At 63.5% G+C, this 124,380-nt stretch overlaps 6 protein-coding genes across 19 annotated transcripts; 3 read left to right on the top strand and 3 right to left on the bottom strand.

Annotated features, from left to right (window-relative positions):
* Positions 1 to 4,133: 4,133 nt before the first annotated feature.
* Positions 4,134 to 18,717, bottom strand: LOC142826894 (putative flap endonuclease 1 homolog). 4 transcript variants are annotated; one of them, XM_089776116.1, is made up of 12 exons: positions 17,505 to 18,717; positions 17,114 to 17,204; positions 16,344 to 16,446; positions 15,331 to 15,376; positions 15,107 to 15,192; positions 14,620 to 14,756; positions 10,494 to 10,554; positions 9,272 to 9,403; positions 8,644 to 8,795; positions 7,953 to 8,001; positions 5,904 to 6,008; positions 4,134 to 5,747 (listed from the first exon to the last, which is right to left on the bottom strand). In XM_089776116.1, exons 1-12 carry the CDS (start codon positions 17,584 to 17,586, stop codon positions 5,679 to 5,681), a joined length of 1,113 nt encoding a protein of 370 aa, XP_089632242.1. In that variant the 5' UTR covers positions 17,587 to 18,717; the 3' UTR covers positions 4,134 to 5,678. The 4 variants fall into 4 exon arrangements, with proteins under 4 accessions (XP_089632242.1, XP_089632239.1, XP_089632241.1 ...); XM_089776113.1 differs by lacking the exons at positions 5,904 to 6,008; positions 7,953 to 8,001 and having other exon boundaries at positions 15,107 to 15,376; XM_089776115.1 differs by lacking the exons at positions 5,904 to 6,008; positions 7,953 to 8,001 and having other exon boundaries at positions 5,611 to 5,747; positions 8,644 to 8,875; positions 15,107 to 15,376.
* Positions 18,718 to 23,191: 4,474 nt separating this feature from the next.
* Positions 23,192 to 25,850, top strand: TMEM276 (transmembrane protein 276). The gene is made up of 2 exons (XM_075919925.2): positions 23,192 to 23,333; positions 23,964 to 25,850. The coding sequence occupies exons 1-2, from the start codon at positions 23,244 to 23,246 to the stop codon at positions 24,465 to 24,467; spliced, it is 594 nt and encodes a 197-aa protein (XP_075776040.2). The 5' UTR covers positions 23,192 to 23,243; the 3' UTR covers positions 24,468 to 25,850.
* A 9,436-nt stretch (positions 25,851 to 35,286) lies between these two features.
* Positions 35,287 to 76,858, top strand: ZFTRAF1 (zinc finger TRAF-type and ring finger containing 1). 6 transcript variants are annotated; one of them, XR_012901154.2, is made up of 4 exons: positions 35,287 to 35,693; positions 64,243 to 64,481; positions 66,324 to 68,066; positions 68,427 to 68,916. XR_012901154.2 is itself a non-coding variant. In XM_075919918.2 (4 exons), the coding sequence occupies exons 1-4, from the start codon at positions 35,385 to 35,387 to the stop codon at positions 70,277 to 70,279; spliced, it is 1,152 nt and encodes a 383-aa protein (XP_075776033.1). In that variant the 5' UTR covers positions 35,289 to 35,384; the 3' UTR covers positions 70,280 to 76,858. The 6 variants fall into 6 exon arrangements, 5 of the variants coding, with proteins under 5 accessions (XP_075776033.1, XP_089632236.1, XP_089632238.1 ...); XM_075919918.2 differs by lacking the exon at positions 68,427 to 68,916 and adding an exon at positions 69,888 to 76,858 and having other exon boundaries at positions 35,289 to 35,693; positions 66,324 to 66,535; XM_089776110.1 differs by lacking the exons at positions 35,287 to 35,693; positions 68,427 to 68,916 and adding exons at positions 38,276 to 38,321; positions 69,888 to 76,858 and having other exon boundaries at positions 66,324 to 66,535.
* A 10,634-nt stretch (positions 76,859 to 87,492) lies between these two features.
* LOC102461747 (uncharacterized) lies at positions 87,493 to 93,373 on the bottom strand. 5 transcript variants are annotated; one of them, XM_089776109.1, is made up of 2 exons: positions 93,183 to 93,373; positions 87,493 to 90,611 (listed from the first exon to the last, which is right to left on the bottom strand). In XM_089776109.1, exon 2 carries the CDS (start codon positions 89,509 to 89,511, stop codon positions 87,592 to 87,594), a length of 1,920 nt encoding a protein of 639 aa, XP_089632235.1. In that variant the 5' UTR covers positions 89,512 to 90,611; positions 93,183 to 93,373; the 3' UTR covers positions 87,493 to 87,591. The 5 variants fall into 5 exon arrangements, with proteins under 5 accessions (XP_089632235.1, XP_075776031.2, XP_075776032.2 ...); XM_075919916.2 differs by having other exon boundaries at positions 87,493 to 89,594; XM_075919917.2 differs by having other exon boundaries at positions 87,493 to 89,591.
* Positions 93,374 to 93,491: 118 nt separating this feature from the next.
* Positions 93,492 to 113,313, top strand: TONSL (tonsoku like, DNA repair protein). Its single transcript, XM_075919915.2, has 26 exons — positions 93,492 to 93,617; positions 95,689 to 95,784; positions 97,669 to 97,811; positions 98,021 to 98,204; positions 98,685 to 98,814; positions 98,992 to 99,163; positions 100,210 to 100,324; positions 101,915 to 102,060; positions 102,771 to 102,923; positions 103,133 to 103,258; positions 104,330 to 104,522; positions 104,735 to 104,799; positions 104,949 to 105,038; positions 105,330 to 105,402; positions 105,485 to 105,648; positions 105,737 to 105,860; positions 106,007 to 106,728; positions 108,063 to 108,157; positions 108,547 to 108,703; positions 108,831 to 108,909; positions 109,278 to 109,579; positions 109,667 to 109,838; positions 111,101 to 111,270; positions 111,477 to 111,550; positions 112,235 to 112,368; positions 112,666 to 113,313. Exons 1-26 carry the CDS (start codon positions 93,587 to 93,589, stop codon positions 112,857 to 112,859), a joined length of 4,104 nt encoding a protein of 1,367 aa, XP_075776030.2. The 5' UTR covers positions 93,492 to 93,586; the 3' UTR covers positions 112,860 to 113,313.
* A 295-nt stretch (positions 113,314 to 113,608) lies between these two features.
* VPS28 (VPS28 subunit of ESCRT-I) lies at positions 113,609 to 122,579 on the bottom strand. 2 transcript variants are annotated; one of them, XM_075919923.2, is made up of 10 exons: positions 122,544 to 122,579; positions 121,904 to 121,973; positions 120,810 to 120,838; positions 120,474 to 120,511; positions 120,005 to 120,094; positions 119,573 to 119,678; positions 116,691 to 116,792; positions 115,245 to 115,298; positions 114,997 to 115,088; positions 113,609 to 113,863 (listed from the first exon to the last, which is right to left on the bottom strand). In XM_075919923.2, exons 2-10 carry the CDS (start codon positions 121,938 to 121,940, stop codon positions 113,746 to 113,748), a joined length of 666 nt encoding a protein of 221 aa, XP_075776038.2. In that variant the 5' UTR covers positions 121,941 to 121,973; positions 122,544 to 122,579; the 3' UTR covers positions 113,609 to 113,745. The 2 variants fall into 2 exon arrangements, with proteins under 2 accessions (XP_075776038.2, XP_075776039.2); XM_075919924.2 differs by having other exon boundaries at positions 122,529 to 122,547.
* Between the last annotated feature and the right edge of the window lie 1,801 nt (positions 122,580 to 124,380).

Below are 124,380 nucleotides of genomic sequence, written 5' to 3'. Positions count from 1 at the left end.
CACTGGAATAAATTGCCCAGGGAGGTTGTGGACTCTGCATCTCTGGAGATATTTAAGAGCAGGTTAGATAAATGTCTATCAGGGATGGTCTAGACAGTGCTGGGTCCTGCCGTGAGGGCAGGGGACTGGACTCGATGACTCTCGAGATCCCTTCCGGTCCTAGTATTCTATGCTTCTAACACAGATATATTGGATTTGGAAACAGAGCAGCGCAGCAGATATTATTAGGAGTCCTGAACACAATCCATGTCAGGAGTGAGTAAAATGACCAGGACTTTGCAGTTTGAAAAGAGGTGATTAAGGGGAAGCTCTATAAAATCATGACTGATGTGGGAAAATTGAATAAGGAGGTGTTATTTACTCCAACACAAGAACTAGGAGTCACTCAGTAAAATTAATAGATAGCAGATTTAAAAAAAAAAAAAGTATTTATTCACTGTCAACCTATGGAACTCCTTGCTAGAAGATGCTGTAAAGGCCAAGACTATAACAGGGTTAAAAAAAGAACTAGATCCATTCACGGGGAATAGGCCCCTCAGTGGCTATTAGCCCATGTGGCCAGAGATCCAGAACCATGTTCTGCATGTCCCTCACCTGTTTGCAAGAAGCTGGAAATCGGTGACAGGGGAGGGATCACTGGATGATTCCCTGTTCTGTTCACTCCCTCTGGGGCATCTGGCATTGGTCACTGTTGGCTGACAGGACACTGGGCTGGACGGACCTTTGGCCTGACCCCGTCTGGCTGTTCTGAGGGTCTGACATTGCCCCTGCAGCAACCCACTAGACCCTACTGCCTTCCCTGAGCTGAGATAGAGCCCAGGAGTTCTAATGGGGTCCCTCCCCTCCGCAGAGTCAGTAGCAGAGTAAGAATATATATGGCAATTTTAAACCTAGGGGCACGTCTACACTAGGGAACTATTTCGTAATTAGTACATTCAACTTAACTCCTGATTTAACAAAATGGAACTAGCGTGTCCACGCTATGGGGAGCCTCCTGTGACATAGCGGGGGTGCCGTCTACTGTGTCACCTTGTGTTTCTGCCTGTCTGTATTGTGGTGTGTGGTTCCCAGTGACTCACTCCAAGTGTGTATTGGCCCTAGACACCTAAGGGCCAGCCTCAGAGGATAACTGTTCCCGGAGAATGAGACAAAGGGGTGTAGGCAGGGCTGCCTGGGGGGGCCAAGTGACCAGTTGCGGGGAGTGTGGGTTAGTCTCGGCTGGGTAGGATGAGGAGGGGACACTGGGAACCAGGAACGGGGGGGGGTTCAGGGCCCATGAGCCCTTCCCCCCGAGAGGAATGTGGCTGCCTGCTCCCGGGGCCTGTGCTACCGTCGCTCCTACGCTGCGCCGTGTCCCTGAGAACCAATAAACCTTCTACTCTACTGGCCGCCCGAGAGTCCCCTCTGGCTGCAGACGGGGGTGCAGGGTCGGGGCTCGCCGATGCGCCATTACACCTCAAAATGAGTCTGCGGCAGGCTCCATTACCGTGGACACGCTACCTCAGACTCGGAGCCCCAGGAAGCACTGGGGAGTAATTCGTTTGAATGACTCTGGGGAGGAGCGATTTTGAAACAGCAGCACCGGACCACGCCCGCAACCGCTATTTCGGAATAACGCTTCCAGACTTAGCGCCACTCCTGAGGAAAAGCGGGAGTCCGGAGTTTGAATTAAGCGGCCCGTTATTTTGAAATAACAGGCTTGATAGTGTGGATGCTCCACTTGTAAGTTCGACTGGGGGGGGTCAGTGCTAAATACAGTCTTAGTGGAGACCAGGGCTGTCAGTGTGCAACCACACTGCACCCGCAGCGCGACACAGGCGTTGCAATTTGAGCTACACAAATGCTGTTGCTTATTTCCAGTCAGTTTCAAAATAGATCGCTCTTCCGAAGCGCCCCGTACTCCCGGGGGTGGGGTTTGCAGGGCCGTCGGACTAGCGAGCCTGTTCCATTTTGAAATAACGGGGGCGCCCAAAGACGGGGAACAGCAACTCCGGGCTACCCGAGCGTAGACGTCCCCTCAGTGACTTCCCACAAGGCGTCAAAACATGTCAGCAGGAGCGATGAGTGGATGGAATAGTTATAGGAATTCCCCAAGGGCTCCTCTCAGCTCACTGCTCAATATCTGCCAGGAAACTCGAGGAGGTGAGAGACACCTCTTCACAGCCGGAGCCAAATGCCACTGGAGCGACTGCAAAGAGGCTGGGAACGGGCAACAGGAAGATTCCTGGTTCTGTTCCCTCCCTCGGGGGCACCTGGCATTGGCCACCGCGGGCAGACAGGACCCTGCGCTGGATGGACCTTTGGCCTGACCCCAGCTGGCCGTTCTTGCGACATTTTAGGCAGGACCAAGCAGCAGCAGAGGCCCGCTCTGCAGGTGAAGATGATAGCTGGCTGGTCCTGCAGCGGGGGTACCCCCAGTAGCCTTCACTGAAGGGCCAGGGGCTGGAGGCTGGGAGAAGGTGGCGGGAGAGGGGAATGATCCGAGCGGATACGTTGCCGCGCTCTCTGCTTCCTGCTTCTCGCAGGGCTGGCCTTCGGGCAGTCGGCTTTCGCTTGCTCTCGCATCAGCCGGCCAGGCAGCGTGCACGAGGGAGCTGGGACACCGGCCTCGGGGGGTGGCGGCGCAGACTCCCTGGCAAAGCCGGTGCCATGCGCTCCAGGGGACGCTGGGGGGTGGAGCGTGCCTGTCCCTGCAGAAGGCTGGCCGGGCTGGGGAGCGCTGCCTGTGATTGGAGGGCTGCCCCTGGCGGGCCCACACAAGGCTCCTTCCCGCGAGGTGCCTATCCAGCCCTTGCTCCCCGGCAGGCCACGCAGGTCCCCGGGCAGGGGCAGGTACGACCAGGGCGCCCCGTAGCCTCGCCTAGTTCAGCTAAACAGCCGGAGCCCCTGGAGTCTCACTGCCAGGCAGGGTTCCCGTCTCACCAGCCCCCTTGAACTGGGGCACCAGAGCCAGAGGCAGGATCCCAACAGCCCCTTCCACCTACCCGGCTGCCAGCTTCCTAGTAAGGCAACCCGCAGGGAGCCCCCGGAGCCCGCCGGCTTCTCTGGATCAGGCCCCTGTGGCCGTGGGCCCGCAGCGCAGCGCATCCTGCATGGCCCCCGCTGCGCCCGGCCCAGGACTCCTGCCTTTCCGGCAACACGGGCCCGATTGCCGCTGCTACCTGGCAGGTTTGTCCAGCCCAGTCTGAGGAACTGCCAGGGACGGTGACACCACAACCGCCCTGGGACCGTCCCCGAGCGCAGGCCCCGCAGCGTTGGGGGAGCTCCCAGGGACTCCAGCCCTGGCCTCACCCAGCAGGGGGCGCTGTGGGGAGAGGGGCAGACGCGCTGGCTCGGGGTGCTCCCTGCTATCCTGCCCCAGTCTGTCCCAGCAGGGGGCGCTGTGGGGAGAGGGGCAGGCGCGCCGGCTCGGGGTGCTCCCTGCTGCTCTGCCCCGGTCTGTCCCAGCAGGGGGCGCTGTGGGGAGAGGGGCAGGCGCGCCGGCTCGGGGTGCTCCCTGCTGCTCTGCCCCGGTCTGTCCCAGCAGGGGGCGCTGTGGGGAGAGGGGCAGGCGCGCCGGCTCGGGGTGCTCCCTGCTGCTCTGCCCCGGTCTGTCCCAGCAGGGGGCGCTGTGGGGAGAGGGGCAGGCGCGCCGGCTCGGGGTGCTCCCTGCTGCTCTGCCCCGGTCTGTCCCAGCAGGGGGCGCTGTGGGGAGAGGGGCAGGCGCGCCGGCTCGGGGTGCTCCCTGCTGCTCTGCCCCGGTCTGTCCCAGCAGGGGGCGCTGTGGGGAGAGGGGCAGGCGCGCCGGCTCGGGGTGCTCCCTGCTGCTCTGCCCCGGTCTGTCCCAGCAGGGGGCGCTGTGGGGAGAGGGGCAGGCGCGCCGGCTCGGGGTGCTCCCTGCTGCTCTGCCCCGGTCTGTCCCAGCAGGGGGCGCTGTGGGGAGAGGGGCAGGCGCGCTGGCTCGGGGTGCTCCCTGCTGCTCTGCCCCGGTCTGTCCCAGCAGGGGGCGCTGTGGGGAGAGGGGCAGGCGCACCGGCTCGGGGTGCTCCTGGCTCACTTCTGCAGCAGGCAGACGCTGCCGCTCTCCTTGGCCGCGCAGGGTCTCACGGCGCGAGCCGGACGCTCTTTACCAATGAAATCCAGACCAGACTGTGTCCCCAGCAGCTCAGGTCACTCCCGACTTTATTGCCAAGCTCACAGAACAGGACCCGGAGCTGGTGCCCTGGTGGCCGGGATATCGGGAGAGCCGCCCGGGGTGGGCATGACGATGCAGCAGCTGGGTGTGAGCTCCCTGCCCCCTCTGACTCCTGCTCCTGGGGCTCAGGTCACACACCCCCAGCTTGTGAGCCAGCGGCCAGCCCAAGCCGGAACGGCCACCCTCCTCTTTGTGGCACGAGTCGGGCACCTGGGGCTCATACTCAGCTGAGCGCGGCCATGCCCAGCGTCCTGGCACCAGGGCAGGGCTAGCTCCCGGCACCAACGCAGGTCTGAGTGCAGCATGGAGCTCAGAAAAGCAGGTGGGGGGGGAGGTCTGGGCCTGCACCAGGACAGGCCGCGGCAGCACCGTCAAGTCAGACCCATTCTCGGCTACCGGCATGTATTTAAATAAACCCTCCATCATCTGTCTTCACTTTGCTAGGACCCTGGGCCTCTCCCATCGCTGCTGCCCCCTTCTGGGGCCCAGGGGTCGTGGCCCCACCTCACCGCTGCTGCGGGCCCCACATCTGGGCTTCATCGCAGGCTGGCCTGGCCCATCACCCCGCACGACCCCCCTCTGGAGCTGAGGCAGCCCGGGAACCAGGCCCGTTCGCTGAGCCGAGCCAGCGGCTGCTCCAGGGCAGACCACGCGGCTGACACGGCCTCCCTCTCTGGCTAGCCGGCCTGCCTGGTCCACATGCTGTGGGGAGGGGATGTCCCCCACCTCCCATGCTCCTCAGTCCGGCCTGGTTTGAAATGTCCCTGGCGGGGAGTCACTCCCGCTAGTCACCCGAATTCCCCCCTCCCTTAATCCCTCTCCCATGCTGCTCCCCTGTATCCGAAACAAGCTGCCTCTCCAGACAGCTGAGGGACAGGTGGCCTGTCGGACTCCCTCCAGCCCCAGGCACTGGTGCGCCACTCAGGAGCCACTCCTGACTCTGCCACCGCCTCCTGTGTGGCCTTGGGCAGCTCACTTAGTGACTCTGCACCCCTCATGCCCTGACACCACAGTGATGGGCATCGGAAAGGTGCTGAGCTTTGGCCTCAGTTTCTGCTACCGGGCACAGAGTGGGCAGGAACTGGGTTCCCGCCCCAACCTAGCTCTGCCAGTGCCCCGCCGTCCTGACCTTCCAACCTGCTGCTGTTCTAGCCCTGGGCTCCCCACCCAGCTCTGCGGGCGCCCGAATCCCGACCCGCAGCCTCTGTTGGGGCTCTCAGGATGGGGCTACTGAGCCAACATGTCCAGCCGGCTGGTCCTGCCCCTTAGCCCACCCCCCTCTGCTTCACGCCCGTGGGCACAAGCCCTGCAGCTGCTTCCGGTGGGCGCAGCTGGCAGAGACTACAGCTCCCAGCATGCCGTGCATCATCGGGGCCACAGGGCATGCTGGGGCCTGGGCTGCACCTGCGCAGGGTGGTTCCATCCATGTCCAGTAGGGGGCAGCCGCTGGGCTCCTGGCATGTGGCCACTGCTAGCCGCTGGCCGCTGTGGGCGCTGGGCAGTCTCACTCCCCCGGTTCTGGGCTGCCCACCGGCCGCTTCTGTCTCTTCCTGCTGGGCCGGGGGCCGGGCGCCTGGGGGAGGAAAGCGGAGATCAGACCCCCGCGGCTCACTGCCTGGGCCCCTCGGTCGGGGGCAGGGCCCTGCTGGGCCAGGAGCGGGGCCTCGCTGGCTGGGCCCTACAGGGATAACCCGCTGCCCCAGCCCTCGGGCCCAGCATCCCCCCTTACCTCCAGCGCCCGGGCCTGTTTGCTGGCTGGGAAGAAGTCGCTCAGCCTCCACTGCCTCCCGCCCGCCCCAGGCGCCTGCGGTGTGGGCTGGGCCCCTCCGGGCGCCTGCGGTGTGGGCTGGGCCCCTCCGGGCGCCTGCGGTGTGGGCTGGGCTCCTCCGGGCGCCTGCGGTGTGGGCTGGGCCCCTCCGGGCGCCTGCGGTGTGGGCTGGGCCCCTCCGGGCGCCTGCGGTGTGAGCTGGGTCCCTCCGGGCGCCTGCGGTGTGAGCTGGGTCCCTCCGGGCGCCTGTGGTGTGGGCTGGGCCCCTCCGGGCGCCTGCGGTGTGGGCTGGGCTCCTCTGGGCGCCTGCGGTGTGGGCTGGGCCCCTCCGGGCGCCTGCGGTGTGAGCTGGGTCCCTCCGGGCGCCTGCGGTGTGAGCTGGGTCCCTCCGGGCGCCTGCGGTGTGGGCTGGGCCCCTCCGGGCGCCTGCGGTGTGGGCTGGGCCCCTCCGGGCGCCTGCGGTGTGGGCTGGGTCCCTCCGGGCGCCTGCGGTGTGGGCTGGGCCCCTCCGGGCGCCTGCGGTGTGGGCTGGGTCCCTCCGGGCGCCTGCGGTGTGGGCTGGGCCTCCCCGGGCGCCTGCGGTGTGGGCTGGGCCTCTCCGGGCGCCTGCGGTGTGGGCTGGGCCTCTCCGGGCGCCTGCGGTGTGGGCTGGGCCTCTCCGGGCGCCTGCGGTGTGGGCTGGGCCTCTCCGGGCGCCTGCGGTGTGGGCTGGGCCTCTCCGGGCGCCTGCGGTGTGGGCTGGGCCTCTCCGGGCGCCTGTGGTGTGGGCTGGGCCCCTCCGGGCGCCTGCGGTGTGGGCTGGGCCTCTCCGGGCGCCTGCGGTGTGGGCTGGGCCTCTCCGGGCGCCTGCGGTGTGGGCTGGGCCCCTCCGGGCGCCTGCGGTGTGGGCTGGGCCTCTCCGGGCGCCTGCGGTGTGGGCTGGGCCTCTCCGGGCGCCTGCGGTGTGGGCTGGGCCTCTCCGGGCGCCTGCGGTGTGGGCTGGGCCCCTCCGGGCGCCTGCGGTGTGGGCTGGGCCCCTCCGGGCGCCTGCGGTGTGGGCTGGGCCCCTCCGGGCGCCTGCGGTGTGGGCTGGGTCCCTCCGGGCGCCTGCGGTGTGGGCTGGGCCTCCCCGGGCGCCTGCGGTGTGGGCTGGGCCCCTCCGGGCGCCTGCGGTGTGGGCTGGGCCTCTCCGGGCGCCTGCGGTGTGGGCTGGGCCCCTCCGGGTGTGGGCTGGGCCTCCCCGGGCGCCTGCGGTGTGGGCTGGGCCCCTCCGGGTGTGGGCTGGGCCTCTCCGGGCGCCTGCGGTGTGGGCTGGGCCTCTCCGGGCGCCTGTGGTGTGGGCTGGGCCCCTCCGGGCGCCTGCGGTGTGGGCTGGGCCTCTCCGGGCGCCTGCGGTGTGGGCTGGGCCTCTCCGGGCGCCTGCGGTGTGGGCTGGGCCCCTCCGGGCGCCTGCGGTGTGGGCTGGGCCTCTCCGGGCGCCTGCGGTGTGGGCTGGGCCTCTCCGGGCGCCTGCGGTGTGGGCTGGGCCCCTCCGGGCGCCTGCGGTGTGGGCTGGGCCCCTCCGGGCGCCTGCGGTGTGGGCTGGGCCCCTCCGGGTGCCTGCGGTGTGGGCTGGGTCCCTCCGGGCGCCTGCGGTGTGGGCTGGGTCCCTCCGGGCGCCTGCGGTGTGGGCTGGGCCTCCCCGGGCGCCTGCGGTGTGGGCTGGGCCCCTCCGGGCGCCTGCGGTGTGGGCTGGGCCCCTCCGGGCGCCTGCGGTGTGGGCTGGGCCCCTCCGGGCGCCTGCGGTGTGGGCTGGGCCCCTCCGGGCGCCTGCGGTGTGGGCTGGGCCCCTCCGGGCGCCTGCGGTGTGGGCTGGGCCCCTCCGGGCGCCTGCGGTGTGGGCTGGGCCTCTCCGGGCGCCTGCGGTGTGGGCTGGGCCCCTCCGGGTGTGGGCTGGGCCTCCCCGGGCGCCTGCGGTGTGGGCTGGGCCCCTCCGGGTGTGGGCTGGGCCCCTCCGGGCGCCTGCGGTGTGGGCTGGGCCCCTCCGGGCGCGGGCTGGGCCTCCCGCCACTTCTGCAGCCGCCGGCGGACCCGCACCTCGCTGCAAACAGAGCTGGGGTCAGGGCAGGGGGCAGGGCCTGGGGGCATCTGGCCCAGGGGCCCTATGGGGCAGGGGGACATCCAGGGGCGGCCGCTGGCCCAGGCGCCCGATGGTGACGGCCGTGCGGGCGGGGGCACCGATTGCACCGTCCCGCCTAGGGCGTCAGCGGCTGCAGTGGCCTCGGGCCGCGCCTGGGGACATCACAGCGAGAGGAACGGAAACCAGTGGGGGCGGGGGAGAATCCCCTAAGTGCCCCCCCACCGTGCCAGGCTCTCGGCGCTGCCAGGCCTGCGCTCAGCTGCCCCAGGCCAGGGGTGGCCGACTCGCCTGGGCACACGAGCCCCTGGCGCTGCGAGTGCCGACACCCAAGAGGGGCAGAGGAGGGGAGTCGGCCGGCACCCCAGAGCGAGCTCCATGGGGGGTGAAAGGTGCCGAGGGGGGAGCCCTGGAGACCCGGCCCCGTCTACACCCCACCTGCCTCCCGCCATCCCGCCCTGGCCCTCCAAGGCTGCTGGTGTCAGTCCAGTGGTTGCCGGGAAGGGGGAGCAGGAGCAGCTGCACAATGAACAGGGACCCCCGGCTCCTCCCACACAGGACCCCACATGCCCTAGCCCCCCCCCCCCCCAGCAGCAGGACACTCACTTCATGTGCTTCTCATGGGCAAGGAACCGCACCAGCCCCTCCACGTCCGGGTCCCGCCACTCCAGCCTGACCAGGCCCGGGTCGGCCACCTCCGGCTGCAGGAAGAGCCGGCGCGCTCCCTCCAGGTCCCAGTGGGCGGGCAGCGGGTGCTTCTGCAGGAGCAACAGCTCACACGCCCGCCATGCCCCGTGCCCGACACGCTTTGGAGCCCAGCGCTGCCATGCGCCCACCTCTGGGGAGGGACCGGCAGTGGGTGACCCAGGGCAGGGTGGGGCTGGAGGCAGAGTGGAGTTACGGGCACCGGGACACCAGGGTGATGGCCAGAGGCCAAACGGCGGGGACCTCGGTGTTGTCTCTCGAGTAGCGGAGCTGCACCAGGCCGGCAGGGGGACGTGGCTGTTTCCTTTCCCCGGGGGGGGGGCGAGGTTCCCCCTTCCTTGCCCATGTTTCAGGCCTGCCCCCTAGCTAGCCCCTGCGGTAGTCACGCCCCCTTCCCACATAAACCCCGCCCCCTCAGCTCAGCCCCGCCCCCATGGCAAACCCCACCCCCACGGCTCAGCCCCGCCCCCATGGCAAACCCCGCCCCCACGGCTCAGCCCCGCCCCCATGGCATGGCTGGGTGGCTCACCTGCAGGTCGATGTTCTGGAGAACCCCCTCAATGGTGCCGTGTTGCTGCAGCAGCTTGAGGGCCTTCTTGGGGCCCAGCCGCCAGATCTTCCCACAGTAATCGCAGCCCAGCAGGATGCACAGGTCCACGAACTGCCCGGGACAGGCCCGGCCCGAGGAGAGGCAGCCGTCAGGCAGGGGACTGGGTCCCTGGCCCCCTTCCCAGAGCAGGGCCAGCCCGTGCCCCAGGGCCCAGCGCTCAGCCAAGCCCCGAGCAATGCAGGCCTGGCCCAGCCGCGCGTCACCAGGGTCCCTGCGGGCGTGAGAAGGGGGCCGGGCTGTGCGCGGTGGCGGGCGCTACTCCGACCGAGCTGTGCCCCCGTGCGAGGGAAGGCTGGAGCAGCTGGACTGTGACTCCCCGGGCAGGGGAGAGACCGGAACCAGGGACGTGCTGGTCTCCCGCGGACGGGTCGGCCCTGCCCCATGGGTGCACACCTGCTGTGGCCCACCAGCCCGGCCCGGGGGCTCCTCCCCCAGCTGGGATGCAGCTCAGAGACACGGCAGGCGGGGGCTGAAATCCCAGGGCAGGAGGGGACGGCGAGCTCCGTGCTGCCTGGCCCCTGCGGGGCAGGTTTCTTGGCATAAGCCAGGGCTCCCCAGCCCCGCCCGGGCCAGCCCTACCGCACGTGCGCAGCTCGCTTGGGACAAGCTTCCCTCCCCTTTGGGAACCTGAGACCGAGATCCTGGGTGCACCCGCGGTGCCCTGCCGGGGACGCTCCTGCCCTTTCCGCAGGCACGGCTGGGAACCATCTGTCCCGGGCCGGCCGCAAGCCTGGACACTGGGTGAGATCGGCCGGTGGGTCCTTTGGGGCTGGGAGGATCCTGGGTGGCCCGGGGGGTGAGGGCCCAGCTTGCCCACAGGCAGGTCCCTGGGGGTCCGACACGGGGGGTGCCCCAGGGGCCTGGCCGCGACACCCTGGTCCAGCTGCTGTAGGGCCCGTGGAGCCCACACCCAGGGCTGGCTGGTGAAACCCAAGTGCAGAACCCACGGCCAGTGCGGGGCGGTGCCCGGGTGCCCTGCGACTGGCGCTCGTGCTCTGGACTCACAGCAGCAGCGTTACCCTGCTCGCAGCACGGACACCTCCCCGGCCCACCACAGCCTCTGGGCGACACGCGACCGGCCCCCGCAAAGGGACAGCCCCCCGGAACCCCCGCTCGCCACGAACCCACCAGCCAGCCCCACCTGCTCCTGCGTCAGCCCCAGCTTCCGCAGCACGGCCGGAAGGGAAATCTCTTCTACTTCGCTGCAAGAGAAGGGGGGCCGCGTGAGAGCCTGGGCAGCCGGCCCCTCCGAGCCCCCGCTACCCCCCCTTCTCCTGTGCCCCCCCGAGAGGTACAGCCGGCCCCACCGAGCCCCCCTTACCCCCCTTCTCCTGTGCCCCCCCGAGAGGTACAGCCGGCCCCTCCGAGCCCCGCTGCCCCCCTTCTCCTGTGCCCCCCCGAGAGGTACAGCCGGCCCCTCCGAGCCCCGCTGCCCCCCTTCTCCTGTGCCCCCCCCGAGAGGTACAGCCGGCCCCTCCGAGCCCCGCTGCCCCCCTTCTCCTGTGCCCCCCCGAGAGGTACAGCCGGCCCCTCCGAGCCCCCGCTGCCCCCCTTCTCCTGTGCCCCCCCGAGAGGTACAGCCGGCCCCTCCGAGCCCCCGCTACCCCCCTTCTCCTGTGCCCCCCCGAGAGGTACAGCCGGCCCCTCCGAGCCCCCGCTACCCCCCCTTCTCCTGTGCCCCCCCGAGAGGTACAGCCGGCCCCTCCGAGCCCCCGCTACCCCCCCTTCTCCTGTGCCCCCCCGAGAGGTACAGCCGGCCCCTCCGAGCCCCCCCTCCCCCCCTTCTCCTGTGCCCCCCCCGAGAGGTACAGCCGGCCCCTCCGAGCCCCGCTGCCCCCCTTCTCCTGTGCCCCCCCCGAGAGGTACAGCCGGCCCCTCCGAGCCCCCGCTGCCCCCCTTCTCCTGTGCCCCCCCCGAGAGGTACAGCCGGCCCCTCCGAGCCCCCGCTGCCCCCCTTCTCCTGTGCCCCCCCCGAGAGGTACAGCCGGCCCCTCCGAGCCCCCGCTGCCCCCCTTCTCCTGTGCCCCCCCCGAGAGGTACAGCCGGCCCCTCCGAGCCCCCGCTGCCCCCCTTCTCCTGTGCCCCCCCCGAGAGGTACGGCCGGCCCCTCCGAGCCCCCGCTGCCCCCCTTCTCCTGTGCCCCCCCCGAGAGGTACAGCCGGCCCCTCCGAGCCCCCGCTGCCCCCCTTCTCCTGTGCCCCCCCGAGAGGTACAGCCGGCCCCTCCGAGCCCCTGCTGTCCCCCTTCTCCTGTGCCCCCCCGAGAGGTACAGCCGGCCCCTCCGAGCCCCCGCTGCCCCCCTTCTCCTGTGCCCCCCCGAGAGGTACAGCCAGCCCCTCCGAGCCCCCGCTGCCCCCCTTCTCCTGTGCCCCCCCGAGAGGTACAGCCAGCCCTTCCGAGCCCCCGCTGTCTCCCCTTCTCCTGTGCCCCCCCCAAGAGGTACAGCCAGCCCCTCTGAGCCCCGCTGCCCCCCTTCTCCTGTGCCCCCCCGAGAGGTACAGCCGGCCCCTCCGAGCCCCCGCTGCCCCCCTTCTCCTGTGCCCCCCCGAGAGGTACAGCCGGCCCCTCCGAGCCCCCGCTGTCTCCCCTTCTCCTGTGCCCCCCCCGAGAGGTACAGCCGGCCCCTCCGAGCCCCCGCTGCCCCCCTTCTCCTGTGCCCCCCCGAGAGGTACAGCCGGCCCCTCCGAGCCCCTGCTGTCCCCCTTCTCCTGTGCCCCCCCGAGAGGTACAGCCGGCCCCTCCGAGCCCCCGCTGCCCCCCTTCTCCTGTGCCCCCCCGAGAGGTACAGCCAGCCCCTCCGAGCCCCCGCTGCCCCCCTTCTCCTGTGCCCCCCCGAGAGGTACAGCCAGCCCTTCCGAGCCCCCGCTGTCTCCCCTTCTCCTGTGCCCCCCCCAAGAGGTACAGCCAGCCCCTCTGAGCCCCGCTGCCCCCCTTCTCCTGTGCCCCCCCGAGAGGTACAGCCGGCCCCTCCGAGCCCCCGCTGCCCCCCCTTCTCCTGTGCCCCCCCCGAGAGGTACAGCCGGCCCCTCCGAGCCCCCGCTGCCCCCCCTTCTCCTGTGCCCCCCCCCCCCCGAGAGGTACAGCCGGCCCCTCCGAGCCCCCGCTGCCCCCCTTCTCCTGTGCCCCCCCGAGAGGTACAGCCGGCCCCTCCGAGCCCCCGCTGCCCCCCTTCTCCTGTGCCCCCCCCGAGAGGTTCAGCCGGCCCCTCCGAGCCCCCGCTGCCCCCCTTCTCCTGTGCCCCCCCGAGAGGTACAGCCGGCCCCTCCGAGCCCCCGCTGCCCCCTCTTCTCCTGTGCCCCCCCGAGAGGTACAGCCGGCCCCTCCGAGCCCCCGCTGCGCCCCCTTCTCCTGTGCCCCCCCGAGAGGTACAGCCGGCCCCTCCGAGCCCCCGCTGCCCTCCCTTCTCCTGTGCCCCCCCCGAGAGGTACAGCCGGCCCCTCCGAGCCCCCGCTGCCCCCCTTCTCCTGTGCCCCCCTGAGAGGTACAGCCGGCCCCTCCGAGCCCCCGCTTCCCGCCCTTCTCCTGTCCCCCCCCCCCCGAGAGGTACAGCCGGCCCCTCCGAGCCCCCGCTGCCCCCCTTCTCCTGTGCCCCCCGAGAGTACAGCCGGCCCCTCCGAGCCCCCGCTGCCCCCCTTCTCCTGTGCCCCCCCGAGAGTACAGCCGGCCCCTCCGAGCCCCCGCTGCCCCCCTTCTCCTGTGCCCCCCCCAAGAGGTACAGCCGGCCCCTCCGAGCCCCCGCTGCTCCCCCTTCTCCTGTGCCCCCCCCGAGAGGTACAGCCGGCCCCTCTGAGCCCCGCTTCCCCCCATTCCTCTGTGGCCCCCCCGAGAGGTACAGCCAGCCCCTCCGAGCCCCCGCTGCCCCCCTTCTCCTGTGCCCCCCCGAGAGGTACAGCCAGCCCCTCCGAGCCCCCGCTGCCCCCCTTCTCCTGTGCCCCCCCCCCCGAGAGGTACAGCCGGCCCCTCCGAGCCCCCGCTTCCCCCCCTTCTCCTGTGCCCCCCCCGAGAGGTACAGCCGGCCCCTCCGAGCCCCCGCTTCCCCCCCTACTCCTGTGCCCCCCCGAGAGGTACAGCCGGCCCCTCCGAGCCCCGCTTCCCCCCCTTCTCCTGTGCCCCCCGAGAGGTACAGCCGGCCCCTCCGAGCCCCGCTTCCCCCCATTCCTCTGTGGCCCCCCCGAGAGGCTTAGCCGGCCCCGGCCAAGTGCCCACCCCCACCCCTTCCCCTGTGGTGCCAACAAGCGCGTCGTGCCCAGCGTGGCACAAACCCGGCCGAAGGCACCAATGTGCCCCTGGCCAGCAGGGGGATCCCAGGCCTACCCCAGGGAAGGCACCGACCCCCCACCTACGACCTGCCAGCTCCCTGCACCTCCCTCCGCTGGGACCGCCAAACCCTCAAACAGCTGCGCCCCACGGGCACCGACAGGCGGCTCCGTCGCCCGCTCTGGAAGCCCTGCAGGGCGAGTTCCTGGGCGCTCCGGAGCCCCAGCGCTTTCATCTGCCCCACCCCACGTTACCACCAGCCTGTCTGAGCAGCGCCCGCCCCAGGGCCAGATACAGGGCACAGCCGCCTCCCCGCTCCGGCTCGAGGTCCTGGCTGCTGCTCCCCAGGGCGGCGTGGGCCCCGATGGCCCGTCTCGGGGGGGCGGCCAGGGTGAGCGGAGTGTCCACCCCCCAGTCTCTCCGAGAGCCCCCGGGGCATGCGGGGTCCCCGATGCAGGGCTTCCCCCCGGCTTTACTCGAACCTGTTTGCTTGGCCCAGCTTCCCCATGGATCCTGCCCGCTCTGTACCCGCGGCGCCATTCCCCTCCCCGGATCGGCGTGCCGCCTGCGAGCCTTGCCCGCCAGGCTTCTCGGCCGCCTTCCCGCTGGCTGATCCAAATATTGGTGCAGGGCCACGAACGGGGCCCCACGGCCTCCCCCTCCGCACGTCTGCTCCCGGCTGGATTGCGCTGGCTTGGCACCGCGACGCGCGGGGCGAAGCCAAACGCTGCCCAGGATCCCCAGCACGTTACGCCCACGACACTGGGGCCCCCGGCTCGTCCGCAAGGACCCCACGCTGGCAGGCCGGCAGCTACTTGCCACCGAGCCCCGGGGGGCTGGCGCTAAAACCCCCTCCAGTGACTGACCATCTCTCGGCTCCATCCCCGGCCAGCACAGCGTCAGCCCGGCCCCGTTCGGAGCTGCCAACTCCCCCTCGCGTCTCCGGCCCGTCCCCCAGCAGGGCTCAGTGCGGCCACGGCCACGGCCCCTTCCCTGCCCCCACCACTCACCCTCTGGCCTTGCAGTTCACGTGGCGGATCAGGCGGAGGCTCCCGAACGGCAGCGCGTCCATGTCCTCCGTGGCCGTGCCCCAAACCCTGCCAGACTTCACCAGAGCGGCGCAGGTGGCTTCTGCCTCTGCCGGAGCCTGCGCACGGGGACAGAGAGCGGCTCGGCTGGCATCCGCCTGGGCACCGTGCCCCCCCCCCGAACGGCCCACGGCCCCTCTCCCCCTGCCTGCTCAGACCAGCTGCCACTGCTTCCTTGAAACCATAGGACAAGGGTTCGCGTCCCTCCCGCCAGCACTTTGAGTAGGCCCTAGATAAACACCTCCCTCTCCCCCAGCCGTACCCTGCAGCTGTCGCATCCAGCAAGCGTGGGCCTTCTCCCTTTCTCCTGGGGAGCCCAGGCAGCTCCCTGCCACCGGCCCCGCCCCTCTGCCACCGGCCCCGCCCCTCTGCCACCGGCCCCGTCCCCACGCTCCCCGCCCCACGTTACCTGCACACACGGCACTCCCAGGTAGTGCAGCAGGGTCTCGCAGTCCTGCCTCAGGGGCTGCTGCTGGCTTGCAGGCAGGCAGGACCCTGGAACCAGCAAGGAATGGAGGTCAGGGGGTGCGGCCGCGGTGGGGACCCCACCCCCGTGCCCAGATACAGTGGCTCCTGCTGCTGCAAACAGGCACTGCATGACCCAGGGGCTCAGGCCCATAGCCGCACGTTCACCTGCAGCGTCTCCCCTCGCCCTGGCAGCTTCCGCCCGCCTGGCCAGCTGCAAGGAAAGGAGGATTAGTTCCAGGGATCTGTCCCCCCCCCCCCCCCAGGCATCCTACACATGTCTCAAGCCAGGCCTGCAGCGCCCCCCGCTGGCTGGGACAGAGATCTGCTGTGTATCCTCACCCCCCCCCCCACTGCTGCAGCACCCCCTGCTGGCTGGGACAGAGATCTGCTGTGTATCCTCACCCCCCCCCCCATTGCTGCAACGCCCCCTGCTGGCTGGGACAGAGATCTGCTGTGTATCCTCACCCCCCCCCCCACTGCTGCAGCGCCCCCTGCTGGCTGGGACAGAGATCTGCTGTGTATCCTCACCCCCACTCCACTCCACCCCACTGCTGACTAGCACAGAGAAAGATCTGCTGTGTATCCCCCCCACTCTGCAGCGCCCCCTCCTGGCTGGGACAGAGATCTGCTGTGTATCCTCACCCCCCCCCCCCCACTGCTGCAGCACCCCCTGCTGGCTGGGACAGAGATCTGCTGTGTATCCTCACCCCCCCCCCCACTGCTGCAGCGCCCCCTGCTGGCTGGGACAGAGATCTGCTGTGTATCCTCACCCCCCCCCCCCACTGCTGCAGCACCCCCTGCTGGCTGGGACAGAGATCTGCTGTGTATCCTCACCCCCACTCCACTCCACCCCACTGCTGACTAGCACAGAGAAAGATCAGCTGTGTATCCCCCCCACTCTGCAGCGCCCCCTCCTGGCTGGGACAGAGATCTGCTGTGTAGCCCTGCCCCCCCCCCCCACTGCTGCAGCACCCCCACGGTTGTTCTGCCCCCTCTGCCCTGTTGAAGGATCTCACAGGGGTAGCAAGAGCTCGGTTTGACAATGCTCCGCCTGGGGCCGCCTGCCTGTAAATGGCCTAACAACAAGAGCTCTCTGCCTAGAATCTAGGGCAGCCCTAGGCCCAGCCCCCCTCCCCCTGCGCTGCTACCAAACATCCCAGCAGGCCGCTGGTACCCACCAGGGGCTGTTTGAGGTCAGGGGGCCGCCCGTCAAACACGAACACCGGGAGGACGCCGTTTTCCAGGAGATGCAGCGTTCGGTAAAAGAGCCCCTGCAAGTGACTGAGACAAGGAGCCGGGCAGCCAGGCACCTCCCGCTGCCACTCGTGCGTGGGCCACGTGGGACAGAGCGAGGCAGGGGGGCAGGAGGCACCGCTGGGGCAGAGCGTGGGGGGGCAGACCAAGGGGGGGCGGGGGAGGCACCGCTGGGGCAGAGCGTGGGGGGGCAGACCAAGGGGGGGCGGGGGAGGCATCGCTGGGGCAGAGCGTGGGGGGGCAGACCAAGGGGGGGCGGGGGAGGCACCGCTGGGGCAGAGCGTGGGGGGGCAGACCAAGGGGGGGCGGGGGAGGCACCGCTGGGGCAGAGCGTGGGGGGGGGGAGGCACCGCTGGGGCAGAGCGTGGGGGGGGGCAGGGGAGGGGCGGGGGAGGCACCGCTGGGGCAGAGCGTGGGGGGGCAGACCAAGGGGGGGCGGGGGAGGCACCGCTGGGGCAGAGCGTGGGGGGCAGGGGAGGCACCGCTGGGGCAGAGCGTGGGGGGGGGGGGGCAGAGCGTGGGGGGCGGGGGAGGCACCGCTGGGGCAGAGCGTGGGGGGCGGGGGAGGCACCGCTGGGGCAGAGCGTGGGGGGCGGGGGAGGCACCGCTGGGGCAGAGCGTGGGGGGCGAGGGAGGCAGCGCTGGGGCAGAGCGTGGGGGGCGGGGGAGGCACCTCTGGGGTAGCAGCACTCACCTGATGTTCTCCCCGTTGCGGTTGAAGATCTTCGGCATGGCCGTGCGGAACTGGTAAATGGCGATGGATGCGTCCAGGGCTATGACGCGGCCTGGGCAGCCAAGTGGAACAGCCGGGTCATTCCCGCAGGGATGGGCCTAGCCCCCTGCCCCAGCCAGTCCCAAGCGGTTGGCTCCTCTGGCACTGCCCCAGGGACTCTCACTCAACTCTTCCATGCCACCTCCCGAGGAACCTTCCCCATTCACCCCCTGCCCAATTTCCTGGGGTGTCCCCAACCGCCCCCCCGCACCCTTCTCTGCTCTGAATCTCCAGCTGCCCCCAGGTCCCTGCGCGAGGGTCAGCAGGAGGGGCTGTTCCTCCAGATGGGGAAAGAGCGGGGGAGGGGGCTCACCCCGATACTGCTGCAGCGGGAATGAGCTCATGGCCTCCGCAGCCTCCTCCTTAATCACATCCGCCAGCCTGCTGATGCCCATGGGGAGCTCCAGGGGCTGGGCACAGAACGGGGGCGCTGGGGACACGGATGGGGGAGCCCCGGGGGCCGGGCACAGAACGGGGGCGCTGGGGACACGGATGGGGGAGCCCCGGGGGCCGGGCGCAGAACCGGGGCGCTGGGGGCACGGATGGGGAGCCCCGGGAGCCGGGCACAGAACGGGGGCGCTGGGGGCACGGATGGGGAGCCCTGGGGGCCGGGCACAGAACGGGGGCGCTGGGGGCACGGATGGGGGAGCCCCGGGGGCCGGGCGCAGAACGGGGGTGCTGGGGGCACGGATGGGGGAGCCCCGGGGGCCGGGCACAGAACGGGGGCACTGGGGGCACAGATGGGGGAGCCCCGGGAGCCGGGCACAGAACGGGGGCGCTGGGGGCACGGATGGGGAGCCCCGGGAGCCGGGCACAGAACGGGGGCGCTGGGGGCAGGGATGGGGAGCCCCGGGGGCCGGGCACAGAACGGGGGCGCTGGGGGCACGGATGGGGAGCCCCTGGGGCCGGGCACAGAACGGGGGCGCTGGTGGCACAGATGGGGGAGCCCCGGGGGCCGGGCACAGAACAGGGGCGCTGGGGGCACGGATGGGGAGCCCCGGGGGCCGGGCACAGAACGGGGGCGCTGGGGGCAGGGATGGGGAGCCCCGGGGGCCGGGCACAGAACGGGGGCGCTGGGGCACGGATGGGGAGCCCCGGGGGCCGGGCACAGAACGGGGGCGCTGGGGGCACAGATGGGGGAGCCCCGGGGGCCGGGCACAGAACAGGGGCACTGGGGGCACGAATGGGGGAGCCCCGGGGGCCGGGCACAGAACGGGGGCGCTGGGGGCACGGATGGGGGAGCCCCGGGGGCCGGGCACGGAACGGGGGCGCTGGGGGCACGGATGGGGGAGCCCCGGGGGCCGGGCACAGAACGGGGGCGCTGGGGGCAGGGATGGGGAGCCCCGGGGGCCGGGCACAGAACGGGGGCGCTGGGGCACGGATGGGAAGCTCCGGGGGCCGGGCACGGAGAAGCGGGCGGCAGACGCTCCCCAGAACAGGGGACACAGACGGGGCAGCCCCAGGCACGCAGCGGAGCTCAGAGCAGGGTCCAGAGGCCGTAGCGCGGCCCCTGGTTCCGGGCTCACTCAGAGCCGATCACGGCCAGCGGCAGTCACAGCAGTCGGAACAGGCGCAGCTCGTGGCTGGAGTGGGCGCAGCGCACGGGGAGCCAGACCCGGATCGTTGGGGGCGCGGGGTCGGGGAGCCAGGCCCGGATCGCGAGGGAAGCCGGGCCGGAGGCGGAGCGCAAGGGGAACGGGGGCGGGCTGGTTGGGGAGGAGCCGGGCAGGGCCGAGCAAGCCTTGGAGCCGGTGGGGGGAGGGCGCAAGCCGGAGCGCACGGAGAGCTGAGCTGGAGCGGCCAGGAGCGCACAGGGGTCGGGTGGCTAGCGGGGCGGGGCGGGGTTTGGAGCCGGAGCGCACGGAGAGCTGAGCTGGAGCGGCCCGGAGCGCACAGGGGGCGGGGCGGGGCGGGGCGGGGCGGGGTTTGGAGCCGGAGCGCTCGGGGAGCTGAGCTGGAGCGGCCCGGAGCGCACAGGGGGCGGGTGGCTAGCGGGGCGGAGCGGGGTTTGGAGCCGGAGCGCACGGAGAGCTGAGCTGGAGCGGCCCGGAGCGCACAGGGGTCGGGGCGGGTGGCTAGCGGGGCGGAGCGGGGTTTGGAGCCGGAGCGCTCGGGGAGCGGGGCTGCGCCGTGCCGGTACCTCCCGGAGGCTGGGCGAAGAGCCGGCCGGGGCCGAGCGCCTCCGCGCAGGGGGCTGCAGCAGCCCAAGGCCTGGCCTGCGCGGACAGATCCCAGCAGCCCAACGCCCGGGGCGCCTCGGCTGCGGGGTGCTTGGTGGCCCCGGGGGGCCCGTCGGACGCTGCTCCCCCTGAGCCGCTGCTGCAAGGAGCTGCTCCCGGAAGTGGCCCAGGCCCAGAGGCAGCGGCGCTGTGCGCGGGGTGCTCCCGGCGCTGTGCTCAGACCTGGCAGGTCCAGTCTGACGGCTCAGAGCCGCCCCTGCAGCGCCCGCCGCCCGGCCTCGCGGATTTCCACAGGCCCAGAGGGTTGCTATGGGCAGGGGCGGCCCTAGACGAGCTGCCAGCAACTGGTGCCCTAGGCGAACCGTGCAATCGGCCCCCCTCCAGCCCCTCAATGATATTGCACCACCATGTGGTGCCCCATTTCACTTGGCGACCCCCTAGTCCGCCTCTATGGACGGGCCGCCCCTGGCCATGGGTCAGGCTTCTCTCCCAGGGCTCCAGCTGCGGGTCAGTCGCCAGGGAGCCCAGCTCACAATTGCTGCCCGCACTGCCCTGGGCTTTCTTCGGGGAGTTTTGCACTGTTGGGTGGGGTTCAATTTGTGGTGCAAAGCGCCCCCCCCATGCGTCATCCCTCGCAGCCCTGCCAAGTGCTCTCTCCAAGCAGAGGAGAGGGGGGCCTGGTCCCTCAGTCGCTCTGTGGTAATGGGTTTCCTGCTGCCCCGATGCCTGTCCCAGGGTTGAGACACCCTCACCCTCCGGCAACTCACAGACCAAGCGGTGCCCGGCGCACCCTCTGGCCCAGTGGGTAGCAAATGCAGAGGGAGGGCGTCAGACGAGGCAGGCTGCATGTAGTCCAGTCAACTAATTGACTAGTCCACGGTTAGTGAAGAAGCAGGGGAGCTGCCGCAGGGTTCGCTTCCAGCCCGGGGAGCTAACCCCGCTGCAGCTCTGCCTTTTAAATGTATTAAGAGCCAGCAGGCCCGTAACAGGTGTAAAAGGCTGAAATGTAGGAGTGGGGACCTGGGCCAGCTGATTCCCAGCTCACGCTGGGTGCCCCCCCCACACTGTGCTTTAGCCGTTTAAATGTATTAAGAGCCTCACTTACGCCCAGTCCCCACTACCCCGTGTCCCCTGCGGATATGGCGCTGGGGGAACCGGCTTTTAACCTGCTCTCCCCCTACCCCCGGTGCTGTCTCTGGTAGATCCTGCCTCCCTTCCGTCTGCACTGCGGCTGGATTGCCATCCAGGTTGGGCACCTGAGCCAATGTCACTGCCCCCCAGCCAACCCCTGAGTAGGCCGTGCAGCCACCAGCAGCGGCACAGAAGAGAGGGAGGCGGTGCCATGCCTGGCCACCCTGCCTTCTAAACAGCTGCTGGAGTTGGCGCTGCCTTTGCAGCTGCCCTCATTGGCAGACTGAGCTTCCACCGGCAGGGGCGCAGCAGGCGGGACAGCAACGCCATCGAATGCCACCCTACGTTCTCCGCTGCCGTGGGCGGCCGTGCTGCCTTCTGAGCCAGGCGCCTGGCCCCGGGCTGCTGCTCTGCAGCCTCCCAGCGGGGAATCCAGTGCTGCCAGCAGCAGTGGCACAGAGGGAAGGGAGGCAACGCCCCACCCGGCCACCTGCCTTCTGTGCTGCTACTGGCGACAGCACTGACCGTCCGGCTGCCAGCTTGAAAGGCAGCGCCGCCGCCGGCAATGGCAGAGAAGGAAGAGGGGCAGCCCCCTCCACTGCCCCCTCCCTTCTGGGCTAGAGGCGCTAGACAGTGATTCATTGCGTAGTCCTGTGACCACAGCAAAATGTAGCAATTGCATGATTATTGGATAGTCCCCAGGGCGGGGCTGGCAGGCCATGTGCTCCCAGCCCCACTCCCGGCAGCCCCCTGCCACCCACGCTGCTGCCTCTGATACAGAGACCAGTGCAGGGCAGCAGTCACCACTGTCCACAGGGGGTCTGAGCTCCATGGCAGCCTCCACTGCAGAGCGGGCATGGGGGCAGGCGGCTCTGCAGATTCAGTGCTCATGGGGAATCAGCTTTTAAACTGGCTCCCCCCAAGCACCAGCTCCACCCCTCCCCCCACCTCCGCCTCCGTGGGAAGCAGGAAGGGGGGGAAAGAGGGGTTCCTTGGAGCTGGCACGCGTGGAGAGCTGACTTAAAAGCTGGCTCCCTGTGCATATCGGCTCCTGCCTCCTCCCCCCACCTGCTGCTGCCTCTGATAGAGCGGCAGCAGTGCAGGGGCGGAGCAAGCAGCTCCATGGGAGCCGAGGTGCTTGAAAGCCACTCCCCGTGTATACCAGCTCCTGCCTCCCCCCTCATCCTCCATATTGCTGCATCTCCATCAGAGGCAGCAGCATGGGAGTGGGGGCCCAGGCAGCTCTGCAGGATCCGGTGCTCGTGGGGAGCCCACAGTCACCAGCTCCCACCTCCCCCCATTCTCCTTGATGCTTCTGATACAGAGGCAGCAAGGGGGAGGGGTGCATGTAGACGACAGGATTAACCAATAAGCCCAGGCCCATCGGTTAATCGTGCTGTTTACATCCCTAGTTTGTGCCGGTGCCGGTGCTGTCTTCTGAAGTTGGCCCTTGGCCAGTGGCACCTGCTCTCTGGCCTCCCGGTTTGGAAGGGAGCAGATGGAAGTGTTGCAATCCCACTTCCTGCGGCACTGCTCTTGGGAGCGGCTCTGACTGCCCAGTGGGGCGGCCAAACAGTCGTGGCTGCGCCTGGGATGCCCAGCTCAGGCACCAGGGCCACGGCCAGCGGCGGTCCAGAGGGAAGAGTGACAATAGCATCCTGTGCCACCTGTCCTGTGCTGCGGCCGGCAGTGAGGCTGTGTCTGAGCTGGGCACCTGGCCAGCAGCCACCCAGCAGCAGTGCAGAAGGAAGGGAGGCGAGACCCAGGCTGAGCTGGTGGGGCCCCTGGGGACCCCAAGGCTGCGTAGCCCGGGGGGGGTGGCGGGGCCCCTGGGGCCCCCAAGGCTGCGTAGGCCGGGGGGGGGCGGGGTCCCTGGGGCCCCCAAGGCTGCGTAGCCCGGGGGGTGGCGGGGTCCCTGGGGACCCCAAGGCTGCGTAGCCCGGGGGGGGTGGCGGGGTCCCTGGGGCCCCCAAGGCTGCGTAGCCCGGGGGGGGCGGGGTCCCTGGGGCAGCGGGCGTGCACAGCCCAGATGCCCACAGGGGTGAAGGGCTGGGCGGGGGCACCCCGAGCTCTGGCGGCTCCTGCAGCAGGCCCCGCCCGCCCCTGCACCACGTGGGCAGCCGTGACTCCTCCGCGCCTGCAGGGGGCGCGCGGCTCTGCGCTGCTGTGTCGGGGCAGAGCGTCCGGGCCCCTCTCCTGAGCGCGCTCGGCTCCGCGACGCTCCACCCCCCCCCCCCCCCCGTGCGCCGCTCTAGCCCGGCTAGACTCTATGGCCCGGCTACCCGGAAGTTCGGCGGCGCGCGGAGCGGGGGCGGGAGAAGGGAGTTTCCCAGCTGACAGCTCGGCCCCCCCCCCCCCCGGCCGTTGGGCTCGGTGCTCAGCCCGCCCCGGGGCCCCCCCTCGCCCCCCCCGCTCTGAGGCCTTGACCCCCCCCCGGCTGAGGCCCCCCCCCCCCCTGAGGCCCCGCCCCGGGTCGCCCCCCCCCCCGGCTGAGGCCCCGCCCCGGGTCGCCCCCCCGGCTGAGGCCCCGCCCCAGGTCGCCCCCCCCCGCTGAGGCCTTGACCCCCCCAGGCTGAGGCCCCGCCCCGGGTCGCCCCCCCCCCCCCCCCCCCTTGACCCCCCCCGGCTGAGGCCCCGCCCCGGGTCGCCCCCCCCCTGAGGCCTTGACCCCCCCCGGCTGAGGCCCCCCCACTGAGGCCTTGACCCCCCCCGGCTGAGGCCCCCCCGCTGAGGCCCTGCCCATGGCCGGCCGGCCGGCGGGGTGGGGCGCGGCTCTGCCTGGCGCGGGGCTGGGCGCGGTGTGTCTGAGCGCAGCGGCCCGCACGGCCCAGGTGAGCCCGGCGGGGGGAGGGGCCGGCGTCCCGGGGAGCAGCCGCTGGGCGGGGCCGGCGCAGAGCCCAGTGTCCCCTGGCCCTCGCGGGCTGCCGCCGCCTGTCGCGGAGCGAAGCGTGTTCGTGCCCAGCGCGGGAAGAGCCTCGCCCGGTGTCTCCCTGCGGCGCTGCAGGGGGTTAGCTCGCTGCTTGTAGGTATCCGGGGTCCGACGAGGAGGCCTGGAGAGCCGTGTGCTCTGGGCTGCTGGGTGACTCCCTGCTTCTCTGAGGGTGCACCCGACTCCCCAGCACCCGGTGATGCCTTTGCAGAACTTGGGGGATGGATGGATCTGTTGGGGGCAGCGTGGGTGTCTGTGGGGCTGAGTCTGCTGTGGGGTGGGCCGTTGTCAGTGGAGCAGAAGGGTTTCACGGCCACACGAGAAGTAGGAAGTGGCACTGGCAAAGATGTCCTCTTTAGTGGGCCTTTGTGAGGAGCCATGTGTGGCGGGAAACAGCAGAGCTAGCGAAGGGTGGCCGCTCTCTGCCTCTGGTGTGACTCCGGGCGCGAAGCCTCAAGCCCTTACCCTGCACGTCCAAGCTATTGCGTTGTGTGCCTGGCCTGTCGCTCACGGCTTGCCTGTGTGTTTGTAGATACATCGTGGGGCCGCAGCAGGGTTTCTCCTCCAAGCCCTTGCTGCACTTGCAGGAGTAGCTGGCTTCTTCGGGACACTCTTGGGGCTTCCCTTGGCAGCAGATTCCCAGGCTGGTACCTGGGTCTCCACCGTCATTGGCTTCCCGCTGCTGGCTTTTGGCTTCCACTGGCTGAACGGCGACCACTCCACGGCCAATGTGCTCCTGGGAGGAGCCCTGCTGCTCGCTGCAGGCTTCGAACACTTCACTGAGGAGGGCAGGGCCCTGGTTGCCCAGTCTGCCACCGTGGTGACCTGCATCAGCATCCTCACCCTTTCCATTTTCACCATGAATTTCTACGGGCTACTGGGCGGCCTGGTGCTGAGCTTGGCGGGCCTCCTGTCCGGCATGCAGGTGGAGACTCTGCTGACGCTCAGGAAGGAAGCTGTCCTCAGCTGTCTTCTGGCAGCAGGGAATTTAGCTTGTCACTGGGCCTTAAGGACACAGCACCTGGACCTGGACTGATTTTGTGTGGGACTCGCCAAAGGGCCACTCGTGGAGTTCTCAGGGTGGCCTCTGGCTGCCGGCTGCTTTGGTGCAGCCCCCCGCATGCCCTGTGGCCTGGGCCCTGGCACTGAAACGTGGCGTGGAGCGTGAACCTGCGTGCTGATGGCTGTAGTCTGAGCTGCTTACCATGGTGCATGCGAGGGAGGTGAATGACTAGTCGCTCCCTCACCCCTGCTGCTTCTGTCAGAAAGAGGGGATACGTCCAAGCAGCAGTGGAGCCTGGGGCCAGCGGGCGACTCCCCCGCTGACCTGGGTTCCATGCAGCACTGCCACTTTGAAACGCCACGTGGAGCCTGGCACCGGGCCCCCCTCGGCGTTTCAGAGCGCAGCGCTGCACAGAGCCCGGGGTCAGCTGGGGTCTCCGAGCTCGCTCCATGTGGCGCTGCCATGTTGAAATGCCGCGGGGCCAGTGGGGGCTGCTGGGGCTCTTGCTACACTTCAGAGGCAGAGACGCCCTATCGACTAATCGACTAGTCAGTGCAAATTGCAGCGGCTATTCGAGGGGCCCATTAATCTACATGGAACATCCCTAGTGCATGCAGCCCTCAGGCTTGTGACTTGGGTGACTGATTCCTGCTGGCTGAGAGGGGGATCCCAAAGGTCGGTGCTGTCCCGTTGGATGCGGTTCCCTGGGGTGCGCCCCAGTGCGGCAGAAACCCCCCGACTGCTGCTCCAGGCTACTTTGAACCTCCTTGGCTCTGGGCTGGGGGGAAGGGACAAGGTGACAGCCCCTCCAGCCTTTCAGGAGAGGTGACAGCCCTCCAGGACTCTTGCTGGGTTTCTGCTGGTAGTGCACCGCCTGCTGTCACTGCCCAGGGAAGATCCTGGCTCGTCAGTCGTAGGCTCAAGGGGACTGGCAACAGCAAGGGCCTGCCGGTCCGGCTCCTGGCAGGCCATGGCACTGTACTGCTGCAGATCGCGAGGGTGCCTACTCCCTCCTTCCCAGTGTCTCCAGCACATCCCTGGGCAGCCTGTTTAACTGCCTGCTGACCTGTCTGCATTTACCTGGGCTTAATTCCACGCCTTTTGCATTCCAGGAACTGAGACTTCACAAGGGTTATGCTGAGGGAACTTGTGTTTACTCAGCCCCCTGAAAGCGAACATTGTTAGCGCTTGGCACTTTCATCGGCCCAGTGCTCTGTGTAGCCCTCTGTGGCCTGCAGTGGCCTGGATGGCCATATCCCCTGGGAACTCGCTGTCGTGTAGAGCCGATGGCCTTGGGACCAGCACCTTGGAGCGGCCTGACTCTTGTGCCTGTAAAGCCTCGGGCACTAGCTGGTTTTACCTTGAATTTCCTCACTCGTGAAGGGAAAATAAAGAAATGGAACCAGCTGGAAGAAAGCAGTTTCCCATTTGTGCATCTGTCCCTGTAGAATTGCACAAGCCCTCTGGCTGCCCTGCCTGAGGGAGTGCTGGGCGGCACGGCCTGGCTGCAGCATGCTGGGGAGACGCACAGCACAAGCGGGACCCGCAAGTGCACCTGCCTAAGAAAGCAGGCCTGGCCACCATGCTGACTTGCTTCTCCACCACCGCTTGGCAAAGCTAAGTCTGCTGGGACAGCCCACGAGAAGCTTGCAAGCCAGGCACCAGGGAAGGCTCTCCCCCTGCCGCCCCCCCCCGCCCCACGCTTCAGGCAGCATTCAGCTCTCCAGCTTGGCCTCAGCGTGTGTGAACCAGCGTCAGAACATCAGGAAGGTCTCAGGGACTTAGACTGAGAAATCTGCCTCAGCCAAAGCTGGCACCTTGTGGCTGCCCTGGGTGTCTCCCCTCCCACTTAGCCCACCTGTACTCGCAGGGCTCTGCCCCCGGGCATTACGCCAGGAGTGAGTTTGGCCCATGAGCTTTCTCTCTGGGCATGCCCTGGAAGACGGGCCCGGGTCTGGGTCTGGAGTTGGGAGAGGTGTCAGGCTCCCGCAGGCCCAGGGCCAGCCCATCCCTGCTGCAGCTGTCTTATGGGGCAGGACTTGCCAACCGCCAGCAGCCAGTCAGGAAGCATGAACCAGAACCGTGTCCAGCAGGGGGCAGCAGATGGGTTGATGGGTGAGTGCCAGAGCGCACATGGGGGCTGCTGGTTCAGCTCTCCCTGGCGCCTCCCACTGGCCGTTCCTTGGGCCCCGGGGCAGCTTGTTCCCCCCGCCTTGCCTCCCCCCTCCGGGGCGTTCTCGCACTTGGGAAAGGCCTGGCCCGTGGCTGCCCCCTCACTCTGTCAGCCTGAAACCCCCCTGTGCAACCAGCCATCGCTGCTGCCGGCTTTGTGTTTCTTATGGGTTCCTTGGCCCCACAGCTCTGCAGCCAGTTAGTCTGGTGTCATTCTAAATCCCACCAGCAAGGCTGGGTCACGCCAGGGCCGGGGGGGTGTCCTGGCAGCTGTGTTCCGAGAGAGTCCATTCAGGAGGTGGGAGAGCAGTGGGTGGATCCCCCCCCAAGCATATCTGAGTCTTACCCAGATTCGTGCTGAGGGGGCACAACCCATCTGTGTGTCTGTTGTGGGTAGGAGGCATCTCGCCCGTACTCTGACCTAGCTTCTCTTGGCCACTGGGGCGTTCGCTGTACAGCTAGGCCCTTTCCTCACAGAGGAGCTGGCAACATCAACAGCAGCGCTTGAGTTGTTCTCTCAGGAAAATTGTCAGGCACATTCTACACCCCTCCTGCCCCCCGGAACTCTGTCAGCGGAACTGCCCTGCAGCACTCTGCTGACGTGTGTCGGCATCAGTCGGAACGGAACGGCTGTCACCAGGGGACCCGTGCATGAGCCCCCATGGAGTTTGGCCCCCCTGTAAGCGGCAGATGCCCTAGTAGTGACAGGAGCCCTGTCCTGGGACTTTGTGCTTCTTCGAGAGCTTCCAGGCGTACTGCACGCAGGGGTGAGGGGGCCCAGTGCGCGCACACGCTGGAGAGACTTGGCTGGTGGTGCCTGTAGGAGAGGTGTTCACGCCCACCGCCTGGCAGCCCGTCCTTGGCTAGATCACCCCGACCCCTTCAGCTCCTCACCGCCTGGAGCTAGTCAGCGCCCCCGGCCACGGCCCTATTCTCTCAGTTGTTGGGAACTTCGGGTGGGCCGCTCTCTTAACTGTCGTCAGCAGCATTTAAGCGCTGCCCGTCACCAGGGGCTGTGCCAAACGGATCCCCAGGCTGGGTGCTGTGCCTGAGAGGGGTCAGGTGCTCCTGGAACAAGATGCAGTTAGCCAGGGACTTGAGACTAAGCAGCACCTGATGGCGCAAGCCACGAGGCCGCCGTCAGCCTGGGCCACGGCACCGTCCTGACCCGTCCGTCTGCAAAGCCTCGGTGCGCCTGGTTCCGCAGCAGAACGTGGAGGCGCCTCCGGGCTAGCTCCAGCAGGGAAAGTCTCCCTAACTCCGAACACAGTCGCTCTGGTTCTCTGCGGGGATTAGGGCTGATTAGCATGATGGCTCCTCAGGTGCCCATGGGGGGGTTGGCCCTGCAACCCATTCCCTGGTACCAAAGCAACATCAAAGGCTCCAACCCTGTGCATCCGTCCAGAGCTGACTTCTTTAGTCGCCCTTGCAGGGGCGGGGCGGAGCAGGGGGGCGGGTTGAAGCAAGCTCCCCCCACACATGGCAGGGCTGGCTGGCTGGAACAGCCCCTGCCGGTGGTACCCCAACCCTCCACAGTTAAGCAGTTAAATGTCTAACGGGTTAACTTTTGTAATGGGCATTTACATCCCCAATGCTAGACATGCCAATGAGGGCCGTTTGCCCTGTAAGCCCATATTGTGGTTGGTTCTGGAAAGATGTGTGACCATGTCACCTGGTCCTGGAAGCCATCTTGAATCTGCAAGAACAACGAGAAGTCGTGTGGCACCTTATACACTAGGGCTATGTCTACACTGGTGTGATCTTGTGCCAGAAATATGCAAATGAGGCTAAGCGTGGAATATTGCCAAGCTGCATTTGCATATCTAATGAGCCGCCATTTTGCGGAAGAGGTTCTTGCACAAGAAGGAGTGTCTACACTGCCCCTTCTTGCTCAAGGAAAAACCCTCTTGCGCAATGCCGTTATGCCGATTATTTTCAGGAATAACGGCATTGCGCAAGAGGGTTTTTGTTGTGCAAGAAGGGGCAGTGTAGACAGCTCCTTCTGGCGCAAGAGCCTCTTCTGCAAAAATGGCGGCTCATTAGCTAGGCAGATGAGGCTCGGCGTTATTCCACGCTTAGCCTCATTTGCATATTTCTGGCGCAAGATCACGCCAGTGTAGCCATAACCTAACAGATTTACTGGAGCACAAGATTTCGTCGGATGCATGCCCACAAAAGCTCGTGCTCCAATAAATCTGTTAGTCTATAAGGTGCCACAGGACTTCTTGTTCTTGCAGATTCAGACTAACACGGCTACCCCTCTGATATCTTGAACGTGGTATTGATGGGGGGTGCTAGCTGAAGTGTTCCCGCCCTGTGGGGGAGTCCATTTAAAGCATGGAAACCAGTCAGGTTTTGTCTCCAGCAGACCTCTGAAACGGCCTTGCCCGCCTTAAGAGGATACACATGGAGAAACCAGACACCAAAGAGCTCTGGAAAAAGCTGTGGACCCAGGCCAGAGTAAAGATTGACTCTGACTTGAAGCATATGACCCGAGATAAGATCTACTGTTTAGTGCAAGACTTTGCATGGAACAAGTTTCTTAGTATATTAGAATGAGCTGGCGAGGTTTGTTTCTGTTCACTTAGCAACGTACTTTCATAGAATACTAGGACTGGAAGGGACCTCGAGAGTCATCGAGTCCAGTCCCCTGCCCTCACGGCAGGACCAAATACTGTCTAGACCATCCCTGATAGACATTTATCTAACCTGCTCTTAAATATCTCCAGAGATGGAGATTCCACAACCTCCCTGGGCAATTTATTCCAGTGTTTGACTATCCTGACCGTTAGGAACTTTTTCCTAATGTCCAACCTAAACCTTCCTTGCTGCAGTTTAAGCCCATTGCTTCTTGTTCCATCCTCAGAGGCCAAGATGAACAAGTTTTCTCCCTCCTCCTCATGACACCCTTTTAGATACCCCTAGTCCACATGAGAGATCCACTTCCTGGTCACTCCAGTACAATTACATGACCATGGCTTGACAAATAATGCAATCTACTTGCCCGTGGCGAGTAGATTGCAACCTGGAAGAGCCGGGTTCCAGCGATCTGTGCATGCGCAGAATGGTCTGTGCATGCGCAGATCACCGGACAGCGCGGCTGGCAAGCAGGGCTCACCGCGGTTTGGCAAGGCCTGTACATGACGGACAAATTTCCGCCGCCCTATACCGGAAACCTACTGACCGCTACACTTACCTTCATGTCTCTAGCTTCCATCCCAGACACATTTCTCAGTCTACTGTATACAGCCAAGCCCTAAGATACAACCAACAGTGCTCCAATCCCACAGACAAACGTCTACAGGATCTACACATCGCATTCATAAAACCTGTCCTGGAAAATAACCCGTCACGCTCAGAGGCCTTGGGGAAAGGCCAGTCCTCACCTACAGACAATCCCCTAACCTCAGACGCATTCTTTCCAGTAACCACGCAACACGCCTCCATCATAATCATCCAGGAACCCACCCCTGCAATCAGCCCCGGTGCCAACTCTGCCCACACAGCTACACCAGCCAGTTAATCACTGGACCCAACTACATCAGCCACCACAACAGAGGCTCATTTAACTGCACATCCGCTAATAAGAACGGCCGTACTGGGTCAGACCAAAGGTCCATCTAGCCCAGTAGCCTGTCTGCCGACAGTGGCCAGCACCAGGTGCCCCAGAGAGGGTGGACAGAAGACAATGATCAAGCGATTTGTCTCCTGCCATCCCTCTCCAGCCTCTGACAAACAGAGGCCAAGGACACCATTTTATCCCCTGGCTAATAGCCTTTTATGGACCTAACCTCCAGGAAATTATCTAGCTTCTCTTTAAACTTTGTTATAGTCCTAGCCTTCACAGCCTCCTCTGGCAAGGAGTTCCACAGGTTGACTACACGCTGTGTGATTTATGCCAGCGATGCCCCTCAGCCATGGATATTGGCCAAACTGGACTGTCTCTATGGGAAAGAATTAATGGACACAAATCAGATCTCTGAAAAGGCAACACACAGAAATCTGTTGGAGAACACTTTAGCCTGCCTGGGCACTCATTAATGGATCTCCAAGTTACCGTGTTGTTTCAGGCCAATTCCACAGGCCAAATACACAGGGGAAGGGTTGGAACTTAACTTCTTTTACAAGTTTGAGTCCTATCATAGAGGTATGAATAGACATTGGCTGGCGAGCACACTGCCTTCCACAGCCTAAGGACTTAACCAACCAACCAGTGGGTACTTAGAGGTGCAATTGTTCTTATCTACTTCTTGTAACTTGAACAATCTAATTCACCCCCCCTTTCCTTCCCTCCCCTTCCTTTACTTATTCTTGGATCTGGACTATTCATGCTCTAGTCATCTGAGGAAGTGGGTTGTGCCTACGAAAGCTCATGATGGTTTGTTAGTCTTTAAGGTGCTGCGGGACTGTTCATTGTGTTTGACGTTTTTTCTGGAATAACAGACAGCCTCTGGGAGGACAGTGACAGGCAGCCTCTGGGAGGACAGTGACAGGCAGCCCCATGGAATGACAGACAGCCTCTGGGAGGACAGTGACAGGCAGCCCCATGGAATGACAGGCAGCCTCTGGGAGGACAGTGACAGGCAGCCCCATGGAATGACAGACAGCCTCTGGCCCACAGTGATAGGCAGCCCCTGCGATGACAGTGACAGACAAGCATCCTGCATGATGCTCCTGCAGTCCCTCCTCTTCCCGCCCCACCTCCAAAGCCCCTGACCCCTCCTCTCAGGAGGGGGCAGCCCCTGCACCGCCCAGGCCCCGAATCCCCTGAAGCACAGGGTCCCCCATAGTGCGGGGCCTAGATCGACCCCCCCGAACCATCCAGTGGACGGGACATTTTCATCCCGGCTTTGTCTAGCTTCAGGGTCCAGCCCTGGACAACCAAGACTAGAGAGTGGGCTGCAGGAGTGGTCCTTCGTCGCAGTGGGCTGCATGACCAGTGGTGGGCAGCCTGCGGTCCTCGCACCCCTTCTGCCCCCTTGTCCCCTGCCCCTCACGCACCGGGGCCTGGAGCCCCACTCCTCCTGCTCCTCCCCCTCCTGCCTGTGGGGGAGGGGGCGGACGGGGGTCTGTGGGACACCGGTGGGGCCCCAGTGGGCTGCATGTGGCCCAAGGGAGCCCCCCACTGAACTAGACTTGCTAGAGCGAAGAGCCCAGGATGAAAGGTGTCCAGGCACCCCTGAACCCAGCTACAGAGACTGAGCGTCTTGACTTTATCATTACATGCCAGGTCTTCCGGTCTTTTGTGGGAGGAGCCTTAGGCCCAGGCACCGGATGTGGCCCCCAGCTTGCCTGGTTCCAGCCTCTGAGGCTCGGCGCTCCCCCCAGTTTTGGGGAGCCTTTGCTAGTGCTTCAGGCCCCCCATCCCTCCTTGGGGCTGGAGCCCACAAAATCCACTAGCCTCCCCCCCTCCCAGCACTGCCGTGCAAGGGGAACATGGGGGGTGTTTTCCTCCTCAGGCGGGGGCCTCGTCAGTGCGGGTTGGGGGTTTTCTGCTTCTCACTTGTGTGCGGCCCCTGACCCGAAAAAGGTCCCCCCACTCCTCGTCGACCCCCCTCCAACGTACCAGCGTCCTTCTGGAACAGTGGGCACCAGAACTGGGCACAGGATCCCGTAGCGGTCGCACTGGGGCCAAGCACAGAGGGAGAATCACCCTGCACTGCTACCGCAGATCTCCCGCTTCATGCGTCCCAGGACCACTTAGCCCTTGGCCCCAGCGTCCCCCTGGGCGCTCCTGCTTGGCTGATTATTGACAGTGACGCCCAAAGCCCTGCTTCCCAGGGCGGATCCCCTCCCCTGTGCACGGCCGGCGGGCTCAAGGCACATTGTCTGCTTGTGCCCCAGTTACCAAGGCCTCGCGGTGTCGGGGGACGAGGGCTCACAACAGAACACTGATTCCCAGTTCTGCCTTCCTGGTTTTCCCTTTGATATTTCCGTAGCCTCTGCTTCTTGTTTCTCCCCCCCCCCCACCTTTTTCCCCTATTTATTTTGGGTCTGCACATCCTAAACTCAAAACTCCAGTCATCTGAAGGAGTGGGCTGTGCCCACGAAAGCCCATGATACCCTCGCCATGTTTTGTTAGTCTATAAAGTGCTACCAGACCATTTGTTGTTTTTGAAGTTTATCCTGTACAGACTAACTCGGCTACCCCAGAAGCAATAGAACAACTGCCAGACACCCCATTTCCCCACCGCTGCTTCCCCTTGCACCCTTCAGTGAAACCAGGGAAGAGCTGATATTGCTAAAGGTAAAAAAATATCAAACAAAACCCATCTGACCATTTTGTCCATCAGAAAGATGCACCAAAGGCACAAGCAGAAGTTTTTGAAATAGTCTTCGGCTGGTCACTTTTGACCCAAAATCACATTCCAGATCTTGGGGCCTGGCCCTGCAGAGTCTGCAGGAACCCAGGGGTCCTTGGCACTTTCAGAGCTGGGCCCATTGCTTTCTGCTGTAGGAGGAGAACCAGGCTCTGGCGGTTGGCCAGACGGATGATTACAGGCTGGGAAGAGCTGGAAAGTTAAAAGTAGCAACTCTCCCTTCTCCTGGGCAGCAGCATTCACACAGTCATTTCCTGCTTGGTTACCTCAGGATGCAGGGCCCAGACCAGCCAGGGGGACTCTGATGTGACCGGCCAGGTCCACAAGCGTGGAAGGAGATGGCTGGCTAGATAGGTGCTACTAATATGCAAATTGCTCCCTCCCTTTTTTCCCCTCCAGATTTCAACATCAAGGGCGTATCATCTCCAAGCACAAGGGCATCCCTATGAGCTAGGAACAATAGGTTATTGTTTATACAGTTCCGGAAAGGCTAAAAACGTGTCTGGGTTGCGACTGGCTGGGGCGTTTGGGTTCTGTGTGTCCCTGCCCAAAGAAACGTCACCCAGAAAGCACTGGTCAGGCAGAAAAGGCAACTGTTCCTCCTGGGGTCCAGCACAACTTCTAATCCGCCATTTGCACCTTTCTGCCCACAGCGTGGCATGCCACGTACCCGGCATGGGCAGTGCGAAACAAAGGCCAGGCACGCAGCAACCCACACCAGCCTGATGTGCTACAGCCGGCAGTGCCTAGCCGCTGCGGTAGCCATGTGGCTGCCCCAGCACAGTTCCGAGGCAGGCAGCTTTGCACTGGTGCAGCAACAGGGAGAGGGGAAGGGGGCACCTCTCACCACTGCAGGGGAAGCCCCAGAAACCCAACTGCCCTAGGAAGGGAGATGCCCTAGGACCATGGCGCTCACACTGCGGTCTGCAGGAGTGGTCCACGACTGCTTTCCAGGTGGCCCGAGCTCACCCTCCCCCCACAGCGGGCAGTGGCCGATGGGTTCCAGACCCATCTCCCCCCCCCCCCCCCCCAAGGCTGGAGCATCAGCTTCCCACTGGCAGGGAGATGGTGCAGGGCCAGGCTCCCCCATTGCAGCAGCTCCTCCCTCTGCTCAGTTTTCCGGCCAGGAGGGATCAGCAGGCCCATCTAATGTCAGCCTGACTGGTGAGCATCCCCGGCACCGTTGCGGGGCAAGCCAGGAGCAGGGGAAGGAGACTAAATGCCATGCAAAAAGGGAGGGGTGGTGGGGGAATGTTAGGTGGGGCTTTGCCCTCCCCACCCACTCGTCCTGTGCCACCCCCTTTCCCAAGCCTGCCTTCCCCCAGCTCCTCTTATCCCTTAGACCTGCCCACTCCGGCACCTCCCGCCCCAAGGCGCTGCCCCCTCATCTGCAGCACCTTCTCCCATCTCTAGCCGCCTCCCCTCCTCCCGTCCCCCTTTACCCCGCAGCTCTCTAGCCCCGCCCCCATCACCCAGTCCCTCCCCTTGCAGCCCTTCTCCCCCATCCCGCATCTATTCCCTTTCCTTTAGGCTCCCTGGCCCTCTAGCTCCTCCCCCACGCTAGCCCCGCCTACTCCATGGAGCCCCGCCCCATCACCCAGTCCCTCCCTTCTAGCCCCGCCCCTCCGATCCTGTCCGGTCCCCCTGCAGCCCTTTCCCCCTTCGCCCCTTTAGCCCTTCCGGATCTCTAGCCCCGCCCCGACGATAGCTCCGCCCACTACATGTAGCCCCGCCCCTCCAGCCAGTCCCTCCCTTCTAGCCCCTCCCCTCTGGTTTCGCGGCAGCATTTTTCTTTCCTCTCCTCTCTCCCCCCCACCGTCCCCTCCGGCATTTAGCCCCCTCCCTTCCCCCAATAGCCCCTCCAGCTCGGTAGCCCCGCCCCCACGCCAGCTCCTCCCACCATCTGTAGCCCCGCCCCATCGCCCATCCCCTCCCCTTGGAGCCCTTCCCCTTCCGTCTCCCCCCCCCCCCGCTCCTCCCCCTCCCCCTTTAGCCTCGGCGGCTCTGTAGCTCCACCCCCACGCTAGCCCCGCCCACTCTATGGAGCCCCGCCCCAACACCCATTCCCTCCCTCCTAGCCCCTCCCCTCCGATTCGATCCGGTCCCCTTGCAGCCCTTCCCTTCGCCAGCCCTATGACCCCGCCCACTAGCGCTAGCCCCGCCCCCTGAGTCCTTCCCTCCCTCTAGCCCCTCCCCCGCTGTTTTGTTCCTTCTCCGGGTTCGGGAAACAGCCCCTCAGAAGAGGCCAGCGGCGGGGGCGGGGCCAGGCCGGGGGGCGGGGCGGCGGCCTTTGTGCTGGTAGGCGGGCGGCGCGTCGGGCCCGCCCCCGCGGCGCGCTGATTGGCGGGGCCGCGGCGCCGCGGCAGCGGGAGGAGGCGGCGGCCAAACAAAGATGGCGGCGCTGGCGGGGTGAAGCGGCGGCGGAGTCGGGCCGGCAGCAGCGCGGGGCGGCGGCGCCATGTCCGGGGCGGAGGAGCGGGAGCCCGGCGGGGGCGGCGCGGCCTCCGCCTCCTCCTCGGCCGCGGCCTCCTCCGCGGCGGCGCTGGGCGAGGCGGCGGGGCCGGCGGGGCCCGAGGAGCCGGGGCTGCTGCTCGGCGGGGCCCGGCCGCACGCGGAGCCCGCCGCCGACCCCGACGCGCCGCCCAAGAAGCGCCTCAAGGCGGCGGGGCCGGGCGGGGCCGAGGGCAGCGTCAAGCTGGAGGAGCGACTGTACTCGGTGCTGTGCTGCACGGTGTGCCTGGACCTGCCCAAGGCCTCGGTCTACCAGGTACCCCCCCCCTGCGGAACCCCCCCTGCGGAACCCCCCCTGCGGGACCCCCCGGGACCCCCCCTGCGGGACCCCTCGGGACCCCCCCTGCGGGACCCCCCCGCGCGGTGTGCCTGGACCTGCCCAAGGCCTCGGTCTACCAGGTACCCCCTGCGGGACCCCCCGGGACCCCCCCTGCGGGACCCCCACCCCGCCCCGCGCGGTGTGCCTGGACCTGCCCAAGGCCTCGGTCTACCAGGTACCCCCCCCGGGACCCCCCCTGCGGGACCCCCCGGGACCCCCCCTGCGGGACCCCCCCGCGCGGTGTGCCTGGACCTGCCCAAGGCCTCGGTCTACCAGGTACCCCCCCCGGGACCCCCCCTGCGGGACCCCCCGGGACCCCCCCTGCGGGACCCCCCCGCGCGGTGTGCCTGGACCTGCCCAAGGCCTCGGTCTACCAGGTACCCCCCCGGGACCCCCCCTGCGGGACCCCCCCGCGCGGTGTGCCTGGACCTGCCCAAGGCCTCGGTGTACCAGGTACCCCCCCGGGACCCCCCCTGCGGGACCCCCCGGGACCCCCCCGCGCGGTGTGCCTGGACCTGCCCAAGGCCTCGGTCTACCAGGTACCCCCCCGGGACCCCCCCTGCGGGACCCCCCGGGACCCCCCCGCGCGGTGTGCCTGGACCTGCCCAAGGCCTCGGTGTACCAGGTACCGCGGGACCCCCCCTGCGGGACCCCCCGGGACCCCCCCTGCGGGACCCCCCCGCGCGGTGTGCCTGGACCTGCCCAAGGCCTCGGTCTACCAGGTACCGCGGGACCCCCCCTGCGGGACCCCCCCTGCGGGACCCCCCCGCGCGGTGTGCCTGGACCTGCCCAAGGCCTCGGTGTACCAGGTACCCCCCCGGGACCCCCCCTGCGGGACCCCCCGGGACCCCCCCGCGCGGTGTGCCTGGACCTGCCCAAGGCCTCGGTGTACCAGGTACCGCGGGACCCCCCCTGCGGGACCCCCCGGGACCCCCCCTGCGGGACCCCCCCGCGCGGTGTGCCTGGACCTGCCCAAGGCCTCGGTCTACCAGGTACCCCCCCGGGACCCCCCCTGCGGGACCCCCCGGGACCCCCCCGCGCGGTGTGCCTGGACCTGCCCAAGGCCTCGGTGTACCAGGTACCGCGGGACCCCCCCTGCGGGACCCCCCGGGACCCCCCCTGCGGGACCCCCCCGCGCGGTGTGCCTGGACCTGCCCAAGGCCTCGGTGTACCAGGTACCCCCCCGGGACCCCCCCTGCGGGACCCCCCGGGACCCCCCCGCGCGGTGTGCCTGGACCTGCCCAAGGCCTCGGTCTACCAGGTACCCCCCCGGGACCCCCCCTGCGGGACCCCCCGGGACCCCCCCGCGCGGTGTGCCTGGACCTGCCCAAGGCCTCGGTGTACCAGGTACCGCGGGACCCCCCCTGCGGGACCCCCCGGGACCCCCCCTGCGGGACCCCCCCGCGCGGTGTGCCTGGACCTGCCCAAGGCCTCGGTGTACCAGGTACCGCGGGACCCCCCCTGCGGGACCCCCCGGGACCCCCCCTGCGGGACCCCCCCGCGCGGTGTGCCTGGACCTGCCCAAGGCCTCGGTGTACCAGGTACCCCCCCCGGGACCCCCCCTGCGGGACCCCCCCCGCGCGGTGTGCCTGGACCTGCCCAAGGCCTCGGTCTACCAGGTACCCCCCCCGGGACCCCCCCTGCGGGACCCCCCGGGACCCCCCCTGCGGGACCCCCCCGCGCGGTGTGCCTGGACCTGCCCAAGGCCTCGATCTACCAGGTACCCCCCCGGGACCCCCCCTGCGGGACCCCCCCCGCGCGGTGTGCCTGGACCTGCCCAAGGCCTCGGTCTACCAGGTACCCCGGGACCCCCCCTGCGGGACCCCCCCGGGACCCCCCCTGCGGGACCCCCCCGCGCGGTGTGCCTGGACCTGCCCAAGGCCTCGGTCTACCAGGTACCCCCCCCGGGACCCCCCCTGCGGGACCCCCCCGCGCGGTGTGCCTGGACCTGCCCAAGGCCTCGGTCTACCAGGTACCGCGGGACCCCCCCCGCGAGACCCCCCGGGACCCCCCCTGCGGGACCCCCACCCCGCCCCGCGCGGTGTGCCTGGACCTGCCCAAGGCCTCGGTCTACCAGGTACCGCGGGACCCCCCCTGCGGGACCCCCCGGGACCCCCCCTGCGGGACCCCCCTGCGGGACCCCCACCCCGCCCCGCGCGGTGTGCCTGGACCTGCCCAAGGCCTCGGTCTACCAGGTACCCCCCCGGGACCCCCCCTGCGGGACCCCCCGGGACCCCCCCTGCGGGACCCCCCCCCCCCCGCGTGGTGTGCCTGGACCTGCCCAAGGCCTCGGTCTACCAGGTACCCCCCCTGCGGGACCCCCCGGGACCCCCCCTGCGGGACCCCCCCGCGCGGTGTGCCTGGACCTGCCCAAGGCCTCGGTCTACCAGGTACCCCGGGACCCCCCCTGCGGGACCCCCCGGGACCCCCCCTGCGGGACCCCCCCGCGCGGTGTGCCTGGACCTGCCCAAGGCCTCGGTCTACCAGGTACCCCCCTGCGGGACCCCCCCTGCGGGACCCCCCCGCGCGGTGTGCCTGGACCTGCCCAAGGCCTCGGTGTACCAGGTACCCCCCCTGCGGGACCCCCCGGGACCCCCCCTGCGGGACCCCCCCGCGCGGTGTGCCTGGACCTGCCCAAGGCCTCGGTCTACCAGGTACCGCGGGACCCCCCCTGCGGGACCCCCCCGCGCGGTGTGCCTGGACCTGCCCAAGGCCTCGGTCTACCAGGTACTGCGGGACCCCCCCTGCGGGACCCCCCGGGACCCCCCCTGCGGGACCCCCGCCTCGCCCCGCGGGACCCCCCCTGCGGGACCCCCCAGGACCCCCCCCGCGCGGTGTGCCTGGACCTGCCCAAGGCCTCGGTCTACCAGGTACCCCGGGACCCCCCCTGCGCGACCCCCCGGGACCCCCCCGCGCGGTGTGCCTGGACCTGCCCAAGGCCTCGGTCTACCAGGTACCCCCCCGGGACCCCCCCTGCGGGACCCCCCCGCGCGGTGTGCCTGGACCTGCCCAAGGCCTCGGTCTACCAGGTACCCCCCCGGGACCCCCCCTGCGGGACCCCCCCCGCGCGGTGTGCCTGGACCTGCCCAAGGCCTCGGTCTACCAGGTACCCCCCCGGGACCCCCCCCGCGGGACCCCCCAGCGCGGTGTGCCTGGACCTGCCCAAGGCCTCGGTCTACCAGGTACCCCCCCGGGACCCCCCCTGCGGGACCCCCCTGCGGGACCCCCCCCGCGTGGTGTGCCTGGACCTGCCCAAGGCCTCGGTCTACCAGGTACCGCGGGACCCCCCCGCGCGGTGTGCCTGGACCTGCCCAAGGCCTCGGTCTACCGGGTACCCCGGGACCCCCCCTGCGGGACCCCCCCGCGCGGTGTGCCTGGACCTGCCCAAGGCCTCGGTCTACCAGGTACCCCGGGACCCCCCCTGCGGGACCCCCCCCGCGTGGTGTGCCTGGACCTGCCCAAGGCCTCGGTCTACCAGGTACCCCCTGCGGGACCCCCCGGGACCCCCCCGCGCGGTGTGCCTGGACCTGCCCAAGGCCTCGGTCTACCAGGTACCGCGGGACCCCCCCTGCGGGACCCCCCCCGCGCGGTGTGCCTGGACCTGCCCAAGGCCTCGGTCTACCAGGTACCCCGGGACCCCCCCTGCGGGACCCCCCCCGCGCGGTGTGCCTGGACCTGCCCAAGGCCTCGGTCTACCAGGTACCCCGGGACCCCCCCTGCGGGACCCCCCGGGACCCCCCCGCGCGGTGTGCCTGGACCTGCCCAAGGCCTCGGTCTACCCGGGACCCCCCGGGACCCCCCTGTGGGACCCCCCCGCGCGGTGTGCCTGGACCTGCCCAAGGCCTCGGTCTACCAGGTACCCCGGGACCCCCCCCGCGGGACCCCCCGGGACCCCCCCTGCGGGACCCCCCCCGCGCGGTGTGCCTGGACCTGCCCAAGGCCTCGGTCTACCGGGAACCCCCGGGACCCCCCCTGCGGGACCCCCCCCCGTGCGGTGTGCCTGGACCTGCCCAAGGCCTCGGTCTACCGGGAACCCCCGGGACCCCCCCCCCTGCGGGACCCCCCCGCACGGTGTGCCTGGACCTGCCCAAGGCCTCGGTCTACCAGGTACCCCCCTGCGGGACCCCCCCGCGCGGTGTACCTGGACCTGCCCAAGGCCTCGGTCTACCAGGTACCCCGGGACCCCCCCTGCGGGACCCCCGCCGTGCGGTGTGCCTGGACCTGCCCAAGGCCTCGGTCTACCAGGTACCCCCCTGCGGGACCCCCCGGGACCCCCCCTGCGGGACCCCCCCCGCGCGGTGTGCCTGGACCTGCCCAAGGCCTCGGTCTACCAGGTACCCTCCTGCGGGATCCCCCGGGACCCCCCCTGCGGGACCCCTCCGCGCGGTGTGCCTGGACCTGCCCAAGGCCTCGGTCTACCAGGTACCCCGGGACCCCCCCTGCGGGACCCCCTGCGGGACCCCCCCCCCGCACGGTGTGCCTGGACCTGCCCAAGGCCTCGGTCTACCAGGTACCCCGGGACCCCCCCTGCGGGACCACCCCGCGCGGTGTGCCTGGACCTGCCCAAGGCCTCGGTCTACCAGGTACCCCGGGACCCCCCCTGCGGGACCACCCCGCGCGGTGTGCCTGGACCTGCCCAAGGCCTCGGTCTACCAGGTACCCCCCCCGGGACACCCCCTGCGGGACCCCCCGGGACCCTCCCTGCGGGACCCCCCCGCGCGGTGTGCCTGGACCTGCCCAAGGCCTCGGTCTACCAGGTACCCTCTGGTACCTAACCTCCTCCCGGCCCCCCCTTTCTCCTGCTCAGTGAGCGTGGAGCTGCTCAAGGCCCCGGTACCCTGCAGGACTTTCCCATGATTGGACTTTCCCATGTCTTCAGTCTGCCACCTACTCCCTGGTACCCTAACCCATTCCTGGGCCCCCTGACTGTCCCCAGCCCTGCACAGTGTGCCTGGACCTGCTTAAGGGCTCTGTCTGGCAGGTACCCCACCCCGGTACCCTAACTCCCTCTGCCCCCCGCCCCTCCACAGTGTGCCTGGATCTGCCCAAGCCTTTGGTCTACCAGGTACCCACCAGTACCCCACAACATTTGCCGGTACCCCCGTTATGCCAACCGCCTCCTGGCCTCCCACACCCCGCATGGTGTGCCTGGACCTTCCCAGTGCCTCGGTCTACCAGGTACCCCCTCATATCCCCCAAGTCCTCCTGGGCTCCCCAACTCTCCTCCACCCCACACGGTGTTCCCGGCCCTGCCCAAAGCCTCGGTCTACCAGGTCCCCTCCTCCCCAAGCTCCTTCCTCCTTGTGTGGTGTGCCTGTCCGTTCCTTGATCTTTGTCTACCAGATACCTTCCCCCCAGGCTCCCCTTTCCACCCTGGGTTCCTGTGCCCAGTGTGCTTTGACCTCCCTTCCCCTACTCCACCCTGTGGACTTCCCTGGTATCCTCCACCCTGCGCTGTGTCCCTGGGCCTCTCCAAGCCCTTGGCCTGCTGGATCTGGAATCCCCGGGACACTACCCCCCACACCCAGCATGATTGGACTTTCCCATGTCTTCAGTCTGCCACCTACTCCCATCCTCCTGGGACCCTCTCACGATTCCCTGCTGGACCCCTGCACGCTGTGCCTGGGCCTGCCCAAGGGCTGGGTCTGACAGGTGCCCTGGGACCCTCCACCCCTCGGACCCTCCACCCCTCAGACCCTCCCAAACGCCCACCCTGCACGGTGTGCCTGGACCTCCTGGGAGCTCCAGCAAACGGGGCCATCACACCACAGTCCTGCTTTGGTGGGGAGGTCCCCTCATCAAACCCAGGGTCTGTGCTCTTCAGTGCTGTTCTGGATTCTCCTCTCTAAGGCTTGAGCGAGAGTCTCTGCTCCTGAGCATGATGGTTGCCAAGGAGAAGATGCAGGGGGTTATTTCTTCCTTGGTTTGCTGCTCACCAAGGGGGCAGGTGTTTTCCCATGGTTGCTCCGAAGGGCCTTGCCCCAGACAGTGTCTGAGGTGGGGCCTTGTTCTTTCTATGGCCCCTGATCTCATGGTTGAGGCATCACCTTGCTCCTGGTGTATTCTAGGGATGTTAAATATCGGTTAATTGAATAGCTGAGTAACCTCCTGAGTTCTTACCGGTTAGTCGAGTATTCTATAGTACCCAGGCGGGGCCGGCATCCAGTGTGCTCCGGCCCACTCCCCTGCCATCCTTGTTGCTGCCGCTGAATCAGCAGCTGCAGTGTGGAGTGCCATGCGGGAGATGGTCTGCAAGGGGAGTTTAAAAACCAGCTCCTCTTGTGGACTGGCTGCCTATCGCCCCATGCTGCTGCCTCTGATACAGAGGCAGCAGCCTCTCTCTGGTTCGGGGGGAGGTCTGTACTCCCGGACCTGGCATAAGGCAGAACTGAACCAGGCTGCTTGCCAGCCTAGCTCCTAATACACTTGAAATGCAGAGCCGCAGCGGGGGTAGGTCCCAGACCCATTGCTGGCCAGCTTGCTAAAAAATTGACTTGGGCAAGGGGGGTGGAATGTGTGTAGTCTGTAGCGTTAACCTGTAAGCTTTTGCTTATCTGTTAATCGACTGCACTATTACATCCCTTGTGTATTCCTCCCACACGGTGACTCCCAAACTGTGTGTCGTTCTGGAGAGGAATAGGCTTTGCAGAAGAAAACAGGGATCCGGTTGTATTCCCACAGGAAGGAGCAGGCTACAGTATGTCTCTTGGGGGACTGTCAGCTGGCAAGGGGGTGTTTGCTTCACCTGGGAAACAGACCTTCCCTAGAGGAAGAGGTACCAGGAAAATCCTGTTCTGTTTTGAATCTTTTACTAAATTAGCTTGATCCCGTAGGCCAGCTTGATCCCGAAGGTTGGGTTAAGGTACACAACTCCAGCTACACAAAATATGTAGCTGGAGTTGGCTTCCCTTAAGCGGAGCTTGGCACAGGCGTCACAGAGGGAGGCCGACAGGCACAAATGCTTCTGTCAGCTTCCCTTACCCCTCATGACTGCCAGGGATACCAGTGCGCCTGGAGCTGCCTTCAGATGATTTAGCAGGCCTTAACTAGACCCGTTCAATCGAGCGCTAGAAGATTGATCTCCAGAGCAGCAAGTGACTCCAGCAACCCATCCCTTAGCCAGGCTGGATAGGCGACAGACGTCTCTGGAATACAAACAGCGATGATGCTTCGAGGCCCTAGAAGTGCCAGGGTATTGAGGGCCTGCTGTGTAAATATGTGCAGGTGTTGGGGGGGGCCACCCAGGTCCCTTTCCTATCTTGCCGCCTCTCTCGCAGGCAGGCAGTTCTCAGCCTGAGGTGCTTGCGTGTCTCCTTGCAATAGGAGCTTGGGCTAATCTGCAGCCATTTGTAGGTGGCCCTGGTAGATACAGCCGGTGTCCATTTTGTGGGACGCTGGCCCCTGGCGCTGCTGAGGCGCTGTGTGAGGCCAGCTGCCCCTCCCTTACGAGCCCTGAGACTTGGAATGCGGGGGAGCATTTCAGGGTGCACGGACCGTTCTGGCATCTTCAGGCCAGCAAGGGGAAACCAGAATGGACTTTGGCCTAGCTTCCATGCACCGCAGGCTGATGGGAACTGCGCGTTCCCTCTGTCTCGCCGGCTCTGGAAAAGTCCCTGGTGGATGAAATCCCCAAAGATAATCCGGTTGCTGGAGACACCAGGGCAAGCCTGGAGCATTGCCGCCTTGCGGGAAGGAGAGTTGAAGCAATCCAGCGGCGGGAAGCTTAGTATGACTTGCATTTCATTGCTGTGAGCGGAGCCCTTTGAAATGCTAGCACGCTGCCTTGAATTAGCCAAAAGCCGACCTGCAAAGGTCATTGCCTTGGTGATGTTCCACGTGGCTGGGCAGACCCTGCCCTCACTAATGTGACCGGGGCTGGGCTGGGCTGTCTCAAGCCAGCGCGCTCTCCTGCTCGGTTTATTTCACGTGCAGCTGTATCACTCGTGTTAAGGGTTACAGGCTCAAGGGATTCTGTAAAATGGCTGCTTGCTCTAAGGCAGACTGGTGTGAGGAGCAGGTCTGGTCGCAGAGACACAGGGTTATGCAGCTGAACAGAACCCGGCTGACTGGGGATACACTGGCTCTCGCCCTGGGGTGTGCTTTCCCACAAACGAGCACCCCACCGCGTGTTCTCCCTGAGCCTCGGTCGGTACTGGGCTTTGCTGGGAGGGAAGCGTTGTGTGGCAATTTGTCAGCTGCTGCTTCTAAAACAGCCTGTTTCCGCCTCTGGGCCCTCTCCCAGTTGTCTGCCTAGTGCCCTAGAATTATTTTCCCCGAAAGACAAAACAATTCAGTGTTCACTTCCTTCCCTGCAGCGAATAGGTAAACTAGGGCAGGCTGCTGCTGGCTGCCTTGCTGTGGGAGTTCCGGCAGCGTTGCACAATGGGCCCTTTGTGGAAGAGGGCACTCAAGGTTTTGGATTGCCACAAAACAACAGGCCGCCCTTACAGGCTAGCAAAGCAAACGATTGTGAATTTCCTTTGGGAAAGGCTGGTGTGTATCACCCTGTGGAGCTTCAGGGATTCCCTGGGCAGACTGACCGAGGAGCATTTAAAATGTTCCTGGAGAAATGCAAGCAGCTGTGACCAGCAAGTGGTTTTCCTGCCCCCACCAGCTGACGGCAGGGCTGGCTTGGGCGTGTCCTCGAGTGGCTGTTGCTTGACTTGCTTGTGCTAGCTTTGTGTCCAGATGTGTCTTGTGTTTCTTATGCCGTCTTTGAGGGCTCGCGTATGTCTCGAGGCACCTGACTGAATTTGCGTGGAAGGGTGGCTTTGTGGTGACAAGGCGTCAGGCCTCCGAACATGGGAGTTGAACCCGTATCTCTAGGTCTACAGTGACACCTGGAGCTGGCCCCTCCCGCTCCGGGCCTTGGTTCTGCATCCCTGAGCTACGGGTCTGTGCGTGACAGGGGTGCACACTCGAGTACCGGGGAGGAGCCGAGATGCTGCAGGGGATTGGATGTAGGGGAAGTGAGCACTTTCTGACTTGGGACACCCAGCTCTTGTCTAAGTGGGGGCAGCACTTCCAGCTGCCCCTGTTCTGAGACCTGCAGGTGGTGGCGTGGCTCAGGAAGGTGCCTTGTGTGTGGTTACGGCTGTCCGTTGGAGACGATTGCTCTCCCGATTGAGGAAGGAAGGTTACATGCTTAAAGCACAGGACGGGCTTCTGGGCCTGGCAGCGCTACCCCTTCTCGCTCTGGCTGGGCAGTGCAGGGGGCAGACGAATGTGCCCCTGCCGGGGGATGTGCCACCCCTCCTCCGGCTGTGCCTGCTGGAGCTGCAGCAGCCATGGAGAGGCGCGTCTCACCAAGCAGCTGCTGTGAGAGGGGCCTGGGGCAGTCTCTGTCCTGAACCCCTCCTCCCCAGCCCCACCCCAGAGCGATGATTTAAATGAAGAAAAACAAAACTGGAGCTAAGGACCCCAGCAATGCCGGGTAGATCATCTACTTTGTCGCTGCGTGGTGAGCTAGGCACTCGTGCTCCCTGCCGGGGGCGGGGGGGAGGAGGACCAATCCACTGTGCTGAAGCTGGTTAACTTTTGGCTTTCTGCAAGGCTGCGGTGAGAATTGCGTGGGGACCGAATACTAGTCCCGAGCATAGTTCCCTCGAAGGTGCGCACCAAGACTTCCGATCCCGCCCACCTCCTCAGCAGAGCTGTGCAGTGGCTGCTGAGCTGCTCCTGGGCAGGGCCGTGTGGTAGGTGGCTGCCCCTCCCCTGGGGCAGCTGAGCAGCCACCCATGTGGCCCTGGCTCTCGCTTCCACCCTTCGCCAGGGCTGGAGCTGTGGCCAGGGCAGGCCATGTGGCAGCTGCCAGCGCTAATCTGCAGCCATCTCCATGTGCTGAGCACTGCCCATCCCTTCCATGCATGGTGGGGAAGGCTGGGATTCCTGCCCACGAGTGGTCCAGCAGGGAGGTTCAAGTGTTTCCTTCAGGAAGAGTGTCCCAGGCTGGCGGGTTGAAAGCAGGGACCGGGTTCTCCTGAGTTTTCGCTGTGGGCGATTTGATCGTTCCCAAGGGTGTATCCGCGTCAGGGTGATCAGGAAGGTCCAGATGAATGAACTAGAGCTTTGACTCCATGCCTTCCATTAACTCATCTGAACTTCTGGCTGGCCTGGTGCAAAGCAGCCCCACGCTCACGATAGGTAGGAAGAAGAAACAGCCCCTGCCCCTCAGGTCTTGCAGCCTAATCCTAGCCACTCAGCCCCACGCTGTGTACCTGGGTAGGGAGGGCTGGGCGAGGAGAAGAGCAGCATCAGTCAAGTCATGGGTAGGGGAGTCCATTTGGTAGGTCTGTGAACTGGCCTTCTGTGGGCTCCCTTTGAGTACGTCTAGACTGCAAGCTTCTTTCGAAAGAGCATCCGCACCTCAAAACCAGATCGAAGAAGTGAGCTGCTTTTTTTGGAAGACCGTCCAGACTGCACGGATGCGCTCTCGATAGAAAGCCCTGATTCCTATTCACACAATGGCCACCAGGGCACCTGTGGCTTTTTATTGCCTCTTCTTTCGAAAAAGTCCCTGTTCTGTGTCCACATGCCTTTCTTTGAAAGAACTTTCGAGAGAGCCGCCCTTCCTTGTAATTTGAGGTTTACCGGTGCTGAAAACCCCCCTGTGTTCTTTTGATTTAATTTCGAAAACGCAATTGCAGTGTGGATGCAGGTGAAGTTTTTTCAAAAAAACGGCAGTTTTTTCGAAAAAACAATGTAGTCTAGACATACCCTTTGAGCGGCACTGGGAGGGAGCCGGACAGCTGCCTCTCAGCCTACTAGTCGCATGCAGTAGCAGTGTTCAGCATTCATGTGGCACCTCCCCCGTGTTCTGCATCTGTTCTTAAAACCGTCCCTTACACTCATTAAGGAAGCCTGGGATTGCTGCTGCTCTAATCCATACGTGCATGACGAGCAGGGGTTTTCCATTGCACGCTGCCTCTGTTACACCAGTGGGTGCATTTCTCCTGTCGTGGTAACACGTTCCGCTTCTGTCTCTTTCCCTCAGTAGATCCCCTGCTATCAGTTGCACTTGAGGCCCACAATGAAAATCCCCAATGAGGTGCTGAAAGGCACCCACAACAGCTGTCACTATCTTTGTACATCTAAGGACTGAAACTTCCAGGGTCTGTAGGCAAGTGTGGCTCTTCTGCCCACGCTGTCGGTTCATTGGCCAGCTAGCTCTGGCTACTCGCTATCCGGATGTCTTTGGTGTCACCAAGCAAACTGCGAGCCATTTGGGGCCGTGCTCTTTCTCAGCAGTTGCATTGGGGGTGTAAGAGCATTACCCACCTGTGCGTTCTCCTAATACACATTAGAGGTGCCGTCTGAACGCTGCAGACTTGAGGCTTTTAATTATCCCGCTGATCTGGGATTGTGGTGGTAAAACTGAGCCTAATGCACAACATCTCACTGCCTACATGGCTCTAGGAGCTGTGGGTTGGATGAACACACATTTGTACACCCAGAGGATATGTTGACGTTGTTCAGGGGGTATGAATACGGGTAGCATTTACTGCAATACCTTTAACCCTCCCCCAAACCTAAGCATTAAACTCTGGAAACAGCCACTTACCAGGTGCATTGACATGAAACATTTTATCCATAAATAACACTTGGTCAACATGAGCCGTTTCAGGCGAATGTTAATATTTACTCAAGACCTCACATGCTGAAGCTTTGGAGATCTTGCTCATGGACTTCATATAGCTGGCTGCTGTCCCAGCTGTGGGGAGTTTATAACTAGGGATTACAGGGCAGTTAGGTGTCTGTAAAGTGACAGTATTGGTAACTGAATGTGCTGTTCAGAGTTGTCATTGTCTCTCTCGTACATCTCAGACACTTGAACAACTGAACTAACGTAGCCTAGGGTGTCAGCGTTGGCTTGGCGGGCAAAGTGGCTGATAGCGGAGCTCGTGGCCTGCGTAGACAATAGGCTCTGTAAATGTTATGGTTAAGCTGGCTTGGTTCTGGTTTTACAAACTCTTACTAGCTCAGTAAGGAGTAGAGCCAGCCTTGGATGAGTGCACCCCATGGGACGGCTAAACCCCCCAAATTCCTCCATCCTCTTGCAATATTCAGCTCTCAGCACCCCAGAGCTCCTATGTCCATGGGATTTCACACCTTCCTCAACTTCCCAGGACCATGAGAACTGAAGGGTAGGGAGCCTGACAGCTGTTCTCTTCAGCTCATTAGGCAAAAGCAATCTACGAACTGAAGCCCAGTGAGGAAAATCAGTCCCAGGGTCGGACAGCCACTGACGAGGCCTTGTGGCACTTACGAGGTACCCTAGAGGCCTGGTCCTGCCAGCAGGTACTATTGCAGCTCTTGTGCTTACCGTGTAATCTGAGTGTCCAGAGCCGGAAGGGGCCACTGTGATCCTTCAGCGCGTCCTGCCTGCGTGAGACAGACCGGAGGCCTTCCCCCAAATCCTTCTGAGAGCAGCGCTCCGAGGGTCTGTCTACACTGCATTCCTCTTTCCAGAGGAATGCAAATACAGCTGAGCAAAATTGCAAATGAAGCACGGATTTGAATTGCCTGCACTTCATTTGCATAATCGCGTCCGGGCACTGTTTCGGAATACCCTATTTCGAAGAAAGAAAACACTGTGTAGACGCAGCTATTTCGAAAGAAAACCCTTCTTTGGAAATAACCCTTAAACAAGGGTTTTCTTTCGAAATAACCACGTCTATGCAGCGTTTTCTTCCTTCGAAATAGGGTAGCTCGAAGCAGTGCCCGGACTTGATTATGCAAAAGAAGGGCGGGAAATTCGAATCCGCGCTTCATTTGCAATTTCGTTCATCTGCATTTGCGTTCCCCTCTTGAAACAGGAACGCAGTGTCGACATCCCATTAGTGAAATATCCCATCGGTGTTCAAACGTGATAGTGAGGGAGAATCCACCACCCCCTTGGCAAACTGTGCCTGGGCATAATTACTCTTTAAACTGTCTTATTTCACTCGATTTGGTTGCTTTCAACCTGCAGCCATTGACTCGTTAGCCCTTTCTCCCTCAGTGCTGTAATGTCGGCATGTACTAGATACACGTGGGGGTCAGATAAGCTACTGTGGAGAGCTTTTAACTCTCTTGTGCCTTGTGCCTTTGGCATCTTAGCTCCCTCCTACTGCATTTCTTGGCACTGTAGACCAACGTCGAAAGTCTTGGAGGCTGTTGGGTATGATCCGTTTCAGCCAAACATCTGTAGAAAATACTGACTGGTGAGCAGCCCTCCAGATACAAGCAAGGGCCTTGTCTCCTGGGACTAAGGGCTTGGCTTTCAAAGGGGTTGAGGTGCCTAAGAATGCAGGTACGCAGCTATAGCTTCATGTTAGGCCCGTGGCCACGGCTGGATTTCAGGCATTCATTTGCCACCAGGGTTTTTCTGATGCTGAACATGACCCTGGGCCGGCATTTAGGAGTTTGCAACCTAGAAGACGACCTTGCTCCAGTAGGGATCTTGGCTGGCCAGGGCTTTGGGGCTCAGGCCATACATTAGGCCTAGAAATGAGGCTGAGAGTCGAAGACTGGTGGAAAGGAGAGCAGTGCCCTTTGTCTGGGGGACTGCACATGTTCCGTGTCCTCTGAAGCCCAGGCTAGAGCAGGTGTGGATTTATAGTGAGGGTATGTTGAAAATGTGGTGCCCGTCTGTCACTTATTGATCTTCTATAAACAGGTTTAGCTCTTGGTGTGCTGGAGTGATCTCAGATTCTACCAGTCTGTAGTTATTGAAACATCAATTTTACAGCTGAAGGCTTGCTAACGTAGGCTTCATACGACTTGAGTGCTCCTTTCCTGGGGAGATGAGTGGTGGAGGGATGTTTGGAAGAGGGGAGAGAACCGTGCTGGCTGCTGAAGACAACTGGCTATTGGTGACTTCTGGGCACTGTGGAGGTGTCTGCTGCATGGTGTCTTTCCAGGTGTTGTCTTTGGGCAAGAGCCTCTGTCTTTTATAAGACTCCCTCTGCTCGGCTGATCTACAGAAAAAATATTCCCAACCTCTCCGGGTTGGGACCATTCTCTGAGCAGATGAATCACTAATCTTCGCCATGGCGGGGTCAGGCCTGGCCTGGCTCCCTTCCTGCCGTAGTGGTGGAGATTAAACTGCTCCCTGGCTCTGCTCGGATCGCCGTAGGCAAGCGCTCTAATTCCTCCCGGCTGATCCCCTGCCGTCTGCGTCTTGTTGCTGGCTCCCTGGGTGAAACTTTAGAGCCGCGTTCTTCTTTCCCTGCTTTCATCTTCAGAGCTCACTCAGAGCTGCTCTCAGCAGGTGAGTTCAGCGAGGCTGCCCAAACTCTGCGGATGGCTCTTGGGAGGCTGTTTGCCCGCTGGGCTGTCTGCTCGTGGTGTGCTGGGCTGGAAAGCGCTCGTGGTGAAACGGGAGTGTCTCCCCGCCCGCGGGCCCTCTCCATAGTGAGTCTTCCCCTTCAGTAAGCGAGTCGGCCTGTGCAGCCTGCAGTCATTCGCTGCTGTCTCCCTGGGCCAAGAGCGAGTGGCACCCCGACTTGAAAGCGCTGCCAAAGGATCGACTCTAACAGCGGTTACCCAGCTACGAGAACGCAGCTCTCCCTGGAGCCCCTTGTAACCCTTGGCCACACCCCCACTGCTCAGCCGCAGTGTGTTCTCTTAAGGGCCACTGGGAAGGATGCTGGTTACTAATTCGTAGACTGGGGTTTCAGAGCCACTCGTGATCTCAATTGCCTTTGGGGTGGAGGGAACACGGTGCACACACTTGAATGCAGATGCTCAGGGCCTTCGACGGGGGGTGCGTGTTACATAAGTGGTCGGTGTCGGCGTGGCAACCATAAATGAGGCATTCTCCTTTTGTCGGGGACCATTGCCAGCATGGAAGGTAAAACAGAACTGCAGAGCTGTCTGCTCTGGTCATACCCAATGGCCTCAGTGTGGATCAGGTGGTCTCACTTCTGTTAACGAGCACGTCCAGATGAGCTGGTCCATGGCAGATGGTCCCGAAAGTTGGGTCGTGACAGCTGTTTGAGGAATTCCGAGATTCCAAGGCTAGACAGGACCATTGTGCCCCCAAGTATCAGTGACTGGAGCTAGTGGAGATGGGCAGCACTGGAGCGGCAGGCAGCCCTGTTGGAAAGTAAATGGCGTTATGCTCCAGCTGAGATTGCACTAGAGAACTTGCCCATTGTGGGATGAGTGGCACCAGGCCGTTGGGACTGATTCTTCCGCTACCGGCAATCAGACCCTTTCCAGCCTCGCATCTAAGACTCTGCCACTACCCCCCAGGCCAGAACCTCCCTCCAGCAATCCCTAGTGGAGGGGGAGCAAAGTGTTCCCAAAACCACCGGTGGTGACGGAGAGCCCGCCTTGACCTGCACTAATTCTAATCCTGTTGACAATGGGCCCCTTATTTCTAACCTGACTGTCTAGCATCCTCTTCCAGCCATGGGCTCTCGCATTCCCTTTGCTGCTGCTGTTGGATGGTTCTTCACCCTCCCCCAAGGGGCCTTGTTTCATTTAGTGGGAGTCTATCACGGACCTGTCCATCTCGTGGCTCTTCTCAGCCCCTTCTCCACTTCAGCATAGGCCTTGAATTGTGGGCCCCAGGACTGGATGCAGCAGTGGTCACATCAGTGCCAAATTCCGTGGCACTAATCACTTCACTCCTGCGTGTGCATCCAAGCCTCCTCGTAACCCTTTTGGCCATAATGTTGCACTAAGATCCCATGTTCCCTGGTTCACCAGCATGGCTCCCTGGAGGCTCAGCGCTTCTCTGCCCAGTCTGAGTCTGGCAAGCATGGCCCATGGTCTCTGTTCCTGGCTGCTATGGGACGTGTGGCCGCATCGAAATACACCTTTACCAAGGGAGCCAACTGGGTCTGTTACAATTCACCCTCTGTCAGCTGTGAACCATCCGCATGGGCTCAGTTCCTGCTCCCTAAAACGTTAAACAGTGTGGGCCAAGCCCTGATCCCTCCTGGGACCATATACACCTGTGCCTGCCTCCGGGGAGTCCTGCTGCAGTACTGTGACCTGTCAGCCAACTGAACTCAGGCGCTGGCCTGACTTTTGTATTCTTGTTTCTAACCAGCTGTCAGCACCGTTCCCTTCATGTGCAACCCTCTGGCTTGGGCCGGAGACCAGAGGCCCTGGAGCCGTGTGGCCCAAGGCATGGGGAGCAGGTGCTGGGGCTGGGACAGGAACATCCTAGCGGTCAGGGTGGGGAAACCCTGGACTCAATTGCCTCCCGGGGAGGGGGGGGTCTGGAGTCTCCATCCATGGAGATATTGAAGAGCAGATCAGACAGACACCTGTCAGGGATGGTTAGGAACCAAAGATGGTCGCCATTACATTTCCAAAGGTCCCCAGGTGTCTCTGCCCTCCTGCCTCCCCCTGTGTTTGAATTGCCTTCGGTCACCAAGTCTTCCTGAATTGTCAAAACAGGCCCCGACCTGGAAAAGGTTGGAAACTGCTGTGACGGTGCTTGGCCCTGTTGTGAGGGCAGGGGCCTGGACTCGCTGCCTCTCAAGGGCCCTTCCTCGTCCAGTGGGCCATGAGTCTACGATCTCTTGGGTGGCACCCAGAAGCCTGAGGCAGCAGCTGAACCGCTTACAGTGAAGGAGGAATGGTGGGGCGGGGTGGGCGGGACAAAACAGCTTGGTGGTGGGTATGGAGCTTTTCATTGGCCGGGGGGGCTTGTCCCCTACGTGCCTGGAGGGTGCAGGCTGCCCCTGCAGTTCGTAACAGCTGAGTGTCTGGTTCCCCTTTCTGCAGGGGACGAGCTCTGGAGAGGCTGCTTTCCCTCTCCAGCACCTTGTTTCTCCAGCTGCTGTTCACAGCCGGGGCCGAGGGGCCTGGCCGGGTTGGGCCGTGGGCTGTGAGGTGGTGGTAGTGCGAGGGGAAGCCAGCTGTGGACAAAGCTGTAGGGCAGGATGTCGCGGAGCCCAGACGGTACGTGGGCCTTACCGGGCCAGGTGCCAGAAAGGTGCACCCCCGGAGCATGCCGCCATGTCTCTAAGGCACCGGTTGCCTTATGCCCCCTTCCCTTTGGGCTCGTTCTTGCACTACACTAACCCGCCTGCCTCAGTGGCTCCGGCAGGTCCCCTCTCCCAGTTCCTCCGGCCAGGAAGACGGGTTCCAAGCAGACACGGGCATGCGGTGCTGAGCCGGCTTCGCTCACTTTCCCACGCGTTTCCAGGCACGGCTGGGCCCAGCCCCCTTGTTTCAGTCCTGCCCCCTGGCCGTCATGGGGCAGGCATAGGGGTGGGGGCTGGTGCTTCGATGTTGGAGCCACTTAGAAATATGAACGGCGGGCAGAGAAAAAGGCAAGCGGTTGAGGGTTGGTCCGACTGCTCTGCCCTTGGGCACACGAGGGAAGGGCTCCTGCTGCAAGGCGGCCGCGGGCAGCACACGGAGGTGATGATAATGGATGTGCAGCGAGAGGGAGATGCCCTGCGAGGACAGAGGGGTTCAGTAACGCTGCTTTGACGCCCCAAGACGGGCGGGAGGACGTTCTGCCCTTCAAATCCTCCTCCCAGACGCTTTGGCCGGCCCGTTGCCCTTCTGAGACACCGTGGCTGGGGACAAGCCACATCTTGCTTGAGCGCTGGCCCCGGGGTTTTGCTGGGGGCCTGGCCTCCAGGCTTTGCTGTGTAATAAACGTCCTGGAAAACAAATGTTACACTTTCCACGTGGCCGAGCTGTGCCCCCACCGCTCAGTCCTGTCCCCTCCCTTGCACTAACCCAGAGAGCCCGCCTGCGTGACAAGGACAGCACCGCCCCAGCCCCCGGTCTCCCTGCAGCTACTAAAGAGCAGTTCATACCCACAAGCCCCCGCTGCCCGTGGAATAAACTCCAGCCAAGCTGTTCACGGCAGTGGGCTCCCCTCCCCCGTGAGCATCTGGCCAGCGTGGTCCCAGGTAACTGTGCCTGCCCCGCTTAGCGCTCCTGCCACTGGGGTCCGCCGACGCTGGCGTGGGTGATTGCTGAGCTGTGGCCCTGCCCAAGGGCAGCCCCGCTCTCCCCTGGCGCTGTCTCCTGCGCGTATCTGCGGTGCATACGGGGCCTTGCTGTGTGTGGTATCGGGGGTCCCGTCCTGTCCCGTCCCGACACGCCCCCAGCAGCACCCTCCGTGTACACAGGGATCGCCCTCCTCTCCCCTGATAGTTTAGTGGCGCGTGTCGGTGAGACACCTGCAGGGCGGGGGGAGGCGCTGAGTCTGGCTCTGGCCTAGTGGCTGAGCTCGCCGGAGTAGCCAGTCCCCGCACAGCAGTCTCGGCTGTTCTCCGCGTCATGCACTGCTCTAGTGTGGGGTCTTGGGGGTCGGCTTCCTGCTTCCGCACACATGCGACCTCCGTTCTGCAACCAAAGCCCTTAGCCCGCAACTACGCTCTGGGCCCAGGGTTGGGGCTGTGCATGCTGAGGGCCCCCCCCCCAGGAAGAGCCACCGCGGCGTCTGCGTTGGAAAGGGCGCTTGCTGCGCGCTGAGCTCGGAGGTACCTCTCCCCCGGTCCGGCTGAGACCGCCCCCCTGCTCCTCCGGCTGAGTCTGGAGGCTTCCCGACGGGAGGGTGGGGGCAATAGCCCAGCTGATGTGGGCCTGGACAGTAGGGCCCAGATCTCAGTGTCCCTTCTCCCCCACGGGGGTAACCACTCAACTGCCATTGGAGTGCAGTGGTACCTGGGAGCCTAACTCTCCTTGGCTTCTGACCGTCCCAGCCAGAGCTCTGCTTGCACCCCTGTTTGCTGGGAGCCTGGATTCTCTGGGCATAGTTTCTGCTGGGGGCTAGTTTGGGTTGGGCCCTCATCAAGGAGTGATTTATTTCTGGCTTCAGTCACACGGCAGGTCCAGCGCCCTTCCCAGCTCAGTCACTTTGCAACCGAGGCCCTGCCGTGGTCCAGTGTAGCCTCCCCCGTGTGGGCGTAACGCGGATGGAGGCGGGGCGCTTTGAGAGCCCGGTGCTGTCCAATAGAGGCTTTCGGCATGCAGAACTGAGCGAGGGTGGGTCGGGACGCAGTGGGCTGTGTCGCCCGCGTTACGTGTGTTTGGGCAAGGGGGGCGTGGCTTGAAATGTGGGGCGGGGAAGGTTCGGTAATTAGCCCTGTGCCCAGCCAGCCCTGCCTGTAGCATGGGTAAGTGTGTGAGGGGGGCGTTGATGCCGAAGCGCGCTAGCCGATGCTAACACATGCCCGTCCTCGCAGCTGTGTGACCCAGGCAGATAACATGCGAGTTGCAGTCTGGTTTGTTTCCGGGCTTGTTTTCCAACCCAAAGGACTAGAGGCTCCTGGCATGAAGCCCCAGGACTTTCCTGCACTTCGTCGAGGCCTATTTCACATGGGAGTGGAGGATGAGGTGGCCGTGCGGCCAATGAGCCCGTTGTTCGTGGGCTGTGAGCTTGTCTGACTTGGCGCGCTTGTGAACCAAGCTCCTGGCTTTCCCTCCCAGGCCTGTGGCTTTGCTGTTTCTATGAATTGTGCCACTGCTGACTCAGTGTAGGACCCGGCTGTGCTGCTCTGCCTAAGGAAGAGTCCTGGGTCGCTGAGCCTACGTGCTTGCCGCGGTGACAGCCGTCCAAAAAGCCCAGCGTTTTCGGAGGGTTGCTGAAGCTTCCTCGGCTTTCCAGAGACTTTCCACGGGGCCTTGTAGCGCCAGCCCCTCTGCAGCGCCCTAGCCCTGGCTGGGAGGGTCCAGCTTCAGCTCCGAAGCCTGGACTGAGTAAAGACCGGTCCTCTGAACGGACCCATGCGACGAGCCCGACAACGTGAGCCATCCAGGTCTAGGTTGGAGATTAGGAAAAACTGTTTCCCTAGGCGGGTGGGGAAGCGCTGGGCTGGGTTCCCTGGGGAGGGGGGGGAATCTCCATCCCTAGAGGTGTTTAAGTCCCGACTGGACCAAGCCTGGCGGGGATGATTGAGTTGGGTTGGCCTTGCTTTGGGCAGGGGGCTGGACTCGCTGACTCCTGAGGGCTCTGCCCGCCCTGGGAGTCTGTAATCAATGGGAGGGGCTTTGTCGGACTCACGTTTCAGGTGAGAGCTAGCCTGATTGACTTGGCGGGGAATAGATTTCTTGTTAGCTGTCCCTCCCTTGTCTAAAGTCTTCCTGTGTCGTCAGTGGCCCCGCTACTGGCTGCTGAGGGGCGCCCCTGGGCATGCAGTGTTGGAATTGATGGTGTTTATAGACACACTCGGCGGGAGTTCTGTTTGCCTGTGGAAGGGTGTGCCCATCTGTGGGGTGCAGTGCCCAAGTTCGGAGTACTTCCCTGCGCCTGTCAAACCTACCCCCTCTGGTGCCGCAGACCCACCTACCCCAGGATCACAGCACTGCGCATGAGGGCAGCCTGCGGGCTTGTGAGGGGTGGGGGTTCAGGGATGATTCTTTGGGGAGCGACACTTCAAAGGCACTTGACTGCAGAGGGTTCGTTAGGTCTCTCCCCACATCCTGCTGCAGAAATGGAGGCCATCTGGTGTGCAGCATGGTCTTGCCAAGTACTCACGTTCTGGTACTGTGTCTATTGCCATGTACGTTAGTAGTAGGGAAACCCTATTGGAGGGGGTCGGGAGGAATTGGAGCGAGGGATGTGCAAGGGTGACGGTAACGGTTAACCGATGAGTCTGAGCTCGCCGGTTAACTGTCAAGGTTACACGCAGGCTCCCAGTACGTGTGGGAGCTGGCTTAAAAGCCATCTCCCAGTGCATCACCCCCCAGGGAGCTGCTTCCTACCCACCACTGTCGCCACTATCAGAGACAGCAGCCCGGGGGTGGGGAGGTGGGAGCCAGTGCACACAGGAAGCTGGCTTAAAAGCTGGCTCCCCTTGCACATTGGCTCCTGGGTACGACCTGGTACCCCCTCTCTTCCCCCCATGTAACCAATGACATTTTCCAGCAGTTATATGTTTACTTGCTGAAACACATTTTAGATTTTAATTAGAATCTGCGGCCGTCCACTTTGTCTGTGGGTATCTGCACCCACGGATATGGATGTGTAGATCTATGGCGCATATTTTCAGACACAACATTTGTATCTGCATCTGTATCTAGAACCTTGCAAATCACCAGTTCCCCGTAAGCTGCCGGCCTGTGCAGCCGCACAGCTGTTTTCTGAGCTCCACTCAGAAGTTCAAAGCTCCTGCGCAGGCAGGGAGCTCAGCTGACCGGTGGGAGGAGGGGCTTCGTCTCGCTAAGCAAGCAGCTAAATGGAGCTAGCTGCTTGCTTGAAACTGAGCAGTTCCCAGAGCAGGCAAAAAGAAAGATAAGGAGGGAATGGGGGGGAGGAAAGTAGGAGTAATTGGCTGAGGGGGATTCAGAGGGGAGTGGAGTTTGGAGAGTCCCATCTGTGCGTGGAGAGAGACAGACAGAAGGTCAGCACTCTCATGCCTCCTGGGAAGGGGGAGATAAAGGTTTGACTGCATGGGGTAGATGGGGGAGAGAGCCAGTGGGTGGGTGCTGGCATCTATGCAGAGAGGTTGAGGCAAGGGGCAGTTTGTTTGGGGTGTCTGGCTTGCTGCAGTCCTCTCTCTGTCTGTCCAGGGGGGTGGAAAGCAGGCTGCATGGGTATGTTTGTGTTTTCCAGGAGGACATTCGCATGATTACATTTCAGACAAAGTTGACATAGGGGTTAAGGTATAAAAGAAAAAGATTCTAACAATTTTTTGAAGTGTTGCAGATCCCTAAAACTCTTTTAAACCCTGTGTTGCTAATAAACATGGTATATTGAATTGCTTTAAGGCCAGATCTTTGCTATGTGGTAGAGTTCTGTCTCTTATCAGTCAGAAGTAGCAAGTGTTAGGTGTGATGCTAGTTGTTTTGTAGGATTAAACCTTATTTGCAAGCTCTTTGAAACATGCATCTGTCTACAAATCCTGAAGCCGGGTGTTAATTTGTTCTGGGGCTTCTACTCTTTGAGTTTTGTTAGTCTCTAAGGCGCTGCAGGACCATTGGTTGTTTAAGTTACAGACTAAAATGGCTACCCCTCTGAGTCTTTGAGCTGGTGGCACACACAAGGTGAAAGTTTCAAACCAGGAGAACTTCTATCTGTTTTATAGCATGGATCCTAAACAGTCCCCAGAGGAACTGTATAAGCCTTAGTGAATGCCTTTTACTCTCCTTTCCATGTCAAAAGCTCATGATACCATCTACATATTTTGTTAGTCTTTAAAGTGCTACCAGACTGTTAGTCTGTACAGGATAAACTTAAAAAACAACAAACTCAGCTACCTCCTGAAGCTTCAGTAAATATTGTATTAGTCATGCTGTGCTGGCAAATACTATTTCTAGTTGACTCATAGATTTGTTTAGCATCTTAAAGCTGAGCTATGTGTGGATAATATGTATTTTGATGTCTTTACTAGCTTGGCTTAGAAAGGATAATGATACATGTACTCCAAGGGTAGTTTTAATTTTATCTTTTATTTGATTTCATATTAAATATCATAAGCATTGTTCCTTGTTAACTATCCCTTGTTTTCATACATTTTCTTCCACACATGGACTGCTCACAACGTGTGTGTGTGTGTGTGTGTGTGTGTTGTTTTTACTGTTAGTGCACATCCACACAGCCCGCTCAAAGATGGAAAATGTTAGCGGGAACGCATTCCCAACAATAACCATAACCCCTCTGCACCTGAGCCCCCTCCTGCATCCCAAACCCTCCTTCTCTAGCCCCCACAGCCTGCCTCCCCCACTCAGAGCCCCTCCCACATTCAAAACCCCTCGGCTGCACTCCTGCCACAGATGGTCCACATGCAGAGTGGATTTTGTGAGGTGCGCCAGTTGGTGCATATAACAAAATTCATTCTGCACAGGTATCAGAGGGGTAGCCGTGTTATTCTGAATCTGCAAAAGCGACGAGGAGTCCTGTGGCACCTTATAGACTAACTGAAGTGTAGGAGCATAAGCTTTCGTGGGCAAAGACCCACTTCGTCAGATGCATGTAGTGGAAATTTCCAGAGGCAGGAATAAATATGCAGGCCTGGATTAGGCTGGAGATGATGAGGTGGATCCAATCAAGGATCAAGGTTGCCCACAGACAACCCGCCAACCTGAAGCATATTCTCACCAGCAACTACACACCGCACCATAATAACTCGAACTCAGGAACCAATCCTTGCAACAAACCTCGGTGCCAACTCTGCCCACATATATACACCAGCAACACCATCACAGGACCTAACCAGATCAGCCATACTGTCACTGGTACATTCTCCTGCACATCCACCAACGTAATATATGCCATCATGTGCCAACAATGCCCCACTGCTATATACATCGGCCAAACAGGACAGTCCCTACGTAAAAGAATCAATGGACACAAATCTGATATTAGGAATGGCAACATACAAAAACCTGTAGGGGAACACTTCAATCTTCCTGGACACACAATTGCAGATCTAAAAGTAGCTATCCTGCAGCAAAAAAACTTCAGGACCAGACTTCAAAGAGAAACTGCTGAGCTACAGTTCATCTTTAAGTTTGACACAATCAACTCTGGATTAAACACAGACTGTGACTGGCTCGCTCACTACAAAAGCAGCTTCTGCTCTCTTGGAATTCACACCTCCAGATCAGCTGCTAGAAGTGAGCCTCATCCTCCTTGATTGGATCCGCCTCGTCATCTCCAGCCTGATCCTGGCCTGCATATTTATTCCTGCCTCTGGAAATTTCCACTACATGCATCTGACGAAGTGGGTCTTTGCCCACGAAAGCTTATGCTCCTACACTTCAGTTAGTCTATAAGGTGCCACAGGACTCCTCGTCGATTCTGCACAGGGACATGCAAAGTGAGAGGGAACCCCATCCCGTGCTTTGGGCATACTCCTAGTGCTTATTTCCTGTCAGAAGCCCAGCTCTCTGGGAGCTGCGTGCATGACGCTCCAGTTCTGTTCCCGTACTGGTCGATTGTGTAGGCCCCTGCAAGGCGTGTGGGTAGTTGGTCTGTCCTGCTCCGGTGTGCATCTCCGCGTGTATCCAGAGTGCAGTGTGTGGGCATTGGCCTACCTCGCTGAGCTTTCTCTGAGGTGTATCCTGGTCCTGTTCTGGTCTTTCCCTGTTAGACTGCTGAGTGCTCTGCTTGGGTGTCCCGGGTTTTGCTGGCAGCTTAGAGATCTGGACCGAGGCTTATTACGTGGTGAGACTGAACGTGGCGTAATGGCAGGAGAAACGTTGGGTTTTAGGACGGGCAGTTTGCAGCTTAAAAAAACACCCCCAAGCCCTGGGGAGAAAAGCGATCCAAACCCATCCTTTTTTCTGGGTGTTGGGGAAATGCCCATGGCGTTCTGCGGACAGAATGTTTGGAGCAGGTGATTGGAAATGGATGATTAAAATAGAGATAGCAGAGGCCTGTGCATTAATGAAGATAAGTTGCCTAGGGAGGTTGTGGAGTCTCCATCCCTGGAGATATTGAAAAGCAGGTTGGACACACACTTGTCAGGGATGGTCTAGACCGTGCTGGGCCCTGCCGTGAGGGCAGGGGTCTGGACTCAATGCCCTCTCGAGGTCCCTTCCAGTTCTCGTGTTCTGTGATCTAAGGCGTGTTAAGACCTGATGCAAAACTGACCAGCGGTTGTGCAAGGCTTGGCAGAGAGGAAAAACAGCCTTCGCAGGTAAATCTGCAGCTGACCTCAGTGTAGAAACATTGTGACTTCCTCCTTGCTGTGCGGGTGGAGCCCTCCTCTGAGAGCCCGGACTCTCTAGACTTGGAACCCTGGCCAGAGACAGATAAACACACAGTCGGGTCGCTTGCCTTTCTAAGTGCAATGATGCAAAACACAGGATGGGCAGGTTTTGCAAATGCCCTTGTCACTGGGCCCTTTGTTGAGAAGGGTAGGGGAGAGGGTGGAGTGGCTAAGGCATCAGTGTCTGCAGCCTCGTATGCGGCAGCTTTAAAGGAGCCCAGCTAATGAAATTGCCCCCTAACGGGTCTGCGTTCCCCTGCGTTCCCCATTTCCTGATGATGGAGGCAGCTGCAGAATGAAAATCAAGGAGCGAATTTCACGTTGTTGACACCACAAGGAACAGACTTGTGGGCAGGAATCGGGCGTTAGGCTGCCAGGCCAACTGATTATTCCTAAGCTTGTTAAAACAGGCTGCTTCCCTTCCCCGCCCCACCCCAAGCCAATTACCTGGGAGTCATTCTCTCCCCCAGGCCGGGGGTGGGCAGTAGGTAAGGGTGGACCTGCCCTGCTCTGTGCAACTAAACTACACGCAATGCTGAATCCACCCTCCCACGGCCCGGCCGGAGTGCCGCCGTGTCCCGTGGCTTCAGCGTAAGCACTGCATGCCATGGAGAATCAGCTCTATCGGGCGTGATCTTGGGTTGCCAGCTCTCAACCGGGGGGCTAGAGCTTTCATTGTGTCTTTGCAGTGCCCAGCTCGCTGTGGGCGCCACTACAGGCCTGTCACATAATACGCAAGAGGAAGGCATGGGCGAGAGCCTGCGCTGGAGACGGCTTGACACCCTTCCTAGCCGTAGCACTTGCTGCGCTGTAGTTATTCAGGAGGGGTCCTCACGGTCTCTGGCTCCGTCGATGATGAGACCCAGAAGGCTGCTTGCGTGTGCGCTCAGTGATGTGGGCCGTGGCGACTTGTGCACTTAGTCTCCACAGCAGACCCAAGAGAGCCCCCAAAGACCATCAACCAGATAAGGATGAAAGGTGCCCGGCCAGGTTTATTGTTAAGCGAAGTACAGTCATAGCTGTCAGTAGACCCTGCAGAACCACTGCGCATATGTACTCGTAACAATGGCCTGACTCAGTCAGTGGGAAATTTCTACTGCCCCAGGTCAGACAAAGACTGTTCCCCCCAAGACACCACCTTATATACAGGTACTAACAACTTACACATCACTGCTGATGTCAGGTTGTCTCCTTCTGACGCTACTTAGATACCACCCATCACTCTGTACCTCATGGTTTGATTAGATCGTTTCTATGAATCGGGCTGTCATTTTAGACCCTTACTTGAACCTGGGTCTGTATCTGTGAGGAGTGAGTACCAAGGTCTTTTTTAATGAGCGAGTGAGATCATGTGCTTTCCACTTAGAACCAGGACCAATTACTGTTCTGCAGTCAGTACCTAGCACCAATTAGTGTTTTGCGCGCTCAGCTGTGTTCATGCCAAGATCTGTGAGCTGGGGCCTGCCTCTGGCTCACAGCTTAGCTTTGCTTTGTTAGCCATGTTGTGTCCATTGTTAGCTAGGCCTCAGGCCTCAGACCAAGCCTGTGCTGCATTGGCTTATGTTTTAGGCGAGGGATGGCCAATCCATTAAACAAAGAGAGCCGAAATAGCGGCGGAAAAAATGTGAAGAGCCGCACCAGGATTTTTTTTGAGCAATTTTTGGTTGGGGGGGGGGGGAGAAAAAGAGCTCCCCCCCAGAGTGAGTGACCCCCCCCCAAAAAAAGAGACGCTGCCCCTTTAAAAGACAGGGCTTTTTGGCTACATCAGGCTCCCATCAGCCGACGCCATCTTAGTGATGCCATTTTGAATCGCCGCTCCGGACGGCTCCCCTGCCCCGGTGAGCACGGGGAGCCAGGGGCCGTTTGTAAAGGCGCAGGGGTGGCTCGCGAGCCGCGGGTTGGCCACCCCTGTTTTAGGCCTTCATCTTACTACATGTGCGAGGCCGGTCGGAAGTAACTTTGCCCGGGGGGTAAATCTCTCGGAGGCAACGCGACTTATGAAGGAAAACCGACTAGAAACGTGGCCGCTCACCAGCCATGCTAGCAGATAGGCCGACTCCTTACTAGTGGGTTCTGGGTTTGTTTTCCCAGAGTGTTTTCATGCAGTGGGTGCGTTGCTTGGTCGCAGCTTTTCCATTTCACCCCTGTACCTGACAGCGCTCTCCACCCAAGTGCCAGCCAGGGTCGCTGACCACGGCTCGGCTACTCTGAGGAATTTTACACTAGGACTCGCACTGATACCGTTTCTCTCGGAACAGTGGTGGTGTTCCCTCTTCAGCCTTCCAGGAGCACGGCATGTGCGGGGCTGGAGTCTCTTTAATTGTCTCGGGCTTGGGAAAGCTATATTTTACGAACAAGCTTTTTTGCGTAAGGTAGAGAGGAAGGAAAGGGCCAGCAGGACCTTGCAGATAGAATTCCAGTTATGGACAGAAGCACGTTGCACTGTAGCCAATGTAAAACCATCTGGGAAATCCAAGGGCTTGCCTAAGGAAGGGCTGGTGTCTTGTTCGAGTCATGAATATTGCTCACATCTGGCTATTTGACTTTCAAGCTACAGAAAGGCCCAAATGCGCCCTACCTGTGGTAGGATGACAGTCGTTTTTACTTTGCTTCTCTCTCAGAAAGCGGCTGTTTTTATTGGTTGCTGCTTATCTGGTTACTACTGCCAGCTGTGCTGGTGATCTTTCTCTGAAAATGGATCGAATTAGTCATCCTCTGGTTTGTGACCTGTCGTCACAGCCACGTCTGTACCACATGACAGGAGGGTAGCTAAGGTGATGCCGATTTCTTTAAAAAGGGCTCCAGAGGTGATCCCAGCAATTCCAGACCGTTAAGCCTGACTTCAGTACTGGGCAAACTGGTAGAAACCATAGTAAAAAAAAATATCGTCAGAGACGTAGATAAACGTAACTTGTTGAGGGAAAAGTCAACATGGCTTTTGTAAAGGAAACTCTAGCCTCACCAATCGACTAGCATCTCTTGCGGGGAGGTGTCAATAAACACGTGGACCAGGGGGATCTAGTGGTGTCCCTCCAGGGGTCTGTACGAAGACCAGTGCTGTTCAGTGTGTTCATAATAGGGAGAAAATTACCCTTGAGGACAGGACAGGAAGCAACGGGCTTAAACTGTAGTAAGGGAGGTTTAGGTTGGACATTAGGAAAGGGTGCAGACCCATCAGGGTGGTCAAACACTGGAATCAATTGCCCAGGGAGGTTGTGGAATCTCCATCTCTGGAGATATTAAGAGCAGGTTTGATAGACATCAGAGATGCTCTAGATCAGGGTAAGGTGGTGGGGGGAAGCCCTAAGCCTCGGGGGCCAGATCCAGGCAACCCAGGGGCCACATCCAGCCCCTGGGCCTTAGGCTTCCCAGGCCTGATCTAGATGGTGCTGGGTCCTGCTGGGGGGGGGGGGTGCAGGGGACTGGACTCGATGCCCCCTCGAGGTCCCTTCCTGCTCTTTTGTGCTATGATTCTATAAACGATCTGGACCAAGGTGTAATCAGCGAGGTGCCAATCCATGCGGCTAATGCAGCCAGTGCGTCCCAGCAGGCTGCGAAGAGCCGCAGAGGGCTCTCACCGAACTGGGGAGGCTGGGCTGGGCTGCGGTGTCCCTGGCAGCGGATGCTCCGTTTCTCGCTGACCTGGGACCGGGAGCTTATTTGTGCATTTAAAAATAATTCCTCTTCTCACACACGGCCCGGCTGCGCCCCCCCAGCTGCAGCACATGCCCGGAGGCAGCCCAGGCGGGGGGTGCGTGTAGCCAGCACTAGGCAGCCTCGCGTGCCAGTGGGCGGAGGGGAAGGGGGAGTCTGTGGGTCTTTCCCGCAAGGTCTTTGAAGTTTCGTTTCCCTTTCCTTCTCCGCAGTGTACGAACGGGCACCTGATGTGCGCTGGCTGCTTTATCCACCTGCTGGCCGATGCCCGGCTGAAGGAGGAACAGGCCACCTGCCCCAATTGCCGCTGTGAGATCAGCAAGAGCCTGTGCTGCCGGAACCTGGCCGTGGAGAAGGCAGTGAGCGAGCTGCCATCCGAGTGTGGCTTCTGCCTGCGGCAGTTTCCTCGCTCCCTCCTGGAGCGACACCAGAAAGAGGAGTGCCAGGACAGGTAACCCGTCGCCCCGTCCCTGCGTGAGGCGCCCGGCGCTTGGCTGGCCCCTGCCACGACCGCCCGTCTTAGCTCCTGGCCGTCTCCTCCGCGGCGTGGGTGTTAGTGGCCTGAGCCACGCCAAGAACTGCGTGGGCTGAAACGCCTTGCGTGGCGGGCGTGTGGTGCCGAACTCTGGTGTGAGCAGTGGGGGCGGCAGGTGCTGCTGAGGGGGGGAGGGATGTTAAAAACCGTGTGTCTGTGTAACCGTGTAACTGCCGGGATTTGTAGCGGATGCACGTGCAGGGGGCAGGCGGGAGCCGATGCAGGGAGCCTCTGTGGGAATCAGAGCTGGCATGCAGGGGACCAGCTCCTGCTCCCCCCGCCGACACAGAGGCAGCGGGGGAGGGGTGCGGGTAACTCTTTGGATGAACTTACCGGTTAATCGTGTAAAGGGGCACACACGAACATCCCTTACGAGAGGCAGTTGGGTTTTCAGACGGGCCCTGTTCTGCCCTGCAGGACTGAGTCCCGCTTCGCGAACACGGGGTATCAAGCGTCCCTTACGTAACCAGTCGTGACAGTCGCTGTTGTGGGCAGGCCCAGCGCACCCGCCATATTCCTGTGGCCCCATAGTATCGAAGGGGACCGGAGTGACCCCTAGTGACCAGTGTCAAAGCAGCACCAGGTGTGACCAGTGGTGGCGGTCTGCTGGAAAAGAGCCTTCCAAAGCTAGAATTGCCTTTTCCCGATCAGCCATCGCCTCTGAAACTCAGGCTGAAAGGGAGCTCAGCCGTCCCTGGCCTCCCGGGGGCGGGTCTGAGATTTCTCCCTTGCTCCCCAGTTGCTGTGGACTCGTTAGCAAAAGGCATCTCCTGTGGGTTCGCGGCAAGGGGTGAAGATTCCTTTGCTGCACAGAATGGCGACTGCTCCAGTCTTGTAGACCATCTCCCTTAAGGAGGCGGTGGGCTGAACTCATTGAGTGTAGATAACCCCAAATTGACAGACATTCCAGATCCCCAAGGAGGACCGAAAGTGGAGAGCCAGGGAGACTAGGATTGTCGGCAGCAAGTAACACAGACGGGGAGTGAGACCCGTGCCACAGCCACCATGGCTGAGCTGAGGGAGGCTGTAGAGAGCATCTCTTTGGGCGACTGGACGCTCTGTCGCTGAGGCCTCCCCTCCCCGGAGACCATGTGGGCTGGCTCCATGGGGCGGGGCTGGTGCTGCATGGCTTAGCTTCCCCCTTCCGGTGCGTGTGATGCTCCGGCTGCGTCTGTGACTGGCTTGGCCGTGGGTTGCACGGAGATAAAGAGATTGGCACTTGACTGCTTTCTGTAGCCGCCCCAGCAACCTCCAGCAGAGGCAGCATTGTCCTCGCCTCTGGCACGCCCCCTCACTTCCTTTCCCCGTAGAGCTCTCTGGCAGAGTCGCCAGCTGGCTAGACAGCAGCCTGTCGGCAGTGCGGAGGGGCCAGGTACAAGGCACAGCTTGAGGCCATACAAGTGCTGAGGCGTTCTCTCTGGTCCTGCAGCCAAGTGAAATCTAGCAAAGTAGCCGCAGGGTCGAGTGGGTCCGTATGAGCTGGGAGGCCCCTTGCAGGAAGCTGCGTGCGCTCGGGTAGGCGGGCACCATGCCATTGCCCCGTGGACCCAAGCCTCTTTGGCAGGGCTGGCGGCTCTGGGATGCTGAGGACTGGAGGTTCAGAGATGAATTCTGGGAGCCGGGGAGTGGTTGGGTTTTGCTTTGAGGCTGCGTTGGGATCAGGCAGGAAGCCCATTTCCCACTCGTGCATCTCGTCCCAGCGCAGCCTCTGCCTACAGACCGGACAACGTCTCCCGTTCTGTGCTCTCTTCGCCACAGGGTGACCCAGTGCAAGTACAAGCGGATCGGGTGCCCGTGGCAGGGCCCGTACCACGAGCTGACAGTCCACGAAGCGGAGTGCACTCACCCCACCAAGACTGGGAACGAACTGATGGAGATTCTGGACGAGATGGACCAAACCCATAAAAAGGAAATGCAGCTGTACAACAGCATCTTCAGCCTGCTCAGCTTCGAGAAGATTGGCTATACAGGTAATACGTCCTCCAGGGCCCTCCCACTCCTCTCCGCGTGTGTCTCGGGCCCCAGTGGCGCTGTCTTAGGCCGTGGCCCGTGGCGCTCGAGAGCAGCCGGGCGCTGCAGTGTGTCTGTGCCAGCAGAGCTCTCCCAGCGCTGCCCTGCCCGCTTGGCCGTTGGGGTAGCTCCTGTCTCGGAGCGGATGGCAGGGCAGCCACAAGTGTGGGCTCCGCAGCAGATCTCACTGTCCTGGCCTCAGGTGGGATTTTGATTCAGGAGGCGAACGCTCAGGCTGCCGAAGACGGGACCTGTGTGAGGCTGGGCTTGGGCTCTGGGCAGCAGCTGGCCTCCGTCCTTGTGGCGTTGCTTCCCTCGGCGACTAGTCCCCGGAGCAGTGCCTGTGCCGAGCACGGAGGGAGACCCCTTCCTAGCTGCAGGTAAGGTGCCGGTGTTGCTGCCGCCGGCTCGAGGAGCAAGACCAGAGTGATGATAATTGGAAAGCAGTGTTGCCCTTGGTGTTGTGGCAAGTGCAAATGAAATTAGACAGCACCCAGCTAACCAAACCCTTGTCTGTCATCCGAGGCATCCTCCAAGTGGAATCCGGGGTCTGAATAGCTTCACACGGGTGTCCCGCCCACTGCCCCTTCGTGCTAGGCCGCTCGTTCCCACTGGAGGGGGATCACAGCGGCTCGCATTCCCTTCTGGTTCCTGGGTCACGCACGTGGTGAGCTATCGAGAGAGCTTTGATGTCTCTTCCGCGGGGTCTCTGCTGTTTGTTTTTATGGGTCTTCCAGAGAGCGGCCCCAGCGACTCGTAACTTCTCGTCTCCGAGTGCCTCCTGTTCTTGGGTTACTTTGGGTAAAGACAAAACCCCAGCGCCAGGCGATCCGTTCTCTGCCTCCCACGGCAAAACTGGGCGGGGGGAGAGGGATAAAAATGTGAAATGAACGAATCTGGAATAAAACCGTGCAGGGAAACTGGGTACTTTACAGGCCCTTCAGTGCTAAAGTCAGGCCCTGGGCATTCCCGCTGGACTTGTGCTTGAGGTACTCGCTGGCAGATCACATAGGAGAGACACTCCGAGGGAGGGCATGGATTTGCTTGGAGGGGGGAGAGGCGTGGGTGGGAGAAGCGTGTTTCCCTTTCCATAAGGACTTAGCCGCCCCCAGAGAGGAGCCCGGGGGAAGATCTGCTTTCGGCTGGCGTCCCTCCTCCGCTCTGCGGAGCAGTAGATGCGCTGCTGTCCCAGGTGGGAGCTGCGGGCAGAAGCGTGATCATTTCATGCGGCTCAGGACCTCCGCTTGCCTGCCCCACAGGAGGCCGAGCGGTGACGTTTGCCGGCGCGGCAAGAGCCACTCGAGCAGTGCAACCGGATTCTGACTCGGCTTTTTAAATCTGAGCTTGAGTCCTTGGGGAAAGGTCTCTAGGCGGCCGTGTGGCAGATGGATTGTGCCGGGAGTCCTGGCCGTGCGGAAGGGAGCAGTCGTGTTGGCTGGGCCGGAGTCTGGCTTTTCCCAGCGTTAAGCCCAGTGCTGCCAGTGGCCCTGCGTAAGTAGCTGGTGCTCAGGAGGGGGAGCAGAGTTCCAAAGCGCAGTCTGGTAGCGGCTGCACTTTGAACCTGAGTCTGAGTTAGATCCCCGTGGGCTAGGCAGCGAGACGACCCTGCTGCGGCCACGCCGTGGTGGCGAAATTTCGACACTGCGCCCAATGCCGCACGCAGCGACTGCCTGGGAGAAACGTCTTCTCTGGGTAGAGATGCGCGTTAGCAGCTCTGCCGCAGGATGCCCCAGGAGACAGCTGGATTCTGAGCTCTCGTTGTAGGGTGCCGTGGTGAAATGACGGGGTGCCTCCCCCAGCTGAGTGACAAATGCTGTGTAGCTTGAATAACCGCTCACCTCCTTTGTCCAGGTGTTGCCTGCTGTGCTTTCCTAACCCTTCCGGGAATGCCGAGGAGTATGTCAGCCTGTACGAAATGCACCCCGGGGGTCATTGTACCTCTCGGTGTGCGCTGAGCTTCCATGGTGTGTACAGGAAAGACTCAAAACACTGAAACTCCATGCTTGTTCCAAAGTGACAGATTGGAGCAGGTTGGTGGGCTGTGGGCCCTGTGGCCAAAGGGGTTCTCGGACTGACAGCAGCCTGTGCCTTGAAACGGGGGCTGGATTTCACAGCTCAGAGGGCATTTGCAGAAGTGACTTTGGACCCTCTCTAGCCACTGTACTGTTCTGTTTCTTGATGTATCTTCACCCAGGATTTTCTGTACCGTTGTCGAACCCTGCCGGTCTGTGTTTCACATGCCCTGTTCTGTGGTTTTGCACTGTGGTGATGCATAATTGTGCCTTGTTGCCTTGATTACAGATTTGTATGCACAATCCCAATAAAATGTGCTTTATCTGAACTGGATCGTGTCTGCGTGTGGTACTTGTTTTCGTGCGCTCCCGACCTCAGTTGGGGCGCACCCAAGATCTTCTCCCTAAGGTCAGCCACGGTGACCTCACGACACGCATACTGCCGGTTCTCCTGGCTCATTGTCCACCCACAGATCACTAAGAGACACGTGGCAAGAGCCTGCCCGTTGTGCTATTCTCGGTGGCAGTTTATAACCACACGCATGCCGGTCGTTTGCAGCAGGCAAGCCTGCCCAGCCAACTGACTGATGGGGTGTAATTATGTGCGGTGTGCACCACCCCGTCTCACAAGCTAACCTGAGCCCACCCTTCACTGTGCAGCAACACATTCAAAGCGAGCTAGGGAAGTGCTTCTTTACACACCAGCCTGTTGACTTGGGAGACTTGCGGCTAGAAGGTATTACAGAGGCTAGGAATTCAGAAAAGGGTTAGACACTACATCTGCAGATCTCTACGGGGTATAAACCCTCCTGGCTCCAGACCTGATCCCATCACAGAATGAGGAGTAATGGTCTACACATGGGCTTTCTTCAGCCTTCCTTGTAAGCACCTGCTAGGTTAGATGGTCTGATCCAGTGTGGCAATTCCTGTGTTTATTAGGTGGTGTATTCAGTGGATTTGATTAACCTTCTTTGTATTTTATTCTCCCTCTTCCCTTCCCTTCCCCTTCCCTCCCCTCCCCTCCCCTCCTCTCAATTTTCTGCATCTTGAAAGTGCTTCCTGCATTTACTGTTTTGGATGGACTGTTCAAGTGCATTGAGTTCCTTCCCAAGAAGTCACGTTTCTCCTGACACTAACTGGCTTTGCGTGGTCACCCCCAGCCCCACGGGTCTCCTTAAGCCATGTCAAGAAAGGTCCTGCACAGGTAGCCACAGGTAACTCGAACGCGACTGTTCAGGCTGCCAGCTGCTCCGGTTAATTGTCTGTGTTTTCTCCCCCGCCCTCTTTTGTTGTGTTGCAGAAGTTCAGTTCCGTCCCTATCGCACCGACGACTTCATCACACGCCTGTACTACGAGACGCCCAGGTTCACCGTGCTCAACCAGACCTGGGTGTTGAAGGCTCGAGTCAATGACTCGGAGCGCAACCCCAACCTCTCCTGCAAGCGCACCCTCTCCTTCCAGCTCATCCTGAAAAGCAAGATCAGCTCGCCCATGGAGTGCTCCTTCCTGCTCCTGAAGGGGCCTTACGACGACGTGAAAATCAACCCCGTGATTTACCACTTCGTCTTCACCAACGAGAACAACGAGACGGAGTACGTGCCGCTGCCCATCATCGACTCTGTGGAATGTAACAAACTGCTGGCGGCCAAGAACATCAACTTGCGGCTTTTTATATTCCAGATACAGAAATAGGCCAGGCTGCGTTCACCTGGAAGTTACCCAGAAAGCACCACTGAACCATAGTTACCTCGTACAGCGGCCTGGGCCAGTGGGGGGGGTGTCTCAGTAATTTGATCGTTTTAAAAGGAAACAACACCACCACAACGTCTGCATGTGTATGCAACAGCGTAAGCAGCCACAGCCTTCCCTCCCCCTGCCCCTACCCCCCTCCAGGGACAGACAAGAATGGAGCCCAGTCCACGCTGGGGACTAGCACACGGGGGCGCCCGCTGGGAATCCGGCAGAGCACACCCAGAGCTCTTTGGCATGCTCTTGCAAGGGCCGGCCGAGAAGCCAGCAATCCGAGAAGCTCCGTATATTGTGACTAGACAGAGCCCTGTTGTCATGGTAAAGTGCACAACCCCCATGTGGCAGTTGGGGGAGGGGAGGCTGTGAATGGAGGGGGTGGGGGTATTTTCTCCCCTCCCTTCGGATAACACGTGGCGTGAATGAACTGGATACATGTCCGTTTCCTGTTTTGGGGTGGGGAGCACAGAGACGAGTCAAGCTGTGATTTAAGGCTTGGGAGAGCCTAGTTCATTACTACTTGTGCAGTCTGGTCCTCTGTCTATTTTAGCAGTAGAATAAAACAAAGGGGGATTCCCCTCTCCCAGAATCCACAAAGGGATGTTGGGGGTAGAATGTGTGCTGGCCGGGCTGACGTACCCGCTCTTGCGTGGGAGACGGACGGAGATGGGGCTGAGGTGCATTACGCATGAACGTGTTCCAAAGAACCAGACTCCCACATATGTCTAGTTTGTTTAAACTAATTGTTCCTTCCCCGCTCCCTGTGCCCCAGTGGAGTTAACCATTGCCATGGTTTGTAACTGGAAGTGGGAGAGGCTGGGTGATGGCTAGGAAAAGCAGACGCCGCGCATTGTGAGATCTCTCACAGAGTTGCGCCGCGAACCTCCTGGGCTGAGGGAGCTTTTCCTGGTCATTCCCAAATGACGAGACTCTTGTTCCCGAGCAACTTAGAATGGGTTGTTGGAGCATTCCCGCCATGGCTGTGCTGATGGCGAATGGATCAGAACGGTTCCTCGTCTCCCCTCCTTCCCTTCCCCCACAACCGCCACCCTGGAATGCTGCCAACACAAGACTGCATCTCTAGCTGCGGGTGTGTTGCACTTCACGAAGAAACCATCCCGCAGTCATCTCTAGGTCCATGCCTCCTGCAACCCTGCAGCATCGCACAGGTTGAGATTTTATCTAGACAAGACGAGGACGCGTGTAGAAACCAAACCTACGTTCTTGCGGACTTTTCGGAAGGCAGGGTGAAATTCTGTCCCTTTGCAGTTTTGCCAAAACTTGAGTTTCTTGTGAAACAAGAAAAGAAGAAATGAGTTGCAGGCTCTTCTAGTAATTATGCAATTTTACAGTGTGAAAATATTTTTTATATAGGAAATATATACAGCATGTTTATGGACAGGGATCGTGCAGCCATTCACCAAATTGTGAAGAGATCTACAGGGATATTTCACTTGATGCTATTTTTAAGAAATGTAAATGTGGGGTATTGCTGGTGGTGGATGAAAACTCTCTCTCAAGCTCCTTAATGCTGTGTACGCAAGACCAGCCACCTAGTAAATATGCCCACCGAGGTCAGGCTATCCGATTTTATTTTTAGGAAATAACTGGATTGGGTATGATGTAGGTCAGGAAAACCTCCCGCAGATGCTGCCTACAGTGAAGTTCCGATGGTTTGACTTTCTGGGACGGAGCTGTTTCTGCCCTGGGTTTTCATTCAGAATCATGTCCACTTTCCAGCCTAGCTTTCTCACCTCCCACTGGCTGGTCTAAAGGCAGTGGCCAGAGGGAGCTTGAGCCCTGGTATTGGCAACTTGATGAGTCTTTCTGCTGTGCCCCATGGATTAGGAGAATGTTTATAGCATGAAGCCTAGTTAATAGTCTGAATAGTGTCTTGAAATCTTAGCGATGTCTTTTAAAGAGTCGTAGCATTGCGTAGAATGAAGGGTATTACTGCCAAGTTACAAGTTCGGTTCAAAGTGCTCAGTTAGAATGGACGTGAGATTGACAAGGAAACACTTTTCCATTAGCTGCTGGTGTTACTGTCTAGTGTGGAGTGGGAGTCAGAGCGTAAATGTTACATGCCCAGCCCCTTCCTTCACGACTCTCCCCCTCCCCTTGAGAGCAGCATTGCCCCTAGAGCCCTCGGCGTGGGAGATGTGCAGCGCGGACGTGCTAGGACAGGGACGCTGTCGCTTTCCGCAGAGCTTCGGAGGAATCGCATCTAGTATAGCTTTCTTTTGATTAAATACCAAAGAGCCATTTTCCCATTCACCCCAGGACTTTTTTTTATCCTCACGCTACGTATTAGACTGGCCGATGACATGGCACACGAGAAGGCCAGAGTCTGTATTTGGTGACGGTTTTTGAGTGTCTAAGAATGACGCCAACACTGCGGTGCCCGTAGAGCAGGACCAAGCATCTTGTAAAACTTCCGAGGAATTTCGTAACGGTGAATGTACCTGTTTTCAGAATGGACACTCGCCTGGCTCCTGCATTAGCATCGCCCAGGGCGGACTCCTTTTAGTGCTGGCTCCTGGCTAGTCGCTGGCAGGATCGGGTGGAGGCCCGGTCAGAAAGAAAGTGCCCTCCGGAGAAGCTCTTGAGATCAAGCTGGCCAGGACCAGGGTCCCGTGTTTGGCAAGTGGAGAATGGAGTCCAATGGCAAATGCCGGGCAGACTGAGGCTCCCCACGGCCAGGCTGAGGGAACTTGCCCTGCAGTTGTCTTTCCATTGTCCCAGCTTGCAGTTCAGTGTGTCATGCAGGTGGTTCACATGCACAAAAGGCTTATCAAGGAAAGGCAAGCTCCCCTCCCAGGGGGCCAGTGTGGTAGCTACTGGCTCAGACAGGGCCACCTGAATGGAGCTTGTTTCTTTCCAAGGAGCAAGAACTCCCTGGCAGTCTGGCACAGACCACTCCTTCCTTCCGGGGATAGCTCTTGGAACCGTCCTCGCTGAGATCTGCTGCTTTGCAGGGCCGAGAGCACCCCCAGATGATCGATCCCTAGCGGGGATTTCCAATGTTCTGCAGAAGAATAACATAGGGTGGCCAGATGTGGATAGCATCCCCATGACAGCACATGTCCTGTTGGAGTCCATGGACCCTTAGACCTCTGCTCATCTGACTCACGGGATGCTGACACGGTGCCAGGTATCTCCCGAGTAGCGTTGTTGGAATGACCCAAGTGATCCAGACATGTCTTGGCTACAGCCTTTGGGAATTGGCGATGACCAACCCAGGTGTCCGTGAGACACAGACTTGCCTTCTGCTACAGCTCTCAGAGGCTCACGCTTGCATGGAAAGAGTTGTCACTCTGCTGAAGGGTTTGCCTAGCCTCGTGTAACCGGGAATACCCTGTGCAGCACCAGCACCGTGTGGCTCTGAAGGGCGTTGCGAGGTTCAGTCCTGTGATACGAGAATTGAGTTCAAGCCACCTTGCGGACGAACCAGTGCGCCCCACAGGTCTGTTTGGCAGGTGCCAGTGGCCTCTCCCCACCCCTGGTTGCAAAGGCGGAAGGGGGAGTGAAAGGTCCCCTTAGCCATGTTCTGCGGTGCCTGACACCGTCCATGCAGCGTAGCCTAGGAGGCGATGATCTCTCGTAACCAGTCCCATTGCGTTGCTAGACCCCTGGCCTGCTTGGGTGCTTTCTACCCAGGACCCTGCTTCTGAACCTGGCAACCAAAGAAATCCAAGCTCCGGCAGCAGCCGTGCTAACGGTAGGACCTCGGTACGCCTGGCGGTGAGCAGAGAACGGAAAGCCAAAGCCGCGCTGCACCAACGGGGGCTGTTGGAGCCCGGCACAGCTCCCACCCTCCCGCCGAGGCCTAACCGAAGAGGGAAAATCTTCCCAAAGTAAGTGGAGTCTGAGAGGCCTGTGCTTGGAAAGGAGCCGGTCCCTGCGGGGTTCCCCTTCCATCCAGAAAGCACAGAACAGCTGGGGGCTTAGCCTGAGGGGAGCCTCTTCCCCGGGAGGCTTGAGAGCCCACAAGGTGGCAGAGACACCGGTCCCTGTTAGGAGGTTTTGAAGATCCTTGGATCCTCGGGAATCTTCGTTCTGCTGCTCCATGGACAGGCGCCTGCAGTCACCTTGGTGCAGCTTTGTATTTAAGGAGCCACTTTTTAAAAACCTGTCCAACCCCCACATGCACCTGAAAGGGAAACGCTTTGTTTTCTATTTCGCCATCTTGGCTGTCTCTGGCGCACCTCAGTGGTGCCCTGCTAGCTCCCCGGGGTGGGACCGCTGTGTGGTTGGCACGCTGGGTTTTCCCCACGCCAGCTTCTCCTTTCCGAAAGCTGCCAGCAGACGGGTGTGTGTTCTGGCACCTCGGGTAAGAACCTGTGGCAACCTGCAGACTTTTCAGGCTAGAAGGATTTTACCAGGTCTCCTCCTTCCCCGCTTCACTCCCTGGGGCTTTAAAGCTGGCATAATCCTGCAAGTCAGAACTTGTTTGTGGCCTAATCTTAGCACAGGAGTCCAAGTTCCTGGTTTTTCATCCCTGAACATGTTCCTCTAATTCTCAGAGTGCAGGGTGAGCACTGGTGAGTTTCTGGGGTGCAATTGTTCTGTCTTTGGTAGCTCTCGCCCCCAGAGACTGGCTCCCATGGTAGAGGGGAACTTTGCATATCTTCATTTGGTTGGTGGGAAAAATCTCCGGCTGTTTTCTGTGCCCTTTGCTTGAGAGGCTGCCCAGTGGCAGCCAAGCCTTCCTGTGCTGCTGTCCAAGGGGGAAGTCACACTGGCTGCTTAGATCAATCAGCCCTACATCTAGACGCCCGGAATCCGCAGGGCCCGGCTTCCCCACCAAGGTAAAGGAAGCAACAGCTGGCTAATGCAACGTGGGAATGAGCAGTGTTGGAATATTCGTCTTCTCTCCAAAGACGACTCTGTTTGGGCCTTGGGAGTTTTTGATGCAACTTCTCTTCTGTGGATTCAGCAGGAACCTCCAGCAGTTTGCACATTCGATGAGATTCCTTTTTTCTCTGGGGGATGGGCAGGATCTCTGGAGACCCAGCCCGTCCGCTGTCAAGTGACGCGACTCTGTGTCTCCTGCCGCACAGGACAAACCTATCCTGTCATCTCACCCTCCCCCATGCACATAGATCTCTCCCTACTCCTCTTTTGTGTCCCAGTTTTACATACTGTTTGCTATGTGCCTTCGATACCGGCCATTGGTTTCCAAAGGATGGCTGCGGGAAAGGTGGAACCTTTTCCTTTCCCAGGAACGCTCCTTGGCAGCCCTCAGCAGATGCTTCAGGCACGAACGCGTCTGTGGCTTTTCATCTCAGAGGTGTAGCTGCCACTTTTCTCCTTTCTCTTCTCTTCTCCTGTTGCCGTTGAATGTTTCTGTTCCCGTTTTTTGCCTCTCGATTCCTCTCTCTGACAAGCGCAAGGAATTGTGCTTCGGAGTAGCCATGTGTCTCCCGGTCTGAAAAGGGTCCCTACAGGTGGGCTGAGCTCATCGGTCAGAAGCAGAGTGAAATCTGCATAAGCCTGGGCCAGTCTTTGTGGCTCACTCCTGGGGAATGATGTGACCAAGTTGGGTCTGAATGGCTCGTCCCCTCGGGTCGCTGTTTGTGGATGTTTTCATAAAGACAGTGGCAGGTAATCTCTTGAGAAGCCAAAAGTCAGGACCCTTGTACAGTATTACAGAAGTTCTCGTATATTAATAGTGGTTCCAACAGTACAAGATGAAGGGAGGAGCAGCTGTATATCCACATCAGACAGACGCATTACACTGAGAAAAGCACATCGTGGTGAGGAAGGACGAGGGTCGTTCGTCAGAGTCCAGTTGCTAGAGTTGGCATTTTGTAACAGCTGTGTCTGTTGCTCCGTTGGGATTCGCGGTTTTAAAATGCCTTCCTGAATCCGTTTCTGTGTCCAGGGATCCTTGACTGCCTGCCACCAAACTCAATGGATTTTCTGTGTATGATGGTCAAAAAAATTCTAAATAATCCAACTTTTGCAAAGCTATTCTCTCTCTCCTCACCCTCATCCCTCAGCGCCTTTGCGTAGCTCACCCTGTCCTTGCTGGACATTGTAAAATTGATACACAGTAGCTGAGCCTTACGTGTCTAGTTCTGGACTAGACAAATAAAGATTGTAGCATGTCTCTTCATGCCAGGGCTGAAGACTGGCAGACCACAAACCTCCTTACAGTATTTACTGTGGGTAATTTATTTAACTAGTGAATGTAGAATTAAACTAATTTAAAAGCTAATGGGTTGTTTGCGGGATCGTATGTCCTCTCTGTAATTGGCCTGATTTTATTTGTGTTCTCGTTCCTTTCGTTCATTCTGTATAGAGGGGCTAGAGCGGACGTGTCCGGGTGGGGGGCGGGGAGAGGGTTAATTCCACAGCCGAACTAGGGAGGTTCAGACTCGATTGCTGCAAGTCAGAGCGGAGGAGTGAAGAGAGGGGGGTCTGATGCTGTTGGGAATGATTTATTCTATTCCTTTTGTGGTCTGCGTTCGGTTGGAATAGTTTCTGTATGTAACTGTAGTAAAAAAAAGAGAACAAACCAAACCACCTGGGTCTGTGTTTATTTGACCAAAACATGCCGCCAGCTCACTTGGAGACCTACCAGCCCCACGGGACACAGGGGCGCTGTTCTGGGGAGCAGACCTGCAGGTGTTACAGAAGAAACAGGTGACCCAGGAGCGGATGGGGTAAACGGATCTGCTTTATTGCCTACACACATTTACCTCGGACATTCAACACAACATCCGAGTGGCAACAAATAGGCCACAGAATCTTTGATCTATTTGAGTATGTTAATTCACACGTCTATCACTACTTTTCCTAAAACCTTATTTAGTAATGTTAACGGCCATAAAATGTATATTAATAAGCAAATAATGAATACAATTATACCCGCCCCTAATTACTATTTATATAATCTCTCATTAGATCAACATATTCTTATACTACAAACTAACAGGTTACAGAGCTTACAAGGAATGTGACCCTGAAGATGTGTTATGCAGCGTCAATGAGGATGAGCAAGAGACATAACAAAACAGAGCATCTCCATCCTTATCTGGTCTCCTAGGCTACAAGAATGGGGGGAGAGAGCGTGTTCATACAGCAGGAAGAACAATACTGGGTTTGACCAGACTCTCCATCTATCTTCCCAAACTACAAAAACAGAAGGAAAAAGCCTGTTTGAAGGGCAGGGGCAACGCCTGTGCTGGCTACACCCCTGAACTACTAATGTCGAACAATTTCAGACCTATTAATTTTTATATATCCCAGACCTGCTTTGCTGCAGAGATGCTCCCGGCCATTGTAGGTATGGCGGACTTGGCCCTGCCCGGCGTGCGGGGCTAGACTGCATGGGTCCCTTCCAGCCCTGTGTTTCTGAGACTCCCTGGAGGAAACTTGAGCCTTGGCAGCTCCCCGGAGTCCCATACTTATGAAAGCCGATTCCACTCGTGCCGTGACGGTGGCCAGGAATGGTGAGAACGTCGGAAAGGGGCCTCTTCCATGCCTAGCAGGCTTTGGCTGGGATTCAAACAGTTCTGAGCCTGCATGGCCAGGACCCCAGCAGACAGACTGCAGGTGGCTACAACCCTGCGTGCCATTCCTGACCGGGCAGAAAGGCACCATGGGCTGGAGAACTAGCAGCCAGCCTCACGCAGCAGCCCAGGTATGGCTACACCCCTCTCATCCCTGTTTCACCTGCCCCGGGTCTGGTTCCTAGGCCCCGCAGCCCAAGCTTGGGGTGAGAATGGGAGTGAAGAATCCAAAGCCGAGTGGATAGACAGGTAATGGCAGAGAGATCGGGGCAGTAACGAGTTCTTCATGCACAGTGCTGGCTTCTAAATGACGGAGGGGCTGGAGGATTCCTGTGGCCAGTCCAGCGACAATGGTCAAAAAGCAAACGACCTCAGGATAGAGGTGGAAATAGGTCTCTTTACAGCTCCATGTGGGACCCCAAATCACATGCTGCCTGCAGGACTGGTCACTTCCTCTCGCTCATGGCCCAGCAGGAAGTGAAGGGGTTAAGGGGGTGTCATGGCTGATTCCCCACTCTGGCACGATGAATGCAGAAGTGGGGGCCCGCAAAAGTACCCCAAAACCTTCTCTCTCTAGGCTTTGGTATAAAGCGTCCCCCCCAAAATCTTAAAAACCTAGATTTTGGGGATAAAAATCCACTGCCACCATCAAGTGCTTTTGAACCCACAAACGGGTCGACACTTGAAACCAACCCCCGGGCACCCCAAGCACTCTTCCCCAAAGAACTTGAAAAAGAAAAGAGAAAATACAAACTAGTCAGAGGCCTGCAGATCCCACAGGCAGATTTTCCAGGACACAGAACTGAACCAATATCAGGTTAATAAAAAGAAAGAACTTTTATCATCGCAACAATACTCCTGTTACAAGCATAGCTGGATTGGCTAGATGGTAAGCGCCACCAATTAATAAACTCATGGGGAATTTTCCCATGGGAACAAAACTTAGTTACAAAAGAGGACTATTTCTAAATGCACAGACATCAGATTCTCATTCCCAAACCATAAAACAATAAAACCTAACGGATTTATCTAGACTTTGCCCTACTTACAGATGGTGAAGAGTGTTTTCTTGGAGAGGGACATGTTGTCTGTCCCTCTTAGTATCTGGAGAGAAACTGCCCAGAGACAAAATAGGGGAAAACCCCAAAATGCCTTTGTGTCCGTTTGAAATCCCTATCTGCATTTTTATTGGCTGACTGCTACCGGGCTAGCTACAGTTAACCCCTTAGTTCCCAGGCTGCTGGCCATCCCTCATGACCATGACGGGGCAAATGAAAATGGTTAGAAACACGAAGAGACGCCTGCACGCGAGACAACGGAAAGGCCTGGGGCTGTGTCGAGGGGAGATGAGAGGTGAGGTAGTGTCCAGAGTAACTGAATAGCCAAGGTGACTCGGGCGTTTCTTGTTACCTTTTCTGACACATGCACAAGGGTGGAGACTTTGAAAGGCAACGCAAGCAAACAACCTTTTTACACAGTGCGTTGCCTGCGGAGCTCTCTGCCACAAGATACCAGAGTCCAAGAGCGCAGCAGGATAAAAGAACCTGATGGATGTTTCTGTGGAGAACTAGATCAGCCACAAGTTAGAAGTGTAGACGTGGGTGTAGATTGTCTCTCTGAGGTTTCTGTGCTCCCCCCTCCCCCGGGTTCTCCTCCTGACTGAGCCTCTCAGAGCTTGTAATCAAATAGCCAAAATCAGGATGTGTCGGATCCCAGTTCAAGGCCCGGGTCCTGGGAAGAACGCCTCGGGTGCATGATCTCCGAATTAGGCATTCTGTGTGTACAGGTTAGGTTTTCCATGTGCCTTCTTGTATTAGCAGAGGCCTTTGTGATGGACGGTCAGTGTGTTTGATTAACACCGTCATTGTGAGATTAGACTGGGCACAGCACTCTCCCAGCCTCTGGCCTGCCGCCTTTTACCATTAGTTTGGCAACGTGTTAGTTTTTGTACCATGCAGCCTATTTCTGGATGCCCCCTCTGGCCTGCTCAGCAGGGGCCTGTCCGGGTATGAGTCCACGAAGCAGGCTACCCTCATGTTCCAGCAGCACAGTCCTGATGCGCTGGCTTGGATCGGCAGTCACACCGGTTTCTTTCTTGCCCTGAAGGTGTCGCTCAGGGGTGGCCAACCCGTTACAGACAAAGAGCCAAAAGCGTGGTGGATACAGCGCCAACAGCTGAGGGAAAGACGTTGAGCAAAGAAAACCCCAAAACCAACGCTGGGAACCCACCAAAAAGCCCTCCCGAGTGTGACAAAGCTCCTGCGTAAACTGCGCTTCCAGGCAGCTTGGCTCGTCTCAGGCTCGCAGCAGCCCTGTTTTCGGCACCACCCCGAGGGCGCTAGTTTGCTGTTTGTTGGGCGCCTCTCCTCATCAGCCGGCGTATGGGACAAGGGGAGAATAAACTCCACCGTCTGTTCGCCGAGTGCAAATGGGGAAGTGGGGGTTGTGGGGGGGGGCAGTGGGGAACCCGGCCCCTCCAGCTCCCCGGGCATCCCCTCCACGTCGCTGCCTGGGCCGGCTCTGTGCTGAGAGAGCTGAGCAGGGCCGCACAGCAACGCCGTCGGGCAACTGGGGGCATGTGTGTGTTCGGTGGGGCCCACGTCATCCTCACGTCTCCTTCCAGGCTACGAATACACACCTGACCCTCCCCCCCAGCCTACAGGGTCAGCCTGTTTGCCCGGGGGAGGGGGGATGCCTGTGTGCGCCCTTCTGCCGGTCTAAGACCAGGCCTAGGCGGGGGACGGGGCTGAAGACTGTTCAGCGCAGCCACCAGGACAAAGGGGAAAATGTTGAAAGGGCAGCGCCTGCTGGGGCTGACCCCTTCCCCCCAGGAGGGGAGGACGAAGGCTGGCTCTGGCTGTCACGGTGCCTACGTACTAGGGCTCCTACTGGGGCTGCGTGACTGGCATTGGTGGGGGGTTGGGGGATCCTGGCGAAGGCGAGCCCTGGTAATGACAGGATCCCCAAACGTGTCAGGGTCCTGCATTGCTAGGATCCCCCAAGCCCCCAGCACCAGGCCCCTCCATTGCTGGGCTTCCCACCCCCCCAACATCTGGGCCCCCCATTCCTGGGGTCCCTAAAACCCCACGGCACCATGGCTCCTCATTGCCAAGATACCCCAACCCCCCCCAGCACCAAGACCCCACAGCACCAGGACCCCCCATTACCGGGGTCCCCAAACCCGCTAGCACCAGGGCCCCCCCATTGCCGGGATTCCCAAGCCCTCCAGCACCAGAGCCCCTCGGGATCCCCAAAACCACCAGCATCAAGGCCCCACAGCACCATGACCCCCCATTAGTGGGATCCCCAACCTCCCCCGTGCCAGAGCCCCCCATTGCTGGGATCCTCCAACACCCCCATTGCCAGGGACCCCATTGCTGGGATTCCCCCCAAAAAAACAGCACTAGGGCCTCCCATTGCCGGGATACCCCCAAAACCCTCCAGCACCAGGGCCTCACATTGCTGGGATACCCCAAAACCTAGAACCAGAGAGCTGGAAGAGACCTCAGAAGGTCAAGTCCAGCCCCCTGCTCTAGGCAGGACCAATCCCAACTAAATCATCCCAGCCAGGGCTTTGTCAAGCCGAGACTTAAACACCCCTAGGGATGGAGACTCCACCCCCTCCCTAGGGAACCCAGCCCAGTGCTTCACCACCTACCTAATGAAATAGTTTTTCCTAATATCCAACCTGGACCTCTCCCACCACAACTTGAGCCCATTGCTCCTTGTTCTGCCATCTGTCACTACTGAGAACAGCCTCTCTCCAGCCTCTTTGGAACCTCCCTTCAGGAAGTTGAAGGCTGCTCTCAAATCCCCCCTCGCTCTTCTCTTCTGCAGACTAAACAGACCCAAATCCCTCAGCCTCTCCTCATAGGTCATGTGCTCCAGCCCCCTAATCATTTTGGTTGCCTCCGCTGGACCCTCTCCAATGCGTCCACATCCTTTGTGTAGTGGGGGGCCCAGAACTGGACACAATACTCCAGATGTGGCCTCACCAGAGCTGAATAAAGGGGAATAATCACTTCTCTGGATCTGCTGGCAATGCTCCTCTTAATGCACCCTAATATGCCATTAGCCTTCTTGGCTACAAGGGCCCCTGTTGACTCCTATCCAGCTTCTCATCCACTGGAACCCCCAGGGCCTTTTCTGCAGAACTGCTACTTAGCCAGTCGGTCCCCAGCCTGTACCAATACTTGGGATCCTTCCATCCCAAGGGCAGGACTCTACACTTGTCCTTGTTGAACCTCCTCAGATTTCTTCTGGCCCAATCCTCCAATTTGTCTAAGTCACTCTGGATCCTATCTCTGCCCTCCAGCGTATCTACCTCTCCCCCCAGCTTAGTGTCATCCGCAAACTTGCTGAGGGTGCAATCCACCTCCTCAGTGCCAGGCCCCCCCCCCCCATTTCCAGGATCCCCAAATCCCCCGGTGCCAGAGCCTCCTATTGCCAGGGTTCCCAAGCCACCCAGCACTAGGGGCCCCCCATTGCCAGGATACCCCAAAAACCTCCAAGCACCAGGGATCCCAGTGTCAGGCTTCCCCACCCCCCCCAGTGACAGGGCCCCCCATTGCTGTGGTCCCACAACTGCCCACAGTGCCAAGAACCACCACTGCTGGGGTCCCCTGATCCCCCCCAGGGCCAGGACCCCCAAACCTCCCAGCACCAGGGCCTTCCATTGCTGGGGGGCGAGGTTCTGGGTGCAGGGCTCAGAGGTGCATGAGGGAACAGCTGATGCTCATGTGCCTCCAGTTTGCGGGCCCCCCTCAGGCGCAGGGGGCTGGGCAGACACTCCTGGTGTGGGCGGGGCTGAGAGCCATGTGCCCAGCCCCACACCACTTCCGGAAGGGTTCACTTCTAGGCTACGTCTACACTGGCATGATTTTCCGAAAATGCTTTTAACAGAGGCTAAAGCGACTGGGACTTCTCAGTTTAGAAAAGAGGAGACTGAGGGGGGATAGGATAGAGGTCTATAAAATCATGAGTGGTGTGGAGAGGGCCGATAAAGAAAAGTTATGAGTTTCCTAAAACAAAATACAGGACTCTGGAGCTTTCGAAAGCTCATCTAATAAACCATCTTGTTAGTCTTTAAAGTGCTACATAGGCCTGTATTTTGTTTCAGCTACACCAGACTAACACGGCTACATTTCTATCATTATTAGTTTCCATAATAGAAGAACTAGAGGACACTAAATTAAATTAATGGGGAGCAGGTTTAAAACTAATAAAAGAAAGTTCTTCTTCACACAGCGTGTAGTCAACCTGTGGAACTCCTTGCCAGAGGAGGCTGTGAAGGCTAGGACTATAATAGAGTTTAAAGAGAAGCTGGATAATTTCATGGAGGTTAGGTCCATAAAAGGCTATTAGCCAGGGGATAAAATGGTGTCCGTGGCCTCTGTCTGTCAGAGGCTGGAGAGGGATGGCAGGAGACAAATCGCTTGATCATTGTCTTCGGTCCACCCTCTCTGGGGCACCTGGTGCTGGCCACTGTCGGCAGACAGGATACTGGGCTAGAAGGACCTTTGGTCTGACCCAGTACGGCCGTTCTTATGTTCTTATGAGGGCCAGTGAGCTGTTCCCGGAGGAGGGTCTCCGAGCGCCTGGGCCGGGGAAGGCGCAGCAGTCGGCCTGGGTTCCAGCGCAGCGGTGCAAGGCCCGGCTTGGCCCGCTGGCTCAGGAAGGCAGAGATGCAGCCGTGCACCAGCGCCCGCGCCGGCGGGAACAGCACGCGTGAGGCCGTTCAGCTGGCGCGCGAGAGTCCCGAAAGCCCAGAGCAGCCCCCACCACACCGCCGACTGGGGCGGGTTTGCAGCCGTGTGTGCATTGGCCCAGACCCCTAGTCCCAGCCTGAGCAGAGAACAAGGCTCTTCCCAGGGGGGAGGCAAAGGGAGGGAGGTAAAGACGGCCACCTGGCGAGGGGGCAGGGCTGGGGGCTGGGCAGCTGGAGCATGGAGGAAGGAGATTAACCAGTATAGGGGGTTCAGGGGCCCATAACCCCTTCCCCCCAAGGGAACTAGGCCTGTCCTCTTTTGCCTGCATGGGTTGTATCTCGGAGCAGCAATAAACCCCCCCTATTCCACTGCCCGGCGGAGTCGCACCTGGCTGTGGACGGGGGTGCAGGGTTAGGGGGTCCCCGACATGCCGTCGCACCTGCTGTAGTTACTGTAGAGCAGGGGCGGGGAACCTCAGGCCCAGGGGCCGGCTGGAGCTCCCAGCTTGCCTGGATCTGGCCCCGAGGCTCAGGACTCCTCCGTGGCACCGGGAAGCCCATGCTCACGCTCTAGCTTGCCCCACTGCAGGGCTGGAACACACAATCTGGGCTGGCCCCCGGCTCTGGTGTGCGAGGGCAGCGTGGGGAGGCTCATGCGAGGCTCCAGGTCAGACGTTGAACCCGCCCCTGCAATACTGTGAAAGGGGGAGTTTAGGCACCATTACAATTTGACTCGTGAAGCGGCTATCGTACGCCTTTCGGGACACTTTGCTTCCCCAGCCGTATTATTGAATAAGGCAAATCCAAAAGTATAAGAGGATCCGGCTGGGGGCGTTCCTCTTTCCTTGCGATCTTATTTGAAATCTCTGCTCTGAAAGGAACCCTTCCACAAAAGGGACGCTTTCACGTCTCTCCCATAAAGAAAACGTAAAACTCCCCAAAAACTCAGCTCGCTGAATTGTCCAATGTATCCCCAGGGGAGTAACCCACCCAGCGAGGGCACCCCACAGCTTGCGAGCATGCGGCGTGCAAAACAGAACCCAGCCCAATCCGAGCAGAGCTGGGCACGAAACCAAAATGAAGGTTCTTTGACAGCCACTGTAGAGAAGGAACCAACCCCATTGTCAGCCGCTGACCCTACCGGGGCTATTCTCTTGCAGTGCACAGCCAGAAGGGTGCTTGATAAATTCTTCAGAGCTACAGTGGATGTAGGTTCAGGTCCCAGAAAGGTCCAACTGTGAATCCCGCTCCTAATTCAAGAGAAACGGCTCCTTACGAGAAGCATATCAAAGGGAGTTTCTTTCATGGTGGTGCTACAACGCCAGTTCTGGCAACGTGGCCTAGCAGGAATGCGGCTGGTGTCGTGGGGGCAGTGCTTGAGTGGAAGGAAGGGTCACCTGAGTTCACAACTCGCCCGCATGTTTCCTGTGGGACCAGCGTCCAACGTGCGTGTTTGTGCAATCAATGAGAGTTCCCTACCTCGCGGGAGCTTTGTGACAAACTCGTTGATATTCAGGTTCTCTAAGGGGACGCACTGGGGTCAGAAGCCACCGGTACGGTGTCCGGACGGGTGTCTTGCTCTGTCCGGTGAGGACCAGCAGGCTGCGTGCGTGTGCTCCTGTGTATGGCTCCGCGCTGGCAGCCAGCACAGCAGACACTGAGAACACCTCCAACAACGGCACAATCAGATCAGGTGCCAGGTTTATTGGAAGGGAGCCCAGTAAGTGCAGCTGGTAGCCTCCCGAAGCACATCACGAGCGTGTGCCTGTGACAGTGGGCCCGCTCGGTCAGAGAAGGATTCTTCACTGCCCCCTCGGCCGGGCAAGGACAGCCCCGCCGAGATGCAACGTCACTCCCGCCGTGTCCGGAGGCAGCCTCTGCGGTGCCTCAGTCCTGCCCCTCACCTGGTACACGCAGAGTCAATCAAAACATCCTTTTCCATCATGCTGAACCGGGGCCGGGCTGTCCCCGGCATCTGGGCCGAGTGTGGGAGAGTCCCCGGGCCCTGCGCTCCCAGCTGCAGCCAGACGGGACTCTCAGGCGGCAGGTAGAAGAGAAGGGTTATTGGGTCCCAGAGACACAGTGTAGCCCAGACTTCTTGTTACAGGACCCATCAGTACAGCCCATCTTGGGGACCCCTTAAGCCAGCCCTGCCTCCTGCTTTGTCCTGCTTCTAGCCCCAAGGTGCTATCTGCTGTCGCCTGGGCCTCAGGACATGAGAGACTGAACATACTTCCCCAGTGAGTCATACCCAGCCTCCCCTCCTCATGCAGCTAGTGCCCAGGGAAACTGAGGCGCGTGTGCACACACACAGTTACTCCCGAATAGCACAGGCCAGTAGGACTCTCACGTATACAACAAAGCAACCAGTGAACGGCCAAACCAGAGTGAACACAGGACGACAAGCGTGGACACACAGAGGGCTCCTGACACGGTGGCGTGTGACCATCCCTCTGCAATGTGCTCAGGGCCTGTGCCGACTGCCTCTTCGGTTGGAGTGTTTCTGCAGGGCAAGCCGGGTGCGTGCCAAGGTCTGGGAATTGGACCCACCTTTTTTACTCACAGCTCCACATTATAGTAGCAATTCTTGCCCCGTTGCCTTGGCCTCTGGCCTTATGCGTTAGGCCCTCGTCGTACTCGACATCACAGCCCAATGCAATGGTTTTATCATTCAGTCCTTTCAAGACTCATATCGCCTTGCAGGTTTATGCCTCATACTGTCCCTTTAATCTGCAAAGCGCCTCCTGCCCCGCCCGTCCGCCCGTCCCCATCACAATCTGCTGTTGCTTCAAAGACACGGCACAACTCCCCTCTCTGGATACCAGCCCTCTGCCAAGGGAAGTGCTAAGGGCGGACGCGAACCAGAAACGAACACACACTGGAACTGGGTTCGGGAAGGCTGCAAAGTGCGGCGACTCCTTCGCTCACACCCGCGCTAGTGGTTGATGGTCCTGCAGGACCGGATCCAAGCTGCCACCGCCCCATCACTCCCGCGCAGTAGGGAAGTACTAAATGATGGGGAGACGTGGTTTGATTGGATCAGATCCGGGCAACAGTGTTTCCAGAAGCTCCAGGCAAAGGGTTCATTCCCATGCGTCCCGGCATAACAAAACCCACTAGACCGGAAGGGAGGGTGCCTCTACATAAGAAATAAGAAACGCAGTGTGCGCTATGCAAATTGCCTATCTTATTTTAAAATGGCTTATTTTGAAATTTGGCGTGTCTACACAGTGCAAATGTCGAAATAACGCGCTATTTCGAGACATCCCTTAACCCTCGTGGAACGAGGGTTACTGGGATGCCGAAATAGCACGCCCGTTATTTCAAAAAATATTTCAAAATAACGGGTGGTTTGTGTAGACGCGGGGTAGCTATTCCGGGATACGGCCAACATCCTGAAATGCCACGCAGTGTGGACGTACCCTGAGTTTTATTGAACCCTAATCACTTATCTAAAGGCCATCGGTAAAGCCTTTCAAAACTTGCTGCCTAAAATGAGGCATCTTCATTGGACCCATTCATAAAGCAAAGTAGGTTTTTAGCAGGGCAGAGCATCCACAAAACCTCTGAGAACCAAGTGGGATTTTTGTGTGCGCTGTAACATGCAGCTAGGTGCAAAAGTTTTAAATGTCTGGACATTTCCCTTGGTACTGCACAATATTTCATACAAACATTGCAGCCTCTTGATTCTTCAGAAGGTAAAAAAAACCAGACAAGAATGGGGCAAGAAACTCGGTAGCCCAGCCCCAAAGAACTTTCACTGGACTGATAATGGTATCCATGTCGAACACCACCCCACATAGGCCCCACATCTCTGTGCATTTATTCCTCAACTTGCGGTACGAACGGGCCAGCGGGCGTCTGCCTCCCCCACAGGTAATGAAGTTAAAGCACCTTCTAGCGAACTCCACTAAGTCACATTCTAACTCCGCATGGTTTCCTTAGTGTTTTATTTGAGGAGCATTAAAACATTACAAAGACGTTGCATTATAGCAGCGTGTAGCCTAGTTCCAACACGGGTGTGGGAGCGGCAATTAAAACGTCTCATCGTTCCTTGCTGCCGCGAGAAGCTCCGTAGCTGCTCCCGTCTGCAAAAACGCAGCAAACTCAGCGCATGTCATTTGATAGTTGAAGTGCACAAACAGCTCAGCTCTCACCAGGTCCGTGTGCAGCTGGTTCCTTTCCTCAGCCCCCACGTTCGCCATGATGCTGAAAATGCGTTCCACGAAGGCACTGCTGGGGGGGACAGCAAAGGCGTGCTGCACAATCTTCAGCAAGTTTGGGGCCTCGCAGCACTTAAAGAGTTCTACCCAGACGTCCGAGGCGGGAGGGTGATGGCGGCGCCCCCGCCGCGGCTGGGTTGAATCCACATGATTGTCTGACCCCTTTAGGATGGGTAGCACCTCGTTCAGCACACACATCTCCGTAAATAGCTCATCTAGATCCACTTGAACGTCCAAATTTGTCACCAAAGCACAGAGCTTGTCTAGCTCAAGAGGCCCGTCCAGATGAAGTGGCGCACACAACTTATAGAAAGAGTTTTCGCTGAAATCAAACCTCTTTTCTAGGTACTGCAGCATGCGTGTGTACGTCTGCCGGGCATCTCCGAGAAACTTACTCTGCTTGTCAGGCTGTAGCCTCTCCAAGAGCCGTGCTACCTTGTACCCATGGAAGCCTTTCTCTTGGCGATTCCGAATCTCTGCTCTGAGCTTGCTGAGCGTGGCGTACAGTTCGGTTACTTGAACGGAATCACTTTCAAGAACTTTGATTGTGGTGTTACACAGGCTCAGCATGTTGTGCACAAAGCAGAGGTACAGTTCGGGCAGAGTAATAGAGTCCTCATCGGAACTGGTGTCCTTGTGCTCCGAAAGAAAGGCCCAGATTGTGTGGCTCACACCTGCCTCTCCTTGACTCACGAAGTAAGATTTGAGTGCAGGCCAATTCTTCAGTAACCTGTCTACGGCAGCAAAAAGGGCCACAAAACGCTTAGGTACTTGGTGTAAGATTTCTGAATATTCTGTCTCCATGAAGTCAAAGAACTCTTTCAGTTCACTGATATTCTTGGCACTAGATGCGAATTCACTGAAGACCTTGAAGACCAAGTACTCTATGTCATAAGGGAGCTTTTTCAAGCCATGCTTTGCTGTATCGTGGACTATTTGCGCACTGCAATGCCCAGGCACAAGGTTTGGTAAGTCCAACATTTGTTTTAGGTGCACAAAAACAGACTTGTTTTCTCCAAAATTGCCCGCTCCATATGCCACAATTTTATTCTGTATCAGGCCAGCCTTTTGAAGACAACATCTTAAGTTGTCTGCGATCGCCTCTGATGTTTCAGCTGCATCCTCGAAAGAATCGACGATCGACGTGCAGATCCCCTTGTCTTTATTAAAGTAGTGGATGGCAACTGGGAAGAGTTTTGTGGGTCCTTTTTTAGAAGCAACTGTCGCTACTGAGAAAGGTGTTGAGCCAATGTCTTGCATGGCCCTTTTCAGGGAATGCGGTGCTAATACATTCTCAATCAAAGCACGTGCGTTTGTCATTCCACAGTGAATTTTGGAAGCTATCTTGGAATCGGGGAAAATGCAGCGGTACAGTTGAGTTCCACAATCTTGCGAAGGGTCGCCGAGGTGGTGTTTAACTCTGTGATATGCTAAAAGCAATTCAGCTGTGTGTAGGGGTTGCTCTTCGGCATTATCCGTCCTTCTGGAGACTTTGTCGCTGGTCCTACCCCATCCCTGTCCTTGCGCTTTGACTTTGTGACCCTTTGTTTCTGCATGGCGCTTGATAGCTTTTGCAGAATCAAACTTGACGGTGAGCTGCACCCGACAAACAGAACAGTAGCCCGAGTCGTCGCTTGCCTTTATAAGCCAATTCCGATACTCTGGCCGTTGCAGCCACTCGTCTTTAAATGTGCACAGCCTTCGACTCTTTTTCTTGTCGGGTTCAGTCATTTTGTCTCCCTGCTAGTCTGGCTGCAGCACGGTTTCGCCACCAGATCAGAGGGTTAACGGTGGAGGCCGGTTGCTCCCTGCTGCTTAAAAAAGTTAGTCAAAGAGTCAATCACACATTGTTTTGACAGATATTACACTCACTTCGGGTTTTATCTGTTACAGGATGCTAGACTATAGAAAATGGCAGTAGCTTTTGGTGTCTGGTCAATACTTCCGATGAGATACTGTACAAGTCCCCTTAAAACTGGACTTTTTCTACTTTATCCTCTGGAATGTGTCAAGCTATTTTTGTTTCCGGTGCAGCTAAAGTTAATATAGTAACAGAGATATAGATGTGTTAGGCTTGTCTAGCTGAAACAAAAAACAGGTCTAGGTAGCACTTTAAAGACTAACAAGATGGTTTATTAGGTGATGAGCTTTCGTGGGCCAGACCCACTTCCTCAGATTAATACTCATCACCTAATAAACTATCTTGTTAGTCTTTAAAGTGCTACCTAGTCCTGTTTTTTGTAATAGTTAATATAGGTGTTGTGACCAGCATGCGCAATGAGGGTGCATCTGCACTGCACCCTTAGCTCACAATAAGCTAGGCAATTTGAGCTACGCAAATTGCCTAGCTTATTTTGAGTTAGTTTCCAAATCGCTTATTTTGCAGTGCCAAATTCTGAAATAAAGTGCTATTCCAAAACGTCCCTTATGCCTCGTGGAATGAGGTTTACAGGGACGTCGGAATAGCGTGCCTGTTTTATTTTGAAATAACGGGCTTGCTCAAAAGACGCAAAGCAGCTCTTTCAGCATACCGGAAAGATCTTGGAATAGCGTAGACCTCCCCGCATTCTGCAAGGGCCTCTCTATTTGCATCAGTTCAATTTGTGCCGCCCTGGGCAGAGCATCACGTGGGGCAGCCGGCACGTCAAACTCCATGCTTGCAGGTTTACCATTTGCCATGTCTGCGAGAGCATTATTAAGCCATGCCTCGGTGACAGGAATACGGTCACAATATGCCTGGGCCTACTTCGATCTCCATGCACATGGGCCTTTCACAGCACAGGGCTGTAACCGCATGACAAGTGTCTCCGTGGTGGGGTGCCATGAACAGCCTGAAAGGGGGGTGAGATAAGATGTGACCATTCCATTGTCGGGGCAGGGTGGGTTTACAGCCGTGCAAAGCAGCGGTTCTCAACCCCTCCCCAGTACCGGACCGTGTGCAGGAGTCGGATGTGTCTTGCGTCCCCCCTCCCAGTTGAGCCTCACTAAAGGAACTTCCTTAGAAACTCCGGCCTCTGCGTACGGGGCGTCACGGCGCAGCGGGATGGAAAGGCGCCTTTGTTCTCAGCTGGGCCATCGGATTGCGACCCCAGGCGCTGGGCGAGAACAACGGACGGGCAGTAGCCACGGGTGGGACCTGAGGTCAGGTCTAACCGGCGCTTTCCTGCACTGGAACTTTCTGGCTTAGGGGTGTGAACACCCCCCCCCCACACACACCCAGCGCAGCAAGGGGCCCAGGTGAGCGGGACCAGCGCGGTGACATGCCCATGGTGGAGGCAGACTGGCGCCCCAGAGGGGTTTGAACCCGCTCCATGGCCAGAGCATGGCCTGACTGACTGGGCAGCGCAACTTGGGCAGTTTGGCTTGGGGCACCGCTGGGTGCGGGGTTCATTGGGGAATAGTCCAGCCAGGGGTACCTCTGGGTGCCCTGGTGCAGTGGGGTGCAGCCCGGCTCGGGGGGAAGTGGGGTGCAGCCCGGCTCGGGGGGAAGTGGGGTGCAGCCCGGCCAGGGGGAGCGGGGTGCCCCGGGGCAGTGGGGTGCAGCCCGGCCGGGGGGGGAGCGGGGTGCCCCGGGGCGGGGGGGTGCAGCCCGGCCGGGGGGGGGAGCGGGGTGCCCCGGTGCAGTGGGGTGCAGCCCGGCGGGGGGGAGCGGGGTGCCCCGGTGCAGTGGGGTGCAGCCCGGCGGGGGGGAGCGGGGTGCCCCGGTGCAGTGGGGTGCAGCCCGGCCGGGGGGGGAGCGGGGTGCCCCGGTGCAGTGGGGTGCAGCCCGGCCGGGGGGAGCGGGGTGCCCCGGTGCAGTGGGGTGCAGCCCGGCCGGGGGGAGCGGGGTGCCCCGGTGCAGTGGGGTGCAGCCCGGCCGGGGGGAGCGGGGTGTCCCGGTGCAGTGGGGTGCAGCCCGGCCGGGGGGAGCGGGGTGTCCCGGTGCATTGGGGTGCAGCCCGGCCGGGGGGGGAGCGGGGTGCCCCGGGGCGGGGGGGTGCAGCCCGGCCGGGGGGGAGCGGGGTGCCCCGGTGCAGAGGGGTGCAGCCCGGCCGGGGGGGGAGCGGGGTGTCTCGGTGCAGTGGGGTGCAGCCCGGCCGGGGGGAGCGGGGTGTCTCGGTGCAGTGGGGTGCAGCCCGGCCGGGGGGGAGCGGGGCGCCCGGTGCAGTGGGGTGCAGCCCGGCCGGGGGGAGCGGGGTGCCCCCGGGCGGGGGGGTGCAGCCCGGCCGGGGGGAGCGGGGTGTCTCGGTGCAGTGGGGTGCAGCCCGGCCGGGGGGGAGCGGGGCGCCCGGTGCAGTGGGGTGCAGCCCGGCCGGGGGGAGCGGGGTGCCCCCGGGCGGGGGGGTGCAGCCCGGCCGGGGGGAGCGGGGTGTCTCGGTGCAGTGGGGTGCAGCCCGGCCGGGGGGGAGCGGGGCGCCCGGTGCAGTGGGGTGCAGCCCGGCGGGGGGGAGCGGGGTGCCCCGGTGCAGTGGGGTGCAGCCCGGCCGGGGGGGGAGCGGGGTGCCCCGGTGCAGTGGGGTGCAGCCCGGCCGGGGGGAGCGGGGTGCCCCGGTGCAGTGGGGTGCAGCCCGGCCGGGGGGAGCGGGGTGTCCCGGTGCAGTGGGGTGCAGCCCGGCCGGGGGGGGAGCGGGGTGTCCCGGTGCAGTGGGGTGCAGCCCGGCCGGGGGGGGAGCGGGGTGCCCCGGGGCGGGGGGGTGCAGCCCGGCCGGGGGGGAGCGGGGTGCCCCGGTGCAGAGGGGTGCAGCCCGGCCGGGGGGAGCGGGGTGTCTCGGTGCAGTGGGGTGCAGCCCGGCCGGGGGGAGCGGGGTGTCTCGGTGCAGTGGGGTGCAGCCCGGCCGGGGGGGAGCGGGGCGCCCGGTGCAGTGGGGTGCAGCCCGGCCGGGGGGAGCGGGGTGCCCCCGGGCGGGGGGGTGCAGCCCGGCCGGGGGGAGCGGGGTGTCTCGGTGCAGTGGGGTGCAGCCCGGCCGGGGGGGAGCGGGGCGCCCGGTGCAGTGGGGTGCAGCCCGGCCGGGGGGAGCGGGGTGCCCCGGGGCGGGGGGGTGCAGCCCGGCCGGGGGGAGCGGGGTGCCCCGGTGCATTGGGGTGCAGCCCGGCCGGGGGGGAGCGGGGTGCCCCGGGGCGGGGGGGTGCAGCCCGGCCGGGGGGAGCGGGGTGCCCCGGTGCATTGGGGTGCAGCCCGGCCGGGGGGAGCGGGGTGCCCCGGGGCGGGGGGGTGCAGCCCGGCCGGGGGGAGCGGGGTGCCCCGGTGCATTGGGGTGCAGCCCGGCCGGGGGGGGAGCGGGGTGCCCCGGGGCGGGGGGGTGCAGCCCGGCCGGGGGGGGCGGGGCGCCCCGGGGCGGGGGGGTGCAGCCCGGGTCGGGGTGCGGGTGCATCCCCCCCCCCAGGTGAATGGGGCCCGGCCGAGCAGCCCCGCCCCTACCTACCAGGGCGCTGCTCCCGCCCCTGCCCGGACACGCCGGCCGACACGCTCGCGGGCCAGGGCCTGGCCGGACTACGCGTCCCGGCATGCAGCGCGGCCCCTGTGCCTACGGCGCGTGCGAGCCGCAGCCAGGCGGGAAGTCGGCCCTGTGGGCCCGCGCAGGGCGCGTTCGCGGGGCATGCTGGGAGCTGTAGTGCCGGGTCCCGCGCAAGCGCAGCTCGCTGGGCAGGTTTCCCCGTGGATGGATTCCGCTGCAGCCTATCAGGAGAGGGGGGCGGGCCGAGCGGGGGGGCGGGCCGGCAGGCCTCGGCTTGTGATTGGCTCTGGGGTCTGTTCTCGCGGTGACTGCTGGCCAATGGCGTTCGCCTCTGGGGAGGGGCGGGCGCGGCGCGAACCCGGCGCGGCGGGATGAGCGGGGAGCGGAGCCGGGAGATCCGCCGTGAGCGGGGGGGCCGCGGGGGGGCGATCGGGGGCGGGGCGGTACTGGGGGGCGGGGCAGTGTTGGGGGGCAGGGCGGTACTGGGGGGCTGGGCGGTGTTGGGGGGCAGGGCGGTACTGGGGGGCAGGGCAGTGTTGGGGGGCAGGGCGGTACTGGGGGGCAGGGCAGTGTTGGGGGGCTGGGCGGTACTGGGGGGCAGGGCAGTGTTGGGGGTCTGGGCGGTACTGGGGGGCAGGGCGGTACTGGGGGGCAGGGCAGTGTTGGGGCGCAGGGCGGTACTGGGGGGCAGGGCAGTGTTGGGGGGCAGGGCGGTACTGGGGGGCAGGGCAGTGTTGGGGGTCTGGGCGGTACTGGGGGGCAGGGCGGTACTGGGGGGCAGGGCAGTGTTGGGGCGCAGGGCGGTACTGGGGGGCAGGGCAGTGTTGGGGGGCTGGGCGGTACTGGGGGGGCAGGGCAGTGTTGGGGGTCTGGGCGGTACTGGGGGGGCAGGGCAGTGTTGGGGGTCTGGGCGGTACTGGGGGGCAGGGCAGTGTTGGGGGGCTGGGCGGTACTGGGGGGGCAGGGCAGTGTTGGGGGGCTGGGCGGTACTGGGGGTGGAGGGGGCTGGGCAGTGTTGGGGGGCTGGGCGGTACTGGGGGGGCAGGGCAGTGTTGGGGGGCTGGGCGGTACTGGGGGGGCAGGGCAGTGTTCGGTCTGGGCGGTACTGGGGGTGGAGGGAGCTGGGCGGTACTGGGGGGCTGGGCGGTACTGGGGGGTTGGGCAGTGGTGGGGGGCTGGGTGGTACTGGGGGGGCAGGGCAGTGTTGGGGGTCTGGGCGGTACTGGGGGGTTGGGCAGTGTTGGGGGGCTGGGCGGTACTGGGGGTGGAGGGGGCAGGGCAGTGTTGGGGGGCTGGGCGGTACTGGGGGGGCAGGGCAGTGTTCGGTCTGGGCGGTACTGGGGGTGGAGGGAGCTGGGCGGTACTGGGGGGCTGGGCGGTACTGGGGGTTGGGCAGTGGTGGGGGGCTGGGTGGTACTGGGGGGGCAGGGCAGTGTTGGGGGTCTGGGCGGTACTGGGGGGTTGGGCAGTGTTGGGGGGCTGGGCGGTACTGGGGGTGGAGGGGGCAGGGCAGTGTTGGGGGGCTGGGCGGTACTGGGGGTGGAGGGGGCAGGGCAGTGTTGGGGGGCTGGGCGGTACTGGGGGGAGGGGGCAGGGCAGTGTTGGGGGGCTGGGCGGTACTGGGGGTGGAGGGGGCAGGGCGGTACTGGGGGGCAGGGCAGTGTTGGGGGGCAGGGCGGTACTGGGGGGCAGGGCAGTGTTGGGGGGCTGGGCGGTACTGGGGGGCAGGGCAGTGTTGGCGGTCTGGGCGGTACTGGGGGGGCAGGGCAGTGTTGGGGGGCTGGGCGGTACTGGGGGGCAGGGCAGTGTTGGGGGGCTGGGCGGTACTGGGGGGGCAGGGCAGTGTTGGGGGGCTGGGCGGTACTGGGGGGCAGGGCAGTGTTGGGGGGCTGGGCGGTACTGGGGGGGCAGGGCAGTGTTGGGGGGCTGGGCGGTACTGGGGGTGGAGGGGGCTGGGCAGTGTTGGGGGTCTGGGCGGTACTGGGGGGGCAGGGCAGTGTTCGGTCTGGGCGGTACTGGGGGTGGAGGGAGCTGGGCGGTACTGGGGGGTTGGGCAGTGTTGGGGGCAGGGCAGTGTTGGGGGGCTGGGTGGTACTGGGGGGGCAGGGCAGTGTTGGGGGCAGGGCAGTGTTGGGGGGCTGGGCGGTACTGGGGGGGCAGGGCAGTGTTGGGGGTCTGGGCGGTACTGGGGGGGCAGGGCAGTGTTGGGGGGCTGGGCGGTACTGGGGGCGGGGGGGCTGGGCAGTGGTGGGGCTGGGAGATGGCTGGTCTCACGGGTTTGGGGGTTTTGCAGCTGGCGGGGGTGTAGCTGGGACTGATGGGCTGGGGGAGCTGGAGCCAGATGCAAGAGGGCAGGGCCCAGGAGTAAGGCCCCATCACTAGCCTTGGGGCCCTGTGCCGGGCGCTCCCTAGGCAGAGGGCCGAGGACCGTGGGCCTGCCAGGTGCTGAGGGTCCCTCTCCTGCCGCCCCCAGAGCTCCAGAAGGCGAAGGACAAGGCCCAGAGGAGCGGGAGCCTCAAGGAGGAAGCTGTCCTTTGCAACCAGCTTGGGGAGATCTTGGCTCGACATGGTGAGCGGGGCCTGGCCCGGTGCTGAGGGTGGCCGGTTCGCTCCTGGCTGTCTGATGGCAAGGCTGGCGCTGGGGGGGGGGGAGGGCTGGAGAGGTTAGGGGGCCCTGCCTTGTCCCTTGAGTTCTCCCTCTGCGGGGAGCTGGAAGCATGAGGCCCTGCCACGCCCAGGGGCCGGGTGGGATCTGTGGGCTGGGATCCGTAGAAGCCGGTCGCTGGCCCGTCGGCTCCGATGCCCAGCGTAGCAGGGGGCCGGGCGTGCTGTTTCCGGAGGGGCGTCTGCATGGGGCTCCCCTCGGTCCTCCTGTGGGGAGCCCGGGGCCCAGGAGCAGCCCCCGGTGGGTTCCAGAGCCGGGCATGGTGCCATGCTCTTGGCTGTTTAACCGCGCGGGAGGAGGGGTGCCTGGCCCTGGGGACTGGAGAGAGAAGGCCGCAGGCTGGGACCAGCTGGGGGAGGCTGCCGGCCACAGAGCCGACCTTTCTCCTGCTGAGGATGGAGAACCCTGGCGAGTGACCCGCACCCTGCGCACGAAGACGAGTCCCCCCCAAACCTAGCAACGTAGTTTGTCTCCGGTGGGAGGCAGCTCCCAAACCTCCCCTCCCCCGAACTCCTCCTCATTGCCGGCTGACTTGGTTCAGGGCCCTTGGTTGTGTTCCTTCGACCCCCAGCTCAGCCCCTCCCTGGGGCTCCCCTCCCGGCGTATCACCAGAGAGCCAGGAGCTGCCCTTGCAGCCTTCTCTGGGGGAGCTCCCCGAGCCAGGCCCTCTGGTCGCCTCAGCCGAGCCCAGCGGCTCTTCTCTGCCCGGCTGCTGGGTGATGTCACATCTGTGGTCGGGCAGTGGCGCTGGGTTTGCCGGGGCTGCTCTTCTGGAGCTGTGCACCGACCAGGGACTGGAGAGCCCTCGCCCGAGAGCCTAGGGAGGCCTCTGCCGGCCTCCTGGCTGCGTCGCATTGGTGGCTCCTCGTCACCTAGTGGCCAGCCCCCCGGGAGCCGAAATTCTTCTAATTAGACCGTAAGTCCCATTGCCTTGTCTGCTTGGGCATGTTGAATCTCAGCCCGTGTCTGTCGCCGGGTTCGAGACCCCCCGGCTCTGCCTGGGGGGTGTTCCGATCCTCCCCCGGATTGAGCATCTTCCCGACCGCGTCCCCTCAGCAAAGCCCGATACGGGTGTCAGATCCCGTGTGATTAGTCAGCCCGTTAAACGTGAACCGGTAACTGATTCAACGGGAGCGGCGCCGCCCCCCCGCCGGGCTGGACTGCCTCCCTCCGACCTGCGCGGGGCTGCTGGTTCCCAGCCCCCAGGGACTAGGGTTGGCAGCCCTGTGTGGGGCTGCTCCCGGGCACCGGTGAACTGTTACCCGGTTAGCGTCACCCGCTAGGTGATGCCTGCCAGTTAACCAGTTACCCGAGAACATCCCTAAATTCCATCGGCCCCTCCCGGTCACTAGCAGCGCTGCCCGAGCGGGGCCCATGGCTGATCCCAGAGCAGCCCCGCTAGGAGCCTCACGCAGTCTGCTCCCTCGGCACAGCCCGCTCCCACCTCCCCCCTGGGGCCGGGCCCGCCTGCTCGAATGCAGCTGGCTCTGCGCGGGGCGCCGTGGCCAGCGCTTCCCTGCCGCGCGCGGGTTGGCACTGCTGCGCTTCGGGGGCTGGAAGAGCAGAGGGCATGGGAGAGGGGTTCTCCCATGGGAGAGGGGCCCTCGCGTCCCCGGTGCCCAGAGAGAGAGGGCTCGCGCCTGGGGCAGGGTTACAGCGGCGGATGCAGGGGCTGCCGCCTCTCCCCAGGGGTGGCAGGACGGGTGCTGGCGTCCATCCGCCCCTGGCTCCCGCTGGGCCGCAGGCTGGCGTGCCCCTCACCCCGGCGCCTCGCTCTGGGCCCGGCAGGGCGCTACCAGGAGGCGCTGGAGGAGCACCGGCAGGAGCTGCGTCTCCTGGAGAGCGTGGAGGATGTTATTGGCCGGGCCGTGGCCCACCGGAAGATCGGGGAGCGCCTGGCGGAGCTGGAGAACTACGAAGCTGCGTTGAAGGTAGCGGGCGGGAGGGGGAGAAGGGCTGGGACTCCCCAGGGACTGGGATGGAAGCTGAGTACCCGGCGTGCTGTCCCCCCGGAGGAGGGATGAGGGGGATAGCTGCAGAGGTTTAAAGGGGAATGCCGGGGCATGTGGGGGTAACCCCAGAGCTGGGGGGGGCGTGTCTCCGTCCCTGGCTCTCCCCTGCTCACAGCCCTGTCCCTCAGCACCAGCGCCAGCACCTGGAGCTGGCCTGTGCCGTGTCCGACCACACCGAGCAGCAGAGGGCCTGGGCCACCATCGGCCGCACCTACATGTTCGTGGCGGAGAGCGGCCGGGCGGGCGAGGCGCTGCGGGAGGCGGAACAGGCCTTCATGAAGAGCCTGGCCATCCTGGAGGAGAAGCTGGAAGGTGAGGGCCGGGCGGGGAGCCGGGGAGCGGGCTGCCAGCTCGGGACATGGGGTGGCCCTGGGGGTGTTTGCCTGTCGGGTCCCACCGTGGCAGCCTGGCTGGGCGACCCCGGGCTTCACCCCAGGGCCTGGGATCCCCGAGACCCTGCTCCCTGCCCCCCGGCTTGGCCACGAAAGGACAGCGCCTCTGGCTGGCGCCTGGGCGTCCAGTCTCCAGGGCTGCTTTGCAGGGCCCTGCTCGGATCCGCAGGCCAGGCCGCCCGGCGCCTGTTCCTTGGTGCACGTTTGATGGGGGCGCTTGGGGGCCGCCAGCCCTGACCTCTGCCACGCCGGGGCCAGCCCCTGGACTTGGCTGTCCCCTGGGGAGAGGATTCCCTGGACCCAGCCGGAGCTTCCCGGGCACTCTGGGGCCGTGCCCGCCCCCCTGGCCCTGGAGCTCCCGCTGGGCGGGTGGGTAACGGGCTGGCTCTGGCTGTCCCAGGGGCGGTGCCGCCGCGGGAGCTGAGCGAGATGCGGGCCCGGCTGTACCTCAACCTGGGCTTGGTGTACGACAGCATGAAGGAGCAGGCCAAGTGCAGCCAGTACATCAGGAAGAGCATCTTCATCTCGGAGTAAGGCTCGGGGGAGGGGCCCTGGCCCAGGGCATGCTGGGAACGGCGCAGCCCTCGCGGCTCGGGGATTAGCCGCGGGGCCCTGGTGCTGCGCCAAGGGGCCTTGCGCCGGGGGCCTGTGGGGATGGGGCTCGGATTTCCGGGGCCGGCCCCGGCGCTGACCCGCCCTTGCCCTAGGCAGAGCCGCCTCTCGGAGGACCTGTACCGGGCCTACTTCAACCTGGGGCACATCCACCTGCGGGAGGGGCAGCACTCCAAGGCCATGCGCTGCCTGGAGCGGGCGCGCGACTGCGCCCACACCATGAGGGAGAAGTTCATGGAGAGCGAGTGCCGGGCCAGCATCGCCCAGGTGAGCGCCTGCCCCCGTCCCCCCATCCCCCGCGGGGGCAAAGGGCAGCCTGTCCCCCCTCGCCTGCCCCCGCCCCCTCCCCCGCGGGCCCCTCCTCGGCTTCCGGGGGCAAAGGGCAGCCTGTCCCCCCTCGCCTGCCCCCGCCCCCGTCCCCCCGCGGGCCCCTCCTCGGCTTCCGGGGGCAAAGGGCAGCCTGTCCCCCCTCGCCTGCCCCCGTCCCCCCGTCCCCCGCGGGCCCCTCCTCGGCTTCCGGGGGCAAAGGGCAGCCTGTCCCCCCTCGCCTGCCCCTGTCCCTGTCCCCCCATCCCCCACGGGCCCCTCCTCCCTTCCGGGGGCAAAGGGCAGCCTGTCCCCCCTCGCCTGCCCCCGCCCCCGTCCCCCGCGGGCCCCTCCTCGGCTTCCGGGGGCAAAGGGCAGCCTGTCCCCCCTCGCCTGCCCCCGTCCCCCCGCGGGCCCCTCCTCGGCTTCCGGGGGCAAAGGGCAGCCTGTCCCCCCTCGCCTGCCCCCGCCCCCGTCCCCCGCGGGCCCCTCCTCGGCTTCCGGGGGCAAAGGGCAGCCTGTCCCCCCTCGCCTGCCCCCGTCCCCCCGCGGGCCCCTCCTCGGCTTCCGGGGGCAAAGGGCAGCCTGTCCCCCCTCGCCTGCCCCCGCCCCCGTCCCTCGCGGGCCCCTCCTCGGCTTCCGGGGGCAAAGGGCAGCCTGTCCCCCCTCGCCTGCCCCCGTCCCCCCGTCCCCCGCGGGCCCCTCCTCGGCTTCCGGGGGCAAAGGGCAGCCTGTCCCCCCTCGCCTGCCCCCGCCCCCGTCCCCCCCCCCCGCGGGCCCCTCCTCAGCTTCCGGGGGCAAAGGGCAGCCTGTCCCCCCTCGCCTGCCCCCGTCCCCCCGTCCCCCGCGGGCCCCTCCTCGGCTTCCGGGGGCAAAGGGCAGCCTGTCCCCCCTCGCCTGCCCCCGCCCCCCGCGGGCCCCTCCTTGGCTTCCGGGGGCAAAGGGCAGCCTGTCCCCCCTCGCCTGCCCCTGCCCCTCTCTGAGCCTGGTGCCCCGGTGCCTTCCAGGTGCTCCTCGCCCTGGGGGACTTCGTGGCCGCCCGGCGCGCGCTGAAGAAGGCCTACGTGCTGGGCTCCCAGCAGCCCCAGCAGCGCGAGAGCGTCCGCAGGAACCTGCGCTACGGTGAGGGGCCGGGGCTGGACTGCTGGGGCGGGCGAGGGGGCTCCAGGCCCCTCTGCGGCTGCCTGCGGGGGGCCGGGGCTCGGCACTGAGCTCTGTGGGACTGACGAGGCCCTGGCTCGGCGCTTGGCCCAGCCCTTCCCCGCCTGGCTTGTCGCTCCTGCACCAGCCACATGTCCAGGCGCCCAGGAAAGGTGCCACTGCTGCGGGCGGGGTTCCAGCTGGCCCAGACCACTCCTAGTGGGGCTCCTGGGGAGTCCCCGACGGTGCCCAGAGGACGGCCCGTGTCCCCATGGCCTGAGGGCTGGGAGAGGGGAGGGGGCGGGGTGTCCCCAGGCCTGTGGGTTGGAGGGGGCGGGGTGTCCCCATGGCCTGTGGGTTGGAGTGGGGGAGGGGGCGGGGTGTCCCCATGGCCTGTGGGTTGGAGTGGGGGAGGGGGCGGGGTGTCCCCAGGCCTGTGGGCTGGGAGAGGGGAGGGGGAGGGGTGGGGTGTCCCCAGGCCTGAGGGCTGGGAGAGGGGAGGGGGCGGGGTGTTCCCAGGCTTGTGGGCTGGGAGAGGGGAGGGGGCGGGGTGTCCCCATGGCCTGTGGGTTGGAGTGGGGGAGGGGGCGGGGTGTCCCCAGGCCTGTGGGTTGGAGTGGGGGAGGGGGCGGGGTGTCCCCATGGCCTGTGGGTTGGAGTGGGGGAGGGGGCGGGGTGTCCCCATGGCCTGTGGGCTGGGAGAGGGGAGGGGGCGGGGTGTCCCCATGGCCTGTGGGTTGGAGTGGGGGAGGGGGCGGGGTGTCCCCATGGCCTGTGGGTTGGAGTGGGGGAGGGGGCGGGGTGTCCCCAGGCCTGTGGGCTGGGAGAGGGGGGGGGCGGGGTGTCCCCAGGCCTGTGGGCTGGGAGAGGGGAGGGGGCGGGGTGTCCCCAGGCCTGTGGGTTGGAGTGGGGGAGGGGGCGGGGTGTCCCCAGGCCTGTGGGCTGGGGGGGGGGGGTGGGCTGTGGGTGGGGAGGGGAGGGGGCGGGGTGTCCCCAGGCCTGTGGGCTGGGAGAGGGGAGGGGGCGGGGTGTCCCCATGGCCTGTGGGTTGGAGTGTGATTGGGGGGCTGGGAGAGGGGAGGGGGCGGGGTGTCCCCATGGCCTGTGGGTTGGAGTGGGGGAGGGGGCTGGGGGGGGGGGGTGTCCCCATGGCCTGTGGGCTGGGAGAGGGGGGGGTGTCCCCAGGCCTGTGGGCTGGGAGAGGGGAGGGGGCGGGGTGTCCCCAGGCCTGTGGGCTGGGAGAGGGGAGGGGGCGGGGGAGAGGGGAGGGGGCGGGGTGTCCCCAGGCCTGTGGGCTGGGAGAGGGGAGGGGGCGGGGTGTCCCCATGGCCTGTGGGTTGGAGTGGGGGGGGGTGTCCCCATGGCCTGTGGGCTGGGAGAGGGGGGGGTGTCCCCAGGCCTGTGGGCTGGGAGAGGGGAGGGGGCGGGGTGTCCCCAGGCCTGTGGGCTGGGGTGGGGGTGTTGTCCCCAGGCCTGCGGTCTGCGGTGGGAGAGGGGGCCCGGGTTCCCCCTTCCCTGCGGCTCAGGGCCAGGCCCCGGGCGCAGGCTGCTCACGCGGCTGCTCTCTCTCAGCCGTGAAGGCGAGCCGGCTGCAGGAGGCGCTGGAGGAGGCGGCGCCGGGCGACCCGCAGGTGGCCCTGGGGCTGTGTGAGCAGCTGGGGGACCTGTTCTCCAGGCACGGGGACTATCGCCGGGCCGTGGAGTTCTACCAGAGGCAGGTGGGTTGGGGCTGCCCGGGCCTGGGGAAGGGGCCGGTGCGGGGCGCTGGGGCTGGTGCGGGGCGCTGGGGTCGGTGCGGGGCGCCGGGGCGGGGTGCTGGGCGCTGGGGCCGGGCTGGGCGCCGGGGCGGAGTGCTGGGCGCTGGGCGCCGGGGCGGGGCGCTGGGGCCGGGGCGGGGCGCCTGGGGTCGGGGCTGGGGGCGGGGCGGGGTGCTGGGGGCGGGGCGGGGCGCCGGGGCGGGGTGCTGGGCGCCGGGGCGGGGCGCTGGGGCCGGGGCGGGGCGCCGGGGCGGGGTGCTGGGCGCTGGGGGCGGGGCGGGGCGCTGGGGCGGGGGGCGGGGTGCTGGGCGCTGGGGCCGGGGTGCTGGGGCCGGTGCGGGGCGCTGGGTGCTGGGGCCGGTGCGGGGCGCTGGGTGCTGGGGCCGGGGTGCTGGGGCCGGTGCGGGGCGCTGGGTGCTGGGGCCGGGGTGCTGGGGCCGGTGCGGGGCGCTGGGGCCGGGCGGGGCGCCGGGGCGGGGTGCTGGGCGCGGGGCGGGCGGGGGCGGGGTGCTGGGCGCTGGGGCGGGGGCGGGGTGCTGGGGCCGGGGTGCTGGGGCCGGTGCGGGGCGCTGGGTGCTGGGGCCGGGGTGCTGGGGCCGGTGCGGGGCGCTGGGTGCTGGGGCCGGCGTGCTGGGGCCGGGCCGGCGAGCCTGACGCCCGTGTCTCCGCAGCTGGGCTACGCCGAGGCCCTGCGGAAGCCGGCGCAGGAGCTGGCCGTGATCCACGTCTCCCTGGCCGCCACCTTCGGGGACCTGCGGGAGCATGGCCGGGCCGTGCAGCACTACCAGGCCGAGCTGGCGCTGCGGCGCGGGAACCCGCTGGAGGTGAGGGGCAGCCCACGGAGACGGAGCCCTGCCAGGGGCAGCTTGGCGAGCGGGCAGGGCCTGGGGGGCAGGCGCAAGGGCCAGGGGCCGAAGGACTTGCCCTGCCCACCAGGGCCCCAGTTACCCAGGGCGGGCAGCCTGCCAGTGGGGCCGGATGGGCCGGGGGGAGGGGGCCGGCCGGCTGATCTGCCCCTTGTCGCTGTGCCCAGGAGGGGAAGACCTGGCTGAACATCGCCCTGGCCAGGGAGGAGGCCGGCGAAGGCTACGCGGCGCAGGAGCCCTGCTTGCAGAGCGCCCTGCGCGGAGCGGAACAGGCCGGGGAGCCCAGGCTGCAGGTGAGGCCCCAGCGCGGACGCCGGTCACGGGCTCACAGGCTGGGCCCGCACGTGGCCCTGGCCGGAGTCCGCCCCACCTCTTCCCCCCACCCCCGGCGCGCCAGCCCCTTCCTCGGGGAGCCCCCCCCGGCGCGCCAGCCCCTTCCTCGGGGAGCCCCCCCGGCACGCCAGCCCCTTCCTCGGGGAGCCCCCCCCCGGGCACGCCAGCCCCTTCCTCGGGGAGCCCCCCCCGGCGCGCCAGCCCCTTCCTCGGGGAGCCCCCCCCCCGGCACGCCAGCCCCTTCCTCGGGGAGCCCCCCCCGGCGCGCCAGCCCCTTCCTCGGGGAGCCCCCCCGGCACGCCAGCCCTTCCTCGAGGAGCCCCCCGCCCCCCCCCGGCGCGCCAGCCCCTTCCTCGGGGAGCCCCCCCGGCGCGCCAGCCCCTTCCTCGGGGAGCCCCCCCCCGGGCACGCCAGCCCCTTCCTCGGGGAGCCCCCCCCCCCCCCGGCGCGCCAGCCCCTTCCTCGGGGAGCCCCCCCCGGCGCGCCAGCCCCTTCCTCGGGGAGCCCCCCCCCCCCCCGGCGCGCCAGCCCCTTCCTCGGGGAGCCCCCCCCGGCGCGCCAGCCCCTTCCTCGGGGAGCCCCCCCCCCCGGCGCGCCAGCCCCTTCCTCGGGGAGCCCCCCCGGCGCGCCAGCCCCTTCCTCGGGGAGCGCCCCCCCTGGCGTGCCAGCCCCTTCCTCGGGGAGCCCCCCCCGGCGCGCCAGCCCCTTCCTCGGGGAGCCCCCCCGCCCCCTCCGGCGCGCCAGCCCCTTCCCCTGAGTGGCCCCACTGTGCATGCAACCCTCTTGAGCCCCCCCCCCGCCCTGCAGCGCCCCCTGCTGGGCTAGGTCAGGGCTGGGGGACGCTCTGCGGGCCTGCCCCTGCCCACTGCAGCGCCCCCTGCTGGGCCAATGACCAGCACCCCTGCCCTGCTCACTCCAGTGCCCCCTGCTGGCAAGGCCGGGACTAGCAGCCCTGGGTGCTTTCCCCTCCCCTCGCCCCCCCACTAGCGGAGGCCGGGCAGGGTGATCAGCTCCCCCTCTTTCATCTCCAGCGGCAGATCCTGCAGCAGCTGCTCTCCGTGCAGCAGAAGTGGGGGTGCCCGGAGGCCCCTGCCACGCTGGCCAGGCTGCAGGGCCTGTGCCACTCGCAGGGCTGGAGCGCCGCGGGGGACAGCAGCGAGGAGGAGCAGGAGCCGGAGAGCAGCGAGCCCCTGGAGGAGAGCGACCTGGAGCTGTCTGAGAGCGGTGAGTGGGTGGGCCCCGGGGGGCTGGCAGGGACGGTCCCAGGGCCCCCAGAGTCGAGTCCTGGCAGGAGAGCGGGGCAGGAACAGGGTGGATGGGGCTGTGGCCCTGCATGGGCCTTGCCTGGCACGTGGGACCCCTCCTGGCAGGATGGGGGGCTGTGCTGGACCCCCCCTCCCCTCCCGCGGTACCTGACCCAGGCCTGTGCATTGCAGATGAGGAGGAAGAGGACCTGGACGGCTACAGCAAGAGCGTGCCTGGCCGCCGCCGGATCACCAAGGTGAGGCTGGGCCTGGGTGCAGCTTTCTGGCCCCTCGGGGACCCCGTGGCTCCTGCCCTGGGATCGGGAGCCGGCTGGAACCGGGGGAGGGGCTGGATCCAGGTGGAGGCTGCCTCTGATCCCCGGTGCCCCCCTCTGTGCCCCCGCAGTGGAACCGGCGGAACGACCGAGGCGAGACCCCGCTGCACCGCGCCTGCATCGACGGGAACCTGCGCCGGGTCCAGTTCTTCCTGGAGCAGGTGGGAGACGGTCCCTGGGTCCCCGGCCCCGAGCCTAATGGGGTCGTCCCTCCCTTCCCCCGTCACCTGCTCCAACGGCCCTTCCCTGCCAGCAGCCAGCGGTGGTAGCGAGCGGGCCTGGCCAGCAGGGGGTGCCGGAGTGAGCCGGGCGGGGACGCCGGCCCCTGGGGTAGCTCCCAGGTCCCCGGCCCAGCGGTGAGCTCGGCTGCCGGGCGCGTTTGGGGGGGAAGGGAGCTCACGGCTCTGCCCTGCCCCTGAGGCCTGGTCTTGTCTCTCCCCTCCCGGCACCAGGGCCACCCCCTGAACCCGCGGGATTACTGCGGCTGGACCCCCCTGCACGAGGCCTGTAACCACGGGCACCTGGGTGAGTGCCGGGAAGGGGGCCGGGCGGGGGCTGCGGGGCCCGGTGCACCCGCCTGGCGCTCATGGCTGGCTCCTGTCCCCAGAGATCGTGCGGCTGCTGCTGGACCGGGGCGCCGCCATCGATGACCCGGGGGGGCCGGGCTGCGAGGGGATCACCCCCCTGCACGACGCGCTCAACTGCGGCCACTTCGACGTGGCCGAGCTGCTGCTCCAGCAGGGCGCGTCGGCGGCGCTCCGCAACGCCAAGGTGAGGGGCGGCGGCAGGGCCCGGGGGCCTCCCGGGGCGGGCGGGCAGCGGTGGCGCTGAGGCCCAGCCCCTACGTCTCCCTCCCCAGGGCCTGAGCCCGCTGGGCACCCTCCAGGAGTGGGCGAGGATGTACGGGAAAGACCTGGACCAGGAGACGCGCCGGCGCTGCCGAGCCATGGAGCGGCTGCTCCGGGAGGCCGTGGCAGGGCGAGGTGAGGCCCAGGCGGGGGGGAGGGGCTGTGGGGCGGCCCCAGAGGGGCCTGCTCCTTCCGTTTTACCCCTTGTCCCCAGGCCCACCCATCCCGGGGAGCGCGTCCAGCGGGGGGCCCAGCTCAGGGGTCTCTGGTCTCCCCCGCAGCCCCTGAGGCGGCCCAGCGCCCGCAGGCCGTTCTGCAGAGCCAGCTGTTCGACGCGGAGCTCTCGGAGCCTCGGAGCCCGCCCCCCGCTGCTCCGCCCGCGCAGCCCCGGAGCGGGGGCCCCGCCACGAAGCCCCCGGCGCCCGACCGGCTCCCGAGTCGGCCAGACGGGCAGGGCCCGGAGCGCTGGGCCGAGCAGGACGACGGCATGACCCCGCTGCGGCCTGTCAAGAAGAGGCAGCGCCTGGGAGCGGACAGCCGGCCGCCGGGGCTCCTTGCCGGGCAAGCCGAGTACGAAGCGGCCATGCGCAGCGTGGGCAGCGCCCAGTCCTGCCTGAGCGCGGAGCCGGCCCCGGCCCCGGCCCCCGCCAGGCCGGCCCTGATCCCCGCGGACGAGTACGTGGGGGACGACTGGCTGCAGGACGACCTGGGGGCGAGCCGGGAGCCCCGCAAGAGGAGCCGCCGGGGCCCGGGGGAGTCGGGCTCGGACTCTGGAGACGCCACAGGGTCTGAGAGTGACGACGGGGCCCCCCGCCCCGCCCCCCCGCAGCGGAGGAGGGCCCGGCAGAGCCGCCTCACCCAGATCGTGGACAGAGCGGTGCTGGGCCGGTCCCGCGGGGGCCGTGCCGGGGGGGCCCCGGAGACGACCGCTCCCCCCGCCCGCCTGAGGCCCATGGACGGCAGCCGAGCCGATGGCCTGGGAGGCTGCGAAGAGGCCTCGCAGGTGAGGGGCTGGGGGTTGGGCTCATAGCTGGGGGGGCAGGGGCAGGGCCGGCCCAAGGTATTCTGGCGCCCCGGGCACGGCGCATGCGCAGGCCCGCCTGTGGGGAGCAGGCCGGCCCCCCCTAGGGAGCACAGGCCCGCCCCCGGGGCACATGGCGCATGCACAGGCCCGCCCCCCGGGGCACACGGCGCATGTGTGGCCCGGCTACAGCTGCTGGTGCGCAGCCCGGAAAGCGCAGCACGAGCGCAGCCCAGTCCTGCCCGGCTGTTGCTGCTGGCACGCGCTGGGCTGTGTAGGGCCCCGCAGCCGTGGGGGGAAGGGCGCTGCGGGCCGGCGCTGTGCGGGGCTGTGGAGGGCCAGCGCTGTGCGGAGCCGGGGATGCGGGGGGCCGGGGATGTGGGGATGCGGGGGGCCGGGGATGCGGGGGGCCAGGGATGCGGGCGGGCCAGCACTGCGGGGATGTGGGGGGATGTGGGGATGCAGGGGGCCGGGATGCGGGGGGGGCCGGGGATGCGGGCGGGCCAGCACTGCGGGGATGTGGGGGGGCCGGGGATGTGGGGATGCGGGCCGGGATGCGGGGGGGCCGGGGATGTGGGGATGCGGGGGGCCGGCGATGCGGGGGGGCCGGGGATGCGGGGATGGGGGGGCCGGCGATGAGGGGGGCCGGGGATGCGGGGGGGCTGGGCCGGGGCCGGGGCTGCGGGGATGCGGGGGGGCCGGGGCTGCGGGGGGCCGGGGATGCGGGGGGCTGGCGATGCAGGGGGGCCGGGGATGTGGGATGCGGGGGGGCCGGGGCTGCGGGGGGCTGCGGGGGGCTGGCGATGCAGGGGGGCCGGGGATGTGGGGATGCAGGGGGCCGGATGCAGGGGGGGGGCTGCGGGGGGCCGGGGATGCGGGGATGCGGGGGGGCCGGGGCTGCGGGGGGCCGGGGCTGCGGGGGGCTGGCGATGCAGGGGGGCCGGGGCTGTGCAGGGGGGGCTGGCGCTGCGGGGATGCGGGGGGGCCGGGGCTGTGGGGGGCTGGCGCTGCGGGATGCGGGGGGCCGGGGCTGTGGGGGGCTGGCGCAGGGGGGCCGGGGATGCGGCGGGCCGGGGATGCGGGGGGCTGGGGCCGGGGTTGTGGGGCTGCGGGGCTGTGGGGGCCCGGGGCTGCGGGAGCCGGGCGCGCGGCGCCTCGTGGCAGCTGCAAGGGATGCCATGCGCCCCTTACAGCTGCCATCAGGTGCCCCCCATCGGCTGGCACCCTGGGCAGCTGCCCCGCTCGCCCCTGCCTCCGTCCGGCCCTGGGCAGGGTGCTCGGGATCCCTGTGCCGTGACTCTCCTCTCTGTCCCCAGCCCCCAGCGCTGTCTGCAGCCCCCGCTCGGCCGCCCCCCATCCGAGTGCGCGTCCGGGTCCAGGACAACGTCTTCCTCATCCCCGTGCCCCACAGGTGAGTGCCGGCGTCCCCCAGCCGGGCCTGGGCCCTGAGAACGGGGCGGTTCCCCCTCCCTCGCCGGCGGGGCTCCGCCTCAGCCCCCTCCCTCGCCGGCGGGGCTCCGCCTCAGCCCCCTCCCTCGCCGGTGGGGCCCCGCCTCAGCCCCCTCCCTCGCCGGCGGGGCTCCGCCTCAGCCCCCTCCCTCGCCGGCGGGGCTCCGCCTCAGCCCCCTCCCTCGCCGGCGGGGCTCCGCCTCAGCCCCCTCCCTCGCCGGCGGGGCCCCGCCTCAGCCCCCTCCCTCGCCGGCGGGGCCCCGCCTCAGCCCCCTCCCTCGCCGGCGGGGCCCCGCCTCAGCCCCCTCCCTCGCCGGCGGGGCCCGCCTCAGCCCCTCCCTTCCCTTGCAGCGGCAGCGAGAGGCGCCCGGTGGCGTGGCTGGCGGAGCAGGCGGCGCAGCGCCATTACCAGGCCTGTGGCCTGCTGCCGCAGCTCACCCTGCAGAAGGAGGGGGCCCTGCTGGCCCCCCAGGACCTCATCGTGGACGTGCTGCAGAGCAACGAGGAGGTGAGTGGGGGCGCCTGGCGCCTCCTGGGCCCAGCCCATCACCCTGGCATCTGGGCCCTTGCTGGCTGTGCCCATCCCGCAGCCTGCCAGCTCCACCCAGCCGACGGGGCTGCCGTCTGCCTTGCAGGTGTTGGCAGAGGTGCAGTCCTGGGACCTGCCCCCGCTCGCCGACCGGTACAAGAAGGCCTGTGGCAGCCTGGCCGTGGGTAAGAGGCCACTCGGGGCCGGAGCCATGGGGCGCAGAGGGGCCCGGGGCAGTTGGGTAGTTGGCTGGGGGTCGTGCCACCTGCCCCAGTGAGGACTATAGGCTAGGGAGGGTCAAGTCTGCTCTAGTGGGCCTGGGGCTCTGCCACAGCCTCCCCATGTGGCCTTGGGCAAGTCCCTCAGTCTCCAGCCCTGGCTGTGGGAGGGGGATGAAGGCAGAAGGAGGCTCGGGTGGGGCCAACTGCCCCCCGTGTGGCACTGGGGGCTCCCTCTCCCCGGCTGCTTGCCGTGAGCGTGGCCCCCAGCCCTGGCAGGGACTGTGGCAGCAGCCCGGCCCCGTGACCGGCCCCCCCGGCCTGTTCCCTCGCAGGCGAGCACCGGCTGCTGCTGAAGATGACGGAGCTGCAGGAGTCGGGCCCCTCGTTCGGCGCCTGCGGCCTGGCGCTGCGCCGGCCCCACCTCACTCCGCTGCTGCGCGCCCTCAAGCTGCAGAGTTCCCTCCGCCAGCTGCGGCTGGCTGGCAACGGGCTGGGCGACGGGCTGGCGGCCGAGCTCCTGGCCGTGCTGGGCACCGTGCCCGGCCTGGCCCTCCTCGACCTGTCGGCCAACCAGCTGGGCGCCGAGGGGCTCCGCACGCTGGCAGCGGGCCTGCCCTCCCAGGCGGCCTTCCAGGTACTCGCGGGGTGCGTCCGCCCCCCCCCGGCGTGTGCAGGGCAGACCCCAGCCCCTCGGGTGACCCCTCCGGCCTTGTCGTTCCAGAGCCTGGAGGAGCTGGACCTCAGCCTGAACCCGCTGGGAGACGGCAGCTGCCAGGCCCTGGCCGGCCTGGTTCAGGCCTGTCCCGGCCTGACCACGCTCCGGCTGCAGGCCTGCGGCTTCACTGGGGCCTTCCTGCAGCGCCACCATCGCCTGCTGGCCCACAGCCTGAACGGTGAGCGCCCCCGGCCACGGGGCAGGGCCTCTGCGTGGCACCCGGCTAGTACCCCCGAGGGACTGCGGGGGTCCTGCCCCATAGCACCCCGCTGCCTGTCCCTGGGTGACCCACCCTCTGCCGGCGCCCCTCCGCCCACCCAGGGTGATCCACCCTCTGCCGGCGCCCCTCAGTCCTGCCCCATAGCGCCCCGCTGCCTGTCCCTGGGTGACCCACCTTCTGCTGGCGCCCCTCCGCCCACCCAGGGTGATCCACCCTCTGCCGGCGCCCCTCAGTCCTGCCCCATAGCGCCCCGCTGCCTGCTCCTGGGTGACCCACCCTCTGCCGGCACCCCTCCGCCCACCCAGGGTGATCCACCCTCTGCCGGCGCCCCTCAGTCCTGCCCCATAGCGCCCCACTGCCCAGCCCTGGGTGACTCGCCCTCTGCCGGTGCCCCTCAGTCCTGCCCCGTAGCACCCTTCTGTCCTGCCCCATAGTGCCCCAGTGCCTGGCCCTGGGCAACCCGCCCTCTGCCGGCGCCCCTCAGTCCTGCCCCATAGCGCCCCCGCTGCCTGTCCCTGGGTGACCCACCCTCTGCCGGCGCCCCTCAGTCCTGCCCCATAGTGCCCCACTGCCCGGCCCTGGGTGACCCACCCTCTGCCGGTGCCCCTCTGTCCTGCCCCATAGCGCCCCTCCGCCCACCCAGGGTGATCCACCCTCTGTCGGCGCCCCTCAGTCCTGCCCCATAGTGCCCCACTGCCCGGCCCTGGGTGACCCACCCTCTGCTGGTGCCCCTCAGTCCTGCCCCGTAGTGCCCCTCTGTCCTGCCCCATAGCGCCCCTCCGCCCACCCAGGGTGATCCACCCTCTGCCGGCGCCCCTCAGTCCTGCCCCATAGCGCCCCGCTGCCTGTCCCTGGGTGACCCACCCTCTGCCGGCGCCCCTCAGTCCTGCCCCATAGCGCCCCACTGCCCAGCCCTGGGTGACTCGCCCTCTGCCGGTGCCCCTCAGTCCTGCCCCGTAGCACCCTTCTGTCCTGCCCCATAGTGCCCCAGTGCCTGGCCCTGGGCAACCCGCCCTCTGCCGGTGCCCCTCAGTCCTGCCCCATAGCGCCCCTCTGCCCACCCAGGGTGACCGGCCCTCTGCCGGCACCCTTCAGTCCTGCCCCACGGTGCCTGCTGTGCCGTTTTCCCTGCCCGGGCTGGCAGGTAGCAGCTGCAGCCAGGCCCGGCGGGGGCTCGGCGTTACCGCGCTGTCTCTCTCCCGCATGCTCTGACCCCGCAGCCGTGCACTTGAAGACCCTCGTTCTGTCCCACAACGCCCTGGGCTCTGCCGGCCTGGAGCTGCTGCTCAGGAGCCTGCCCTGCGCCACCCTCAGCCGGCTGGAGCTCGGCTCGGTGGCTGCCCGGGCGGAGGAGCTGGTCGTGGATCCGGTGGTCAGGTACCTGGCGCAGGTAATGTGCCCCGGGCTGCTGTTCCCCTTCACCGGCTCCAGGAGCTCGGCCCGAACGTGGCTCCAGCACAGGGTCCCCTCTGGGCCATGTGGCCTCCTTGGGAGCCGACCCGCCCACGCCTGGCTCTGCTGGGGCCGTGGGGCTCTTGCGCTCGACTGGCTGGGGGGCCCCACCTGCACCGCTCAGCCCCCTCTGCTCCCTTCCAGGAGGGCTGTGCGCTCACCCACCTGACTCTGTCTGGGAACCGCCTGCGCGACGAGGCTGTCGGGGAGCTGGCTAGGTAAGGGGCAGCGTGGGGGTCCCTGGGCGGGGGGGTTGCATGTGCTGAGCTGGGAGCCTGAACCCCGCTTCCCACTGGCAGAACAGCAGCAGGGCCCGGAGGGGGAACCCGTCTCATGCCTGGTGTGAGGCAGGACCCGCTCCCAGAATCCAAGGACCGGCTGCTGGGAACGTGCGTCTGCACTAAGATCCCAGGCACGGAGCCCTCCCGCCAGCGTGGTACAAACGCTCCCCCGGCTAACAGGAACGCTGGCCGCGAAGGGCGGGGCGGCCGTACGCACTAGCCCGGTGTGAGCTAGTCCCATCCGGGCAGTAACCGTGTCGGGGGCAGGACCAGCCTGTTCGTACGGGGTAGGAGGGAGGCTCTCTGGCCTAGGGAGGAGCCGTCCCTGCTGGGCTCTTGCCACGGGCCAATATCTGCGGGAGTGGGCCAGCAGGACACAGGCTCCGCGCTCCCGGGCCAGGTGCCTCTCCCCTAAGAGCCGCGGGTCCTGGGGCAGTTCTCAGGGCCTGGGGCAGTTCTCAGGGCCTGGGGCAGTTCTCATGGCGGTGCCGGGCTGGGGCGCTGCCCCGAGGGGCACACGCAGCCGCGCGGCTAACACCGTCCCGCAGGGGCCCCACGCGGGCAGCAGTGCATTGTGGGAGGGAGGGGTCTTGGGACTCACTCGCTCCCTCCCGGTTCCAGGTGCCTCCCGCTTTGCCCCCCCTTGGTCTCGCTGGATTTGTCTGCGAACCCCGGGCTCACCCTGGCGGGCTTGCGGCTGCTGCTGTCAGCCCTGGGGGAGAGGAACCAAGGGCTCCGCTACCTCAGCCTGGCAGGTGAGGGGGCGAAGGGCTGGGGGGCGGGGGATGCAGCGTCCCCTCTGGAGCGGCGCGGCCCCCGGTCCCGGCACGAGATGATTCGGAGCAGGGGGGCGGAGTTAGCGCCATGGCTCCCTGCGAGTGCCCAGCTGCCAGGGCACAAACCTTCGGGCAGGGCCGAGCCACCAGCTGGGGCAGCCTAGTTGCTTCTTGCGGGGAGGGGGGGGGGCTGGCGGCTCCCCCAGCCCGGGGTCCCAGCTCCCCCCTGTGCTGCGGCCCTGGCTGGTCCCCCAACAGGCTGTCCCCTCCCCCCAGGCTGCAGTGTGCGAGGCCCGTTGGACGGCACCACGTGGGCCCGGCTCTCCGCTGACGTGTGCGACTTGCGGCTCTGCAGCCGGCACCTGGACAGGAGCGACCAGCAGGGCGCGGGCAAGGCCTGGCGCGGCCCCCCGGGCACCTCTCTGAGCGCCGTGACCCGCCACCACCAGCTCTTCTGCAAGAGCGTGTGAAGGGCCCTGCCGGCCGCCTGCCTCGGCTGGGGGAACACGGGGCCACGCGCCCTGCCAGGCCTGCGCCCCCGAGTGCGGGCAGGACCCTGCGGCTGGGCAAGCAGAGCCCTGGGCTCTGAGCAAGGGAGCTCCCTGCGGGACGCTCGGCTCTGGAGCAACAGCCTCCACGGTGGCCAGACGCTCCCGGAGCCGCCTTGCACCAGGTCAGCAGCTCCGGGCCGTGTCTTCGCCCGGCCCAGCAACTGGCCCCCAGCGGCTTGGGGCACCAGCCACCTGCGCCTGCGGGAGGCCCCTGTCCTGGGAGAAGCGGGGGGGCTAAGTTTGTTCCCCCTTCCTGCGCTGGAGGGGCTCTGGCTCCCCCCGGACTATTTCTTGCCTGGCTGCCCCAGCCTTGTTGTGCCCTGCTCAGGGCAAGTGGGGTGGGGAATGATGGGGAATAAAGTACTGCATCCTCCTCCGGCTCCAGCCCTGGCTGCCTTGCCCACCTGCCCCTCCCCTTCCTCCCCAGGAACCCGCCTGGCCATAGCTGGCAGCCCCCTTACCTCCAGGGCGGGGCTTTTCGCTGCTCGCCCCCAGCCAGTGACTGACACAGGAAGCAGCCTTGGGCCCTGGGGAATCTCCCCCCCTTGTCAGCTGTTGGGGCTGGATTTCCAGGCTGGGGCTGGCCACACTGGATCGATTGGCTGGTCCCCAACTCAGAGCAGAGCCTGGCCTAGGCCTGCTTCCCAGCCCCAACAGAGCACAGCAGGTACCCAGCGTGGGGCTTTATTAGTGTAGGTGTGAGCCCAGGTACAAGTCTCGGCCCAGGAGGGCTGCAGCCCTGGCCAGCCTGAGCACAGTCCCCCTGCAGCCTGGTGCTCCCCCTGCACATGAGGGGGCCGGGGGCTCAGGAGTGCAGGAAGCGGTTGAAGGCGTTGTAGGCCGACTCCAAGTCGAACAGCATCTGGCGCACCTGGGAGTCGTCCAGCTCGTCGGAGGCAGACATGCCGCTCAGCGTCTGCAGCCTGCCGGGAGAGGCACAGGGGGTCCAGGCAGGGGGATGGGATGGGGGCAGCTGCACTAGCCCCAGAGGGGACTAAACCCAACTTGTCCCCTGCTGGGCTGAGCCAGGATGTCCCTGCCCCCACCCCAGCCCCTGCCCGCAGTAGGGATGTTAAATATCGGTTCACTGAATAGTCGATTAAGCTCCGGCATTCTTAGCAGTTACTCAGTTATGCTAGAGGCCCGTGGGTGGGACTGGCAGCCAGTGGGCTCCAGCCCCGCTCCCGAGGAGCCACCTACCATCCCACACTGCTGCCTCTGGATCAGGCGGGAGCTGGTCCGAGAGGGGAGCCAGTTTAAAAGCCAGCTCCCCTTCCAGACCAGCTGCCTGTCTCTGCAGCAGCCCGGTTGGGGGGTCTGAGCTGGACTGTGTGAGCCAGGCTGCCTGCCCGCCTGGCTCTTAATACACTAAGGCTGGGTCTAGACTGGCCAGTTTTTCTGGAAAATCAGCCGCTTTTCTGGAAAAACTTGCCAGCCGTCTACACTGGCCGCTGGAATTTCCGCAAAAGCACTGACTTCCTACTGTACGAAATCAGTGCTTCTTGCAGGAATACGATGCTGCTCCCGTTAGGGCAAAAGTCCCTTTTGCGCAAAACTTTTGTGCCAAAGGGCCAGTGTAGACAGCTCAGATTTGTTTTGCGAAAAAAGCCCCGATCATGAAAATGGCGGAAAAGCGTCTAGATTGGCCACGGACGCTTTTCTGTTAAAAGCATTTCCGGAAAATCCTGCCAGTCTAGACGCAGCCTTTAAGTGCAGAGCTGCAGCAGGGTAGGTCCTGGACCCAGCACAAGCCAGGACAGAGCTGGGCTGCCGGGCTAAAATGTTCCTGGCGGGGAGGGAGAATGCGTGCCGTCTGCAGCACTAGCCTGTGAGCTGCTTAGCGGGTAATAGGCTGCACGGTTACACGCCTCCCAGAGCAGAGGCAGCAGCCTGAGCCGGGGTCGACGGGGCTCTGCCTAGGGCTCTGCCTGCAAAGCCGCCCTCCCCCAGGCGCCCGCAATCCTGCGGAAGAGCTACTGGGTGGGGCAGGCCTGGGCTTCCCCTCTGCCTGCCGGCTGGAGCAAGCTCAAGGGCAGCCCCAGGGAACCGTACTCACCACGTGTTCACTTTCTGCCGCCCCTCGAAGTCCGGGGGCAGGTGGCTCATGCGGTTCATGGTCTCCATCAGCTCCCGCAGGTCTGGCTGGATCTGGGGGCACAAACATGGAACCTGAGCGGTTCCTGGCCCAAGACTGGCTGGGGGCAGAGAGAATCCACCCACCACCTAGCTCCGTTCGCCTCTCCACACAGCTAGGTACTGCCCCATGGCCCCTCTCCCCCGCCCTCGCCTGTCTCCGCGTCTCACCTCGTCCATGGCTCGGATCTCCAGGCGCAGCTTATCCATCACTGTGATGAAAAGCTGGAAGAGAGAAGAGACGCCTTAGCAACAGCCCAGAACCTTTGGAAACGGCACCTCGTGCCCACAGCCCTTGGGGGGAAGGGAGTTCTATCAACGGCACTGGCCAGCCCCTCGGGGACCGGCCCTGCAGATGTACAGGGACCCGACGCACACAGCCCCTCGGGGACCGGCCCTGCAGAGGTACAGGGACCCGACGCACGCAGCCCCTCGGGGACCGGCCCTGCAGATGTACAGGGTACAGGGACCCAACACACGCAGCCCCTCGGGGACCGGCCCTGCAGAGGTACAGGGTACAGGGACCCGACACACGCAGCCCCTCGGGGACCGGCCCTGCAGAGGTACAGGGTACAGGGACCCGACGCACACAGCCCCTCGGGGACCGGCCCTGCAGAGGTACAGGGACCCGACGCACGCAGCCCCTCGGGGACCGGCCCTGCAGATGTACAGGGTACAGGGACCCGACACACGCAGCCCCTCGGGGACCGGCCCTGCAGACGCACAGGGTACAGGGACCCGACACACGCAGCCCCTCGGGGACCGGCCCTGCAGAGGTACAGGGACCCGACACACGCAGCCCCTCGGGGACCGGCCCTGCAGACGTACAGGGACCCGACGCACGCAGCCCCTCGGGGACCGGCCCTGCAGATGTACAGGGTACAGGGACCCGACACACGCAGCCCCTCGGGGACTGGCCCTGCAGATGTACAGGGTACAGGGACCCGACACACGCAGCCCCTCGGGGACCAGCCCTGCAGACGCACAGGGTACAGGGACCCGACACACGCAGCCCCTCAGGGACCGGCCCTGCAGACACACGGGGTCCAGGGACCCGACACACGCAGCCCCTCAGGGACCGGCCCTGCAGACACACGGGGTCCAGGGACCTGACACACGCAGCCCCTCGGGGACCGGCCCTGCAGACACACGGGGTCCAGGGACCCGACACACGCAGCCCCTCGGGGTCCGGCCCTGCAGACACACGGGGTCCAGGGACCCGACACACGCAGCCCCTCGGGGACCGGCCCTGCAGACACACGGGGTCCAGGGACCCGACACACGCAGCCCCTCAGGGACCGGCCCTGCAGACGCACGGGATACAGGGACCCGACACACGCAGCCCCTCGGGGACCGGCCCTGCAGACACACGGGGTCCAGGGACCCGACACACGCAGCCCCTCGGGGACCGGCCCTGCAGACGCACGGGATACAGGGACCCGACACACGCAGCCCCTCGGGGACCGGCCCTGCAGACGCACGGGATACAGGGACCCGACACACGCAGCCCCTCGGGGACCAGCCCTGCAGACACACGGGGTCCAGGGACCGGCCCTGCAGACACACGGGGTCCAGGGACCCGACACACGCAGCCCCCTGGCACGGGCAGCAACTTACAGACACAATGTCAGCAATGCAGCGGTTCAGGTTGCCCTTGTCGTCCTTGATGGTGATTGGCCGATCCTCCTTGATCCTCTCCATGGCCAGGGGGCAGTCCAGCTGCAGGGAGGCCAGGGAAGCACAATAAACCCCCAAACAAGCAACACAGGCCCGGGCAGAGGCAGGCCCTCCGCTCCCCCGCGCAAAGGGACGTCAGCTAGCTGAGTCATGCCGCCGGGCCAGCCAGGCTGGGGTCTGGTCTCGGACGGTGGCCACGGCCCAGGGGAGTGAACAGAGCAGGCGATTAAGTGATCCCAAGAGCTCCGTGCGATACCAATAGCCGGCGGAGAGGCAGCGCGACCCCCGATGGAACGAGACGGCCTTTCCCTGCAGCCATACGGGCAGGCCCAAGCCTACGGCCCTTCCCTGCAGCCATACGGGCAGGCCCAAGCCTACGGCCTTTCCCTGCAGCCATACGGGCAGGCCCAAGCCTACGGCCTTTCCCTGCAGCCATACGGGCAGGCCCAAGCCTACGGCCTTTGTCTGCAGCCATACAGGCAGGCCCAAGCCTACGGCCTTTCCCTGCAGCCATACGGGCAGGCCCAAGCCTACGGCCTTTCCCTGCAGCCATACGGGCAGGCCCAAGCCTACGGCCTTTCCCTGCAGCCATACGGGCAGGCCCAAGCCTACGGCCCTTCCCTGCAGCCATACGGGCAGGCCCAAGCCTACGGCCTTTCCCTGCAGCCATACGGGCAGGCCCAAGCCTACGGCCTTTCCCTGCAGCCATACGGGCAGGCCCAAGCCTACGGCCCTTCCCTGCAGCCATACGGGCAGGCCCAAGCCTACGGCCTTTCCCTGCAGCCATACGGGCAGGCCCAAGCCTACGGCCCTTCCCTGCAGCCATACGGGCAGGCCCAAGCCTACGGCCTTTCCCTGCAGCCATACGGGCAGGCCCAAGCCTACGGCCTTTCCCTGCAGCCATACGGGCAGGCCCAAGCCTACGGCCCTTCCCTGCAGCCATACGGGCAGGCCCAAGCCTACGGCCCTTCCCTGCAGCCATACGGGCAGGCCCAAGCCTACGGCCTTTCCCTGCAGCCATACGGGCAGGCCCAAGCCTACGGCCTTTCCCTGCAGCCATACGGGCAGGCCCAAGCCTACGGCTTTTCCCTGCAGCCGCGGGCTGGAAAGCAGGGAGCCCCACCCTCACTGCACTACCCTCAGGTCCCAGCAGGCTGCTCGGCAGGAAACCCCCGTCCTCAGGGTGCCCACTGTCACCAGACACAGAGCTCGACGTGGGTCAGCGGGCCAGAAACCGCCTCCCGCTAGCTGGGGTCGTGGGATCCTCATTGGACGATCAGGGACCCCACGTCCCTGGTTTGCCTGTAGGATCCGTCTGGTGTCGAATAGTTTGTCTGCTCTAGCGTTTATTTGGCCAGGTGTCAATCAATCAAGAGGACAGGGTCTGATTGGCTAGGGGGTTGTGTTAGTAAAATTACAGTAACATAATCCGTTAGGGTCTCGCTGAGCAGGACTCCGCTTTCGCTGTGTAAACTGGGGCCCAAAAGGAAGTTCTTTGGGGACCAGCTCCAAGACCAGAGCTGTCACACCCCAGCCCTGGGGCAAAGTCACCGGGCAGAAACTGGGCCCGATCCTGATCAGCAAGACAAATTCATCTGCCTTATGGGGCGTGGCGAGCACAGTCTGCTTAGCATGGGCAGGCCGGTTTGGGGGGCTGGTAATCCCCAGAGGGTAAGTAGAGTGATACTGTGTAAGGCTCTTTCATAGAACCCAGGCTGTGGAGCCCTCAGGAGCCACCGAGTCCAGCCCCCTGCCCAAAGCAGGACCAGCCCGACTCCATCAGCCCAGCCAGGGCTCTGTCAAGCCGGGACGTAAACACCTCCAGGGATGGAGACTCCACCCCCTCCCCAGGGAACCCAGCCCAGCGCTTCACCGCCCTCCTAGGGAAATAGTTTCTCCTAATGTCCAGCCTAGACCTCCCCCACTGTAACTTGAGCCCATTGCTCCTTGTTCTGCATCTGCCCCCACTGAGAACAGCCTCTCGCCAGCCTCTTTGGAACCCCCCTTCAGGAAGTTACAAGCTCTCAAATCCCCCCTCGTGCTTCTCTTCTGCAGACTGAACAAGCCCAAATCCCTCAGCCGCTGCTCGTGGGTCAGGTGCTCCAGTCCCCTCAGCATTTTGGTCGCCCTCCGCTGGACCCTCTCCAATGTGTCCACATCCTTTCTGTGGAATGGACGCAATATTCCAGATGTGGCCTCCCCAGAGCTGAATAAAGGGGAATAATCACTGCTCTAGATCTGCTGGCAATGCTCCTAGTGCCCCCTAATATGCCATTAGCCTTCTTGGCTACAAGGGCCCCTGTTGACTCCTATCCAGCTTCTCATCCACTGTAACCCCCAGGTCCTTTTCTGCAGAACTGCTGCTTAGCCAGTCAGTCCCCAGCCTGTACCAATGCTTGGGATTCTTCCACCCAAGGGCAGGGCTTTACGCTTGTCCTTGTTGAACCTCATCAGATTTCTTTTGGCCCAATCCTCCAATTTGTCTGTGTCACTCGGGACCCGATCTCTGCCCTCCAGTGCGCCATGCCCAGGGGTGAACTTGTGAGAGGAATCCACCTTTGGCACAATTTGCTAAGGGTTGTGAGTCTCCAACACTGACAGCTGGAAGACGCAGGGGGCTGTTTGGAACTGCTCTGTGCTGGGAGTGATCGGGGCAGGGCTCTGGCCTTGGAATAAACAAATCTAGGCTGGATTTCTCTCTTCCCCCTCTGGGGAGTGGAGTCGAACCCAGTCAGCCATGGCACATCTAGGACCGCAGCCCCCACGCTCTGGATTCCGTCTCAGTGCCCCCAGAAGCTGGACAGCCGGAGACCTTAACTCACCCGGAACTTGCGGCAGAATTCATCGATGGAGCTGATTTCGGAGCCCTGCACCTGTTTGAAGGCAGCTTTGTACTGGACCAGGAGCCGGGAGCAGGCTGCGGTGTACCTGGGGCGGGCACAGAGGAAGAACAGCTGCAAACAGCTGGAGCGGCGGATGCCAAGCAGGGGGACACGCAGCTTCCCTGGGGGAGAGGAGTTTGCTGGTGGAACAGGCCCCAGGGCGGGGAAGGAGCCCCACGGGCTCCGACTGGAGAGCTCTGCATGGAGCAATGCTGCCTAGTCCCAAGGGGCTGTGTGGGTGGTCTCCCCAGCGTGTCTGCAGCGCCGTGGGGAGCGGAAGTCACGCCGCTAGCGACGCCCTGCTGCCACTGAGGGATCCCACCTCCCCTGGGAGGGACCAGGCTGGACACACGAGCACAGCTGGGCACTCACTCGTTGGGAGAGACGCAGTCCTTGATATAAGCCTTCTCCAGGGCCTGCATCGTCTTCACCACCGCAAACAGCTCGGCCATGTTATCGTACCTGGACCCCGAGGGCAGAGCCTGTGAGGGCGCACAGCTGGGACTCTCCCCCCGCCTCCATTCACAGCCTCCACTACAACCCCCCCGGCCCAGGAACCGCTGGGGGGCTCTAGCGCCTCCCGGCCCACCAGGGCAGCTGCTCTGTCCAGAGACCCCTCCGCCCGCTCCTCCTTCCTCAGGCACAGCCTGCGCTGGCCAATAGCAGCGACAGAACCCAGGGGCTCCAGTCTTTTCTGGCTTGGCGCAGGGCACCAGACCAGAGAGCACCCTGCTCCCGCGGCCCCAGCACCTTTCGAGCAAGGGCCTCCCCACACACCCCAGCCAACGCTGAGCTGCATTCACGGGGCCACGGGAACCCATTCGGCTGGGGAGGGACTCACTTTTCTCGCTCCCGTGCATTCTTATACAGCTTCACCTCCTGCAAGGAACACACACAGCACGTCAGGGCCCGTCACAGCCTCTGAGCAGAGATCCACACGCAGGCTGGAGGGGGCGGGGACAGGCAGACAGATACAGAACCTCCTGCATCCTCTCCAAGGGACTGAGGAGACGGAGAAGGAGCCATGGACGTCCTCAGGCACATGGGGTCCGGGGATGCCCCAGGACCGAGGGACGTGCAACCTTTTGCAGAGCCAAACCCGAGTGATGCTGGGAGGCCTTTCTGCCTCCTATGCCCGAGACAGAACAAGAAGGGGACTGCGACAAGCGTTACTCACCTCGTAGAGTTCTGGCTTATTCCCTGGGGCTGAAAGAGAAGGAAACCCATGAATAGATGTGGAACTCCTCGCCACAGGATGTGGTGAAGATGAGGACTTTAACAAGGTTCAAAAAAGAGCTAGATAGATTCATGGGGTCCACCAATGGCTGTTAGCCAGGATGGGTAGGAACGGTGTCCCTAGCCTCTGTTTCTCCGGAGGTGAGTGACAAAGGAAGGACTGCTCGATGATTCCCTGCACCTGGCATTGGCCACTGTGGGCAGACAGGACCCTGGGACGGAGGGGCCTTTGTCTGAGACCATCTGGCCGTGCTTATGTAACAGATCCAACATTACTAGCCAGGGCCTTCCAGTGCCACTCACAATGCAACTCCTTCCTTGTAACCCGTGTTATGAGAGCCCAGTGCAGCAGCTCTGCCACCCACCAGCTCCAGGTCCCTGCTGTCCAGCTCCAGGACACTGCAGGCCAGCTGAGAGCTCTTCCAGCCCAGCCCCACTGCTCTCCGCTGGGAACCAGGTACAGTCACAGAGATTCACTGAGTCCAGTCCCTGCCCCGCACTCAAGCAGGGCCAAGTAAACTGAGACCAGCCCTGACAGGCGTTTCCCCAGCCTAGTCTTAGCACCCTCCAGTGACGGGATCCGCCTGGCTGGGACACCTCTTCCAGAGCTCAGCCCCCCTAGCGTGGAACCCCGGTTCTAATCTCAGGGCTTCTCAAATCCCATTGCACCACGACCCTCTTCCGGTGCAAACCTGGGGGGCGGCGAAGCCTGAGCCGGCCTCCCTGCGTAGGAGTGAGGGGGGACAGCCCCAAGCAGAGGAAGCCAAAGGCCAAGGGCTCCAGCCGCAGGAGGGTGGTAACGTGACCCCCGCCAGGGCTGGACAATCCCGTGTGACAGTCAACTGGCTCCGTGTAACCGGCAACTGCTGCAGGGGCCGCCCCCCGGCTGCTGGTTCCCGCGAACGCCCCTTGCCCGACGCCGCAGGACTCGGGCTCCGGCCCCAGCGAGTCTTCAGCAACCCCGGCGTCCCCAGTGAAACGGGCCTGCCGCCCACGCGGGGGTCCCAGCCCCGCCCCCGCCCCGCCCGGACTCACCTGCCAGGCCCGGCGCGGTGGGGATCCCGTGGAACATCCTGCGGGGCGGGGGCGCCGCTCCCGGGCAGCTCTGCGAGGGGTGGAGACGGGTTAGCACAGCCTGGCCCCCCCGCCCCCAGCCCGACCCCACACGGCCAACCCCCCCCACGGCCCGGCCCCCCCGCCCCCAGCCCGACCCCACACGGCCAACCCCCCCCACGGCCTGGCCCCCCGGCCCCCAGCCCGACCCCACACGGCCAACCCCCCCCACGGCCCGGCCCCCTCGCACCCAGCCCGGCCCCCCACGGCCAACCCCCCCCCACGGCCCGGCCCCCTCGCACCCAGCCCGGCCCCCCACGGCCAACCCCCCCCACGGCCCGGCCCCCCCGCACCCGGCCCCCCCGCACCCAGCCCGGCCCGGCCCCCCCCAGCCTGGACCCCCCCGGACAACCCCCCCCGCACCCACGGCCCGGCCCCCCCCACGGCCCGGCCCCCCCCCCACGACCAACACCCCCCACGGCCCGGCCCCCCCCAGCTTGGACCCCCCGCACCCGGCCCGGCCCGGCCGCCCCGGCCCCCCCGCACCCAGCCCGGCCCCCCAGCCAGCCCCCCGCCCCGCCGGGCTCAGGCCCGGGCCGAGGCGCACCGGGGGGGGTCCTACGCGATCAGCTTCAGCCCGCGGCCCGGCCCTTCGTCGCTTCCTGAAAAATGGCGCCGGAGCCCATCGATCGCTCGTGCGCGCAGCTGGCCGGGTCTGGCGGCCCATCGATCGCTCGGTTACGCAGCTGGCCGGGTCTGGCGGCCCATCGAGCGCTCGGTTACGCAGCTGGCCGGGTCTGGCGGCCCATCGAGCGCTCGGTTACGCAGCTGGCCGGGCTTGGAAGGCCATCGGCAGTTCGGCGCTCGGCCCGGCTGCCTGGGGCTTGGCGCGAGGCGGGGCGCGTCCGTTGTTTGAGCGGGAAGGGCGCGTGTTGCTGCCCGGCCCCGCTTCCCGCGCGCCTCAGGCGGGGCGAGCGGCGGGGGGGCCCTTCGCTTGGCCCCGCCCCTCCCCGCTGGGGGCGCCTGCACTGAAGGGCCCCCCCCCGACCAGGCAGCGCCCCCCCACAGCAGCCCCCCCCCGGGCCAGGCAGCGCTCCCTCAGGAAGCCCCCCCCCAGACCCCCCCCCGACCAGGCAGTTCCCCCCTCCTCGTACCAGGCAGAGCCCCCGCCCCCCTCTCAGAGGCGCCTCAGGCCCGGTGCCCGCGTTGGGTGACGATGCACAGGGCACCCCCCCCCCCCCGCCGCCTCCCCCGAGCTGCCCCCCCCCCCCCCCGCGGCCAGCGTCGTTCTGCTCGGTCCAGACCGATTCTTCAGAACCGAGTTCTCCAAAGCACTTGCAATCCCTCAGCGCCGCTCTGTCAGCCCACGGTCAGGGCAGTGAGTGGTGTGTGTGGGCGATACACCCGAGACTTCCACTGCTGAGACCGGGGTCCCTGGCAGCCGGCAGCCTGGGGGAGGTTGACGAGCGCCCCAATAAGTTTACAGGGAGAGCTTATTACACTTCAGATTTTAGCTGCTAGAATCCGTGATTCCTTCGCAGCGGGCAGCCTGGGGGAGGCTGAGAAGTGCCCCAACGGATCTGCCACCTGGGAGTGACACAAATCCAAACGCCCAAGCTCTCCCTTTATCTGTCCCTTAAGACCGGCTGAAGTTCTTTTAAATTGTGCCTGGTTCTGTTACAGCAACTGAAGGAGTCAGGTTAAAGCTTAAACAGTTACAGGTTTATTGAGGAAGCTTATAAATCATACGGTTGCAATGGCGATTGTTCTATTTCTTAACTGCTAGCTAAATATAGATCTTAAAAATGGTTACAAAGAAGATAAAGATAGGAAAACAGAAATAATAGTACCAAGTAACAGCTTAATCTTTAAAGAGCTCTAAGTCTGTGTACACTTAAGACAGAGGACCACATCCAGGTACAATTTTTACCCCCTTCTGTGCCTCTCGACTCCAGTGTGTCAGGCCAGGGCCGGTCCCTCAATTCCTAGGAAAGACGAAAATACGAGGTGGGCATCCCCATAGAACCTCGGGAGGTCAAACACCTAACCCGACCAGCAGGTAGAGGGTAGATTGACACTCAAAAGTGAGTGTGCTGCTGTACCCATCTTTATACTCATGGGGTCACGTATTTCTCTTTCTTATCTGTGATGCCAAATGGGGCTGGTCTGTCTTTTGTGAGACCAGTTCTTACAAGGGAGTTGTGAACTTAATTTACACTTGTAAGAGAGAGTTGAGAGGATTAAATTGGAAGTACTGGAGATTCTTTTCTCAGTGGGGGATTCCTCTCCCAGGGACGGCTGTGTGTTCGTATCAACATGGGTGCCAGCCGGGCACTTCTCACAGCCTCGAGGCCAGCTTATTGCCTTAATCGTTCTCTCCTCATATCTATGTTTTCAGCTTCTCAGGATCAGATGAGCCAGCATAGACTATGCTGATTTTATTGCTCCTTCTCTGTCCT

This window comes from Pelodiscus sinensis, chromosome 2 (genome assembly GCF_052426305.1).
Source record: "Pelodiscus sinensis isolate ZL-2025 chromosome 2, ASM5242630v1, whole genome shotgun sequence".
NCBI classification, from domain to species: Eukaryota; Metazoa; Chordata; order Testudines; family Trionychidae; genus Pelodiscus; species Pelodiscus sinensis.
This window is presented reverse-complemented; position numbering and strand designations above follow the sequence as displayed.

Excerpts from the sequence above, each read along its gene's own strand:
- ZFTRAF1 (XM_075919918.2), top strand. The coding sequence starts at position 35,385 with ATGTCCGGGGCGGAGGAGCGGGAGCCCGGCGGGGGCGGCGCGGCCTCC. Across the intron at positions 35,694-64,242 it reads CCAAGGCCTCGGTCTACCAG|TGTACGAACGGGCACCTGAT; the intron begins GTACCCCCCCCC and ends CCTTCTCCGCAG. Across the intron at positions 66,536-69,887 it reads CGAGAAGATTGGCTATACAG|AAGTTCAGTTCCGTCCCTAT; the intron begins GTAATACGTCCT and ends GTTGTGTTGCAG.
- LOC102461747 (XM_089776109.1), bottom strand. The coding sequence starts at position 89,511 with ATGACTGAACCCGACAAGAAAAAGAGTCGAAGGCTGTGCACATTTAAA.
- LOC142826894 (XM_089776113.1), bottom strand. The coding sequence starts at position 17,586 with ATGGGCATCAGCAGGCTGGCGGATGTGATTAAGGAGGAGGCTGCGGAG. Across the intron at positions 15,377-16,343 it reads CTGACCTCAAACAGCCCCTG|CTGGCCAGGCGGGCGGAAGC; the intron begins GTGGGTACCAGC and ends CTTTCCTTGCAG. Across the intron at positions 14,757-15,106 it reads TGGGAGTGCCGTGTGTGCAG|GCTCCGGCAGAGGCAGAAGC; the intron begins GTAACGTGGGGC and ends CCCCGTGCGCAG.
- TMEM276 (XM_075919925.2), top strand. The coding sequence starts at position 23,244 with ATGGCCGGCCGGCCGGCGGGGTGGGGCGCGGCTCTGCCTGGCGCGGGG. Across the intron at positions 23,334-23,963 it reads CAGCGGCCCGCACGGCCCAG|ATACATCGTGGGGCCGCAGC; the intron begins GTGAGCCCGGCG and ends GTGTGTTTGTAG.
- VPS28 (XM_075919923.2), bottom strand. The coding sequence starts at position 121,940 with ATGTTCCACGGGATCCCCACCGCGCCGGGCCTGGCAG. Across the intron at positions 120,095-120,473 it reads AATGCACGGGAGCGAGAAAA|GTACGATAACATGGCCGAGC; the intron begins GTGAGTCCCTCC and ends CTCGGGGTCCAG. Across the intron at positions 119,679-120,004 it reads GACTGCGTCTCTCCCAACGA|GTACACCGCAGCCTGCTCCC; the intron begins GTGAGTGCCCAG and ends TGCCCGCCCCAG.
- TONSL (XM_075919915.2), top strand. The coding sequence starts at position 93,587 with ATGAGCGGGGAGCGGAGCCGGGAGATCCGCC. Across the intron at positions 93,618-95,688 it reads GCGGAGCCGGGAGATCCGCC|AGCTCCAGAAGGCGAAGGAC; the intron begins GTGAGCGGGGGG and ends TGCCGCCCCCAG. Across the intron at positions 105,861-106,006 it reads GGAGGCCGTGGCAGGGCGAG|CCCCTGAGGCGGCCCAGCGC; the intron begins GTGAGGCCCAGG and ends TCTCCCCCGCAG.